This window comes from Gobio gobio (assembly GCF_949357685.1).
Source record: "Gobio gobio genome assembly, chromosome: 14".
Lineage (NCBI taxonomy): Eukaryota > Metazoa > Chordata > Actinopteri > Cypriniformes > Gobionidae > Gobio > Gobio gobio.
This window is the reverse complement of record NC_137107.1, coordinates 30,218,771-30,361,736: the sequence shown is the minus strand read 5'-3', so window position 1 is coordinate 30,361,736 and position 142,966 is coordinate 30,218,771. Positions and strand designations below refer to the sequence as shown.

General features: G+C 38.3%; 12 protein-coding genes across 19 annotated transcripts; 4 read left to right on the top strand and 8 right to left on the bottom strand.

Annotated features, from left to right (window-relative positions):
• Positions 1–28,523: 28,523 nt before the first annotated feature.
• LOC307137652 (growth arrest and DNA damage-inducible protein GADD45 gamma) lies at positions 28,524–29,373 on the bottom strand (the record flags this gene model as incomplete). The annotated part of the gene is given in 4 exon segments (XM_079835454.1): positions 28,524–28,637; positions 28,732–28,933; positions 29,061–29,325; positions 29,328–29,373. Coding segments are annotated over 4 exon segments (627 nt in total).
• A 2,687-nt stretch (positions 29,374–32,060) lies between these two features.
• gadd45gb.1 (growth arrest and DNA-damage-inducible, gamma b, tandem duplicate 1) lies at positions 32,061–32,749 on the top strand (the record flags this gene model as incomplete). Its single annotated transcript, XM_079835875.1, has 3 exons — positions 32,061–32,203; positions 32,309–32,516; positions 32,636–32,749. The coding sequence occupies 3 exons, from the start codon at positions 32,061–32,063 to the stop codon at positions 32,747–32,749; spliced, it is 465 nt and encodes a 154-aa protein (XP_079692001.1).
• Positions 32,750–35,953: 3,204 nt separating this feature from the next.
• Positions 35,954–39,392, bottom strand: nim1kb (NIM1 serine/threonine protein kinase). The gene is made up of 4 exons (XM_079835132.1): positions 39,072–39,392; positions 37,985–38,284; positions 37,626–37,891; positions 35,954–36,946 (listed from the first exon to the last, which is right to left on the bottom strand). The coding sequence occupies exons 2-4, from the start codon at positions 38,265–38,267 to the stop codon at positions 36,191–36,193; spliced, it is 1,305 nt and encodes a 434-aa protein (XP_079691258.1). The 5' UTR covers positions 38,268–38,284; positions 39,072–39,392; the 3' UTR covers positions 35,954–36,190.
• A 1,681-nt stretch (positions 39,393–41,073) lies between these two features.
• On the bottom strand, positions 41,074–43,140 carry ccdc152 (coiled-coil domain containing 152). The gene is made up of 8 exons (XM_079835004.1): positions 42,855–43,140; positions 42,624–42,729; positions 42,337–42,405; positions 42,166–42,230; positions 41,959–42,061; positions 41,698–41,825; positions 41,452–41,547; positions 41,074–41,347 (listed from the first exon to the last, which is right to left on the bottom strand). Exons 1-8 carry the CDS (start codon positions 42,915–42,917, stop codon positions 41,222–41,224), a joined length of 756 nt encoding a protein of 251 aa, XP_079691130.1. The 5' UTR covers positions 42,918–43,140; the 3' UTR covers positions 41,074–41,221.
• A 1,208-nt stretch (positions 43,141–44,348) lies between these two features.
• ghrb (growth hormone receptor b) lies at positions 44,349–60,701 on the bottom strand. Its single transcript, XM_079835003.1, has 9 exons — positions 59,968–60,701; positions 56,900–56,990; positions 50,008–50,143; positions 49,632–49,807; positions 47,507–47,691; positions 47,088–47,229; positions 46,898–46,988; positions 46,105–46,174; positions 44,349–46,029 (listed from the first exon to the last, which is right to left on the bottom strand). The coding sequence occupies exons 2-9, from the start codon at positions 56,973–56,975 to the stop codon at positions 45,163–45,165; spliced, it is 1,743 nt and encodes a 580-aa protein (XP_079691129.1). The 5' UTR covers positions 56,976–56,990; positions 59,968–60,701; the 3' UTR covers positions 44,349–45,162.
• Positions 60,702–62,594: 1,893 nt separating this feature from the next.
• Positions 62,595–70,847, top strand: LOC307137842 (succinyl-CoA:3-ketoacid coenzyme A transferase 1, mitochondrial-like). 2 transcript variants are annotated; one of them, XR_013817960.1, is made up of 18 exons: positions 62,596–62,789; positions 63,577–63,688; positions 63,875–63,965; positions 64,234–64,369; positions 66,065–66,214; positions 66,334–66,440; positions 66,646–66,706; positions 66,793–66,900; positions 67,019–67,133; positions 67,237–67,331; positions 67,421–67,469; positions 67,869–67,941; positions 68,080–68,155; positions 68,253–68,342; positions 68,502–68,582; positions 68,673–68,774; positions 69,148–69,542; positions 69,757–69,984. XR_013817960.1 is itself a non-coding variant. In XM_079835815.1 (17 exons), exons 1-17 carry the CDS (start codon positions 62,691–62,693, stop codon positions 69,181–69,183), a joined length of 1,581 nt encoding a protein of 526 aa, XP_079691941.1. In that variant the 5' UTR covers positions 62,595–62,690; the 3' UTR covers positions 69,184–70,847. The 2 variants fall into 2 exon arrangements, 1 of the variants encoding a protein (XP_079691941.1); XM_079835815.1 differs by having other exon boundaries at positions 62,595–62,789; positions 69,148–70,847.
• LOC307137841 (complement component C7-like) lies at positions 70,368–83,160 on the top strand. 3 transcript variants are annotated; one of them, XM_079835813.1, is made up of 18 exons: positions 70,368–70,570; positions 70,913–70,962; positions 71,053–71,128; positions 71,209–71,350; positions 71,427–71,568; positions 75,166–75,304; positions 75,404–75,538; positions 75,634–75,877; positions 77,921–78,034; positions 78,154–78,320; positions 78,417–78,645; positions 80,558–80,729; positions 80,815–80,902; positions 81,027–81,159; positions 82,077–82,265; positions 82,340–82,433; positions 82,529–82,710; positions 82,870–83,160. In XM_079835813.1, exons 1-18 carry the CDS (start codon positions 70,499–70,501, stop codon positions 83,037–83,039), a joined length of 2,538 nt encoding a protein of 845 aa, XP_079691939.1. In that variant the 5' UTR covers positions 70,368–70,498; the 3' UTR covers positions 83,040–83,160. The 3 variants fall into 3 exon arrangements, 2 of the variants coding, with proteins under 2 accessions (XP_079691939.1, XP_079691940.1); XR_013817959.1 differs by lacking the exon at positions 70,368–70,570 and having other exon boundaries at positions 70,643–70,962; positions 82,340–82,429; positions 82,638–82,710; XM_079835814.1 differs by lacking the exon at positions 70,368–70,570 and having other exon boundaries at positions 70,643–70,962; positions 82,638–82,710; positions 82,870–83,038.
• Positions 83,161–83,276: 116 nt separating this feature from the next.
• On the bottom strand, positions 83,277–93,147 carry LOC307137840 (complement component C6-like). The gene is made up of 18 exons (XM_079835812.1): positions 93,003–93,147; positions 92,470–92,644; positions 92,234–92,390; positions 90,908–91,052; positions 90,607–90,754; positions 90,327–90,459; positions 89,858–89,968; positions 89,525–89,765; positions 89,258–89,380; positions 89,001–89,167; positions 88,442–88,667; positions 88,164–88,332; positions 86,737–86,854; positions 86,501–86,633; positions 86,205–86,399; positions 85,575–85,662; positions 83,807–84,048; positions 83,277–83,708 (listed from the first exon to the last, which is right to left on the bottom strand). Exons 2-18 carry the CDS (start codon positions 92,613–92,615, stop codon positions 83,527–83,529), a joined length of 2,724 nt encoding a protein of 907 aa, XP_079691938.1. The 5' UTR covers positions 92,616–92,644; positions 93,003–93,147; the 3' UTR covers positions 83,277–83,526.
• A 427-nt stretch (positions 93,148–93,574) lies between these two features.
• Positions 93,575–97,189, bottom strand: rgs7bpb (regulator of G protein signaling 7 binding protein b). The gene is made up of 6 exons (XM_079834436.1): positions 96,734–97,189; positions 95,947–96,113; positions 95,710–95,840; positions 95,342–95,486; positions 94,416–94,486; positions 93,575–94,318 (listed from the first exon to the last, which is right to left on the bottom strand). Exons 1-6 carry the CDS (start codon positions 96,881–96,883, stop codon positions 94,227–94,229), a joined length of 756 nt encoding a protein of 251 aa, XP_079690562.1. The 5' UTR covers positions 96,884–97,189; the 3' UTR covers positions 93,575–94,226.
• A 5,806-nt stretch (positions 97,190–102,995) lies between these two features.
• rnf180b (ring finger protein 180b) lies at positions 102,996–108,051 on the bottom strand. Of its 4 annotated transcripts, none has more exons than XM_079834014.1 (7): positions 107,895–108,034; positions 107,383–107,481; positions 106,543–106,635; positions 105,812–106,441; positions 104,313–104,526; positions 104,097–104,222; positions 102,996–104,002 (listed from the first exon to the last, which is right to left on the bottom strand). In XM_079834014.1, exons 1-7 carry the CDS (start codon positions 107,904–107,906, stop codon positions 103,809–103,811), a joined length of 1,368 nt encoding a protein of 455 aa, XP_079690140.1. In that variant the 5' UTR covers positions 107,907–108,034; the 3' UTR covers positions 102,996–103,808. The 4 variants fall into 4 exon arrangements, with proteins under 4 accessions (XP_079690140.1, XP_079690139.1, XP_079690138.1 ...); XM_079834013.1 differs by having other exon boundaries at positions 103,079–104,002; positions 107,914–108,051; XM_079834012.1 differs by having other exon boundaries at positions 103,079–104,002; positions 107,899–108,037.
• A 798-nt stretch (positions 108,052–108,849) lies between these two features.
• On the top strand, positions 108,850–110,091 carry htr1ab (5-hydroxytryptamine (serotonin) receptor 1A b; the record flags this gene model as incomplete). The annotated part of the gene is made up of 1 exon (XM_079834659.1): positions 108,850–110,091. The coding sequence occupies one exon, from the start codon at positions 108,850–108,852 to the stop codon at positions 110,089–110,091; it is 1,242 nt and encodes a 413-aa protein (XP_079690785.1).
• Positions 110,092–110,456: 365 nt separating this feature from the next.
• LOC307137159 (uncharacterized protein) lies at positions 110,457–114,854 on the bottom strand. Of its 2 annotated transcripts, none has more exons than XM_079834658.1 (2): positions 114,782–114,854; positions 110,457–114,431 (listed from the first exon to the last, which is right to left on the bottom strand). In XM_079834658.1, the coding sequence occupies exon 2, from the start codon at positions 114,273–114,275 to the stop codon at positions 113,733–113,735; it is 543 nt and encodes a 180-aa protein (XP_079690784.1). In that variant the 5' UTR covers positions 114,276–114,431; positions 114,782–114,854; the 3' UTR covers positions 110,457–113,732. The 2 variants fall into 2 exon arrangements, with proteins under 2 accessions (XP_079690784.1, XP_079690783.1); XM_079834657.1 differs by having other exon boundaries at positions 110,457–114,425.
• Between the last annotated feature and the right edge of the window lie 28,112 nt (positions 114,855–142,966).

The following is a 142,966-nucleotide window of genomic DNA, read 5'->3' as shown; positions in this document are numbered from 1 at the left end:
ATTACCTGAATTCAGAAAAGTTTTGGGTTTCACAGTCCACTATGATGACGCTTTTAAAGGTGACTTTCAGTATTTCAGCGACTGCTTGCACTTACTTGTGCTTTACTGTGACTGTTTTATTTTTAAACACTGGTGCCATGAATATGAGAGGTAACTTCCCGTTCCTGGTGTTCTGTCTTGTTAACAAAAAATATTTGCATGGAACTACTGCAAATAAACATTTCTCACTCTGACTTTCTGTATGTATGAGTTCAGAATATTCCTCTTCTGTCTTTGATCTGCCTACAGATTTCTTTCTTTCCACAGAACGAAAGAAATGCTGTGGACAAAATGGCTCTAAATGAGGTCCACTTAGACACTAATGAAGCCCAGCTTTGTCTAAACACAGTAGAGGAGTACAAAGAAAGGACAGACAACAGCGTTGGTGTGGAAGCATAGGGAATAGTGCCTTTGTCTTCTGTTAGCATATGCTGTTAACAATGATACTCTGTACATGAATCATTTCGGTTCGTTTGGCACATCTTCTTTGACAGAATCTTATCTAGGTATGTGAGGTTTTAACATGCATTCCTTAGTCATTATGCTGTGCGCAGTTGCTTGGACATGTTACTTTGTTCAGCATGAGATTTTATCTATTTAATTGCAACACAACACATTCTCTGAAATATTTAGCATTGGGAATTTAATTAGTGAATGTGTTGTTAGAACCTTGAATCGCGGTTTAAAAGGTTAAGGTATGAATGAGTTTGTTTGATTCAGTTTTGTTTTTTATTCTGACATTTATGCCTGACCTCATACGGACCTGAACAATACTAGTAACATTCAAAAGCTGCATCATGGAGAAATGTCTCCTTTGTAACACTCTTTTGCTGTAGGGACCGAAAATGCTGCCTATTGTGTAGGAGGGGGGAAAAACTGTGGATTGTTCCAGAACTGTTTCAGTCTCTTGCAAGAATGAACTTGCAAGCCTCTCCGTTTTTTCTTGGTACTTTTGTTTTTATGTTATGACAAAATGATAGATAAAGATGCAGATGATAGTAAAATAAAATAAACACAATCTCTTTGGAAACCATAACATTTAGTCCGTGTAGCTCATCTTTCATTAACATCTGCTGTTATGTCTACCAGTGTGGGAGATCAGAGGTCTGAATCAACTCGTTTTGACACAGCTATATATAATAGTGTTAGTTTGTAAAAATAAAATCAGTCTTCCCATAAATCCTATCAGCTCTCTTCTAAACACTGGCCAGGCTGCAGGAACATGCTTGATGCTAACCCGATCATGAGAAAAATGTCCCTATGCATACGTTTTTGCTAAACATTTTGTTGCCCTGGGTACGCATCTTCAGTGAGTTTCTCCAGTAAAGATACATTATTTTCAACAATACAAATGGCTAAAATCCTAATGTTCCAAATCAACAGAAATGCATTCATCTACCTGTATTTGCTCAACTTCAGAGAAGATGACAGCCTTTTGTGATTCATTTGAGCCACAAACTTGCAACAACATTTGTATTGGCATAGTTTGTGCAAAATAAAAATACAAAAATCTGTTAAAAAAGGTAAATAAATAGGACATTTGTTCTTTTGCGTACAAATCATCCACTACACTGCAAAAAGTTACTGTAAAAAGTATTTTTCCTAATTTTTCAATTACTTGACAAGCAACACTGAATTGGATATTAAGACTTATTTTCATAGAATGTATCCTGACACTTAAGAAAACTAGATGAAACATCTGACTTCTTTTATCCCGTTATGACTTAGTAAACATCTCAAAAAGGACATTTTTAGAGTGCACAGTGCAAAAACAGACATTATTAGTCTTTTGAAAATAAAATGTATCTTGAAAATAAATGTAAATGTATTTTGATCAGTGTTTGGGAAAGTTACTTTTAAAAAGTAATGGGTTAAAATATTGCGTTACTCCCTAAAAAGTAGCAAACTATTACTTAGTTACGTTTTATGACAATTTTATGTTACGTTACTTTTGTGTTACTTTTTCTCACCTGGGTTAGCCTTGATTTTATGCTTTATGCATACTAATTCTTTTTTCAAATACTATTTAGTACGGATAAAATGCGAATTGGGACGCAGCCAAACACTTTTACTCCAGCTATAAAAACAAAATATTAAACACAAATGTGACGTTTATCTAGTAATTTTTGCTTATCAGTTCTGAGCTTATCAAATTGAGATTAAATTCATTAAGTATATTTGTATTATCAATTATTCCAGGTTTGCGTAATATTCTGAGTTTGCATTTCACTGTTTTCTTTCATTTTGAGGAATACTGAATCTGTTTTTGTGCAAGTGAGATGAATAAAACTAAATGCAAGCTCACATTTAGTCTAAAACTACAATAATCATCATGTTCACACATCGCACACAACGTCTCCGCACTTGCTCACAATTTCTATCAATATATGGACAGGAGAGGGCGGTCAACAAATGGGAAAACAGAGTAACTTGCATTACTTATTTGGAAAAAGTAACTAAGATATTTTGTTGTAAATTGAAAAGTAATGCCTAAGACCTAAGTCATCTGATTACGAAGCTTGCGTTTGTCATGGTGACACTCATGTGTTTGTGCGAGTGTACAGCTTTGGGGTTGTTCTCTGGGCGGTGCGCTCTCATGTCTGTTTTTTGTGTGTTTCAGGTGGTGTGTCTCGATCCTGACACTTCGGTCTTGGTTCAGTTTCAGTGTCTGGGTCCTGACATCCATGCACTTTTGTCTGTCTTGTATCTCATTTTCTGTGTGGGCACATGGCAGATGAGAGTGTTTGTCTGCCATGTGCTCTTCGGTCCTGTGTGTGTTTGTGTGAGTACATGGCTTCTGTCTTGTTTTTTTTGCCATGTGCATTATGCATATGGATTTTTGTTTGTTTCTGTGTGCTCCTATGTCAGTCTTTAGTCTTGGCCCCGCTCCCCTTGTTACCTGGTCATTGGTTTATTTGCCTCACTTCATTGTGTCAGTTTTTGCTTTTACCCAGTTCAGGTGTGTTCCTGTCCTGTCCTGTCTTGTCTTTGTTGGTCGGTCGGTCCTGCCGGTTCTGGCCCGGCTGATCCCTTTCTGTTTGCCTGCTCTGAACTGAGTTTTTTTACCTTAAATAAAGAAAAGCTTCACTCTGCGTTCGAGTCCCTGCTGTCTATCTGCACCTGCACCTGACAGCGTTACTTGTAATGCGTTTCCCCAACACTAAGTTTGATATCTTACTGTCTAGATTTGTATTAATAGAAGTAAACATTGTAAGGCTTTTATTGCCACTAGTAGTCCTTTTACCTGAAAATACAATTTGCTCAACAACGACAATTGAGGGACTCAAACACAACTATAAAATTTTTTTCAAACATTCACTGATGCTCCAGAAGGAAACAATGCATTAAGGTGAAAACCTTTGAACAGGAGGATGACGTCCAAATATACATAAGATGCTGTAAAACTGAAGAATGTGCAGGACCTGAAGGATTTTTCTGAAGAACATTGGGTAGTTTAACTGCTCAGGACAAACAAGGGACTCAAGAACAAGCATCACACAACAAAAAAACAGCCGTGGATCATCCAGGGAACGACACACAGTATTAAGAATCAATGGTTCATAAACTTTTGAACAGGGTCAATTTAATAAATTCAGCAATTGTTTTGTCTTGTGGACTATATGTAAACATTTTTGTGTAAAATGTCTTATTCAGGACAGTACTAAATAAAAAATAGCATGCATTTTGTATGATCTCTCTTATTTAGTTAAAATTATTCACATTTTCACAGATTCTGCAAGCGGTTCACATACTTTTTCTTGCACTATAGGTTTTTTGTCCAGTATGCACAAAATCAACCTACAATGTCGGTTTAGCTATACTCTTTTTTTAAGCCTTATGCGCTTACCCTGGAGTAGTAGTATTTGTTTTGTACCATAGCATAAAATAACAGTAGTCAGCATTCAGTATGTGTACAAATTCAATAAAATGGCCAAATAGATGAATAAGAAAATATCCAGAAGGAATAAAATAAACCCAGCAGAGAAAATCACAGATTAGTCTGAACCCCAGACAGCATTACAGCTTGAGTTCTAGAAGTGTTTTTGGACACAGAGTTTGACTGAAGGTATTATTGCCCTCACAACTGACTGACATGTAACAGAATCAGACCCTATCCAAACACATAGATGGATTTTAGACCTGGCCGCATACCATGTGGTCCTGCTGTTTAAACCCAATTCTAGGCATGTGGTTCTCAGTGCTGACCCATGGAATGTGCACTCTGCATTTTCGGTCTTTGTACATTTGGCAGTGAATGCGGTTCTCCTGCAGTAAGGTAGTAACGAGTGAAGCCGTCTGATTAGCCGGCTTTAGAAGCTGCCAAACACTGTCAGTTAGCTAAACACCCCACGTCTCTCCTGGATTAGGTCTTTTAATGCGTGTACCTTGTACTATCCCACTCACCCACGCACGCCAGAATTCCACCTTTATTTATAGTGGAACGTTTCTCAGATGTTATTCCTCCTTCCATAAATTATTTCACTCAGTCCATCAATTCTCCACCTCCAGTTCTGAGCCATACAAAGCCAAGGGAGGCCAAAAAAGAGGCCAAACCAATAAAAGCTGCCTGAAGGGAGAGCCTGCCTCACCTCATCTATTAGTATACACAAATCCATGTTGTTATTTCAGCCTTCGCAAAAGCCATATGTGCAGCGATGAGATTGATATTGTTTATATTTCAGTCAATACATTGCTCGTTCTTTTCTCTTTCAGTTTTTACCAATTCAGGGAAAAGAAAAAGGACGTACGAGTTCAGACCTCAACATTTAAGTCAAAATGCTTCTGTCCAAAATGGACATGTCCTGGGGCTGCTGGGACTGCGGTAATAGGGGTTTTCACACTGGGAAGTTATAGGAATTAGCCATCTAGCCAGTCCCCCGCGAATAAAAATTTCCCTAAGACCATTTTCCTGGTTGCATTCACACCACCAGTAGGAACTCTGAAGTGAGGTATGCTGGCAGACAGCGGCATCATTTAAGCGTGGCATTCAATAACGTGAACAACTGGTGGATGGAGGACGTTGTGATCAGTTGAGAAGTGCCTATAGACTCCGCCGTCGGTCCATCTATCACGGTTTTCCATGTTCGTGGAGTTAGTTTGATGTAAATAAGCTGTGTGCTTACATGGCTTTTAAAGAATGGCGGGTGCCACAATGGACTTATGTCACAGTTAGTTTCTATTGTCACTTATAGAGTGGTGCATAGCTATAATGTCACTTCGTAGGCCCATCGCACCGGTTCCCTCGACCAAAACCCAATAGGATTTTCCCATAGGATTTTGGATTATCGCAAAAAACAAGCTCTGTGATCAACAAAAGATTATGGTACTTGCGTGGAATTTTGAAGCCTAAATTCAGTTGCCAGAACAGGGCTCCAGACTAACTTTTTTCACTAGGAGCACAGTGGCCCCCAACTGAAAATTTTAGGGGCACAACCAGAAAATTTAGGGCCGCACACCGTAAATCAACATGCTAACCAAATCTACTAATTTCCACTGTATTACTAATAGGGATGGGTATCGTTAAGGTTTTAACGGTATTACTACGTTTGCCGATACTGCTTATCGATCCGGTACTCTAACAGTATTCTTATCGGTTCTTTTTATTATACTGTATTTTTTTTTTTATGAAAAAAAAAACATAATTAAGAACATAATTAACATGGCTTTATAATCTGAAAAGTAAAATATCTATATCAAAAGAAACCGCAATGTTTGAACAAAAATATAAAACATCTATTTGTAAATGGATCAGTGTGCAGGCATTATGAAGGTCTGCTAACATTAATATTACTTAGAACAAACATACAAAGAAATCTAATAAAGCAGGCCTAATGAAATTTAAAATAACACTGCATAGTTTTCATTGTATAAATTGATAGATTAATGATTATAAAAGCTAAAGTTATTAATTCAAGAGATGTGAATATTTTCTCTTTGCCTTTTGTTTGATTCGAATGAATGGCTCAATCGTCAGCAGGTTTATTAGACGCTGCCCCTTTAAGACCGATTGCAGAACTAATAATATCATATTCTCCTATTTCTCCAAACTATTTACGCCCATTTAAGTGATAAACTGTTAAAGTAACTACTCTCCAACCTGGTCATTTTGACACAGGCTATTTGTTGTTTATTTGATGGTTTAGATGCGCACACGAAGCCTCAAATAATAAGTGCAAGTCGGTCCATTTCGCAGCACACACACATAAGCCGCCTTGAAGTTGGAAACAGCGTCTCTTGTGCGGATTATTGAGCATTTAATAGCTCTTTATTATCAAACACATCCCGCAGTTTAGCAACAGTAGAGACTGCAGTTTACAACAATCACTGATTCTGACGATAAGTTTAGGTTTAGGGAGAAATGACCGTGCAAGGCTGTGAAGGGAGGGAAGTCGCGCTCGACGGAACACGGCTATATTTTACCTCATATCTTCTTTTTATAATTCTTGGAAGCCGAAATCGAAAATAAAATTAGATTAATATCACAGCACATCCCTAAAGTTTAAGCAGACTAAACTTTTGTACCGGCAAAGATAGAATTTGCCTATCAATTAAATAGTAAGTGTATTTTCTTAATTTCTCCAGTACCGACAGCAGGCAAATGTACTGGTTACACATGTGCGACTGGATGTCAAATTCAGTCGCACATTCTCAAATTTTAGTCGCAAAATGCGACCATTTGGTCGCAGTCTGGAGCCCTGCAGAAGTAAAAAGCTAAAGGTAGGCTATAAACGAACTACACCACAGTCCCACAAATAAAATGTCATCATGACTAAGCTTCCGACAACTGTTTCAGTTTTTATCTAAAAATATTTTCCCAGAAAGTTTGAGCTCGGCGTGATTAAGTTTAATGTCCCCGACAGCCTCTGTAGTCCCATTTAGCCACTTGTTAACAACTGCCTTTTTCAAGACACATAACCACTTTTAAAAATATAATACTGTATATAATACAAATATAATACTGGGCAATACTGATGGATTGTATGTCTTAGATTAAAACATGAAAGTGTCTAGAACCTGTGTTCACCACAGACTTTATTTCAGCCATTTAACCAAAATCCCATTGACTTCAGGGCGATGGAATCGGAAGTGCTAAAATGCTAACTCGGTTCCGCGTTTTGGCCTACAAAGTGATGTCATACCTGTAGCGCTCTATTAGACAGCTCTCTGGAATACTTGATTCTGGTTGGTGAATTCAGGCATTCAGCGATCAGCCGTTTTCTTGTTGAGTGCAACACTTGGGTTCTGGAAGTAAAAGTCCCATGCATTTTTTCTCCATAGAGAAAATTATTTTTAATGATAACAGCAGATTTCCTTGTTTAAAAAAAACTAGGTTACACTTTATGTGTAAAGGTGTCAATGTTACAGTGTAATTATACATTTAAGTCCTGAGTAATAATGTACTCACTATAGGGTTAGGATTAGAGTGTAGTTTAGGGTTAGTTGCATGTAATTACGCACAAATTATAGTAATTACAATAGTAAGTGAATGTAACTTGTGTAAAAAGCACACCTGTTAATGTTACAAAAAATATTTTACCCATGATTCTGCAGAAAAACTCCACCATTCAGAGAAATTAAACAAGCAAATTGCCCCAAAAGACGCCCACTCTTATGAAGCACTGCAAATGATGCTCTTTATGCTCTCAAACTACTTAAATATTTGTGATAATAATGTGTTAATTAATATTTTGAAGTAGTGATCATTTGCAATGCTTCATGGGATTGTAGTTCTTTGCCTCTGTTAAGTAAACACTCGTTTACCTGTCTTTTTGTCGATTTTTGAATACTTTTAAACAAACGTATAACTCTTTTTAAAAACCGTACATTATCACTGATACATTATCCCTGTCATGTATAATTGTAGTTCTGTACAGCTTTGCCCATGTAATGTCACCTTTTGTATCATTAGCCTGTCAGAAATATCTAATTGCTTCACATTCTCTATTTTACAGATGTTCACATGTACTTAATTTGAGCTGTAATAAATTTCACACTCAAAGCTTTATTGCTTAAAGGGTCTCCAAAGAATTATGATGTAATTTAAGACTAAAACTCTTATTTGGGATTTTATTACAGCCGTCCTGCATGCGTGCCCATGCATGTGCGTGTGAATGTGTTTGTAATTTATGATGCCCAGGGTTTAAAAACATTCCTCACTGTAAATGAACGGCTACATTTCAGCATGGTAATAATGGACCATCAGCATATCATTTATCGGAATATGAAATATGCAACAAGTTTGCATTTGTTTTGCTTCCATTTATCACCGTGTGGCACTTGGAGCTCTTGAATATATTAACAAAGCAAAATGTTGGGAATAATGGCAATGCGTTTTTAATGTTTGTCTCCTCGGGCGTACTGAGTGCACAATGATGAATTTGGAGAAACAAGATGATAAAACAGAATTGTTACAATTCAGCTGGCAATAGAATCGGTTTGATGTGAAAGTTTGATAGAGAATCATTTTACCAAGCACATAAAAACAAATGAGGCTATTAAGTTTCTCTTTATTAGTTTCCTCCAAATGCTGAATTTTAAAGCTGCATAAAATATTTGTAGATTGTAAAACATGTCAAAGCATTCTCTCTCTCTCTCTCTCTCTCTCTCTCTCTCTCTCTCTCTCTCTCTCTCTCTCTCTCTCTCTCTCTCTCTCTCTCTCTCTCTCTCTCTCTCTCTCTCTCTCTCTCTCTCTCTGTGTGTGTGTGTGTGTGTGTGTGTGTGTGTGTGTGTGTGTGTGTGTGTGTGTGTGTGTGTGTGTGTGTGTGTGTGTGTGTGTGTGTGTGTGTGTGTGTTTTTTCACTTCAAACGTCTCTTCTAAAAGCCTCTTGTGAAAATCAAATTAACATTCATCAAAGTTTTCCTTGCAGTTCAGAACCACTGACTCTTAAATGTCTCTAATCAAGCTTATAAACGCTGCCGTTTTGGCTGCCTCATTAGACAACCTGACCTCTGTGATGTCAGACGCTCGCTTCAGGACAGAAAGAACTCATCAGGGTTTATTTATTTCATCATTTAGGAAGTGGATGCTTTCCCAACCCTCTCTTTGCATAATTTGCTGGTAACATTATTAGCTCACATTATGTGCATAATCGTTCCATGAAACAATGGCCGTGACATTCAAAGAGTTTTCCTTGTGGGCTAATTTGTTTGATTATGTGTATGGATGTAGATAACAGGTTTTGACAATTTCAGATCAGATCATATTTATCATTTAAACAATAGCAGTCACAGGTTTTTTGTCACATTTAAAGGTCCCGTTTTTCGTGTTTTTTTGAAGCTTTGATTGTGTTTACAGTGTGCAATATAACATGTGTTAATGTTTCATGTGTAAAAAAGCACAGTATTTTTCACACAATTTACTTATCTGTATACTGCTGTTTTCACTGTCCTCAAAACGGCCTGAGAATTTCCTCGTTCTATGAAGTCCCTCCTTCAGAAATACGTAACGAGTTCTGATTGTGCCAGCGGTTCCCGTGTTGTGATTCGACAGCAGCTTAGCGCACGTTGCCCGGGAAGGTCACGCCTCTTGCCATAACGGGGAGATGAACGCACTCAAACTACAGCCCCTGAAGGCCAAATTAAGGTGATTTGACTCCGGGATGAAAATAACAGCGTCTGATGGCGACAAACGCAACCGAACCGAACCGAACGCAACACTCCCTCTTCTCCACGAGGGAGCAACAAGACCACGCCCCCTTTTTCGCGTATTCTTGTGGGCGGAGGTTAGTCAACAAACTGCTCTACTGACGTAATTAAAGCAGGAAATACCAGGATGTAGTCCAAACCGGCCGTTCGCTGTAGGCTTTGAAAGGGAACTTCTGTTAAATAAAATATCTCGCTTGGCATTGAACTTTGAGCTTTATAATTTTACAGGTATTATTTATGCTCTAACAGCAACATTACACACTAACTAAAGTTTGAAAAATGGGATCACGAAGAACAGGACCTTTAAACTTTTCCCTCCTTTAAAAAAAGAAAATTGGGGTAAAAGTGGGGCACTTACAATTGAAGTGAATGGAGCCAAACCAATGTTGAAATGCTCATACATGATATGATTTTAGTGTGAAACAATTGCTTATTAACCTTTCCTATCCGGTTTTACAAATGTATTGCCACATGACCACAAAACATATGTATTATTTGAGCTGTTATGTAATTGTTTATATAAAATTATAAGCTTCACATTTCTTCTTTTCAATCCTCCAAATATAGGCCCTGTTCATTTCCACTGTAAGGGACGTTTTTTTGTTTTAAAGAAAACAAGGTTTGAGGGATTTTTTTTTTCTTGTGGTAACTTAATGCCACAAATGCTGCCGAGTTTACCTAGTATTGAAGCTGGAATGTTCCTTTAAGGCTTTATTTATTTAAGACTGCATTTGTTTTGTTTGAGAAAAATAACCTTCAGTGATGCAACAGAGGCCCAATGTCTCATTGATGTAGGTGGTACTTTCAGCCTTAAGCTTTTTGTTTATAAGTAAATGTCATGAGACAAGAAAACATGCAGAGGGAAACTGTATTTTTAATATCACGCTTAGATGAAAACAAAAATCTATTCAGTGCAAGAAATGCATGGAAAAAATAGGGGTGTAACGATACACTCAGGTCACGATTCGATACATATCATGATACAATATTATTGCGAGACTCCAAGACATATGGTAAAAGTTTAACAAAAAACTGTTGATTAAAATGCTACATTTGGTATTACATTGGGGGTGGGAATAAATAGGCTTGGATAATGCTGACACCAGAATAAAAATATTCATGATTCTGAAGCTGAAAATACAGAATTATTTTAGACGGACATGCTTGCACCCTGTCACTAACTACTAGATATATATTTAAAATAATGTTGGCCACTTTTTACTTGTAACATAAGATATTTGGCATTATCAGGACTCACAAATATTCCCAATGGTATTATAATACACCATATTCAACATTATATATAGTAGTTTAATCTCACTGACACTAAAACTCTGTAAACTTGAATTGTTTCTCATACAGTGATTTTCATTTTAGGTGAACTATACACAATACAGTTTGTCACTATCCACGATATTGTTGCAATTTTGTATTGCGATATATTGTGAGTGACAATATATTGTTACACCCCTAGAAAAAAAATATGTACACATGCAATATGCATGAAATGCCAAAACCTTCGTTTATGATTTCACACATATCTGGATGGACACACATAATTTTTTCCTTATACAGACTGATCAACTGCCCTGCAAATATAGCTTTACCGCTAAATTTGCTTTTTATATAGACTACGTCATCCAGAAATGAAAGATGTTAATTTTCACCAGGCTACAGTGGTACGATAGCTGTGGTCCATGTGTACTCCCACACCGAACTTCAATACAGCACTCCACAAAAATTCATTTGATCTCCTGCTCCTCAGAGGGAGTCTGATCACGGCTCTCTTTGCTGCTATGGGATTTTGGGTTGGATCAGGGCCAGTTCTGACAGGATTCTTGAGTTAGTTGGTTAAAAAGAAGAAACTGTCTTTAAAAAAAAAACCTTTTTCCCTCCACCACTATAGTGATGTTACCACAAATCACAGATGCAAGAGCTAAGGTCTCATTTATAACTTGTGTAACATTTATAAAAATGTATAACTCCAATCAAATTATAAATCGTTTTTATTTTTTGTGGTATATAGCAGTATTTTATTATAAATTATTTATCCATGCACATCTTTTTTTTAAATTCATGTGTCCTCATAATCTTTCCTCAAAATAACTTGCCCTCCCTCTTGATGTGTCAAGCCTGCAGCACTCGTGTTAAAAACTGAAGCCGACGTGATCGCCCCCAGGTGGTTGGTCCCAGTATAGCTCATAAACCCCGGCCCTCCATGTATTGTAATGCGAGACAAATTAAACAATCAAATTGCACTTTATATAATTTTTTCCCAAAGTTGGTTTAGGGTAAACGTACCTATTAAGCTCAAGTACCCATTAAGCACTCTACTATCTTTGAGCTCAGATTATAAAAAGAAAAAAATATTTATCATCCTACTTGATGTCTTAACCAATTGATGTGTTTGTTACCATATACCTCCTGTAAATTCAAGCTAATCAGACCATTGCACACTGAGATATGGGTATCCATGTGTTCACACTGTCTGACGGCCATTTTGAAAGCTGTCTGAAAACTTTCACCAAAAGAGGAGCCCCTTAAATGTGCATTTTTTAAGATATTTAAGCCTTAATTTTCAATAAGTATAACTTCTTACTGCAAAATTAAGAGATTAATGTTTAGATTTTTGCATATTATAACCTGGAACCTGGATGTGGGAATGAATTACAGTTCAATCCAAAAGATAGTTTTAGCAACATTGCGCATGCGACAGAACATTGTTAGCTTACTAGCTGTATAAGATTGTGTGCTACACTAATATATTACTTCACAGGCATTACTGGCTTGTACTTTTAAATCCATTATATTATACATTTACAGTTTATTGATGTTCTGTGGTTTTACACTGCTGTAATTATTAAAGAAATCATATTATTGTAAGGTGAGCTTAAAGGGTGTACTATGAAAATCGCAGCTTCAGTGTGACATCAATAAGAAAAAGTATAATTTCATAGATATTTTCAATAATAGCTGTTCATATTAAAATATGTATGAACTTAATACATGACCTAGATTATTTATTTAGCAAAATTGTCCTTTTAAATTTTATTTAATAATATGTATTAATTAAAAAAAGGGTTTGTTGTTCCAATAAAGCTCAGAGTGCTCCCTTTAAGCTCATCCACATTGAACGTCTATGTAAATACTTCATAAACAGACTTTAAATATTAACTCATGGCTGTCACTTCAAGTTAATCTTCATAAAAGTTTTCTTAAAAAATGTTGTTTAAAATAAACAAGAATTTCCCCAAAAAAACATGATGTGAGCTTAATGGCAACAGGGGTGTGCTTAAAGGATACAAACATGTACCCATTAAGCACAGCCAGACTTTTTGCATTTAATGATGTATATCTTAATTTAAATGCTTTTGTCAATATTGTGTGAGAGATTAATATTTTATTTTAACATAACTTCTTGTACTTAAACCAATACCCTGTGCACTGTCTTAATGTAGATTTTGGTGAGCTTAATAGGTACGTTTACCCTATGTCATTTTAGGGAGTTTTTATCACAAAGATTTCTGTCTTTTTGAGATTGACACCTTCTCTGAGTGAAGTTGTCACTGAGGCACCAACTGACTTTTTTTCAGGATTTTCAAGAGGAGATCGGAGCTTTAGCTTTAATTTCTATATTTCCATAATTGTTTATTTCACACCGACATAATTAATTGTTCTGCATCTGCACGAGTGTGGGCGGGCTTTTGATATTGCGGCTCTACTTCCTGCTCTCTACTGCGCAGACTCCGGTCCCGAGGTCACTACTGCACAGATTCGGTCCCAAATCTGTGCAAGATGTCAGTGCCATATTCGGACCTCCGGAGGCTACACTTTTCTTCAGCGGAAGAGAATGAAGTCGCGTCGTCCATATTTTTTTACGGCCTATGCGATGTGTTTACTACCGCGAGGGCAGGACAACCTGTCTCTAACATGAGATCACAGCAATTCATGAGTTTCACGTGACGTCACACGCTCATAGGGCAAAACAAGGCTTTCCTCCGTTGCCCGCCAGTCATTTTTACTAGGTTTGTAGTCAGTATTAATGCAGTAAGACAGTGATATTAAAATACCAAATTCAATGTACACCTTATTGATGTTGCATACTTTGTACTGGAAAGCAGATGAACACAGAATATTAATGCAAGTGTTTTCCCATCGAAACCCATTAAAAAGAAAACGCATTGCGTTCGTATTTTTGGCTCATCTGCTCGCCTGTATATAGTGTGCATCATCAAAAATGTGTAAACTGAGTTTGATCTTTTAATATCACTGTTTTAGTATATTACTTTAAGGGGGGGTTGCACAAAGAAGGATTCTTTAGCCTGTCGTCAGTTCACCCTCCGTCTGCTGCTTGATCAGCTCTATAATTCTAAAGGTTTTACTGTGTAATTATTCTGTGTTAAAAATAAGTGGTGCAACTACTTATTTTTTTTACTTATTTAAAATAAAACCCATATCAACAAATCCTAGATTAGCGTTAAACTTTGCTTAATTTAATCCTTATTGGTGCAACTCACCCTATAGTGTTTTTCATGTTAAGCCTTTTAAAAACGTCCAGCTGTTTTTAGTGATTGAAATACTGCAGCAGGTGCTGTAGCTATATGGATCATAAGTGCCCAAAACGTGCATCTTGTTCTCATATTTTTGTTTTAAGATGGAAATTTGTCAGGCTTGTGCTGCAGTTCTATGGAGTTCTATGGCCCTGTCCCAAATGGCACACTTCATGTGCACTTTCGGTCTTGTGGACTTACAATGGCCGCTGCGTGCACGTGTCCGTTAAGTCCACGAGACCGCAGGCTGTCCCATTTGTCATTTTAGGTCTCAGAAGGGTGCTCGCGAGCACTCCCTTTGAGGTCGATATGCGCCCTCGATGCGCACTTCTGCCGAGTTAGCACTGGTGCGAGTTACGCAGCGGACTTCTTCCCGGCAGTCAAAGCAACATTACGCCGTGAAAGTGCGGACTCAGAGGAAGACCATGAGGGTTTAGGGTGCCATTTGGGACAGGGCCTTTGGCGGTTTTACCCTCCAAGGCTCCGCGACAGTCACGTGACTGAAAACTATGAAAAGCAAACCACAACCATCCAATCAATTCCTGTTGGACAAAGTCCCGTCCTACATTTTTTCTTGTTCAAAAAGCCGTTTCACTAGACCTGTGCCCCTGGCCTATGGCACAGCCGTTTTGAAGTGGTGTCCGAAACTATACTGGACACTATTGAATGCACTTATTCAATCCCATAATGCACCGCAATAACGAGTGTACAACTGATGTACACTCCACCGCTGTGTCTCATTTTGAAGGCTGCGTCTTCCGGAGGTCGCATATGTCATAAAGGAAGTCTTATTTCAGAACAACTATTCGAAATTTGACCATTATTCCTAGTGAAGAAGCGTAAATTGTTGTAATTTCTTAATTAATTTGGTATGTAGTGGTCAGTTTACTGAAATGTATCATCCTCAATGATGTCTGCGGATGACAAATGCAACCTCTGGAGGATGCAGCCTTCAAAATGAGACATTGGCTGCTTCTACTCTGAGCATACTCTGAGTATGCTAATATCGCATACTCTGAGTAGGTAGTACTTATTTTGAATAAGTAATTACTTCACGACTGCTAAAAAAGTACGTTCTATAGTATGAATCTGAATAATCTGGACGGATTCGCCATGTTGTCATTATCATGTGACTTACCAGAGTGAGGTACGTTGCTTCACCTCCATTCATAAATCCCCAATAAAAAGTGTCCATCGTGTGCACACTTCAGAATCTCGCCGGAAGTAGTAGGTCATTTGAGTACTTTTTTCCTACTCTTTTATGAGTACTGTGAATTCGGACATACTTCTTTTGTCGCCTACTATATAGCCTAGTTGGGAAGTATGCGATTTCAGATGCAGCCACAGTTAAAGGCTAGAGAATACCCATAATACACTGTGAGAGTCGTGTCGAAAAAATAAAAGTCGTGCTGAATCATCCATCCATCCATTTTCCAAACTGCTGGTCCAATGTGGGTACAGCATAATATCATACAGGTATAAATTCCTTTTGAATTGATTATTAAATTGTTTAAGTAAGGTTTAGCCTATACATGCAGGTTTTCATGACAGAGTTCAAGATAAATCTTTTCATTACCACTGGAGCTGCCAGTTTGCTAAGTTTCAAATGATTATTATACGGCAAGCACAAACTATGCAAAAGCGGCAGCCCTTCTGGCACAATCAGTGTATGAATTCACTCACTCCTTCAAGTGGGCTATATTAGTGGAGTGATGTAGGGAATAGTGTGGGTATATGGGCCGATTTCGAACACAGTTAAGGATACACATCAGAATAGGAAAAATAGTAGGGGTGTAACGATTCGTTTTAACAACGATACGATTCATATCACGATTTGAGGTTGTCGATACGATTCAAGGACGATATTGGTTCATTTAGAACAATACGATCCAAAATGATTCAGTGACTTGAAATCGATTCAGTAACTTTTTAGCCAAAAATTGTGTGACGGAAATAAATATCTTGATAAAATAGAGAAGACTTCTGTTTCATGCCGACTTAAAAGCTGTGATTTCCGGGTGGCATAAGCATGAGAGATTTTATATCAAATTATTCCTAAAAAAAGTATCTTGTATGACACAGCCAAGCTAGCCTGAATGATTGCTTGGTAGTCAGACTTCAGACAGTTCATCTGCACGAAGCCCACATAACCACTAGGTGGAGACATCAATACATACTGCAGACTGTCAACTTCAAAACATCTAAAGCAATATTTGTACTGTATTAAAAAGTATTTTATTAAATGTATATCAGAATAATGATGTCAGATATAGAGTTGTATCAGATTCTTATTGCAAAAACAGAACAGTACAGCAGGAAAAATATGCAAAAATTAATAAATGGGGCATATCTGCTATTATTGTTATTATTATTATATGAAACACTCATAAAAGGGATCTAAAGAAAAACCAGGATATAATGCGTCCAACTTTATTCTTATTCATTTTTTGGATTTAGAGATTTTATATTATGAAGCATTTTGGCTAATAAATCATCAAATCCTAATTGAAAGACCCATTATATTATGTATTTTTATACACAGTACAGAAAAAACTTAAAGGAAACTTTGAGACATTTGCTAATGTAAATGAACAGACCTGTATTTTACAAAAGTACCACAAGAGGCCGCCGTTATAATTCGTTTTCCCCCCAAAAAATAAACATGTAATGTAACATTTCAGAAGATACAAATGTTGCACATATAATGCTTTAAAGAATTCCATGACATCATAAAACATAAAATGTTTAACATCAGGTATCGTAAGATGAATGTCAAGGATAACATTCATATCAAAGATATCAAAGAAAATACTCACATATTAAAGAGGAAGACCAAAATTACAGAAAAGAGTATATGTGTGTACTCAAAATAAAAAAGAGGAATTTAATTATTTTTAAATGTCCATAGTTCTTATTGCTTTGAGGTTTGAAAGTCCTTGTTATACATTAATTAGCACACCAGATCTGACGAGCTTCCTCAAAGCAGATTCATTATCTTGGGCATCTTGGAACTTTTTCCTTAAAATAGCGATTTTATGTATTATTTATTATTATTATTTAGATCATCCTTACATGCACTCCCCAAAACAAAGCAAAGTGCATGCATAATAAATGTTCTGGAGACTTTTCATGAAAGGATTTTTTTGAAATTCTGCTAATGTTATAAATAAGTAATTTAAAGCTAAATAAGTTCAACATCAAAACTAACGTATTCACAGTTGCACCCATTTTATATTGCACATGACTTGCTTTGAAGGGAAATAAACTCATATATAACCCAAAGCTAAATATGAAGACTCTTGTTTGCCGAATTCTTAGTGGTTGTTTAAGCTGTGATAAAAGGTACCGGTGATTTCCAGACAAAAGATGAGGATCCTCTGCCCATATGGCTGCCCTGTGGGACTCTTTTGTGGAGTGATGGATATACTCACGTTAAAGGCTGTCATCTTTAAAAGTTTTTTCAGCCGATCAGACCACCACACCTTCCCCCTTCCCTCCCCGCCTCCCTTTACTGCCACGAGATGGTCGTATCTCCAAAGTGTGCCTTTCGTTTTGAACACAAATCCCCAATGCCCCTTGTCCTCTACACACCCCCACCGGTTCTAGACTTTGTATTTATGAAAAGGGGGCATCTCAAATGTCCTGTGCAGGCGCAGCAGCTGCCACTGCGACCACGCCATTCTTTCAGAAGTTCAACAAAGGGAGGGGAGTCTTTTCTCCCCTTTTTCCTTTTGACAGGGGGCTCTGTGCACTTTTGTGTTTTAACCAAATTGAGTCTTTGAGTTTAGGAGCAGGAGAGGAGGCTGCAGCTTTTGTCTGCTCATGGACGGGGGGAGCCGCTTTGCAGCTCCTCCTTTCAACCATCTGATACGGCTCCTCTGTAACCCTCAGGGCCCAAGCTGAGCCTGACAACAGAGCCACGGCACAGCTGGCCACTACAGACAAACTCCCTGACCCGAACCCCATAACATTCACAAAAAGACCACAACCGATCCGGCCTAGTCCAGCACCATCAAGAGAGAAGGGTGGTAAGCCTCCAGCAATCTTCAAGAGCCATAACAATGTCTGGCAGATAGGGCTGCATTTTGTCAACAGTCAACGCTGCACACCCTTGATCTGGCGCTGATATGAGGCTGACACTTCTGTTATGAGACAATAGATTGCGTACACATACAAGCATGCTTTCTTATCAATGCAAGTGTAGACAGAAGTAAAAAAAATTTGTGATCAACACCTGTTAAAGGGACAGTTCACCTAAAAATGAAAAGTCTGTGATAATTTTCTTACCTTCATGTCATTCTGCAAACTTACTTTTTTCTACAGAACCTTTGAACCGCATTGACATTCATTGTATGGACAAAAACAAAATGTTTCAAATTGTTGATTAAAAAAAAAAAAAAAAAAAGTAAAGTCTGCAGTGTGAAGTATTTACAACCCCAAATCAGAAAAAGTTGGGACAGTATGGAAAACGCAAAACAAAAGAAGTGATTTCTAAATGTACTTTGACTTGTATTTCATTGCAGACAATATGAACACAAAATATTTCATGTTTTGTCTGGTCAACTTCATGTCATTTGTAAATATGCATCCTTTCCTGTCATTCAGACCTGCAACACATTTCAAAAAAAGTTGGGACAGTAAAGCATTTACCACTTTGTAATGCCATTCCTTTTCACAACACTTAAAAGACGTTTAGGGACTGAAGACACCAAGTGATGAAGTGTTTCAGGTGTAATTTTGTCCCATTCTTCCTGCAAACAAGTTTTGCGCTTCAAAATGCGCCACACATTCTCTATTGGAGACAGGTCGGGACTGCAGGCAGGCCAGTCAAGTACCCGTACCCTCTTCCTCCGCAGCCAGGACTTTGTAATGTGTGCAGAATGTGGTTTTGCATTGTCTTGTTGAAATATGCATGGACGTCCCTGGAAAAGATGTCTTCTTGAAGGCAGCATATTATGCTCCAAAATCTCTATGTACTTTTCAGCATTAATGGTGCCTTCACAGAAGTGCAAGTTACCTTTGTCAAAGGGTACTGACACAACCCCATACCATGACAGGCTTTTGGACTTTTTGCTGGTAACAGTCTGGATGATCCTTTTCTTCTTTGGTCCGGAGCACACGGCGTCCATTCCTCCCAAAAAAGACCTCAAATACTGATTCATCTGACCACAGTACACGTTTCCACTGTGTGATGGTCCATCCCAGATGCCTCCGAGCCCAGAGAAGTCGACGGCGCTTCTGGACACTGTTAACATAGGGCTTCCTTTTGGCACAGTACAGTTTTAACTGGCATTTGTGGATGTAACTACGTATTGTGGTACTTGACAAAGGTTTGCCAAAGTAGTCCTGAGCCCATGTGGTGATATCGCTTATAGATGAATGATGATTCTTGATGCAGTGCCGCCTGAGGGATTGGAGATCACGGTTGTTCAGCTTAGGCTTGCGCCCTTGTCCTTTATGCACTGAAATTCCTCCAGATTCCTTGAATCTTTTAATTATGTTATGCACTGTTGAATGTGAAATATCCAAATTTCTTCCTATCTTTCTTTGAGGAACATTGTTTTTAAACATTTCAATAATTTTCTCACATATTTGTTGGCAAACTGGCGATCCTCGGCCCATCTTTGCTCCTAAAGGATTAGACCTTTCTTGGATGCTGCTTTTGTACCAAATCATAATTACAATCACCTGTTGACATCACCTGTTTCAAATCACATCATTATTTAACAATTTTTCCTCATTACTAGCCCTAAATTGCTCCTGTCCCATCTTTTTTTGAAATGTGTTGCAGGTCTGAATGACAGGAAAGGATGCATATTTACAAATGACATGAAGTTGACCAGACAAAACATGAAATATTTTGTGCTCATATTGTCTGCAATGAAATACAAGTCAAAGTAAATTTAGAAATCACTTCTTTTTTTTTTTTTGCGTTTTCCATACTGTCCCAACTTTTTCTGATTTGGGGTTGTATAAGGATATTGACTGAAATGCGATATAATATACATAAATACGTTTTCACTGGTGTATAAAGACCTTACATTATGAACCGTTATGTTTTTATTACCTTAGAATGAACCATTTCTATCTACATACACCACGGGTCCCCTTACAGTGAAGTCACCATTTCGCAACGTCATTAATCTACAGTAGCCCTAAACGGACAAACTGCTCTACAGAGCGCTAGCTACTCTCTGCTGTCTCAGACGACAACATATTTGTCCTGTGTCGGCCACCGTAGCTTCTCTATGTGCTTCGAAAGGGAGGGGTGAGCGGTGGACGGTTGCAATTCGCAACCTCACCACTAGAAGCCGCTAAAATGTACACAGTGCACCTTTAACTGCAGCCATGTAACTTTAATGGCTCCACACACTGTTGCTAAAAATACTTTAACTTCACTACAAATAGCAATTACTTCTATTTATACAGCCTCGACCCCTACATGCACTTAATGTCAACAAGATGCAGTGCAATTTTCGCTATTTATACTTGGTGCAAACAGTATCTATCTACCACTATTTACACTCAGTCTAATAACATCTACCTTTTTGAAACTTAGGGTCGGGGCACATTTACTGTTGTTTGGCTTGTAATTTCAGCAGGAATCCACGCAATCAGGAATTTCTTTATACAGATTTCGCTCGCGTTCAAGTTGCTCACTCGAATTCATCAAGTTGACCAACAGGAATCTTGTTTTGAACGTGAGTTCTGTGTGAGCTGTGCTTCATTCATCACTACATTATAAACAATGGACCCTTTTGTCCGCAAAAATTCACTAATGCATCAACACTAGGGGTGTAACGATTCATCTACTACATCGATGTATCGATTTATTTTCCTACGATCTAACTACATCGATCTGTGCTCGGCAAGTTGGCCTTCCGGACGACATATATCGATCTAACATCGTTTTAAAAGGTAATCAATCGATTGTATCGATCATAGGAAATAACGCATTGGATTTAAGCACGTCAGACTTTAAATGGATGTTTTTTCTTAGCACTTTTAATGATAAAGGCGTTAAACATTACTCGATTCAGTCTGCCTATCTGTGACATCATCGCAACGCACGCACCAGCAGCAGCGCTAAGAAAACAAAACAGCATGGCGTATGGCAGAGGAGAAGCCAATGAGCGAGAAATTATCAAGCCACCAGGAGAAAGAGCTAAGTTAGTAACGTGTTACCTGTACTTTCAACCCTTGCTATTGTTACCTGTGCATTCCTGGGACCAGTGTGCCAGCAGAGCGAGTTTTTAGTACAGCTGGCCACATAGTGAACGCACAGAGAAGTGTTCTGCGGTCAGATCATGTTGATATTTTTGAAAAAGAAATATGTAGAGTCATTGAAGAGTAGTTGGTTACATTTTATCTTTTGTTAAATATTGTTTGTTTATTAAACTGAGAGTAGTAGCAGGTTCAGCCAGTTTATTCAAACTGAAGAAATGTTGGTTGCACTTTATTTGTGATATTAATATTGTATTTGTATTATTTTAATGTTGAAAAACAACAGCAAAAGTAACAGGTACACCTACTATTAATTAAACCTGAAGAGAAGTTAGTTGCACTTTATTTTTGATATTAATAATGTAATGTTGGATAACAAAAGCAGAAATAGCAGGTTAACCTACTGTTGAAATGTTGGTTGCACTTACTGTGCTTTTATTGAAAATGTATTGAATATTGAAAATGAGAGCAGAAAAGGTCAACTTCCTGTTAATTCAACCTAAACTGTTGGTTGCACTTTATTCAAATAAAATTTGAATGCATTTGCCATTAATTGTTGTTTACTTGTTTGTTTATATCCATAATTAATTGATACCTGATTCCCTTACAAGAAACAACAGGAATCTAGGAAACTTCACCTGCACTGACCAGTATCCAGATATTTATTTCAGTCACACAATTTTTGGCTAAAAAGTTACTGAATCGATTTCAGGTCACTGAATCGTTTCGGATCGTATCGTTCTAAATGAACCAATATCGTCCTTGAATCGTATCGACAACCTCAAATCGTGATACGAATCGAATCGTTGTTAAAACGAATCGTTACACCCCTAATCAACACCTTTAGTGTAGTGTTCAATCATAATTCTAAAATGCTAAACTTTGATATTTGCATCTCCTTTCGCCAAGCTAAGATTTTGATTTGCCTGCTAAATCAAAATGAGCTTTATTGAGACTAAAGCTCCATGTGTAGTTGAATGTTTGAGCAGGTGATGTGGAGGCCCTGGCGCTCGTGCAGGACTGTCAGCATTAGGCAGGAGGGCTGACCCTCTGACCCTGTTCATAAAGACAGCTGGCTCACATAATGAGTGATTACCATACACTGCAGACTGGAGCCTCTCTTACCACTATAATCTGCAGGCCTGCTTTCCAGCCTGCCAGGGCAATGGGGCAACACATGACCAAAATGAATTTGCCAAAATGAACTGTTGTCCTACATTTACTTCTACTTCTTAAATCTTGAAAAATCTCATTTTATAATACTCAAAAGAACATGCATGATACTACATGCATATAATGTAAAAAAAAGTTGTAAATAAAACAAAGAACTTTTTTTTAGTGTACTAGAAGTGCACTGTAGTGTTTGCAAACATTAAAAAAACCTTGTTGATTTTGTTGACATCACAATCAAAACATTCCTTCGTTGCTTGTTCCCTCGTCGTTTGTAACACCCCAGGGCTGGTTCTTGATAAGGTGTTTGTTGGGACAATAGAAATACCAATGGCGGTAGCCTCGGCAACAGGAGAGCCCTTCCCGATTCACCCTTCACCACCATCTGCTACTGTTCCTGGGGCGTCTCCACTTCGGGAGGAGGGGATGAGGGCTGGCTGAAAAGGCCACTCGAAGCCATGCGATAGGACCACCGGGATAATGTAATATTATAATAAGGCAGTTAAAGCCCCTTACGGACCAAGACAGCTGGGGGGGTGTATGCAGAGCAGCACTCGTCCACACAGACGGCATGCTCTTATATCATTCAGTGTCTGGACGCGACAGCAGACCTCAACTCCTGGACATGTGTAGGCCCTCCCTCAGTCCTCGAAAGTGGTCGACCAGTAGAACACGCCCCTGTCGGGGGTCTTTTTGAGGGCCACTCAGTAGTGGGGGCCGAGAGGCAGATATCCCCGGGGGGAATGGTTGTATAGGGACTGGCTTGTGCCAGGCACAGGGCCGCCCTGTCCCTCTTCCTCTCCTCCCCCTGCTAGGCACCTTCGCTCCAGCTCATTATGCACAAGAGCAGATGGAGCCCGTTTTTGTGGCCTAGTCTCTGGGTAGGTTTTAGGTTTTAGGGCTTGGCTTTATTTGTATTCTGCAGGCGCTGGCTGTCTGAAAGAGCACAATGGAGCTCGCCTGCATGCTGACTATTGTTCTGCAGGGGCTTATTTGATTGCTTCTTTATGCTTTTGGTAGTTTAAAACAACAAAGAGCGAGTTGCAGGTGTAATGCAAGTTCAGCTGCTCTAACATGTTTATCTGAACACGGCCACAATGTTCATTTTAAAAAGTAAAAAGTTTGATTAAAAGAGATCATGTGTTCAGTGAAAGAGTTGCTTGTAAGCTTTTGTTATATCTTATATAGCTTCTGCAATCATGCACAGTATTTTAATGCGTAGAATAAGAGTAGATGACATCAAATACTTTTTAATAGTCATGCTATGCTCCATATAAAACTATTTAAAACAGTATTTTGCTAAATGTTCCCAAATATTATACATGCTGTGGCTTTTATTGCTCCATGTTATTTGAGACTTCTTGGAATCATTTATTTTTTATTTTAAACATTTGTCACAACGCAGGACCATTTTAAAGGTAAAAAGTAAAAATGCTGAATGATTTATAAAAAATGGGGAAAAAACTACGGTATAGGACATTTTCATTTACTTTCATATTTTTAAATATTTCTTTCTTTCTTTTTGGAAAGTCTGTGGACACATTACATATCTTTTACCTATAAGGTTATTTTTAGTCTATTAAAAACAATCTCAAATACTGAATTGTTTCCTTCAGCTTCAAAACAATCAAAGGTTTGAGATGGTATGGGGGAAGTGTGGGAGGGTGACCAGATGGCACTTTCTTAACCAATCAGATGCTGTTGTTAGGAAGGTTCTGTCAACTGAGCCAAGCAGAGGAAAATACTTCACAAATGTAAGCAGGAAGATGTAGTCAGTATTAGAGATTTTATTGATTCATTGATATTGAACTGATGCTGACATTTAACTTAAAGGAACCTGAAAATAGTCCCCAGCACGCCCTCTGTGCAAGCAGGTTGTCATGTTGGTTATGTTGACAGAAGTTAGCCTATTTTAAGGCGCTGCGTAATATCATTGCGCCTGCTGCACCCATGGTACGGAGGCAAAATTCCTTGATTATTGCGCAGGAATGAAAGTAAAGTTCCTAGCCATATCGGCCTAGAAAATCGCATCTTTTCATTTTCCGTCGGTCTTACTTCACAATGTAACTACAGAAAAGTCAAGTTTTAAATAGTAAAAATATCGAAACTCTTTGGTCATTTTTTTGAGCGAGATGCTAACGGTCTAATCAGATTCAATGATCTATGCTAAGCTATGCTATAAGTGCCAGACCCGGAGATCGGCTGAATGGATTTCGAAAACGGTAAAACTCACTGTTTAACTCTAGGGGAGTTGGAAAATGAGCCTACTTTCAAAGTGTTTCTTGCAAATCATGTTTATTGGCAAAATGTACAGACTTTCAGCTGTTTGCAATGAACAAATCAAACCAAAGTAATTGAAATAGCTCAACACAACAAATGTTTCAAGGGGTTTCCTCAAATTCAACTGAAAAGTCAACTTTTATTGTCTTCTGCAGTCTTAAAATAATTAAACCCCTTCATGGCAAGCATCTTTAGTACTTAGTAGAACACTGAGTTGTTATGACCTGCTGCAAATGAGATGTATAGGCAGACACCAGCTTCTGACAGCGTTTTTGATTAATCTCAGCCCATTCCTCATGAGCAATGGCCTCCAGTTCAGTAATATTCTTGGGTTATGCTTGGGATCATTGTCCTGTTGAAAGGTCCAATGACACCCAAGCTTCAGCTTCCTCACTGATGGCATGACGTTTTCTCCTAGGATTTCCTGATACTTCAATGAATCCATCTTGGCTCCACACGCTGCAGGTTTCCAGTACCAGAGGACGCAAAGCAGCCCCAGAGCATCACTGAGCCACCACCATGATTAAAGGGTTAGTTCACCCAAAAATGAAAATTCTGTCATTAATTACTTACCTTCGTATCGTTCGACACCCGTAAGACCTCCGTTCATCTTCGGAACACAAATGAAGATATTTTAGTTGAAATCCGATTTCTTAGAAAGGCCTCCATTGGCACAATGCACTGTACACTCTCAAGACCCATAAAAGGTACTAAAGACGTCGTTACAAAGTCCATCTCACAGTGGTTCTACAATAACTTTATGAATCGACGAGAATAGTTTTTGTGCGCGAAAAAAAACGAAATAACGACTTCTATAGTGATGACCGATTTCAAAACACAGCATCATGAAGCTTCGAAGCATTATGAATCAGTGAGTCGATTCAGCGGTTTGGATCGCCAAAGTCACGTGATTTCAGCATTTTGGCGGTTTGACACACAATCTGAATCATGATTCGACTCACTGATTCATAACGCTTCGAAGCTTCATGATGTTGTGTTTTGAAATCGGTCATCATATAAGTCGTTATTTAGGGTTTTTTTGCACACAAAAACTATTCTCGTCTCTTCATAAAGTTATTGTAGAACCACTGTAGTGAGATGGACTTTGTAACGACGTCTTTAGTACCTTTATGGGTCTTGAGAGTGTAAAGTGCATTGTGCCAATGGAGGCCTTTCTGAGCCATCGGATTTCAACTAAAATATCTTCATTTGTGTTCCGAAGATGAACGGAGGTCTTACAGGTGTCGAACGACATGAGGGTAAGTAATTAATGACAGAATTTTCATTTTTGGGTGAACTAACCCTTTAACTGTAGACAGTGTTCTTTTCAGCGTATGCTTCATTTGTCTTCCTCCAGACATACCGCTGATCCATAGGACAGACAAGTTCCAGTTTTGTTTCATCACACAGAATCCCAAAACTTCTGTGGCGTATTTATATGATTTTGGGGTCAGTAGTCTTGGAGTTCTGGCATGGAAACCGCATGTGTTTAGTATGTGCCTTACTGTGAAAGCTGAAACCTCAATGCCTGTTACCAGCAAGTCTTGCTGCAAATCTTTTGCAGTCACTCAATGTTTTTTATGAACCTGCCTTCTCAGAAATCTGGTTGCAGCCGTTGATAGCTTTCTTTTTCTGCCCCGTCCAGGTAGTGTAACCTCTGTTAACTTTGAACTAGCGAACTATGCTTCCAACGGTGTCTCTAGGAACATTTAGTGCCTATCTTTTTGTGTCCTGTTCCTTGTTTGTGAAGGGCGATGATATCTTTTTGCAAAAACTGATATTTAATGTGTTCCAGCTCAAGCACACCTGGTGCAACTAATGAAGCCCTTGTTTAGTTGCATCAGGTGTGCTTGAGACAACAGCTGTTTTGGCATATTTGTGCTGTTGTTAGGGAATCTGTTCAGGGGGTTGAATAATTTTGAGACCGCTGAAGTCATTGAAAGTAACATTTTCAGTTGAATTTGGGGAAATCACTTGAAACATTTGTTGTGTTGAGCTGTTTCAATTATTTTCGTTTGATTTGTTCATTGCAAACAGCTGAAAGTCTGTACATTTTGCTAATAAAACTGATTTGCAATTGGGGTTGAGTAATTTTGATTACAACTGTATACTGTATAATTATGTGTAGACAACTTTAAACCCTAACAATGAAGTGAAGACCTTTCTCAACACTTTTACAGTCCCAACAACAGGTTTTCATCCAGTGCTGTCTTCAATTAGTGACTAGTTGCAAGTAGCCAACTCATATCTGCATAAAATGTTATTTTTTACTTAGTAATCTAAACTTAATTGGCTAAAAAAAATTTTGCTGCAAAAGAGAAAATATGACTGTTTTACTCTTATTGCAACCAAATATAATTTTTTTCTTTATTGCATGTATTCCTAATTCCATGATCTGAATGTCTTGGTGAGTTAATTAGGGCTATACAATTACATTTTTATGTGAGATAAGGTTTGTCCCCCTTTACACATTCAAAGGTTGAGCCACATGAGTTTGGCCAGTGCTTTTGTTGAGCAAATATCTAATAAAAGAAAAGTATAGAAAATACTTTCATTTTAAGATCTAAATGTGACTGGTTCAGGTCATAACTTTATAAGATATGTCATGAACATGCCAAGCAGTCTAATATATAGACATAGGCCTATAAACAAGTTTTCATTATGAAGATGGTTCTGCCAAGTTTTAGTATTAAAATGGAGAACACATAGTTTTCAGTTGTCTACCTCTATTGTTTGTGTTGATATGACATGAACAAAATATTCTCCAAGGAATTCAAGTAAAATTGAGGGCTATAAAGTCACTGACAGTTTCCTGTTGATAAGTCATAAGTTCAAAAATACGTACAAAATAAGTTGCCGCACAAACAAGTTGAATTCAAACTATCTTTTATTTTTATTCATTTTTGTCTCATACAAAATAGAGTGAAATTTAAGACAAATGTAATCATGTTCACAAATTTTTTTTTCCATTTTCCTTTGTTTACAAACAATTAAAAGCATATTTAAATATTTATTTCTTCCTTTTTTTTTAAATCAAATGTTTCTAAAGTTAAACCTTTAGAATGTTTTAAGTTATTATTTTTTCTTTTCTTTTTTCTTTTGTGTCATATTAATATTTCTAAAGTGAAACCTTTAGAGAAAAAGACAATTCTGGAAAGTGGAAAGCACATTGCCGACAATAAGGTACGTTATATTGTACAGCAATTTCATTTTTAAAAACGTCCGAGATGTTAAAGTCCATTTTTAAAAACGTTGCTTCGACGCACCGCCGCGTCCTCTGCGTGTCCAACGCATGCGATATTTGCTCTGTGGAACAGAGGCAAAAGTCGCTTCTCCTTTCTCTCCAAACCTCATCCGCACAAAGAATGAGGGCCATTGTGTCGCTCTCGTGGCATGCCTGACCTCATTCACATAAAGAATGAGGATCATCTTGGCATGGACGGGACGAGGAACGACGTAGAACCGCGAGGGCCACTCGGGCCTGCCTCGCGCTGCCTGGACGGTTCAGCCTCCTCAGGAGCATCCAGGGATGTGGAAATATCATCATCCTTGTTTCAAAGGATGAGCAGAGTATTCCTCAAGGTTTACAGCATCTCGACAGAGAAAAGGTCCAGATCAACGCTCGGGGAGAGTGATCTCAGGAACCCACTCGTTATAGCTGCGACTTTCTTCACAGAACAGGTGAAGCTTCTCCAGAGCTGGGTCCTCCCATGAGTCTTCAGCTGGGTTCTGTTACAACAGAGAAGAAGGGTTTTAAAAACCAAACCTTGGGACAAATTAACTTGCTCTTGCACTTAAATGTTAATTTTGAACACATTCTCACCGTTATAAGGACACAATGAGCGTCCTCGAGTTGACCCTTGGCACCAACAAGAGCGTTGAGACGTTTCAGGTCGTTTACTCTGACGATGCTGATGTCGTTGTCAAAGCAAAACGCTTGGATGAGAGTGAAGTGGATCTGGAGAGCGATGTCACACTCAAAGTCATCAGTGGCCAAAAGGCAGAAAGACACACTATCAGGGTCCCTGTGAAAACAAAAATAGGTTTCAAATGAGTTAATCCGCACGATATAGGCTCTAGCATAATATATATGGATAAAAATATACAAGACATGGGTTATCGGCTATCACATGGAGGTTCCTCCAAACTTACTCGTTCATTATTTTTGCGCACTCGTAGACGCCAACAGTGAGGCGACCCTCCACCTTGGCAGACAGCAGGGCTTCGGACAGAGATGTTCCTTCATTAACCATCTTGGTTTGGATTAAAGTATGCAGTAGCTGTTTGAAATACAGTAGTGGCTCGAGCTGAGCGAAATAAATTGGGAATGAGTTTCCACCTGACACGCGACTCGTATATATAGTGGTAAAGTGGCACGCGTTTGCACCCCGCGTTCTGATTGGCTGTTGAGAACAATAAAGAAACGGACGTATCCAAGGCGCGTGCCTTTAGACATGCATGACATCTATAGAACTGTAAGAAAAGATCAAACTCTGATCCTTTCACTTTTGTCCTTAATTAAACAGACCCACTTTTCAACTCAAAAGACATGGCATAAATTCAACAAGAAAAGTAATGCACGCATGTTGCATGTGTTGTTGATATTGGTGTGGCATGCTATCCATCAAAAATAATTTTAAACACCTTTTTACTATTTTTATAGACTAAATATCGTTCATGGAATATTTTACAGTTTAAAATGAACTAGTGAATGCAAAACATTAGCTCGACGTGTAAAACCTAACATAAAATGGCGTCAATCAAAACGATCACGAATGAATTAACCAACATGTTGGCCTTTATATTCCATCCCTACGCAATCTGCGAATAGTTAGGCACATGCTTTATTTTTTATGCGTTTTAGTTGTTTCTAGAAAAAAATGCGCTTATGGGGTCGATCAAGCATTTTTGTTGAAAGTTATAAATGTGAATATTAACTTATAACAAATTGCCGATTTTATCAGAGTTTTACTGCTGATTGTATGTGCTGAAGGTTATTTATTACCTATCTGATCGCCTCACATACGCGTGGCTAATTTGCATGGCCTGACTTACGGCGCGTGGCATCTGGCCGTACTTCTCTTTTGCTATGGAAACACTCCCCATCTGCTGATGGGGGAAGATAAAGGATCAGCTGAGCAAAGTTTAGCTGTATTTAGCAATTGAGACTTATACCAATTCATGCCTGCAGACACAAACACTTTTTATGGTGCCTTTAAATAATAAACGTGATATAAATATTATTTACTGCATGATGGCCATAGGCTATATTTGTTTAGTTTGCATGTTTGGAATTTTTATTAAAGTCGTCTTGAACACATCTGAACAAACTTTTGCCTGACTTTTATTCTGTTGATGACCGCTAAATCATATAGCCTACATTGAAAATGAAATGTAACAGATGACTGTCCTAATCTGACTGCAGCTGCAGGAGGGACTAAGTAAAAGCAATTGTTCGATTAGTCTGCTTTGCGCTCGAGCAGGTTTGCCTTGAAACACCTGTCACTCTCGCGCACTAGGGGGGGTAGGGACGGGATGCCCGGACTGCAGATGTGATACTAGAACAATGCATCTGAAACGAGTTATTTTATTTTATTTTAAGCCTACTTATTTGTGCTTTATAAATAAAGAACAAGCCTAGGACGTTGTGTATTTTTGCAAGTAGCCTACGTTAAGAAAGCTCTCGTTTATTGTTTCCATATATGAAACTCAACTTGCAAAACATCAGTAAAACATAATTTGTACATTCCGTCCTGGTGTTTTTTTTTTGTCTTTCTTTTTTCCTGCTGCAGTTTCACTATAACGAAAATATCAACTGAATCTGTTAGTGCTCCATTTTAAAGCAGACACAAAAAAACTTGCACACAATAGTCATATGCGCTGCTGGGATGCGAAGGGGCCAGTGGGGGCATCCTAAAGTGAGGCCTCTCCATCTGCTCCTGTTCTGCAGGGTAACAATAGGCCTGCATCAGTCATCGTCAACCTGTTATCTTGAGCCTCTCAAATAACCAAAAAAAACGTATTTCGTTCGTTCCCTATTCGCTTGCATTCAGTAATAAACTGGGATTCTAGGTTTTTTTCATGACATTGACATGATGCAGTATTTCAGGATGTTTTTTTTTTTCCAAATAATTTTTAGTTTGAAAACCACCTGTGAACAAAATCAAAGCATATGAAACAAGTCGTTTATTCGCACATCATTAAAGCTGCGAATGTTTCTGCAAATGGAGAATATAAGAATATAAACATTGCTGAATTTTCAGGGTGGCCTACATTTGGAAAGCTGCATCTTATCACGTGGTCTGTGGTTGTAGCAGGCCAGATTGGGCAGCGGGGCGTCATGGCACGCGCATCCTATTTGCATTTGTAAAGGCGTCTAATAATAGAAGTTTCTGAACTAACAATAGGGCCGTTTCAGTGTGTCCACAGATGGCCACACTCCACCTGTCTTTTGCGCTGAGGGCGGGGCGGGGGGGGGGGGGGGGGGGGGCGATCCCTTATCCACATTTGCCAACTTTCACCAATATATTCTCTGCTAAAATATACTAAAATCATAACATTCAACAAATTCTTTGTAGGATTTCATCCTCGGTAATATTTAACTTCACTACAGCCTATAGGCCTACCTGAAATAAAATAGCTCTTAAAGAGAAATGTATCCCTAACAAAGTTATTTAATATCTGAGGCGAGATATTACTTTTTTGTTCGTGTAAAAAGTTTTAAGTAGTCCGGAGATAATAAAACACATTTTTACATCTAACAAACAAAACAAAGCAAAACAAATATGCCAAAATATGATTAATAATAACGTAGGCCTATACACAAAAATAAAGTAGCCTATAGGCTACTGCTTAAACGCATTTAAAGATAAGATGCTAAAATAATCAAAAGAATTAGTTGAAGTCTGCAGCAAGCCTTAAAAAGTGACATTATAGCTTTCATCAATCTGCCACGAGCCGGAGTGTGACAATAACATTAGCATACCAATGCACCATTCAGGCGAGCCAATCAGAAGACGCTTCTTTCATAGCCACCACGAGCCGAAGAGTATAAAAGCAGCGAGCACACTCCGTTAGAGCACCAATCCTCTCGGATTACATCCAACTTCAGTTCTGCTTTCTGCTCCTTGTGGAATTACAACCAGCATCATCATGACTCTTGAGGAAGTTCTCATCCAGAAGCCCAGCGAGAGAGCTCAGTGCACTGGGAAAGCACTGGAAGAGGTTTTGGTTTCTGCCAAAGCGAATGACTGCCTTACCATTGGCGTTTACGAATCTGCCAAAATCATGAATGTGTAAGTATGCTCTCCATTTCTTCTTTCTTGCCTCCTTCTTTAATCAAGTACGTCGACTTATTTAGTACAAGTGATGCTTATAATTTGCCCTTTCTTGTTTTTCAGTGACCCAGACAGCGTGTCTTTCTGCGTCCTGGCGATGGATGAGGAATTCGAGTGTGACATCGCTCTCCAGATCCACTTCACTCTCATCCAAGCCTTCTGTTTTGACAACGACATCAGCATCGTCAGAGTGAATGACATGCAGCGTCTTTCTGAGATTGTCGATGACAAGCCTGAACAATTTGAGGATGCCCACTGCGTGCTCATCACGGTATGTATGCGTATAAGAAACTATTTTACTCTCATTGGCAAAAGCAGAAAATATAGACTATTTAATGCATTCGCAACGTTTTTGATGTGATACTAAATTGCATTTTATCACCACAACAGAAACCAAATGAAGACTCATGGGAGGACCCAGCTCTGGAGAAGCTTCACCTGTTCTGTGAAGAAAGTCGCAGCTATAACGAGTGGGTTCCTGAGATCACTCTCCCCGAGCGTTGATCTGGACCTTTTCTCTGTCGAGATGCTGTAAACCTTGAGGAATACTCTGCTCATCCTTTGAAACAAGGATGATGATATTTCCACATCCCTGGATGCTCCTGAGGAGGCTGAACCGTCCAGGCAGCGCGAGGCAGGCCCGAGTGGCCCTCGCGGTTCTACGTCGTTCCTCGTCCCGTCCATGCCAAGATGATCCTCATTCTTTATGTGAATGAGGTCAGGCATGCCACGAGAGCGACACAATGGCCCTCATTCTTTGTGCGGATGAGGTTTGGAGAGAAAGGAGAAGCGACTTTTGCCTCTGTTCCACAGAGCAAATATCGCATGCGTTGGACACGCAGAGGACGCGGCGGTGCGTCGAAGCAAAGTTTTTAAAAATGGACTTTAACATCTCGGACGTTTTTAAAAATGAAATTGCTGTACAATATAACGTACCTTATTGTCGGCAATGTGCGTTCCACTTTCCAGAATTGTCTTATTCTCTAAAGGTTTCACTTTAGAAATATTAATGTGACAAAAAAATAAGAAAAACCTAACTTAAAAAATCACTAAAAGTTTATAAATGTTTGATATAAAAATGAAGAAACTATTTAAATATGCTGTTTCAGACTTTGCATTGTAGAAATAAAGCAATGAAAACAATAAATGTGTTAAAATGAATAATTGTGTCATGTGTTCACTCTTCCGCAGATGATTGCATTCTTAACACACTCACACACCATGGTACGTCCTAGATTCAAGGCAAACACATTAATATTTAGTGAATGAAAACGACGCTGTGAGATTGACGTTCAGTCCCTTCAGTTGTTGTAGGCCTATAGGAAATATCTGGTCTTGCTCAGCTGAGGCGCTATTGGAAGATTCAGAAAATTCCTAGCGAAAAAATACTCAGGAAATGTGTTCAAATAATATTTATATAGGCATATATTAAACCCACTGCACGCGTATCCCATAGGTTCGTTTTCATTCGCCAAAAACAATGAAACAAACATTTCTAAAGTTTTGTTTCTGAACTAGGCTAACTCTGGATTGGGGGCAGCATATAGTGTCAGCTGCCATCTGCAGCCGCTGGTGATCTACATACGTAAAGCTACAGCACAATAGTAGCGCGCTGTCCCGTTAAATTGGGGGCCCCAGCACAAGGAACTCATTGTTACCTCGGCAGATGTCTGAGCCACGACGCTACTCCATCTGCCAAGCAGCGCAGATGGGAGGTGAAGGCGGTGTCGCGGGGGTGAGTGTTGGGCTGCCAATCGTATGGCTCCCTGTCAGTTGCTGTATTGTTTACAAACCGCCCATGGCTTCTGCACGGATTGCTGCAGCTCTCGGCGTTGAAAGAGGGTCTTCATTGAAAGCACAGAGCTGGAAACTGATTATGCAGGGCTATTTAGTAAAAGTTTGTACACAAAAATAGAGAAAAGCAGTAAGGGCGGACAAACATTATCTTTTTTTTTTTTTACATTATCATTTTTATTTGCAAAAATAGAAAACAGCTGGCTGACAAGATTGAAACATACATTTTACATAGGCCTATATTTAAGCATCTGATATATAGACACATTTCCTATGTAATCACAGAAAAGAAAATACTTTGACTGTTAAACAATAAAAAATAAGCTCGTATTTTCTCATTGATTTGGTCTATTACTTTTTTTTGGTGATAAATGAAAAACGGCTTAGGCTAAAATTCTTTAGTTTATTCACCCTCATGCTGGTACACATCTGTATTACTTTTTTTATTCTGTAAAACAAAAGATATTTTGAAAAATGTTACAGTATTATTCCTGACAGAAAGGCAGCAGCTAGTGAGACTGGGGAAACTCTCACTATCAGCACTGGTTCTCCTCAGGGTTATGTCCTCTCCTCACTGCTCTTCTCACTGTACACAAACAAACTGCAAAACACCCCTCTGTCAAGCTCCCGAACAGTCGTCGGCTTTATGTAAAGCGGTGACAAGTTTGCTTGCAGACTGAAGGTTGAACAGCTGTCTGGTGCAGTCATAACAACCTTGAGCTGAACACACTCAAAACAGTTGAGATGATTGTGGACTTTAGCAGAAACTCTCCAGCACTCCCCCCACTCACCATCATGGACATCACTGTGGAAGCAGTGGAGTAATTCAGCTTCCTGGGCAACACCATCTCTCAGGACCTGAAATGGGACACTCAGATTGACTCCATTGTGAAATAGGCCCAGCAGAGGTTGTACTTCCTTCTCCATCTGAGGAAGTTCAACCTGCCACAGGAGCTGCTGACACAGTTCTACTCCGCTGTCATTGAGACTGTCCTGTGCACATCTATAACTGTCTGGCTTGATTCAGCCACCAAATCCAGCCCGATCTCATGGCAATCAGTACGTATTTTAGGAGGTGACTCATTCGTATGAATTCGTACGAATGACCTCCCACTAACCAATAATCCTTTCCACAGTCCGGACAGTCCGTTGTAGTCTCCTGATGTCTGGTTTGGCAACGCTATCTCACGACCAATTCGTATGTATTTTACGAGGTGGCTAATTCATACAAATTTGTACAACCTCACTTGTATGAATTTGTATGATTTGTCTAAACCCGATTAGCCACCTCGTAAAATACGTACGAATTGGTCGTGAGATAGCGTTGCCAAACCAGACATCAGGAGACTCCAACGGACTGTCCGGACTGTGGAAAGGATTATTGGTTCTCCCTAGTCTCGCATAGCCTGACCTTCAGACTGATGGTAGAAGGTCTGGACTCCATAGCATCTTTCATTGGCCAAGGACCACCCAGAGGCCGTCTGACTGACATGTTTGGTTTGGTCCACGTCAGGGGCGTGAAAATGTAACGTCAATGTCCCTACAATAACAGACCGGTGTGTAAAACTCTTGGACATATTTTAAAGAGTCTATGCCGCAAACTTTACATACATCACATGCTTTTGAAAATCCAGCATTTAGTTGATCCTGATAAGCACTCATTGTCATAGTTGTAAATATGACGGCTTGCTTCTTCCATAAAGGGGTTTGTCGTCACAGCATCTTTGTTTCCAGACGGAACACACACGTCTCCCGGAAATCCTGTCAAATTTAATCAGATGACAACTTCGAATCTCCTGAAGTATTTCCAATTGTGTGTGCCATATGCATCAGACGATCAGCCAACGGTCTGTGGCTGAGACTAGGTTCCCCCCTGCCCAAGCCATTATATACATTTGTTTCTATATTTCTATTACTGTACTATATTGCATTATTTATCATTATTGTGTTATATTTCATTTTTGTATGTCTGCACTTCCCTTCTGCACTGGAAGCTCCTGTCACTGAGACAAATTCCTTGTGTATAAACATACTTGCCAATACAGCTCTTTCTTTCTGATTCTGTACATACAGTGAAAGTCAATGGGCTCCAGCATTGTTTTGGTCCCGATTGACTTTCATTGTACTATGGACCAAAAAAAACCAATCCTTTTAAGAAAGAACACACAGTTTTGAGGAGTGCCGTAGATTCCTGTAGGCACGAAGACTGTCTCTTTTAGGATCTTTGACGACTCCACTGATTATAGGCACAGACTCGGCTCCCCTGTTTCTCTTAACTCTGTGCAAGAGTATGCGGTAAACCCCTGTGATGGGACTGCGCATGCGCTTTCCTTGGTTATTGAGAATATGTTCCTGAGTGACTCCCAGTTTCTCCAGGATACCTTTTATCTCCTCCTGGTCTCTGTCTAACTCCCCTGGACCGGCCTCAAGCAGATGAATGGGGTTGAGCTGGTATAAGGGAGGCATAGGGCGGAAGAGTTCCACTGGCAACAGCCACTCGCAGCCCAACATCTGGTCCAGTGCGCATCGCTCTAATGGTTCTGGCTTCAGTATCCCCCGGATCAGCCGCTGACATGGAGCTGATACCCAGGTTGGCAGGACATAGGCCCCCTCCAGCACACTTTGGCGCAACTTGGTCACAGTGTCAGCACGGAAAGGCAAGGTGCCAGTCACCATGAAAAAGAGGAGGACGCCCATTGCCCACACATCCACAGGTGGCCCGATGTAAGACTCATCTTTGAAGAGCTCCGGAGCTGCATAAGGAGGAGAGCCGCAAAAAGTGTCTAGGGCTTGGTTGCGATTCTTGACCCTCTTGCTGAAGCCAAAGTCAGCCACTTTTATGCAAGAGTTGGTTGTGTAAAGAACATTTTCAGCCTTCAGATCTCGATGGATGATGTTGTTCTCGTGCTGAAATGAACACATATGCAAATATATAAATTCAAGAAATTAGCTTCAATTATAATTAGCTTCATTCTCATGCAGTGATTAAAATTAGTTGGTTCAATGACATACTGCACTTAATAAAGAAATAAAAAAACATAAAAAATCTAGTTTCAAAAACATTTTAGAAATGCAGGCCTAGTCTTTGTATTCTCTAATAACTAAGATATTGTCGTTTTTAAATAATATATATATATTTAAATATGTACATTTTAGCTTTTTTTTTCAAGGGAAAATGTATACATACACACGTCATTAATTATTATATATTATAATAATTATGAATATATAAATAACTAATTAATACATTAATTCATATACACAAATACACACACAAACCTCATAACTCATAACAAGCAGTTTTGTTTAAAAAAGATAATGCTAAACTACTCAAGACTACTTTTTCAGAATTGAGTTTCCTTATTAGGATTGTTTTGAATTTAAAATATAAAAATTAATTTTCATGCAGAAATGTTAAACATGCTCTTCATAGAAGAGGTGTTTTTAAATCATTATATGTATGAACTGTATTTTAATTTGGACAATTTTTTTTTACAGTTTTACTATACTATACTATACTAGCTACTATGACTTACTACTGATGTGTTTTCTAAAATCTAGAGTAAAATGTGTATTTGAGTCTGACCATGTATTTGACTGCTGACAGGATTTGGGCGAATACAATCTTGCTTTCTCGGTCAGAGAGTTTTCCAGAGCTGATTCTGGTGTGGAGGTCTCCTCCTCCAGCGAACTCAAGAACCAGGTACAACCGGCTTGGTGTCTCCAGCACCTCATACAGCTGCAATAAGTTTGGGTGATACAAGCTCTCCATGTTGGAGATCTCTCTGGACAGCATCCTCTGGGTCTGTAGATCAAGCCTCATCTTATCCATGATCTTAATGGCAACCTTGTCTAGGAAAGGAAATGTGTGCAGAGTAAAATCAGAATGACGTCATTACACATTAATCCTGTTACTTTCTTAATTCTGACCTACTTTTACCATACCTTTGGTGAGGGCGTGGACGGCCAGTTTGACCTTCGAAAAGTTCCCGCAGCCGATCTGACCACGGACTTTGTAGAAGCCCACCCTTCTGCCCACTGTCAGCTCCTTTATGGTTGCTTCGTCTTTGCACATGTCCAGCGTTAATTTTTCCAGGGGTGTCAGCCGCTTGGTAGGGTCTCCGTCTTCCTCTTCCTCCTTCTCTGACCCACATTCTGAGCTGTCCGTCAGAGTGTAAAGGCTGTGTCGATGCACCTGTGGCGACACTGGAATTGCTCTTGCAGGCATTTTGCAGCTGCTTAAGGCTGGAAAAACAAGAACCGACATTATCCATAAGGCATTAGTTACAGCTCATGCATACTCTGTAAAAAAAAATATTTAAAAAGTAAGTTACCGGGATGCCATAAAATTTTGAGTTCATTGAAATTAAAAATTTGAGTTAATACAATGAACATTTGAGAATCAACATCACCCTTTATTCAAATATTATTAAAAGATTTTGTAAGCATATTGTGTAATTGTGTGTTTTATTCGTAATAATGCAGTGAAACATGCCAAATTGTGCTATTTTCATGATTTATCAAATTTTTTGATTTATGTTGTTCAGATACAATAATATTTTGAGTTTCTATTTATTAAACCCATTTCCTTCATTGTATTAACTCAAATTTAACTCAAAATTAAGGCAACCAGGTTACTTACTTTTTTAAGTTAAACCAACAATATGTTTCTACAGTGTAGAAATGAATATATATGTGCAATGCATAACAATAAAATCATCTAATATTCTTGTTCTAGAGTAAGAAATAAAACCATATAAGTGGTACAGCAGTGAATTTTGTGAAATTGTTCTTTAACAACAAAAATAAAACAAAATGTATAGCTGCATGAACCTATAGGCTAACTGCAGCCCATGCTAACGCTAATCACATAAATAGATTTACTTCATCTTACTAATAATTGTATATTGTCTATTTCAGCACTATATGCATTGAATACACTTTAACGTTTTAAAAGTTAACAAGCATATTGACAAGTTTTGTTGACTAAATCAACACATAACATTAGCAAGTGTAAAATAATCAATCTTACCGTTGTGCTCTCGCAGTAGACTGATGAATTGGTGCTTTTCCTTTTTATAGGATTAGAAGTCAAAGAATATCTCCACGTGTTCATATTTTAAGATCTGATCTAAATAAGTCAGAGTAATAATATTTAACTTCTTTTACAGGTTTAAAAAAAATACAGTCACATTAGGTTATTAAGGTCAAGTAAGACCAACATGCAGATATTAATTGGAACTGCCCTGTTCTGTAACTGCATGAGTAAAAATCATTTATGTGGTTTCCCTTCAACGGTCTTCCTGTCTCCAGGGAAGTCTTCAGCTCTCTCTGTCCATCACATTGTCAAAGTGAAACAGAACATGCTGGTATCATGTTTCCTAATCTGCCAGCTTTATTTAGAGCTTCCTTAATCCTCCCCGCTGTCCGAGACGATGCCTGTGATAAACAAAAGGCAAGAACCACAGCGAAAAGGAGGGCGAATAACCAGCGAACACGTGCATCACTAATTCTTTTGAAGCATTCATGATGGATTGTCATGTTTGTGCTGGTGGGATAGAATCATACAGGAGGTCAGGGGACCCTATAGATGTGATCGTCAGTGATCTTAATGAGGCTGATCTCTGACTGTACAGCGTCAGACATTATGTAACAGCATTACTAATGAGATTACTCCAGGCCCTCCTTGACATCAAGGGGTTTGGCCGATAATATGATTATTACTAGTCCGCCAGCCTCTCAAAGTGAATGATGAGGCATCACATTCTCATTCTGAAGAGCATTTGTGTCATTCGTGATGGGGTGCTGTGTGTGGTGTCTCTTCTGTGGATAATATCTGTGCATTTATTCTCTTCCAAATAAGTTCAAAGTTCAGAATAATGCTCAAATGTTCATAAAATGCCATGTGTTGTAATCTTTGACTAAATGTTATTTAAAATAAAACTGAAATAAAATAGAATAAAAAATTGACTGACATAAGTAATACAAGTTCTGTCATGAAACTCTAGATGGCACAGGCTGATATCAGTAGCCAATGAGCTCGCTGCTCAACCTTGCTACTGTTCAGCATTTTCTGTAGCAGTCGGAAACCCTCCACCTTCCCCAGCTCCACCTGTATAAATCTGCAATGGGTAATTCATGTATGCTATATTGTACAGCAGCAGCAGCAGCAGCATGTGTTATTTGCTCACAACAGTGTGTTGTGTATATATTGGCAGTAGCAAGTCCCGTACTTGCTCTGCAGCATCAGCAGCGTAACAGATCTATTCCACCAATAACAAACATATCAACATTGTCATATCCATTACCTGCCAAACACTTCAAGGCCTGGTTTCACAGAAAGGGCTTAGATTAAGCCAGGATTAGACCTTAGTTCAATTAGGACATTTAAGTAGCTTTTATAAACATGCCTTAGAAAAGTAGACAGTGGCAGTAGACAGTTTTCATTAAAACGGCTCAAATATGCATTTTTGTCTGTGATTGGTTTAAGCCTCGTCTGTGAAACCGGGGGTCGAGTTGTCATGAATAAAACTTAAAACTGAACTAAAACAAAATTAGTTTATAGAAATGATATAGAAATATTAACAAATATGTAACTTTAATTTATTTTAAATTACTACAGTTGCACTGATAATGTTGCATGTAATAAGGCATGGAATGCATTTGAAATATATTAGATTTACATTTTCCTAACAGTTGAGCTGCGGGGTGATTTAAACTGTACTTAAAAAGTCAATTATTACTTTAACAGTCTGATTCTTTGAATGAACCAGCATGTTCCTGGAATGTGATGTCATGAGGCACTTCCTTTGTGTATTTGCGAGCATGTACATGTCTGTGTGCCCGAGGAAGGCACTGAATTACCAAGCGTCTCTATTGATGAGATTAAAAGCTTTATCTGGAACATGGCGGTTGTGTTAAAAGGTGTGCGGACAACATGCAATAGCACTCGGGTCGTAATCTCCTGGAAGTCCACGTCACCTGCCATTGCTCCTCTTCTGAATGACCTCTCATGTAACAGTCTTCACAGCTATATGTTCATAAATGCTTGTTTATTAAATTAAGAACATAACACAGAACGCAATTGAAAACGTTTTTGAATATATTATACATTTTCAAATAAATAGAACTGTCAAACGCAAACAGCTTGATGAAGTTACAGTGGACAGATCATAATAAGTCTCAGTTTTTCCTCCTCTTCAGGCGAGGGTCCATCAATCCGTAAAGGCTCTGCTGTTCCAGCTCTCTCACCCTCTGACGCAGAGCCTCAATCTCTTTGTTTTTTTCATCCTGAATGAACTGGAGCTTCTGAAGACACAAAAACAACGATATACAAAAGAGGTAGAAATAAAGGTGTAATCATAAACCTGCTTTCCTCAATGCCTAAGGGTGTTTTGACAGTTTTTTCTCACTCTTTTAAAGATGTTCTGATGATGAGGAGCAGAGGCTTGTGTCTGCGGATGACACTTTGCAGACATGCTCTGGGCCCTTGCAAGCTTAGCACCAAACTGCAAGGGATGAAACATTTTTACAGCCATAAAACTAAAGCAAACATAAAATGAACAGTATTAAGATAACGTATACACTTTAATAGTGTATTAAAACTATTACAGTTTATTTTATTTACAAAACAATTAGGTTCCTGAATTAAATTCTACCTCCATTTGAAGTTTAATGATTTGACTTTGCTTTTCTTTCTCGTTCTCCTTCATCTGCCTTCTCATCTCCTCCAAAGCGCATTCATTTCTCTCATGAGCCACTTTCAGTTCAGTATCTTTAGCATCCACTTAGAAAACAAGAAAAAAAATTTGTTATTGAATGTGTTATCCTGCTATTTCTTAACAGTATCTATACTGAACAGCAGCTATACTGGCTGTTTTATTCCTGTAAGGATGGTAGATTAAACGTGTTTCACTCACATTTCCTTTGTGTTTCTTTATCCCGGTCTCTCAACTCCCTCTGGTGTTTATCTTGCAGGGCTTTCATCTCAGCTGTCAGTATTTGAAGCCGAGTCTTGCTTTCCTACAACCACACGGGGGCAGAATCGAGCACAAACAACAAACTCAAAAACGTCAATTATAATGTTATGTTTATGCCAGCAATAATTGAATACAGTCCCATCTTACCTCTATTTGAGATATAGTTTCTTTCTTCGCCTGAAGAGCTTCAATTTTCAGCCTTTCATTTTCAACTAGAAAGTGTTGTGATCATTCATGCATATTTTTTATTTGGATTACAATGAAATGAAGTGCGTATTAAGAGAACAGAAGCCTACGGGTTAGATGATTTAGATCTACCTCTGAGGTCGCACTGCTGTTGTAAAGTGTGTTGTAGACCTTTGACAGTTTCCAAAAGTCCATCTCTCTCTGAAGAAGAAAGAAACAATTATATTACTAACGGAATAACGTCACGCAGGAAAAAAAAAGTGCAATTTACTTCATTGCAATTCAATTATGGGGGTAGATACAAACCCTAAAATTCAGATGAACACAAACAACTTTAACGCTTCGACATTTCATCAACTACACCGCTAGATGGCAGCACAGATTAGTTTGACTCATTTTATACCTCCTATTTTTCTTACCTTCGGTTAAATGTTTCTCCTTGTTCTGTGCGAGTTTTAGAGATCTGCTAGTCTCGTCCAGCTGTATTTCAACAGTATTATTTTCCCCTTTCATCTCCGTAATTTTCTTAATCACACAAAACAAAGGTAATTTACCTCAGAAGATTAGCGTATTCACTGAGCCTATACAACAACACTACGTTCTTCATAAATGCTATTTTAATATCTTAAATATACATTTAAAGACCTTACATGCTCCAGTTGGATGAAATCTTTCACAAGTTTAGTCAAGTCGACGGCAGTGAGCTTTTTCATCTTGACCAGCGTTTACTGGACAACAATGATAAATATCTGACGCTTAGTCGTCAAATTGAAGACAATTTGTAGTAAATTACGTATGGTAAACGACTTTCTCAACGTATGTTCAGGGTATGTTTGTTTCCGGGATAAACAAATGGAAAGAAAGATGTGTGTGAAACCAAATCCTTGTAACTTCTTCGAAATATCAACCACGTGATCCCTGCACATGAACGCCACCACGAAGTCGTAAATACCAGTGGGAAGTTCGGGATTTTCTTTAAGCCCCGATCTGTACGAGTTGGGGGCGTGTCAGTGAGAAACATGGCGGAATCAATGGCTAGAGACAGAGCGTATTTAGACCACGCCCACACCGGGGGGGAAAACAATCCAACGCTTTCCATTGACTTTGCATTGCGGGAGGCTGCCTCATTGTCATCTCGGACTTATAACAAAAAACAGAACAATGTCTAAAAGCTGATATGTGACAAGGTGTACAGCAAACAAGCTAAAAAACACAGAAATAAGTTTTTATAAGCTGTCGACCCAAAAAAACGAGCGTTTAAGAAGATAAAAGTGGATACAGGCAATACGAAGTGACGCTTCAGCAGGAAGAATGGGTACATTTTGGGATCCTGACACTCAGTATGTCTCAGTATGTGTATGTGTGCAGTAAACATTTTGTCACTGTTAAGTCAAATATCCAAATGTCCGTTTTATATATGATATTTCCTGTCGTTGATTACATTCCCCTCTAGTCGCCGTAGTTATCAGTGTAATATGACCTGTAGCGCTCTGTCTCAATGGCCTGAATCCACTTTTTTGTCCTTAAACGCTCGTTTTTTTGGGTCAACAGCTTATAAAAACGTCTGGGTTTTTGCCTCTGGGTTTTGTTTAGCTTGTTTGCAGTTCACTTTGTCACATATCAGCTTGTTCAGTTTTTTTTAATAAGTCCGAAATGACAAGGAGGCAGCCTCCCGCAATGCAAAGTCAATGGAGACGGTTTGATTGTTTTCCCCCCACGGTGGGCGTGGTCTTCAGATTATGACGCATGTCGCTCTGTCTCTATGCAATGTCTGTAGTTGAATATAACCGGTATTTAGCAGTGACACTGTCAGGCTTCGTCATTTACAACAAAGTAAGTTAGCATTGAAATATAATTAGCCTAATATATAACGATACTGTTTACAGTGGCTTCATATATTAATTAAAAACGTAAAAGATTATAACTATTGATGCGCATTCTTTGTTCTTCATTTTCTATAAGCAACAAACCTTGCTGTATTTTCGTGAAATTCATTAAAAGAAAGTACACCGTCATCTTGCTCCGACCAAAGAGACTTGAACGCACATGATGGCGTAAATACGACTTCTCACCTCGTAAATAGGCCTACGAACATCCCAGGAGGACTTGAACGCACCATAAGTCACAGACACAGTGCGCAAAACCAGTATTTCTGAGTTATTCATTTTTGTCATTTTATTTCGAAATACGTCATATATTACAAAGTTAACATCCTTTAGAACTGTAGAACCAAGGCCCAAACATAGCTGCACTGAGTAGAGTAGACCACACACACACACACACACACACACACACATTAAAAGAAATAGTTTTAGCTGGTTTAAGGTCTCTCTTAAAAACTGCCCAGGAAACCAGTTCAGGCTGGTTTAAGCTGTTTTTGTTTAAGTTGCCTTGTCGTGAAAACAAAATCGATCCTTTACTTCATTGTGGCACAAAAGCCAGTCCAGTTTTTATGGAAAAAAATGGCACTGAGAACAAAAGCTTGTAACAGTTACATAAACATAAGAATCCCTTTTGATTTAAATTGGTAACATTCTTTTTTTTTAACACTGAACATTGAAATATAATCTAAAGTAGGCACTTTGCAGTTTACACAGACACATAGTGGTGGTTAGTTCTCTGAAAACAAACAACAAAAGCGCGCAAAATATAGAGCAGTAATACAGCAATATAGCTGTTATACAACTGTTATACGAGCTTAATGTATACTTCTGCTCCATGTCTGCTCAAAATATCATCCGAAGCTGTTAACCCTAAATTAGGAGAATTCAAAAAAACACTCCAGGCCTCATACAGCTAACTATTAGCTTGCCAAAAGATTTGTTTCATGACATCCATTCCCCTGGAGAAGGCTAGAGAATTGGCTTTATTTCAAGATTCCTCCTCATGGATCACACGTCTTGTTCGGTGTTGGCTAACCATGTCAGATATCTCACAAAGAGTAAACATACTCCACTTTTAGTGAGGGGTAATGTTGTTGAGTAGGTCAGGAGTCAAGTATCCTTCAGGAGTGGGCAGAGTCTTCACCGCTGCCTTTTTTGGGGCGGTTGGTGTATTTGGTTTCAGGAAGAGACTGTTTTTCCAGTCCACCCCATCTACCATAGTGTACTCTGGACTGGTGGGCTTTGCAAGGGTGGGAAATGCAGTGGACAGAGAGGATGTGTTTGTCTCAGTGCTCAGGTTTTGGATGTCTTTGAAGGCACTGTGTTGTTCTTGATTCTGTGATTGGTCTGTTGTAGGTGGGTTTGGTTTATTGAGGTGGGCGCTGATTGCACTGGCAACAAGCTCGGAGGTGTAGCCTCTTTCGTCAGGGATCACCACCAACCGTTGGATTTCTTTTCTCTTATTGTTGTCTTTATCCTTCCGAGTCTCATTATGACAGGTGTTCATTCTTTCTTGCTCTTCCAGAGAAAGGACAACTTCACCACGCTGGGTGACGTCACTCACCTGTGAGTAAAGGCTGTTAGACCAGGTTGTGTCTTGTGGGCCGATAGAAGCAGGTTGCGGTGGCCCAGAGTGTGTACGCGACAATGGGTGGAAACCATCTTGGCTACTGGTTGAAGGGTGATGTAGATCCGTTGGATCGTGATCTGACAGGTCCGGATCACAGCAGCTAGCCCGACCCGAGTCATCATCCCTGAAACTACCGGACATTTGAGGTGAGTCAGAGACCGGAGAGTCGGCGATAAGGAGCTCCTCTTGGCTCTCGTGTGGTTCGTCGATATCCACCTCTATGAACTCTACCCATGGATCACTGCTGTATAGTTCTGGCCGCAAGCCTGGGTGGGTGCCTAAGATTGATGTGAATTCACTCAGCTTGCCTTTCTGTGGAGAACCAAACAGAAAAGCTGTAATATGTAGCACCTAAACATTCTGCGAAATGGATGTGAAGTCGCATACCTGTAAAAGCACAGGGTCAATCCCTTTGATTTTTGGTCCGGGGACTGGCGGCAGGAAAATCACCATTAGTCTACAACAGAAAAACAGGCCACATTTAAGTTAAAGCTCAGCTTTAAGTAGCCAAATGGTTTGAATATTGAATGGCCAACCAGTTTTCTATACTGTATATTTCATAAAAATAATCAGAAAGGATGCATTAACTGATCAAAAGTGACAATAGAGACTTTTTTAGAAAAGATTTCTATTTCAATTAAATGCTGTTTGAACTTTCCATTCATTTCCACAAAGATATTAAGCAACACTGATTTCAATATTGGTCATAAGAAATGTTTCTTGAGCAGCAAATCAGCTATGATTTCTGAAGGATCATGTGACACTGATGTTGAAAAGTCAGCTTGGTAATAATGGTAATAATATTTTTAAAATATAGATGTTTTTACTGCATTTTGATAAAAAAAAATGCAGCCTTAGTGAGCATAAGAGATTTGTTTGAAAAACATCCAACCGTTTGAACAGTAGTGCGAATATTAATATATTTTGTGAGAAAGACACGTTCCTACCAGTTATAAATGAGAATCTTGCCTAAATTCAGGTCTTGAATTTAGTACAATGGAATTCAGTTCAGTTGTAATGCAGTAAAAGAATAAACTAATAAATGCAACAAAAAAACAAAACTAACAAAAAAAGGAAAGGACGGAGGAAACTAATAAGTGTTTAGATATGAATACCACAGGAAATCATTGTATTCATACATAATGCTGACAGATTTCGTTTACAATGAGCATGTACTTACTTTTGTTGACGTGAAACTACAATCAGCATCAATATAACTGAAATACCAACTGCAACGAAGACAAGCACAGCTGTAATAGGAATTCTTGATTCTGAAAATGAAAACAGGACATTCAAAACATCACTGAAAAAACTTACTTCCTTCCTTCCTTCCTTCCAAAACCTACAAACCAGTAGATCTTAAATCAGACCTTTGTTAGGAATGAGTATGAAGATGGAGTCACTGAAGACACCAAACTTGTAGCCTCTCATTTTTGACCTGACTCTGACTTCATATTCAGTGTTGCTGCAGAGACCATAGACATACGCCTGCGTGTCTTTGCCATTATCCAGCTGTAGAGAGAGGCAAACAAAGCTAAGGCACATCATAATACTCCAACCTTGAAGATATTGAGCTCCAAACATGGTCTAACTACGTCTGCAAAAATCCAAGTCATAGTGTTCACCATGGTGATTCATATGTAATTACTCAATCTTTTTAGCTACAATTACTTTTAATACAGCTTCAGAGGAACTCTTCAAGAAACACATTTGATTTCAAGTCTGTTTCTCATTAGGAGCATATTAGAAATCTGGATGTGATGATTGCACAACGTTGCATGAGACTCACTGAGTTCCATTGCTCTGAACCCTTTTTTCTGTACTGTGTCTCGTACACCAGCAACATCCATCCTGTCTTTACATTCTCTGCAGCAGACGGAGGTGGATCCCAGCTCACAACCACATCACAGAATAATCCAGTTGAGCCCATACTCAAAAGAGTCCAGTTCAGTCCTACAGGCGGGTCTGGAAACACTGAGAAAATAATGAACAGCTATGAATAAATGGAACATGTTTGCAAATATTCTGCACTTTAATGTGATGAAAATGGTGATTTAGATATCTGCAAGGAGGAAAATAAGACTGAGGTGAATTTTTAGCGTTAAGAGAGCCTCAACCCTATAGGGGGAAAATAATTCTGCCGAAAATGTATTTAAATATATGCTAAATAATGTATAAACCTTCAAATGCCAAAATATATTACAATATATAGGGGAAGGAACACATTTTTAAATACATTTTGGGTTAATGCTAAATGTATCATTGAAAATAGATTTTGTACAACATAAATATATTTCATATATATACTTTAGTTTAGGGCCCAATTCTCATTATTAACTAGTTGCTTATTAGCATGCATATTACTAGAATATTGGCTGTTTATTAGTACTTATAACGCACATATGAATGCCTTATTCTGCATGACCATATTCTACATCCCTTAATCCTACCCAATACCTTAATTTAAAGGGATAGTTCACAAAAAAATGAAAATTAGCCCATGATTTACGTACCCTCAAGTCATCCTAGATGTATATGACATTCTTCTTTCATACGAATACAATCGGAGTTATATAAAAAAATGTCCTGGCTCTTCCAAGCTTTATAATGGCAGTGAATGGCTGTTTCTGTTTTGAAGTCCATAAAAGTGCATCTATCCATTATAAAAGTAATCCACACGGCTCCGGGATTATAAATATCCATATTTATAACTTTACAAATTGTAATCTCTAACTTTCTAACTGTCGTACGCGTGTTCACAAGAGACTGGCGTTTCAGCTTATGACGTAGGACGCAAGTGTAAGTTCCGGTGGCGAAATGTTAATGGAGCATCTCCCTTTGATGTGAATCATGTAATCTTGAGACTTTTGCTTTGTTGAAGCAACCCGGATATAAACACAAAAACACAATTTTCAGACTAGTAAAATGTAGAGTATAGCTCAAACAATTAAATTCCTTACATGGTTGTCCTTCGATGTCAACAAACTTGGTTCTCGCGAGAACTAACATATTTTCACCGGACTCAGAGCTTTCTACATCATACGCTGGAACGTGAACGTGCGTATGACAGTTAGCGGAAGTTAGAGATTACAATTTGTAAAGTTTCTTACACAAACGTATCGCTTCGCTTCAGAAGGCTTTTATTAACCACCCGGAGCCGTGTGGATTACTTTTATGATGCATAGACGCACTTTTATGGACAGAACAGAAACAGCCATTCACTGCTATTATAAAGCTTGGACATTTTTTTATATAACTCCGATTGTATTCGTATGATGTCATATACACTTAGGAGTAAGTCATGGGGTAATTAACATTTTTGGGTGAACTATCCCTTTAACAACTACCTTACCAACTATAATAATTAGGTGTTCATTGAGGCAAATGTCATAGTTAATACTAGTTAATAGTGAGAATTGAACCCTAATCTAAAGTGTGACCATATATATATATAGATGTATATGTATGTATGTATATGTATGTATATGTATGTATGTATATGTATGTATATGTATGTATGTATATGTATGTATATGTATGTATGTATATGTATGTATATGTATGTATGTATATGTATGTATGTATGTATATGTATGTATGTATGTATATGTATGTATGTATGTATATGTATGTATGTATGTATGTATATGTATGTATGTATGTATGTATATGTATGTATATGTATGTATGTATGTATGTATGTATGTATGTATGTATGTATGTATGTATGTATGTATGTATGTATGTATGTATGTATGTATGTATGTATGTATGTATGTATGTATGTATGTATGTATGTATGTATGTATGTATGTATGTATGTATATATATATATATATATATATATATATATATATATATATATTTATTTATAAAGAAAAAGAGCCAGAGTTGTTGTTTGCGACATAGCTTACCAATATCCTCCACGCTGAAAGACATCTCATCATAAACAACGCCAAGAGAGCGTGAACGCAGCTGGATCGCGTAATGGTACCATATAATGGTATTATTGGAATCAAAGAAGCATTCATTCCTCGAGGAGCTGTAACTTGGACATTCACTCCATTTTCTCTCAGCTTTCTTAGAGTCCCTGCAGACATGTGGGAAATCAGTGATCATTATTAGAAGAACAGTCATTTGTCTATCAACTGAACTATAGACTGATTTTAATTTGTTTTAATTATCTTGTAGGTGCAAGAGAATTTTGTTACCAAATAATACTAATTATCATGCAATTTTTTATATATTACTAATGCATTTTATTCTATGATGTTATGTGTTATTAATTACTTTTCTAAAATGTAGAAAAGTCTCAGATCCTCAAGCTCTGTGCTGTTCTGTAAGGATCCAGTTTCCCACTGACAATGGAAAGTCATCAGCTCTCGAGAAAAGCATCCAGTCAGATATGGCAAAGTTAAAGTTTGACCTGCAAAAAAAGGTGGGGGAAAATACTTAAACCCTTGCTGGTCTTGAACATACTTGCTTTAAGGCATGTTGTTTCCAAGAAGTCTGATGGACCAGAAAAAAATAACAGGAATGCCTAAGTTTTTTAATTAGCCTTAATTATGACACGTTTCACTGCATCTGCTGCCTAAAGGCAGCAAAAGAAATACTTCAGAAAATATATGAATGTGGCATCAATAATAAAGTTCTACACTACTTTCGGATAAAAAAAAAAATTCCAGGCACATTTGACCAATTCCAAACCATATTTATCTTAATAACTACTATTAATTCAGTCACTCTCGACCTATCTGTCTATGAAGCCTATATAAAAAAAAAAGTCTTCATGTATTTTACAACACTTCAGCTTGTGATTCTTATTAAGTGGGGGTCATTTTTTAGGATTCTTTACCTAACTTAAGTCTCTGAGATCCTGACACCTTGCACTTCTGGAAACTCCAGGTTGGTTGCTGTTCTGGAAAATGGTGGCGCTGGAGACTAAAGGGTTCCTAATGATTTCATACTTAAAGGTGCACTATGTAACTTTTCTGTCCACTAGAGGTCGCCTGTTCAAAACAAAGGCGTAGTTTGATGACGCCATGTTTGAGCGCAGAATATTGGGAAATGTGGTCTTCACCTCACAGCCGGTGGAAAAGAATCGGGATAGGACTCGGGCAGAAATCATGTTCATGGATGCGATTATTAACGTTATTGTACATGAAGCAGAGCAGGCCAGAGTGTTGTGGAGCTGAGAAAGGCTGCTGGAGCGATTGTTAATAAGATGAACGCAACACTTGCCTCGCGAGCAGCGGGACTTTTATTATGACACGGTCGCCGGCGCCACTTCCGCTTTTCTGGTCATGAGTATGAGGTAACGCAGCTCTGTTTATCATATTAGATACATCTGAGTGTGTTGAAAATTATGTTATGACATTACTCTGTGCGTTCGCTTGGCGGGTGTTATGACACTTGTTGCACACCACAGTAAGAGTAAAGCGTTTCTGCAAAATAAAACCACAAACCGAGGGTAACACAGATATGACGCAATTGACAGGCGACTCCCTCACATGTCCCGGTTCCTTGGTTAAAATAGCCATTTCTCACGATTTACAAATAGTTGGAAACATTTGGGATATATTGTAAGTACTCAACTGAACAAAATATATAACACTGGCCTAGTGGTTTTTGGATATTTTACTGAAAAATTTTTACATAGTGCACCTTTAATTCTTCACCTTAAATCTTAATTCTTTTGGCGTTAACAGTTTGCAGTGTCTTTTCTTCGCCACCTTTTTTGTCTGACCCAATGAGCATTTCACTGTCCAATGGTCATGCCTTAATTGCAATTTCTAGTATTCTTCTAATGGGCATTTATTAATTTTTGACTTTTCATTCTGAGCTAAATCTCTCTCTTTTTTTTTTTTTTTACATGTAAAAGTAAACGTGCCTAATAATTCTGCACACCTGAATATAAGGTGTTTTTTCATTTCCAGCCTTCATGAACAATTATATATCACTTAAAAATTATTAAATACAAAATGAATAGTAGTTATTAAAGGGTAACTTCAGTGATTTAGCATTAGGCTTTGTATCAGTAGAAACCCGGTAGTATATTCAAATGATGGTACTTTCCCCCCTCATATCCCCCTGAGACGAGATAATTAAGTATTTTATTTCTGGAAAAAATCGGTCATTGCGTCATCTGAGGATTTTTTGGCCTGAGGCTTAAGACTACAGCCACTAGATGGAGCTGTTCCGCATGTTATCAACCCACCCATAGGGGACAGAATGTAAGACACAGACGGCCGCACGGACAATCATAACGGATCCCGGTGCAGAGTAAATTGAGTGTTTCAACTTTTCAATGAATTCCTGTGATAGTTTAGCTTCCATATGCGATCTGAAAACGTGCCAGACTAGCGCTTAACGTTACCTCAGCTCGAATGTAATCTGACACTGCTGCGTCTGTGCCGTGACTTTCGTTCGGCTCACTCACTCTTTATTGAAAAGACATGTTCAGTTTTTAATTGTAGTGTTTATTCTCTAACTAAACGAAATGATTGTATTACTATGAAGATCAAAACGACGGTGTAGGGAGTGGCCTCTTAGGGCAGCGAAGCAAGTGCATTCTGGGAGTTGTTGTCTTTCATCCACATGAGACAAAAATACATTTTCTGTCTTTTCTCAGTCTAGAAGGCACCAAATTCAAAAATAATTTCACATTTCTACTGCATAAATGACCCAGTTTAAATACAAAGCTTAAAGCTAAATCACTGAAGTAACTCTTTAAGATTAATGTGGTTTGGAATTGGTAAAATGTGCCTGGAAAAAAAATATGATCAGAAAATCAACTATCAAACTAATAATTCTGCACGCAGTGTATGTTCTAATGCTTCTTTTTTAGGCAAGTCATAAATGATAAGAAATAAGGTTAATTTTTTTATGCTAAAGTTTAAAAAATGTGTGCTATTGAAGGACGGCTGAGAATGATCAAATGTTTTACAGCTAAAATAAAAAGGGTAAAACTTATCTGAATGTCCTCTAGTTTAAAGGAGTTTAGGACTAACAGGATGTAACATAAATCCCAGTTGGGCTATAACTGTCAGCTGTGTTTTCCTGGAAATATGTGCTGGCATTTTTCGCATGTAGAAGCATTTGAGTGGCAGAACAGCAGCTCTTTGAAAGATCTCCCTGAGCTGCTCAGCTCAAATCTAGACAACAATGCTGTTAAAACTTTAATTGACGATTTGAACTAACCGTTCAATTTAAACATAATTCCCAATGGTAGGATTCATCTCAAAGTGGTGTGTAATGGAAGAATGACTAAGGTTTTATTTATAGGCCACAGCATCTGTATGATCTGCTTATTTACACTCCCAGTGTTTTTCAGATAATTCGTTTACATTACATTTAATAATTAAGCAGATGCTTTTATCCAAAGCTTTTATCCAAAATATTGTTCTTCATCTTTTTTCCCCAGGAAAAACAGAGAAGTGATTATTAAGAGCCATCAAGCTTGGTTTGTGAACTGGACTCGTTTGTGTTTGTCTGTTTGGGGTAGGGGTGGGCAATGTGGCCAAAATTTTATTTCACTATATGAGAATTTTTTTTGTTTTGTTTTTGCTCACAAAAACTATTCTCGTCGCTTCATAAAATTATTGTAGAACCACAGTAGTGAGATGGACTTTGTAACGACGTCTTTAGTACCTTTTATGGGTCTTGTGAGTGCAAAATACATTGCTGCCAACGAAGGCCTTTCTGAGACATCAGATTTCAACAAAAATATCTTAATTTGTGTTCCGAAGATGAACAAAGGTCTTACGGGTGTCGAACGACATGAGGGTGAGCAATTAATGACAGAATTTTCATTTTCGGGTGAACTAACCCTTTAAGCTTTCAGGTACAATAGGTTTGTTTAACATGTAGTTAGAAATAGTACAGAAATTAAATTATCAAATGTAAAATTTGAAATCTATATGAAATTTGACATAATTGAGTGAGTTTTTGACTATTCAAGCGCAATAAGACATGAAAGAGAACTGAATACACGTTAAGAGCTTTCAGTCAGCGCAAACACCACATTTAGTTCTTTCAAAGTTTATTGAGCTTAATAACTCTTTTTAACATCAGGCACGCTCCCCTCTTTATTGTCTGATTCGTGTTTTTCACTCTTAAGTGTCAATAGTGCTATGCTACACGTCTATAAATTTACATACTATGATATAGCAAAATCTCTAACGATAGACGTTTTATACCATAGCCATTATATATATCTTCATACGGCCCGCTCTAGTTTGTGGTTATAGATGTATCAAAATTAATCTTCAGTATAAAACTGTAAAAAAGCAAAATTACTTGCTTGATGTAAAAGATTTGCAACCATGTAGTCTCATGCTTGTGAGTTTGATTCAGGCTTGCATCTTGTGATCTCACTCTCAAAAAAATGTCACATTTAAAACTTTGACTTGGACATTCACTCCATTTTCTCTCACCTTTCTTAGAGTCCCTGCAGAAATGTCGGAAATCGGTGATCATTATTAGAAGAACAGTCATTTGTCTGAACTGCTTTAGACTGATTGTAACTGATGTATTCATTCTCTTTACTTGTAGGTGCAAGAATTATGTTTCCAAATAATACTAATTATTATGCAAGTATTAATATATTTTTTTCAGTTCAGAGCAATTAAACTGTATGATTACAAAATAAAAATCAGCAAGTTCTGCTTACTTTAAACCTTCCATTTTGTAACTTAAAAAATTTGAGGCTGATTGCCTAACACATTTTTTTGTAGTTTTGCCAACTTATTTAGGTTTACCATGTAGGATGAAATTAATAAACTACACTGCACAGTTTTCTTTCGCCTGTTACAGCCACAATTCCGTTCTTCACCAGTACATTTTTAAATGCTTTCGCTTTGAAACAGTGTACTGTGCTTCCAAAACGTCTGTCCATTATGAATTCAATTAAATATAATGTTTTCTGAGTAAAAGGGGCTGCGGTAAGTGGGAGGGAGTGCATGTTGCTATATGAAATGGATGGTTAGTTTCTATGGGAACATATTCCACTGAAACGACAGTTCTGATTCACTCATCCTTTATCAGGCAGAGTATTAGTTTACAAACAATTTCTATAAGCTGCATGGCTAATTTATTGCACAGGGAATTTTTTTTTTGCAAAAACAAAAAATAACGACAATTCAACAATTTCGTTCTAGCCTGTGCCAGTCTCCTACGCAGTTTACATTGTAAAAACAGTGCAACTCCTGCGTCATCATCACACGAATGCGTCGTGGTGCTCACATGAACTCCGTAGAACTCGAAAGCACTGCATTATTTGCAAGGCAAACTGCATAGGAGACTGACACAGGCTAGAACGAAATTGTTGAATAAAGTCAGTATTTTTGTATGTTTTTCGCCCTCGTCGCTTCATAAAATTAAGGTTGAACCAACTACCTTTCTGGGCCTTGAAAGTGTTAATTAAATTGCTGTCTATCGAGGGATCAGAGAGCTCTCGGATTTCATCAAAAATAACATTTGTGATAACAAAAATAAAAAAATAACCAAAAATATCATTTGTGTTCTGAAGATGAACGAAGGTCTTATGGATTTGGAACCACATGAGGGCGAGTAATTAATGCCAGAATTTTACTTTTTGGATGAACTATCCCTTTAAGTTAGTCTAAATTAAAAAAGTTCATAAAACTCAAAACATTGAAACAATTCAAATTACTTAAAATGTGTCAGTTTTGAGAACTCAAAAGAAAAAGAAAGTTCTAAATACTCATAAAAGTTAATTAGTTTGAAGTAATTTGTTTCATTTGAGTTGGCTCTACTCAAACCAATTAATTATTTTGAGTGTTAAGGTCCTTTCACACTGGACGCGATTTTGACGCGCGAGTAATTCGCGCGATGGTTTTATTTTTTGATCAGCTGTTTGTGTAATGAGTGCTTCGACACCGAACGTGAATGTGCTGTGGCGAAAAAACGATGTTTTTTTTGTTTTGTTTCGATGCCGATTTTTTTTAACACTCGCAGCAACAGAAAAGGCTTAAACCGATCACATACAAGGAAACAAAGCTCACGAAATGTCCAGTTGAAGTCATTAGCTATTCAATCAACATTAACCTTTGCCAGGTATCGCATTTCTCATGAGATTACAGCTGCACAGGTGTACAAATGCAGATGCGTTTGCCCACTGTAGGCTACAGACAACGATAACAACCTTTTGAGTTAAAACTCGTTGATTTTTTTCTAACCTAATTGTGTCCGCGACTATGGAAAGTGAATGTGTTTCCATCAGTACGACTGTGGCACTTAAATGTTTACATTGTGACTCAACTGGACACACAACTGGAAACAGCTGCTCCGGATCGATTGGTTCCTGAAGTGTGTGGTTTGTCTCGTCAGATGCGGTGCTACTGTCTCTCTCGAGCTCAACAAATTGTCCCACGGACATTTGAAGTAAGTGCGGAACCGGCCATGATAAAGTTTTAGCTACTGTAGAAGATTAGCACGATACTCCCCTTCAGACTCTCTGTTTTTTAAGACTGCATGGTTGCATCCAAAACCTTCTTCTCTGTCTTTTAAATCAAATTAAAAGCTCATCTTCACTGGATGATGAAATGTGTTTTCTCAGCTGTCGCCGCGAATGTTTTGGAATGTTGGAGCTCTGAAACGTCACAGACGTCGCAAACTCGCGTCGTGGCTGATGTGAATGGTTTTGACGCGAACTATTCGCACACGAAATATTCGTTTTTCCGCTTCGCTTTTTGTTACGCGTCCGGTGTGAAAGGGCCTTTAGTGTTCAAAAATCTGATTCCCGCTCAGATTGGCTTAATTTGCTTAGTTTCTCTGTAGCCTGCATTTGGAGTCCTAAATATATTGTTTTACTTATGGATTTATGTTATTTCTTATGTAAAATACAATCTGTATGCCTATAGAGTCCTATAGAGTATTTGCAGAACAGCTACCTTTGTGTTTCACAATGGGCGCCCAACTAATAGGGTGGAGCAATGGGTGGGTTGCTAGACAAATTCCTGTTGTCTCGTTGTTTGGCTACGCTGTTGTACAATAGTGCTTTTTAAGGAAAAAGGTTGCTGAAAGTGGCAATTATTTGTGTTATTTTCTCTGAATGTTTCACATTTGAAACCCCTTGAGCAAGACATTTCACAATAGTCCAAAAGTATATCTAACTGTATAACTGTATAAATATATAACTGTATATCTAAAAACGGCAAACCTTGTATTGTAGGAGGCACACTTTGTATTGCCACAGCACCGGTGAACAAGAACCAGATGAAAAGGGTGGTCTCCATGGTATAGTATAGTCTCTGTGAAAACCAAGATAAAGTCAAATATATAAACTGTTAACAGCCTACAATGAGAATAATGGAAGCAAGCACCAGCTAATAGTCCTAAATCTTCATTTTTCATCTTTACTTCAGTTCAATCACAGTTAGGTAAATGTATTCAGTTATTTAATTGTGGAAATCAATCAGTCCATGATACTGAGAGGATTACGAAATCACAGTAAACAGTCCTCTGACATCCATTTTAGGCTCTAGTCAGTGGTTGTGAAATATATCCTCACGGCAACATGGCTTCGCTCCAATCTGCTTCTGGAAAACATCTTCTCAGAAATCCATGTATTGACTCTGCACTTCAACTGCATGTGGATCTCAGCCCTTCTCTGTTAGATTAAAATGGCCTTCACACTCAGTGCAGAAGTACAGAGATAACAAACTCTCACTGAGGGTGAAGGGCTTGGTCCTAGATAAAAAAAAATGGGTACAGCCTGTTCTACAATGCCAAAGTGCCTAATTAGGAAGTTGATAACAGAAGTGCTCTGTGTTTGATATGGAGCTTCCTGAAAGGAGTCTGAGATAGTCTCTGTGAACCAAAACAGTTTAACTATACACCACAATACCACACGGGACTATCTACCAAAACAAACAATGAACATACTGACATTGTAAAAAGTAGTTGTATAAGCAAAATAAGTGTTTCAATCAAAGCACCTATCTTTATAGTAAGTATTTTAGCAGTACGTGTCAAATAAATAAAGTGGGGCTAAGCATTCTGTTCACTGAGACTTTGCTCTGTAGCCTTATGCATGTTCATGGCATTCAAGACCACAGTTTGTGAGTGGAGAGTTTAGTTATCCCAGAGCGGGAAACATATATGTTAATGTTTGTGTTTTACTCACACAAATAAAGTGAAGATGTGTAACTCACTCCAGCTGTCACATTTCAGAGCTTGTTTTGGTCACGCGTTTCTGTTCTATTCTTGCTTTATATTCTAGTATGCAATTAGTTCTGTTCTCTTCCATTTCTGTATCTGTTTGTTACCATAGTTACACACTGATTAGAGTTCTGAGTTCAGGTGTGCAATGTTACTTTCCCTTGTTTGGAGTCTCTATTTATACTCTCTGTTTCTCCTTAGTCTTTGTTCTGGTAATAGTCATGTAGCACTGTTTTTTCCGGTGTATTCCTGGATTTTAGTTGGTGGATTTAAATAAAAGTTTCCTTGGATTTCTACACCTTCGTCTTGTGCTTTGAATCTACACCACAGCGTGACAAAATACCAGAAGCCCACAAAACCTCAAGGATGGACTTGCCATTGGTGCGTTTACTCTGCTTGGAGAAGGACGAACACTCCCTCAAGGAGTTTGTAGGTCTAGCTCATTTAACTCATTAGTTGGGCAGCTGCCTTTGCACTTTCTGCAACACAGGACTTAACATCTCCACGAAGGGCCAAGTTGTCTGGGGATGGTCCTTGAGGGAGTTTTGCTGCGTATTTGAGGTGGGTGCTGGCTACATGTGGATCCCAGTTTACCATCAGTCTTATGGATGAGACCAATACCAGCCCCACTCCCTCTCTCTGGAACGGAAATTCCAGAGTTCGTTTCAGAGAGAGAAATTCCCAAGTCTGTTCCAGAGAGAGATATTCCTGAGTCCGAGTTCCATGAGCCCGCTCCAAAATCTGCTCCAGCCCATGAGCCTGCTCCAGAGTCCACCCCAGAACTCAGCCAGGAGCCCGCTCACGCCCCAGCACTCAGTCAGGAACTTGTTCAAGCCACAGGGCCAAGTTCAGAGAGTACATGCTGTTCATGATGGCTACGGCAATTTTGTTTGTTTGGAGGCCATTCCTAGGTCCAGTGTCCCTAGTACTCTCGTCACAGCCACGGAGACCGTTCCTAGCTCCAGTGTCTCAAGCTCCCCAATCACAGCCACATAGGCCGCTCCTGAAATATCTAGTAGCCCTGTGCCACCAGCATCACCCTGTCCTGTACTGCCGGCACCTCCTAGCCTCCCTGAGCTATCGACACCTTCCTGCTCCCTGTATTGCCAGTACTTCCCAGACTCCCTGAGCTACCGGCACCTCCCTGGCTCCCTGTATTGCAGGTGCTGCTCTGGAGGATTCCTAGCCTACCGGCATCGCCCTGGTCACTTGCCCGTTACCTGCCATGACTCCCGCCCTCCCTCCCCGTTTGGACTTTTTCCCTTTTTTTTTGGCGCAAGGACATGCATTCCGGTCACATCCAGAGCTTGTTTTGGTCATGTATTCATGCTATAGCTTCATTGTTAGATTTCTAGTAGTATGTAATTTGTTCAGTTCCCTAAATGTTTGTTTCCGTAGTTACACATTGATTAGAGTAGCCTACTCCCAGGTGTGCATTAAGTTCCCTTGTTTGGTGTCTCTATACTCTCTGTTTCTCCTTAGTCTTTGTTATGGTATTAGTCGTGTTTTAGTTATTGCATAGCACTGTTTTTTCCTGCGTATTCCTGGATTTCAGTTGGTGAATTTAAATCAATTTCCTTGGATTTCTACACCTTCGTCTTGTGCTTTGAAACTACACCAACAGCGTGACATCAGCAAGGAGTGAGTTTTTAAAAGTCAAAGGTTCAGCAAGGAAATGGAAATCTCTGTCGCGATTCTCGTTATTCTAACTAAAAGAAATATCACACACGCAATCATGCCAACAGAACCGAGGCCATGCTGATATTTAGTTTTACTCCTGTTGCTTAATTAAAAACGTATTGTATAGCCTATCATCCATATCTGGACATAATATGACGTGCTATGTCCTAATCCTAGTCACCATACACATAAACATAATGATACATATAGCCTAAACAAATGTTCCAAACAGAAACGCAGAACATGCATTTAAAAACAACATGTTTAAAAACAACATGATAAATCTGTATGCTTTAGTTTGCCTTAAAACAAGGTTAGATTTCATAAAGTTAATATTCCACATCAGCAACCACAATGATAAAGAATGTCTCTTTACATTGAACTCACCTTTACCAAGAGTGCGATTCAGATTTGTATATCCTGAACTTCTATGAAAGTATTCCTCGGGGAAGCTTGACTTTATCGTATGACAGCTTGGTTAAATATCTTCTAACAATTTTAAGAAAGGCATCATAAATTCGCCCTATTTTCTCTTCTGCCGCTTTGCTTAAAACGTGTCCTGTGGTTCTGGCAGGACCTCTGCTACACTCTGGTCATCTGGCTCTAGCATCCGCTTACTAGTTTTTCTCTAGGGCACATTCGAAGAAAGGGGGCAGTTTTCCTCGAAGCACCCTTAGTAGGGAGCTTGTAAAGTAACCCTTATACAGCAAGGCACTCTTAATCTATTTACTGCATGTAGATTTTCGCCTGCAAAACATGAATGTAGGCTACACGGGACTCCGCCCTAAAAAGCGTCACAGTGTTTTCCCACAATTGGTTTGCTGTAACGTTACGAACTACGAAACAAATATGCCACGCGCGTTATTTATTTCTCAATGTGTTGATTTAAACACGCCGTTTTTTAATGAAAATACAGCGGAATGCATCAATCGAGCCCTTCGATCAGAGCTGGCATTAATTTCCTCTCCCTCTAAAAGCTGACAATATTGACAATCATTTTCAGAATCAACGTGTAAGGTTTTCACAAAGTCTTCAAATTAATTCCCATAATGGCTATCAGGTTTGTGTTGTTTTGCTCTCCATATATAGGCGGTTACACATACGATAAACAATGCAAATCTGAATGGGTACAACACGTGACGGGACACGTGTTTAAGGGTTCTTGCTATTTTACCGCTGAGACTCAGAGAACAAACCATTTTTTACAGTCTATGGAACAAACGCATGAAGTAGAAAAGTTTGTGTGGCAAAGTGGAAGATTTAAAAGTTAGGCTCTCTGTCAGAATTTAGTTAACACACTTTTACAACAGTGAATATTTCTCAGTCAATTTCTGTAGACACTTTGTACAAAAAGATAAAGCCCAATAATGCCCATAAAATATGTATTTATTTATTTATTTATTTATTCATTCTTTTATTATTATCATTATATCATAATAAGTTATTATAACAACAGTAAAATAATTATACATTTTTTGATACTTAAGAATATTTTTAAGGATACTTTATGTAGTAAGTATAACAATATCAATATGTACTAATAGTAAACTTGTAATTGTACTATTCTAATACTACTTGGGATTAAATTGGCCCACTTTTAGTATAATATAATATAATAATTTACAGTCACCAAAAAAAGTATGTTTCCCTATGGGTCCCATCAACTGTTTGATCACCAACATTATTTAAAATATCTGTTTTTTTTTTTGTTCAACAGAAGAAAGAAACTCATACAGATTTGGAACAACTTGTATGTAAACATTATGTAAATCTATGTGAAAAAAGTATGTAATAGGCTACTCAATCAAAAGAGTAAACAATTAGAAGCCAAGTATACTTTGAATACTTAATTATACTTTTAAGTATCTCGATTAAAATATTGTATAGGCCAAATTTACATAGACTTTTTTGTCAGTATAAGTCAAGTATACTGAAGTGCAATTTTAAGTATATTTCTGAGAAGTACATAAAAAGTAGACAAACTATACTTTTTTTTTTTAGTTTAAAAGAAGTACTTATAAGAGCACACTCGAATAAACTTCTTTTCGTAAGGGTTAAATTTTTTTTTAAATCTTAAATTTGTGAAAAATACCTAAATCTTTCAGTTAAAAACTACATTTATCATATTGCTGACCCTTATGTTCACTTATGTTTATCCAAGAGCTATTACAAAAACCACAAAAAATGACAGTATTGGTATTTTACATTTGGAAGACAAAATGAGTAAAAAATATTGTAATTTAAGGTGTCCAATTTGGTGTTTGAAACCAAAATACAAGTGATTGAGGCTCCTACATTCATGTTTGTGTATTTAGCCTATAAGAAGCAAAGAAAACATACAAAATGTAGTATAGGCTATTACTATCTCATTCTGGCTTATCTCGAGTTTACCAAAATGCAAAAACTATTGTATGTTTGGTTTCCTGGAGACATTCAAGCTTACAATAAATGACAAATCCCAAAACAGGGTCATTTTCGCAATCATTAACTGTATACATTTAAAGGAAATTCTCTTGATCCGTATACATTAAACTAAAGGAAAGTCAGAAAGTCAGTGGTGTCCAGTGTCTGAATGTAACTGTTCCTGTGTGCTGTTATTGTGGCAGTCTGGAAATTTCTCAACAGCTGTCAAACTTCTTAAAAGGGAATGACCTATAACCCTGCTCTTCAGGTTTTGCATGGTGTGTAAATGTGATTAAGTGTGCTTTTTATAGCACTTATAGCTTCCTTCCCATGTGTAGTGGGGAACATAGAGAGAGCTCATGTTTGGTACTGAGTGACAACGTGAACACTTCCCAATGAAGAGGTTTAAATGTTTGTATAATGTTTATAAGGTTTAAATGTTTTGGATGTGGATTTCATATAATGAAATAATAAGTTAAGGGAAACAGTGGATTATAATTTTGTATCATTTATAATAGTTTCTGTTGATATGGAAGCCAGCAACAGGGGTGGTGGTGGGGGTGGTGGGGTAAAAAACACAGTACAAAAGTACTCTTCAAACTGTCTAAACCCCCTGAAAACCCGCCCTTTGCCCTATTTCGATCCAGGTCCTGTGGTAGACAGTGATTACTTTTCTGTAAAAAAGTTTAAGTTAAGTTGTTCTGAAAATGTCATTTCAGAGATTACTGTCTAGGTCAAGTTCTCTTCTCAGAGGAAGATTAATATCATTAAGAGCTCAGGGATGTATTTATATTCGTCATGGTAAGGTAAGTAACAGAAGTTGAATTGCTGAGAACAGTAATATTTAAAGTAAAGTGAATATTTGTTAATATAATCCCATTAATGCATGTTTCAGACATTACTTTTTTATATTCATTGATGTTTATTTGTTTATGTATTTATTGTAACGTTTTAAAGGACAGAAGTTAATATATGGCAATCCCTGAATAATCTTAATAAAGAGTTAAGAATCAGTTTGGAGATGATGCAAATCAAACATTCAAACAATTAGCTTTGTAAAGATATACATTTTACATATACAGAGAAACCGATTCAAACAAAGTTTAAAATAAACGAATTCTGCTGTATTGATTTATTGTTTGAATAGCAGGGGTGTTTGCACAATGTCCACATGTCCATGTTGCGCTGTCAGGTTAATTGTGACGCACGAATCTTGCTACTCTGCACATTTCATTTTGCATAAATAAAATCACAACGTGTTGATTTTTCTGCATTTTAGTAATGCAGCTCTTAATACAAGCTAAATGAGACTAAAATATGCATATGAGTGATATAGCCTATAATAAACTTTTAACGCTACATCGTTATTTGCTTTGAACTTTTCTTCAAAGAGCTAAAGATTTGCCTGATTCAAACAGCCTTACAGTACTATGGGCATCAACAGAGGCTCAAAGCGACGTCACACTCAGTGTTTTATAATTTTAGTAGCATTTAATTGCAAAAATACTTTGATTAAAGAAGAGAATAGCATGGATTTTTACTTTAATTGTGCCTAAAAGTTTGCCATGCTCTCCCTGTTATATTACTCCACAGGAATTCAACATCTCTCATTTCTCAACCTCCCAGTCATGGAGTGCATGTTTTTATTCGGACCCCACAGAGATCGTCAGAGACATTCCTCATGGCTCCACGCTTCTTGTCGGAGGTAAAAGGAGCAACTTAATGTATGCCTCATCCATACATGTGCCCGCTATAAGCAGTCCTATATCTGATAAGTTGTTTGTACAGCTAAGTGGCATTTCCTCCACTGATATCCTTGCTGTAGATAGAACATAATGCGTCCCCAAGCGTTATCATTGTTTGTGCTTAATTTCCCCCTTTTCTGTCCCAGGCTTTGGCTTGTGTGGGATCCCGGAGAATTTAATCAGCGGCCTGTTGAAAACAGGAGTAAAAGGCATCACGGCAGTGAGCAACAATGCTGGGTGAGAGAGATTTCTAATTAACATGTCAGCGAAGGAGCATAGTGTTTCCAGAGTATTCCCTAACGTTTACATGTTTACATGGGGTTCCTGTCATGTACTTCTAAACACAAGAAAGACTGGGGAATAATCTGATCGGGTCAAGGGACAGGAAAGAGGGAAAAGGGGAAAAAGGGAAGTGGGCCCTCGGGAATCAGTGTTTTTAACAACAAAAGTGTATAATGTGATTTCATGTGTGATTAAATAACTTGGTGATTGTTTCTGATGACAGGGTTGATAACTTTGGCCTGGGCTTGCTTCTGAAAACCAAACAGATAAAGCGCATGATATCTTCATACGTTGGGGAAAACGCAGAGTTTGAGAGACAATATCTATCAGGCGAGCTGGAATTAGAGCTTACACCTCAGGTAGATCATTTAACATCTTTACATTCTTTTTCTATAACTTTTTCTTTTTCAAAAAGTGCTTAGCTTTAAAGTTTCCAGGTCTTATTGTGAGCAATTCATCAGCGCATGTTATTCCACAAAAGAAATTGCTCAATTTGTAATCTTGTAAAAATGTCAAGCAATAGCCAAATAGCTATTTAGGACCTGCTTTAGCATTTAGCTACTGGTCACCAAGGTATGTTTTGCATGCATGGTATGGGATGCTGGTTTGTTGGCCCCCTGCACTGGAAGTGGTAGTGCTGGTGGATCAGCTACCCCTTACGGAAAAAAAAGTTTATTCAAGTGTGCTATTAGTATCTCTTTCCCCACCAGCGTTTTTATTTTTATTTTTATTTGCCAGCCACTGCCAGGGTTTTTGATCATTTTCACAAAAATGTCCCATAGAATATTTTGTTGTTTGAATATCTGAGCATGCAATATATCAAAAGAAAGAGCAGACCCTTCTTTAAAAAAAAAAAAAAAAAAAAAAAACCTTTTATTATATGCATTCCTTTTTTATCAAACTTAAATATGGGTACGTTTCGTTAAAAAAAGCAACATTTTGAACAAAAAGCTGAGAAAATCAAGTTTTTGTCAAAGACTACATCCAGATCAGATTCAGAGTTATGATCATCAAACACAGATGGAGTAGATCGAGTCCATCAACACCCCTAATGCTTGCACAGTCCTAGAGCTTGTCGTGTTTGGCAGGGAAGCGTTTTCTCACAAATAACGGAAAATTCCATGTTTGGTGGGGAAAGAGGTTTACTTATTTTAAATAAAAAAATAAGAAAGTATACTTCGTCTTCTTTTTATACTTCTTCATTTCCTATAGTGAAGATATAAGTATATTTGGACTATACATGTACTCAATATTTTGATCGAGATATACTTAAAAGTATAATTAAGTATTCTAAGTATAATTAGCTTGTATAGTTTTGATTGAGTAGCCAATTAAATGCTTTTTTCACATAGATTTACACACTGTTTACATACAAGTTGTTCCAAACCTGTATGAGTTTCTTTCTTCTGTTGAACACAAAACAAGATATTGTAAATAATGTTGGTGATCAAACAGTTGAGGGGACCCATAGTAGCGAAAAATACTTTTTTTGGTGACTGTAAATTATTTGTTTTTCATAAAAATAAAATCACATTCTTCTTTAATCCAGAATGGCAGCACAGAGGTTTGTTTGAACTGCGCATTAGCATTTCCTTGCAGCCTGAGGCTTATTTATTTAATTTCCTTTACATTAAAAAGCAATCTAACAACCCCGGCCCAGGTGAGAAAAAGTAACGCAAAAGTAATGCACCGTATTACTTTTCATAAAAGTACCGCAATTAGTTACTTTTTTAGGGAGTAACACAATATTGTAATGCATTACTTTGAAAAGTAACTTTCCCCAACACTGAGCATGACTACTGGTTCACTAGAATAGCACTACATCAGCTCTAACCAGCATAAATCAGCTTGGACCAACATGGAATTCATGCTGGTTTATACTGGATTCAGCAAGGTTCAGATTCATTCTTGTGTTTTACACCCACAATCCAACTTTTTTCCCTCACTGAATATCCTTCTCTTTTTTTTTACTTAGAAATACATCAAATGGAAGTAAAATAGGTTGCGAATCACAATTCACGCATTGAATACTATTTAATTTGATTCTATCCCAGGGCACACTAGCAGAGAGGATACGGGCTGGTGGTGCAGGCATCCCAGCGTTTTTTACTCCCACAGGCTACGGCACTCTCATCCAGGAGGGCGGCTCACCTATAAAATACAACAAAGATGGCAGCGTTGCCATTGCAAGCAAAAGCAGAGAGGTGTGGTGAGGCATAGGCATCACTGTCAAAAATTGTGGCTGATTTTTGTACTTTTTTTTCACCTTCAGAAAAAATGACTTATGTGTATCAAGTTCTTGTCCTTTGATTGTTTGGTCCAGGTTCAAGAGTTTAATGGCAGACATTATGTCATGGAAAAAGCCATCACTGGTGACTTCGCTTTGATAAAGGCCTGGAAATGTGACAAAGCAGGAAATCTTATTTTCAGGTTAAGAGATTCCTGTATTAAAATGATTTAATTTATGACACATTCATACCATTTGTCTTTTTAATGTTTTAGATTTCCACTACTCTAGATTGTCCACTAGGTGTCAGACTTTAACTGTGTATCAATCTAATGAACCTCTTTGTTTATAGAATAACTGTATTCACATTATTACTAAACTTCGTTGCACATGATCATTTTTAAACAGGAAAACAACCCGTAATTTCAACCTGCCTATGTGTAAAGCAGCCAAAGTTACCATAGTGGAGGTTAGTGATGATCTTCGGCTTTGATATTTGTTAGAATATCGTGTTTGACATCCTATATGTTGAAAATGTCTTCCTTTGGTCCACAGGTTGAGGAGATTGTTGATATTGGAAGTTTTCCGGCAGAAGACATTCACATCCCTGGCATCTACGTAGACCGGGTAGTGAAAGGAGCCAGCTATGAAAAACGAATTGAGGTGAGAAAGAAAGATTAACCCGTATGGTCATAATCACTGTTTATTTCATTATATTGCTCATTGTTGTACACATTTATCTTTACGAGATTGTCATGTTTAGGACTTTTTTTATTTATAGAAAAGGATGGTTCAGTCTAGTAAGGAAAAGAACCCTAAAATCAAACAGGAATCCGATATAACCCGGGAGAGAATCATCCGGCGAGCTGCACTGGAGTTTGAGGATGGAATGTATGGTATCCTTCAGTAGCTTGACCACAGACATCACTGCCAATGATAAATAACAAAAGATACAACTGTTAACAGTCATATTCCCAAATACCTTGACAAACTTCCCAGCAAATCTTGGCATTGGAATCCCTATGTTGGCCAGCAATTACATAAATCCTGAAATAACTGTCCACTTGCAGAGTGAGAATGGAATTTTGGGACTGGTGAGTTTTTGTTATTAAATAACACAGAAAAGTTAAATTTCCCAACTATTTTTCACTTCAAATACTCTATTTTATTTCTGTCCTTTTAGGGTCCCTATCCAACAGAGAGTGAAGTGGATCCTGATTTAATCAATGCTGGTGCAGTGACCGCTCTTATTTTTACTTTGTCATATTTTATGGTCTGTTAAATCAAATGACAGCACTTTATTGCCACTACACCATATACGCAAGTGTAACAGTGAGTGAAAATCTTTGGTGATTGATTCACTAATATAATATAATATAATATAATAGGCTATATCTGACGTAAAACCTGTGACAAAAAAATATACGGATGATCCATTGTAGTGACCTGTGACATGAGCAGTCGAATGTATGTGCGTGACATGACATGACATAAAACATGTGGCATATAAATATGCAGATGTGCCACTGTGGCAGCCAGTTACAGGAGCAGCCGAAATTGTGTTTGAGAGAGATTTAAATATAATATAATATCAAAATGAAGTCCTTATTTACCTTTGTGTGTGTGTTCAGGTAAGGAGACGGTCACAGTTTATCCAGGAGCTTCCTACTTCTCCAGCGATGAATCCTTTGCCATGATCAGAGGGTGAGTGTCTGAATGCATCAGTCATCTGTGATTATACTAAAATGCACCCAACTGCACTTGAAATTGAGCATTTTTATGCTGTTCCTCATATTTCTCTTTCACTTTAGCATCTCTACCTTTTATACCCTTTTTGTTTAGTGGTCACATTGATCTGACAATGCTGGGAGCAATGCAGGTTTCCAAGTATGGAGATCTGGCCAACTGGATGATTCCAGTATGAGTTTCATTCTATATTTTATTGTATCATCACTAATAGGCATGCAGTATGCTTTTACTTGCTTGGTTTGACATGTACCATGTGTTTCTCTCAGGGTAAAATGGTGAAGGGCATGGGCGGAGCGATGGACCTGGTGTCTAGTGATGCCACAAAAGTAGTGATCACTATGGAGCATTCTGCCAAGGTACTATACCCTAAATCCATACTCTCTCTCTCTCTCTCTCTCTCTCTCTCTCTCTCTCTCTCTCTCTCTCTCTCTCTCTCTCTCTCTCTCTCTCTCTCTCTCTCATTTACAGTCATTATGCTTTAACATTTATGTAATATTCTTTCCTTCAATTTAAAGGGTGGGAAGCATAAAATCTTAGACAAGTGCACACTTCCTCTGACTGGAAAACAGTGCGTTGACCGTATAATCACTGAAAAGGTCAGTAAAGTATTTAAAAGAAAGAATAGTCTTTTAACATATCTTGCATCATTTCAAGGACAGTGTGATGTGTGTTTTCACTTGTTTTAGGCAGTTTTTGATGTAGATAAGAGCAAGGGTTTAACTCTCATTGAGATTTGGGAAGGACTGACACCAGATGACATCAGAGCATGCACTGGGACGGAGTTTAAGGTAAGACTGACAGACACCAAAGCAGAATGCATTGACTGAACTGATGTTAGTGAGTGTACAAAAAACTAAAATATCCATTTTTCTGGGAGTGTGTTAGTCATAATTGTTGAATTACTTCAGTAGTGGCTGTGCTGAAAAGTTGTATGCAATTAAAATGATTCATCCAGCAAACAAGATTATGTGCAGTTGAGCTTTGTAACCTTCTCACATCAGCGGGGTTACAAAAATAAACCACTTTGTACAAATCGGTGTATTTTGAAATGTGTCTGCATCTATCTTGTATGTCAAAAAGACATATTTTTTCAGAAGTTTAGAAATCAACCACTCTTGACTGACAGGATTAGATGAACATGATCCCTCCTTTCATTTTCAGGTGTCTCAACACTTACAACCAATGCAGCAGATATGAGGTAATACGAAGGATTTGTAGTGAGGACAGCGTTCTTCCAGCACGCTGAGACAGGACCAGAGCAAGAGAGAGGACTGGACTGCCTTTTTGGATGTGAAATAAATACACATTTCAGTTTTAAATATATGCATGACCCACCATGTTAATTCAAACTTGCCATTAAAAATATAGAATACTAGAACATAGTAACTGTCCAAGAGTGAAAAACATCATCTTTTAAGGTTAGGTTTAAGATATTGCCAAACTATAATGTATCTGAAATTACATTGTCATTTTAACAGAAGTGATGGAATCATTGGAATTCGAATAGATTTAACATTACACATTGTAGTATTAATATTCACTCTAAAAAAAAAAAGGTTCTATATTGCACCAAAAATGGTTCTTGGCTCGTAATCATAGGGGAACCTTTTTTAGTGCTATATAGCACCAATTTTGGTGCTTCAGTGGTTCTTCAGCGGTTCTTCGGAGGTTATTCAACGGTTCTTTGACTAAGGTGCTATATAGCACCTCTGAAGAACCGCTGAAGAACCACTGAAGCACCAAAATTGGTGCTATATAGCACTAAAAAAGGTTCCCCTATGATTACGAGCCTTTTTTTTTAGAGTGTTGTTATGCACTGAAAATGATTTTAATTGTGTTTTTTAATGTTTGTGGGTGGTAACTAATTATCTCTGAATGTCAGTTTTTGCTAACTGTACAAAACAAAAGCTAATCGGCACTAAATAATGGGCCCTGTGCCACTTTATACTGAATCATTTATTCGATCTTTCCACAATTTGAAATAAATAATGTTGGTGTAATGTTTGTTTTTAAATGTCATTTCATTACTTTAAGATGTAACTCAATATGATTTAAACAGGCATCCTGCTGACATTCTGTAAATAGTCCAAATGAATGAACAAAGCTGTACTATGAGACATAACAGACCATTCAGTGCTTAGTAGAAGTCTTGACCCTAGTGTCACTGTGATTGGTCATCGACCTGAAAAACAAAGATTGCACAACTCTGAAGACAGAGGTCTGTCCGCAGGGCTCGGAACAAAACACTATTTCACCATCCTCCTTACAATGCTTAACGAACCCCATCCATTTTTTTTCTTCAAATTACAACAACAAATACAATACGCACTTACTGGAATTTGCAGATTTAAAGTCTAGATTGTGAAATTGTGACTAATCCCAGAGAGGATACATAGACTGGCAAAGTCAGTGTGAGGGAAAAGGTGCCAGCTTTGAATGTCCTGCATGATGAGTCATGCTGGGAATTCTTGACCGAGGCAGGATGATGAAATCCATGTAAGAGCCCCTATATATGTGCAGGGCCCATAACTGCATCTGTCAAAGCGCACAATCTACCCAGTCTTGCAGCATCCACAGCATTAAGGTAAGAAGGTACAGAAATGAATCACAGATGTGAAGAATAGTAAGTATGGCACTGTAGTCATAGCTGGATTGTGTTTTCCTGTGTTATTGTTAACTAAAACTAGTAAAAAGTCAAACTAAAAGCTGAACTAAAATATAAATATTACATGAAAAACTTACATTTTCGTGCAACTAACTGAATTCATTTTAAGTTGAAGTATTACAACGACAAACTGAAATAAAGATACATTAAATCTAAAATATAGAAATGACAAAACCCAACAAAATGATTAAAATTCAAATAAAAACTGAAAATATAAAAATAAAAGATATTTCAAAATATTAATAACACTGATGTTTTCAGATGTGCCCAGCTGTGTTATTAGTTCTGGTCATGTTTCTGCCTTATATTTGGTGAGTGCTGCATGAAAACTAGATTTTTTTTGTGATTGCTAATGCTGGACATTTTACATCTATTAACTTGCCGTATGTTTGTTATGCAAGGTGTGCGCAGCCGGTAAACTGCAGGTGGGGCCCGTATGGGGACTGGTCAGAGTGTGACGGCTGTACCAAGACACAGGTAACAAAGCTTTGTTTAAAGCAGTTTATAGCTACTGGACACAGCTGAATGACTGACCTCCTGATGGGGTTTTCTCTCAGGTTCGATTGCGCCATGTAGAGACATTCCCTCAGTTTGGAGGCAGCACTTGTGCAGGCGAGGCCATACAGAAACAATCCTGTCTTCCAAAGAAAAGCTGCCCCCTTCAGACAGGATGCGGAAACAGGTTTCGCTGCACATCCGGTAAGTCACTTCTGGCTGTGATATTGAATTTGTCCAGTCATTTTACAGTTTTCATTGTTGGTTTGTTTGTCTATAGGTCAGTGCATCAATCCATCTCTGGTGTGCAATGGAGATCATGACTGTGAAGATGGTTTAGATGAGCAGCGCTGTAGTGGCAGTGGCACCATAGTGTGCAATGAGCAAAAGCCACCGCCCAACTCTGACATCACAGGAAGAGGGTAAAATACACCTTTTACATTTAGTGGAATGTAGTGTGCTTCTCAAACGTAAGGCTGCATCCTAGTGAGGCTGTGTCCTTAGTCCAGTCCTAGTCCAGGAAGCGTATACTTCCATACTATATATTTGGCAAAAAAACAAAAGAAGAATGGGTAACACTTTACAATAAGGTTCGTTAGTTAACGTTAGTTAACATGAACTAATAATAAACTGCACTTATAATTTATTTATCTTTGTTTATGTTAATTTCAACATTTACCAATGCATTATTAAAATCTTGTTAACATTAGTTAATGCAGTGTGAACTAACATGAACAAACCATGAACAGCTGTATTTTTATTAACTAACGTTAAAAAAGATTAACTAATGCTGAACAGAGGTGTTGTATAATATAGGCAAAAAGTACCAGGATGACCTACTTCGGCCCTGTCCCAAATGGCACCTTAAAGGGATAGTTCACCCAAAAACGAAAATGTTATGTTTTTCTGCTTACCCCCAAGGCATCCAAGATGTAGGTGTCTTTGTTTCTTCAGTAGAACACAAATGAAGATTTTTAACTCCAACCGTTGCCGTCTGTCAGTCGTATAATGCATGTGAATGGGGTCCAATTCTATTAGAGTAAAAAAAAACATGCACAGACAACTTCAAATTAAACCCTGCGGCTCGTGACGACACATTGATGTCTTAAGACACGAAACGATTGGTTTCTGTGAGAAACCGAGCAGTATTTATGCTATTATTTCACCTATTATCAGACGAATGTCATCAGGGGCCTCATTTATAAACGTTGCGTACGCACAAAAGAAGGCGTACGCCACTCTCTACGCAACAATTGGTATTTATAAAAAGCAAACTTGACGGGAAAATGTGCGGTCCTTCACGCAAGCTCTGACCCAGGCGTACGCACAAAAACGGGTGAAATGAGAAATGTCGACACCGTTGGCAGATGGAAGAAACACGTGAAAGTGTGTGAAACTGTTGACCGTTGTGTAAAAGAAATGGCAAAACTGCCTCTCATAAATAACATGAAGACTTCACAAAGCAAGTATTACAATTAACAGCCTACACGAACACCCGTTTGATCGATCTGCAGTGTAAAACAAACAAAATCAAACGAAAATTACAACAGAAATGCAAAAAAAAAAAAAAAAAAAGTGAAATATGTTCTGCAATAATATTGGCATGTTGTGCACTTCATCCTCATAAATAATATGGTAAACAGAACGAAATAATGTACAAAACTGATATTCTCGTCAATGTGTCCGTCTGGCGGAGCAGATATAGATGCAATTAGATAGACAGATAGATAGATAATTAGGGAGATATATAGATAAATAGATAGATAGATGTATTAATTGTCCACTGGGGAAAGTTGTTTTCATAGTAAAAATTTCTTCATCAGCTACGGAATCATGGTATTCATGCAAATGCCTTTAGTTTGTTTTATTTTCGATAAAATAACATGACGTATGTCTCAACCATTCAAAAAGCTGCAAGAAATTACATTTGCACTGGACTATTTCCCATTTCCACGTAGATTATTATAACCGACATCTGTAGCTCGTCAGATGCAAATAAATGGATGGAAATAAAATGCCCCATCACAATGCGTAATGACGCACAATGGCTGATCTTGCGCTCTTAGCAGATGTGGCAAATGGAAGGATTCGGAGTGAACGCATCTTCAGACAGCAAGAAGACTTGCTGGCAAACGAGGACACACTCTGGCGATGGAGCGCTAGACGCTTTTTTGTGCATGTTTTTTTTACTCTAATAGAATTAGACCCCATTCACATGCATTATACGACTGACAGACGGCAACGGTTGGAGTTAAAAATCTTAATTTGTGTTCTACTGAAGAAACAAAGACACCTACATCTTGGATGCCCTGGGGGTAAGCAGAAAAACATCAAATGTTGGTTTTTGGGTGAAAAATGAAAATTTCCTGATATTTTACTCCCCCCCCATCTCATCTAAGATGTTCATGTCTTTCTTTTTTCAGTCGAAAAGAAAATACGTTTTTTGAGGAAAACATTCCAGGATTTTTCTCCACACCCTTGACTTCCATGACAACCAAGAAGTTGAAGACCCAAATTAATGCAGCTTCAAAGGGCTTCGAAGGGCTTCAGAGGCTCTGCGCGATCCCAAATGAGGAATAGGGTCTTATCTAGCGAAAAAATTGGTTATTTAAAAAAATATATATATACTTTTTAACCTAAATTGCTCATCTTGCGCTGGTCCGTGACGCGCCATTGATTGCGCAATCACGTCGAAAATGTCATACTATGTTTGAAGTACCACCCCAAGCGAACGTGCGAGGACTAATACAAACGGCCTTTACCAAAAAACATCCGACATCGTTGTTTTACCTTTTTTTTTCATGTCTTTGCATGTGCTTTGTAAACATGGGGACGGTACTTCTGCTTACGTCTAGCGTGAAGTTTTCGACGTGATTGCGCAATCACTGGCGAGCCGCAGAGTAGCGCAAGGTGTGCAATTTAGGTTAAAATGAATGTATTAATGAAAAAAAACAAAACGAAAATGACAGATTGTTTCGCTAGATAACACCCTATTCCTCGTCTGGGATCGTGCAGAGCCTCTGAAGCATTTTGGTTGCCATGGAAGTCAATGATGTGGAGAAAAATCCTGGAAAGTTTTCCTCAAAAAACGTAATTTCTTTTCGGCTGAAGAAAGAAAGACATGAACATCTTGTATACGAGGGGGGTGAGTAAAATATCAAGAAATTTTAATTTTTAAGTGAACTAATCCTTTAAACACTTGCAGTCTTCCTATGAGTCCACACTTTCGTGACGTAATGCCGCTTTGACTGTCGGGAAGAAGTCTGCTGAGGAGTTTGCTTCAGTGCAAGCTCGGCCAAACTGCACATCGAGGGCACATATCAACCGCAAAGGGGGCGGACCCTTCTGGAACCTAAAATGACAAATGGGGCACCCTACGGTCTTGTGGACTTAACGGACAGGTGCACGTGGCATCCATTGCAAGTCCACAAGACAGTAAGTACATATGAAGTGTGCCATTTGGGATGGGCCTTCTTCCAGTGAGATTCTGAAGTGTGCATACGATGGACACTTTACTATCCCATGAAGCCATGGGAAAGGATTTATGAATGGTAACTGACGCTTGTAGGTCACATGATAATAACAACATGGCGAATGTAGTACATACAGATTACATTCATACTACACACATTCATACTATATAGAAAAAACCTTTATGTTAACTGCCTTTTTATTAATACATTACAGGTAATGACAGCCATGTATGGTCTCCCAGTGGTTTATATTACACACAAAATCATTGGGAGATAAATGTAATTCTTGCATTACATAGTGAAATAGGACAAATTCAGTGCCGATTCATTTTCTGCTCATTCTTTTTTGTGAATTGGAATGTGTGCAAAGGATTGTGGGTGATTGGAGGACACAAAGAATACACTTGATGCATCATTCAAAACAGGTCAATGCAGCCTTACTAGGAGGCAGCCTTCCGATTAAGAAGCACCCCTATTGTACAATATTAGTGGAATAATGCAATACAGCAACCTAATATTTGTTATATGATATTTGGCATCCAATAGGTTTGATGTGTTGACGGGTGAGCTGAGAGCCGGTGTCATTAACACTTGGAGCTTTGGTGGGCAGTGCAGGAAAGTCTTCAGTGGAGACCATAGACATTTCTACAGAGTTCCACAAAGTCTACTCAGATATAGTTTTCAAGTAAAATTTTCATTTTTGGCCAATGTCTAATGTTATAATGACATCTAGCCCGTTATAATATAATATAAATAACTAACAGTTTCTATAATTTCCTTTCAGGTCAAGGTAGAAAATGATTTCAGTGACGAGTACTATGACAGTTCCTGGTCCTACTTGAGGCATGAAGAGGAAAGAAAGACAATTAGAGGAGGTCACGATCATAAAACCTTTCATAACAAACTGAAACAGGACAAGGTAATGATAGATTCAGTACATTAAAGTAAAAAAAGGTGTCTGCTTAAAATATTTGATTATATTATGTTTTAAATGCGGTTCTTTCTGTCTCAAAGACTTATCACCTGCTGATAATAAGAAATGAGGTAGAGGTGGCTCAGTTCCAGAACAATGCTCCTGAGTACCTTCCTCTTTCTCAAGACTTCTGGAAGGATCTGTCGGCCCTGCCCAGCACATATGACCCGTCTGCCTATCAATTTTTTATACAGCGTTACGGTACCCACTACATGGAAGAGGGCTCTCTGGGTGGCCAGTATCGGGCCCTTCTGGAGCTGGATGCTAATTATATGATGGAGATGAGTATGTTGACATCCTTTTTCTCTGTTAATATTTAATTGTGATATTATATAAGGGCATATAAACTATATGGACAGGGGTTAAAGGAACACTCCACTTTTTTGTGACTTTAGCTTATTCACTGTATCCCCCAGAGTTAGATAAGTCCATACATACCATTCTCATCTCTGTGCATCCCATAACTCTGTCTGATGCACCCACCGCTAGCCTAGCTTAGCACAAAGACTGGAGGTATATGGCTCCAGCTAGCCTACTGCTCAATAAGTGACAAAATAACACCAACATTTTCCTATTTACATGTTGTGATGTGTATTGTCACAGTGTGTACAAATAACAAGGTTACATGAGACACAGCCATATTATAAACGCAGTGGTGGTGCGTCAGACAGAGTTATGGGATGTACGGAGATGAGAATGGTATGTATGGACTTATCTAACTCTGGGGGATACAGTGAAGCTAAAGTCCCAAAAAAGTGGGGTGTTCCTTTAAAGTGCCTCTATTATGCTATTTTATTTTGTTTTGGAGGTCTCCTACAACAGGTTTACATGCATCAGGTCAAAAAACACTTTAATTTTCTCATAATATACATTGGACAGCACCACATTTTCAATGATTCTCAAACAATTCGTCGGATGAATCAGTCTCTCTAAATCCCTCCTTTCCGAGAGCATAGATTGAGCTCTGATTGGCCAGATGGCCCAGTCTATTGAGTCGAAAGCTAAACGCTCATTATGACAACTGAACTTCAGCTCAGGAGGCTTCCTCAGTCCTCAGTGATTGTAACACAGTGTAAAGACAGTAAGTAACAATGACGTCGATTTAATCATATCAATCCAAGCGCAAGTCAGATGATGAAACATCCACAGCCGGACCTCGATCGCAAGGATGACTTGAGCAGAATGTTTCTCAGTGATATGCTACTGATTTTGAGGTACATGTGCAAGTTCCTCACCATCAGCCTGAGCAAGTGTATGTCCATACAACCGATGTATATATTTCTAATTTATTGCAGCGAACATGTGGGAACTGTATCGATAACAACGCATACGTTAGCTGAGCACTAACGTGAATGACTGATGTAATATGAGGACTGATGTAAAGTTTGTAAAAAAAATCTTGCTCCATCCTTTATCTTCACTCAAAGTAGTAAGAACGACAGACAATCATAATAAATCCAAATAATAGTGGTCACAGCTGCTTAGTAGAAGTATTTCAGTAATAACATGAGTTAGCCGGTTAGCCGGAAACGTACTTAATACTATGTATTTTGAACACCCGGTAGAAAATATACATTAATAATTATTCATACTTACAGGTTCTGAGGAGCAAGCTGGTCCAAATAAACTGAGTAGTGACCCATCTTTCAAGAGAAAGCGTTTTATAAATCCTGCACCGAACTCAGTCGTCAGTAAAATCCTGTGTTGAAGGGCGGGTGAAGTTGTTCGCAGGCGGTCAACGCACAACATAGGCAGGCATTATGCAAATGTCTTATCTAGTGACGTAGAATCGTAACTCAGTAGGATTCGAATTACAGATGACTCGTATAGGCAGAGTCGATTATTTCTTTTGGGAGACAATAACTTTATTTATTGTGCTCTTTCGACTTTACAACAGTTATATTACACACTGCATTAAAGGGAATATTCGAAAAACCATAATAGGGGCACTTTAAATTGTGCCAGAATGATCTTTAACGGTATTCAATCCAAACAAGTTTCTTTGTCAGTTCAGTCCATTTCTTGCATGCTTCAGCCCAGGTTGTCTGATGGATGCCAGAATCACCATTCAATTTTAAAGTTCTCCCTCTACCAAAATCCCTATTTAACCCTATTAAGCCTACTGTATCATATTTGATATACAAATTTCTAATGCCTAAAACTTTGCTGAAAACAACAAATTACTTGCGTTTAATTCTATCGTTTAATTGATAGTTTAAATAGATACTTTTTAACAAATCAAAGACCTTTACAGGGTTAAACCTTGTGCATGGGGCATTTGTATGTTTCATTGTTTTATTTAGTTTAATATATTTTCTTTTAATGCAGGTAGAACAGACACTGATTTCCACCAGTGTATTACACGTGTGAAGCGACGCCTCTTCTATAAGAAGAAAACAACCAAGTGTGTGAAACTGATGAAGACAATTGAGAGTTTCAGTGGTTAGTCCAAATAACTAGTTCTTTGACTAAGTCTTTGTCACTAAATGTATATTTAAATATCAGATTTGATTGTTATGACCTGATAGATTTTGCTGCACACCCTTTTAAATGTTTTTCAGAGAACAAAAATCATGAGATGCCAGTAAAAACAGACATTATCGGAGGACATACCACTTATATCGCTGGCCTTAGTTTCTTAGACTTGGAAAACCCTGACAATAACAAACAGATGTATTCCAAATGGGCTGGATCAGTGAAGGAGTTCCCTAAAGTAATAAAACAGAAGGTATGTCAGAATGAAGACATCAGAAGCATATGCGTAGAAACAGAGATGTACTTAAACATATAGAGTAGCATTTACAGCATGTTGTCATATTCCTAGTTGCGGCCACTGTATGAACTGGTCAAAGAGGTGCCATGTGCCGGGCTGAAGAAAGTCCACCTAAAGAGGGCAGTGGAGGCTTATCTGGAGGAGCAGAGCCCCTGTCACTGCAGTCCGTGTCAGAACAACGGTATGGCTGTGCTCTCTGAAGGTCTGTGCACCTGTGTTTGCAGGCCAGGCACCAGTGGTAATGCCTGCCAGAACGGCCATGTCCTTGGAGAACAACCGGGTAGGAATTTGTTCATTTATTACATTCAAATGCGCAACATTGTAATATAAAAAAATTAGTCAGTAATGCTACGGGGGGGAAAAAAAACTTAATTTCGGTGTGCACTGCTCTGAAAATAAGATTCAATGAATGCAAATGGGGTGTTTTTTTTAAAGAACCGGGTATCTATTGTGGAAACTATTTACTATTGAAAATCATTCCTTTACCTGTATCAGACAAAAATATCATATAGACTGTAAAAAATATGGACAACCCACCTCACTCTCTTCGCCACCAATGTCCAAATATGGCGCTGACATCTTGGAGCCTGACTCTGAGTCTGCGCAGTAGTGAGCATGAATTGGAGCCGCGGTATCAAGGCCCCGCCCACACTCCCATAGAATCAGTTAGTACAGTTTACTGCAGAACAACAAACAGTTATTGAAGCTCCAAACTCCTCCTGAAAATCCCGAAAAAAAGCTTGTTGGTGCCTCAGTGACTACTTCACTCAGAGAAGCTGTCAGTCATGACGTCACACTCGCGAATTATAGCATCAAATAACTAACTAAAACCAAACTTATTTAAAAATGAACACTTGAACTTACATCAGCGTGATAAAAACTGCCTAAAATGACCGAAACCATCTTTGGAAAATAATTATTTGAAGTGTACATTTTTTTTTGTTTTTTTGTCTCACATCCCATTAGATTACATGGAGAGGGCGGGTTATATGACCTAAGCATCCAGCCACCTGAGGGTGATCAAAACATTTTGGCTTCACTTTTCAGGACTTTTTTTTATTTTTTATTTTTTATTAAGCGCATGAAAGAACAGTAACAACAATTGTCTTACCATAATAATTCCAAGGTCCTTCAGTCTTTCAGTCCATATTAAGTGCCTCACCTTTCAGGACTTGGGTATCAGACTATGCTAGTCGTGCTGTGTGATTTTAATTCACTTTTAAAAGAATCAGACCAAAAGTCTTTCGTTCCGGTATCAGACTACACTGTTTGTATGTTCACTAAAAAGAACTGGTTCACATCGAGCGAGAGAGTGCATTTTCTGAAAAATGTGACAAATATTAAAGTTAGTACACCTTAAAGGGTTAGTTCACCCAAAAATGAAAATTAGCCCATAATTTACTCACCCCCAAGTCATCCTAGGTGTATATGACATTCTTCTTTCAGACGGATAAAATCGGAGTTATATTACAAAAGTCCAGGCTAATCCAAGCATTAGAATTGGATTCATAGTTGCTCTGTTTTTGAAGTCCATAAAAAATGCATCTGTCTGTCAAATAACATGTTCCACACGGCTCCGGGGTGTTAATACAGGCCTTCTGAAGCGAGTCGACGCATTTGTGTAAGAAAAATATTCATATTTAAAATTGTATCAAGTAGAGTTCCAGCCGATGGATTTCCTTGGAAGTGTTGAATGTTGACAGTGAAACTCAAGATGCGTACATGACGTCATGACGAGCGCACCTGGTCGCGTTAGTCTTTCGATCGGCAGGGGAACGTTCAACAATTTTTCCATAAATTGAACAGGGAAGGCGGTCGGCAGAAAGTTTACTTGATAAAGTTTTAAATATGGATATTTTTCTTACACAAACGCATCGATTCGCTTCAGAAGGCCTTTATTAACACCCCAGAGCCGCGTGGAGCACGTTATTTGAAGGGCAAGATGCACTTTTTATGGACTTCAAAAACAGAGCAACTATGAATCTAATTCTAATGCTTGGATTTGCCTGGACTTTTGTAATAGAACTCCGATTTTATTCGTCTGAAAGAAGAACACCTAGGATGACTTGAGGGTGCGTAAATTATTGGCTAATTTTAATTTCTGGGTGAACTATCCCTTTAAAGTTAATTTGTTAAATGTAACAAGCTTGTTTATCTTGTCTCAAATATGTCAAACTGTTCATGCTTTATAGGAGTTATTGAAGGAGGCTGGAGCTGTTGGTCTGCCTGGAGTAGCTGCTCTCAAGGTCAAAATTCAAGGACTCGTTCATGTAATAATCCTGCTCCAAGAAATGGAGGCAGGAATTGCATAGGAGAGACCATAGAGCACAAAAGCTGTGAAGACCCTGATTTTGAACACCTCAAGTGAGTATGAGAATTTGTGGCTTTATCCCTTTTTTCATTATTATCTTGTGCACATCTAGACTCATAGCATTTTTTCATACTCTAGAATGATGGAGCCCCAGTGCTTTGATCCCTCATTGACACCAGTTAAGACATGTAAACCTCCACCGCCTTTGACAAATGGATTTGTTTTGGTAAGTGTCTGCATAATCAGGGGAAATCAAGGGGTGTGGGAATACGCACATTAATGAAAACTCTTTCAATACACAAAACTTGCAACAGGCATGTGTTTTAAAACTCATCCATTTGTGTATTCAGGACCCAAAAGACATCTATCCAGTGGGCAGAAAGATTGAGTACACCTGTGTAGATGGACATGACCATATTGGCAATCCAATTGCTGAATGTACAGAAAACCTGACCTGGAGGATGTCGCACATGGAGTGCAAAAGTAATTAATTAAACTACAACAAAGAAAATGTACAAAATTATAATGATAAGTGTTCTGGGTGGCCAAGCAAATTTGGTGCTTGGAGTTTACTTGCTATTTAAATGGCTTGAGTTTCCTCGTTCAAGGGGTTACACTGCAAAAAATGCTTTTCTTACTTAGTATTTTTGTCTTGCTTTCAGTCTAAATATCTAAAAAATCTTACATTAAGAAGCATTTACAAGACAAGCAAAAGTTTTTGTCTTATTTTGGGGGATTTAACAAAATAATCTGCCAATGGGGTAAGCAAAATAATCTTAATTCAAACAGAAAACAAGATTATTTTGCTTACCCCATTGGCAGATTTTTTGCTTATTTTAAGCAAAAACTCCCTTAATTTGGAGTTATTTTCCCCCAAAACAAGACAAATATTTTTGCTTGTCTAGTGAATGCTTCTTAATGTAAGATTTTTTTTAGATATTTGGACTGAAAACAAGACAAAAATATTAATTAAGAAAAAAATTTTAGCAGTGTAGTTCACCAAAAAATGAAAATAATGTAATTTATTACTCACACTTATGCCGTTCCACACCCGTAAGACCTCCACTCATCTTCGGAACACAAATTAAGATATTTTTGTTGAAATCCGAAGGCTTCATAACGCTCAGAACCTTCATGAAGCAGTGTTTTGAAATCGGCTATAAAAGTCGTTATTTCGGTGCAACCAAAAATGTTTTTGTCGCTTTATAATATTAATATTGTTGGTGTGGAACGGCATGAGGGTGAGTAATAAATTACATTATTTTCAATTTTGGGTGAACTAACCCTTTAATGCATCTATATATATATATATATATATATTTGTTTTTTTTTTCATCTGTTTTAGCATTAAAATAGAGAATTACAATAAAGTATTTTTCTTCTCACTGTATATTCACCAGAAACAGCATGTGATCCTCCAGCTGTTCTGAGTAATGTCATTGCCACACCCTCAAAACAAGCTTATCTGATCGGGGAGACTGTGACCCTGTCATGTCCAAGTGGGATGCAGAAAGAAGGGGAACCGGAAATCATGTGCCGTCTTGGCCTCACCTGGTATCCAGCACCTGAGACTGTCCGATGCAACCCAGGTATGCAGTAGGTTCCTATTAAACACCAATCAGATACTTGGTTTCAATTATTGCTTACAATTTTTTCTGAATAGTGGAAGCAGTGCCCACCCAACCAAGCCTACTCTGCAAACCATGGGAAAAACAGGCAAAGGAGCAGTGTGTTTGCAAAATGCCATATGAATGCAAGTAAGATAATTAGTAATGGTATTAAATACAAAAACTAATAATGAACATACAAAGTAGCTTGCATTAATGTCAAATCTCTATGTGACGCTGACCAGGGCGTCACTCCACATTTGTGCTTCTGTGCGTCCCGGCCGGGTGAACAGAATGAGTATCTGCCAGCTTGGGGCTTTGCAGTGTCTGGGGCAAACGTTTTCTTTGCTACAGGATAGTGCATGCAGTTGGCCAGAAACCAAATTCACATCCTGTCAGGACTGCCATCAGTGGGAGACATGTGACGGTAGGCTCTTTATAAAACATCAACAAGGGTCAATTTTAAACAAGGGTCAATGACATGAGACTCATTTGTTGTGCAGTCTGAATAATTGTTTTAAAATACTATATATAAAACACTGTGCCAGTTTTGTAAATGTAAAACTGTGTGTAAATGTGTCCCCAGGTTTTAAATGTGAATGCATAGATCCTGAGGACTGCTCAGATGACTCCGCCCACCTGTGTGTCTCTATAAAGGGCGGGGCTACAGAGATGATTTCAGAGTGTGAGGCGGGGGCTTGGAGATGCCAAGGGAAAGAGTTCACAGTACTCAGCATTGGAGACTGTCAAGCATAAGCAACTTTTTTAATCGTTTTTTTTCCAACTGTATGATGTTTTTTTGTTTGTTTTACTGTAATGTATAGTAATATACAAAAGTCATGTTTTCAGTTTGCAAATAAATATTGTAAATAAGTGCACATTCGTTACTAAATTGGTTCTTAAACTGTGGGAAATGAGACAAACAGAGCCACAGTTAAAAGTTTTCAGGGTAATTTACATGCAAATGGCTTAATTATAGTAGACTGCACATGCTGAGATGGAAGAACGTATTTTAATATTCAAAAATATATATACACTTCAGATGAAAGAGCATTTAAATACAAGAACATCTGATTGTGTGATAATAACATTTATTGTGTTACACGTCAATATCCAGATTGCTCTTATGCACAAAATATTACTGCATAGCATGCTGTGAGTGACTATAAAACATCAATGTGTTTTCTGTACAAATCAATAATGGGTGCAAATCTGTGAGCATTTTAACTGAATATGTTCACAGTTAAGAACTTGCGCAAGGACCTTCATGCAGAAGTTCAAACTCCAGCTGGCTGCACTTCATGGCGGCCATGAAGCACAGATTCATGCTCCGTGTGCTTTGCGTTCTCACAATTTTCAGGCAGTACATTTGCTTCCCTTCCTTTGAACAATCTCTGGGCATTTTGCACTGGCATGTATTTGACACTATGAAGAAAAAACATTGAAAAAGTGCTGAATTATTTCAATTGAATATAAATCAAAAAAGGATATATTACATAAGGGTTTGTGATAAAAATCTGCACCTGAGCAGGTCTCCCACTCGTAACAGATGTCTGAACCGCAGGGCTCCTGCACTGAGCTCTGCTTGGATACACTGGCCCTGAATTTGGCCCAGTCCAGACTGCTTGCGTCAGTTTTGCACGGTCCATTATTCATAAAGTATAATTTGTCTCCATGACAACGGTCAGAATAAAAAGCACAGCGGGACATCATAATGGCAGTCTCGGTGTCTGCGTTGAGAACGCACACGTCTGCTCTATAATTTCTGCAGGAGACACAAATACATGGCACTTAATGGTCAAATTTCCCAACAGACCACAGCACAGATATATATATATACAAATAATTACTGTGCAAAACTTGAGCATTTGTCCTCGGAAGTAGGAAAGTCGTAGTTCCAAAACAGTAGTAATATATTGTTTATTAAAGAGCACCTATCATGGAATTTTGAAATGTACCTTTCATGTAGTGTGTAACATAGATCTAAGTGAACAAAAACATCCTGTGATAGCTTGAAATATGACAGTGCACCGTATATATAGTTATTTTCTTTCAAAAGTAAGAGTCGACTCGGAGTCATTTTTAAGAATCGTTAGAAGACCGAAGCTTTTTCTCTGACTAGATGACGTCAACTTGTCAAGTTATTTGAATACGATACGCCCACTTATTGCGCTCCAAGACGCCAGTGAAAACTAGAAAACATCATGGCGACGAGACGCTGTGTTCAGAAGTGCCACTCAAAAGCAAACTTCTTTCATCTGCCCAAGGATGAGCATTTGAAGACTAAGTGGCTTGAAGACAAACCATACATCGTCGCGATTGTGTGTTTATTAGTCGTCAAATGTATGTTTCGCGATCTCAGGAAGCTTTTATTATGGACTTCTATTATGGCACATGGTTCTTCTTCGTCTGTCTGTACCATACATGGACTACATGTGCACAGAGCGCCCTCCGGCTGCCAGTATGAATTGAAAACAACACATAAGAGACTCAATCGCTCATGATTAGGCTATAACTGCCCATTTTGAGGAAGTATTGAATAAAAAAATACTCCTCCGTTTAGAAATTTGACACAGACATATGAGAATCTATCAATATGTCTCCTCATCTGCACACTTTTGAACTAAAAGCCCTGAGGGATGTTGATTTGTCGCGAGTCTTCGTGAGGAGAATAGAGGAGTTTTTTTTATGAATGAGATCAGCTGAGGCTCATATTACAATCAAACAGTACCGACGCGGTTTTCATATTCATAACTCCTGACACATATTAACAAATTACTGTCACTATAAGACTTTGATGGGCGTTCCGTTTCCGAAAATATCTGCACAGACTAAACCAATCACAACTGACTGGGTCATCGGACCAATCACCGCAGATTAGCGTCACGTAAAGGCGGGGTTTTGAAAAGTGAATCACTAAAGGAATCATTTGAGAAGCGCTGTCAAAACAGGTAAAAATAAATGCATATTATAAGAAAACTAAAGTCTTTTTTGTCATTGCATGCATGCAAAACTGTTGTTGGGGACTTCTAAAACAATATTTGGAACATTTTAAATGCCATGATAGGTGCTCTTTAACACTTCTGTTTGCCTGTCTCAATAAACTCAGTGGTGCACATAGTACTATACAACATCTATTTGTGGACATGATACACACACACGCTTTTTTGTTTTTATGTCCATCTTATTTTCCGACATGTGTACTGGAATGCGGTCAACTCGGGTGTGACGTCATTCGACATTCCTCGTCTGAGGTAAATAGAACCGTCACAAATAGGGACATGCTCATACCTGCATCTCTCTTTGGACATGCAGATGCATTTAGTCCCATCGTGCATCTCTCCAAGTTTACAGCTGCTGTCTGGTACAAAGGGTTTATCTGTGGAAAAATGTTTTATTGATTTAACCATGTTTGCATTAAAGGGTCAGTTCACCCAAAAATGAAAATTCTGTGAAATCCATGAAATCTGAGAGCTCTCTGACCCCTCCATAGACAGCAATGTAATAACCACTTTCAAGGCCCAGAAAGGTAGGAAAGACACCGTTAAAATAGTCCATGTGACTCCAGTGGTTCAACCTTAAAGGGATAGTTCACCCAAAAATGAAAATTCTGTCATCATTTACTCAAGTTGTTCCAAACATGTATGAGTTTCTTTGTTCTGCTGAACACAAAATACGATATTTTGAAGAATGTTTGTAACCAGGCAGATAGAGCAAGCATTGACTACCATAGTAGGGGAAAAATACTATGGTAGTCAATGGTTGCTCTATCTGCTTGGTGAGTAATTAATGACAGAATTTTCATTTTTGGGTGGACTTAACACTTTAAAGGAGCTAAAGTTGTTAACATCAATGAATGTCACTTTATACTCAATGAAATAAGATTTGTGAATCAAAAGCATATTTATTCTGTGAAAGTACCAATCTTGCAGTGTATGTCCCGTGGAATGTTTGGCTCCCAGACAAGACTCTTCCCACACGAGTAAGACTGACGCCCTGAGGGACTCATGCCACTTTCTGAGCAGGCCAGCATGATGTCATTCCCTACGTTATACTCCACTTTGTCTGGGTATATCTTTATGCCATCAGGCACAGTGGGTTTGGTGCAAACGTTTTCTGGAATGACAGGAAAACATATGGAGTGAAAACTGTAAGGGACAAAATGAGCTTTCAGATCATAAATTGTGTCGTTCTGATATTATAACAGCATGCCTTACTAATGCACCGTCCTTTGGGTGTCTCCCAAGTGCCATCCTGCAAACAATGAATGAGCTGGTATCCGTCCAGCTTAAAACCAGTGAAGCAAACAAACTCCTCGTGATCTCCATAATCGTACTGACGTTTGTTGATCTGGAATTAAAAGGAAAGAGTTGGACGTTAGTGGACGGAAGCAGGAATAAAGAGCAACAGGAGAAGATGCGATGTTAAAGTTTCTGCTCTTGTGTCCCCTCACTCTCAGGTGGCTGTTGGCAGGTGCACGGGGTTTTGGACAGCCAGAAACTCCGGGGGGCAGCTGGCCCTCACGGGACCCTTCAGTCACAAAGTCATCATCATTAATACACACGTTTTGCCTGTGAAAGACAAACAAGAACAGTGTCTCACGTGTCACATTTATTAACCGTGTATATATGAAAATGTATTCATGCAGAAATTGTTTCATCAATACGTTTTTTTTTTTAAAAGCATTCATATTCATACGTTCACTAAACAAATTTTAACGCAACTGAAACTACATATATGCAATAAACACAGTTAAGCCATATATTAATTAATAGTAATTTAATAGGGATAGTTTACTTGCACACGTCATCTCAAACCTGTATGACTTTCTTCTGCGGAACACAAAATAAGATGTTTTGAAGAATGTTGGTAACCAAACAGATTTGGGTCCCATTGACTTCCATTGTATGTTTAAAAAAATATATGCATCGTGTGTGTGTGTGTGTGTGTGTGTGTGTGTGTGCGTGCGTGCGTGCGTGCGTGCGTGCGTGCGTGCGTGCGTGCGTGTGTTTCACAGAAGCAAGAAAGTCATACAGGTTTGCAAAAAACAAAGGGGTTAGTAAATAATGACAGAATTAAAATTTTGGGGTGGACTATCCTTTTAACACTTTTTTATGCATTATTAGAAATTATTAGCTTATGTGCTCCTGTCAGGTTAAATGTGTTATAACTCCATGAGGAATAACTTTTGATCTGAGTGTCGGATTATGGTGAGTTTGGTCTCTTTTTAATCGCGAGAATCTGCTGTAAATAAAGATGTGCCATGTATAACGATCGAAGCATGTTTCATGAAGTTACAAGTGTAGATGCCACTTTAGAGCTAAAACTGTTTATTTAGATCCGAGTGACTGATTATGGTGATTTTGGTCTCTGTAAATAAGGATGTGCCATTTTCAACGATCGGATCATGTTTTATGAAGTTACAAGTGTAAAAGCAACTTTAGAGCTAGCTTATTAAGCGTCTGTGCTCCTGTCAGGTTATAATGTGTTATCAATCTATCTGGGAATATTTTACAATCTGAGTGACGGATTATGGTGACATTGGTCTTTTTTTAATCGTGAAAGTCTGCAATTTTCCACATTTCATGAAGTTACAAGTGAATGCCGCATCAGTATATTATTTAGAACTCGCTCAAGTTTAGTCAAAGCCCAAAATTAGGCTTGTTGTGTTCTACTCCGAGAGACCTTTAAAATGACATATGACAAATGACTATCTGAGCTGTATGATGTGTTTGACACATTGCTGTACATAATAATCCACTATAATAATTTATCTGCGCACATAAATACCCGAATTGTATGAAATTGTTTGTGAATGTATGCCAATGACAGCATTCTGACCCCACAGATACCTCTTCTATAGTCTATCGACTTACTTACTCCTGGAAAATAGAGATGGTACACTCCTCCACCTGATTCTCAGGGCCTTGACAGGGTCTGCCGCCCCGCTGGGGTACAGGGTTGTTACAGGTACGTGAACGATGCTTCTTCAAGGTGGCGTCACACGTACTCCAAGAGCTCCAGCAGCTCCAGCGCCCATCAACTTCGTCTGTGAGATGTAGAGATATATGTGAGATATATACACACACACACACACACACACATATATATATATATATATATATATTGGTTTTTTTTTTGTTCGAATGAATGTGAACCTGCAGTGTAGTCTGGAGCTCGTTTCTCACAGTTTGGCCCATAGGTCCCGGTCTGGCAAATACAAATGCACTCTGTTCCAGAAAGAGCTGGCCGGGCATTGTTTGGGCAGGGGGCACATTTGCAAGAGTCAAATTCAGTCTGGTACTCCATCAGCGCCTTATGAAGATGCCGTCTCTTTGTCACAGCACAAGGGAAGCCCCGCGCCAAATTCACTAAAGGCAAAAGCTAGACAAGACATTGAAAAATCCACATTAATCTGCTGTTCCTGTTTTCAGTTAATTTGCAATTCTTTTGAATAAATGTTTTTGGTTACACTTTATTTTAATGTGTCATTGTTACAGTCTAATTATATAATATGATATAGTATAGGGTTTGGATAGGATTAGGGTTTAGGGTTAGTTGCATGTAATTATGCATAATTTACTAATTGTAACATATGTAACAAGGACACTGTAACATAATGTGTTACCAAGTTTTTTTTATATATACCCCAGAATATTTGACAAGTTAATCTATGACCATTTTCAAATGACATAAATGTTTGTTCCTTCTCTTAACCTCAAAATCTATAACAGCTGGATTGTCTATCGTAGATTTGATCCAGTTCTGATATGTAGTGCTGTCTGGCGGTACTCCCCTCTTCTCCCAGGCCAGAGCTGCTGAGAATTCAGCTCTACCTCCTTGCACAGATGAGAAACACTTCTCTGATGCTTTTACAATTGACCCTGGAGTAGACAACATCATTTCAAATTGAGTTTATATAACTTGAAACATAAACCTTTTGTGATTTAATAGTACACTTGTGTATGTATTACCTTCATATTCGGTTTTTAATGTATTTGTCCCACAGGAGGAACTATGTGATTTACTAGTATAGATTATAAGACTCCAGGAGCGATCCTGTTTAAAGCAACTGCTCATTTCTGCTTCTGTCAATCCTGGAATTGTAAAGATACCACTGATTTGAGAGCACAATTGCAATGTATTTTAGAAACGAGAGATACATTTACGTGAGCTCCACATGACCACGGTCTCTACTGTTGTACCAATGTTCTTACAATCAGATGATAATATCTGCTTACCGTAGGTTTTCAGTTCTTCTCGGTCATATTGGAAAAGGAGGTCATACTTTCCCCCTAATGTCCCAGAGCTGAAATAATGTGTTCCAAACCGCTGGAAGATCTGTCTATAAAGGGCATAGTTGTATTCCAGTGGTAGACTGTTTAGAAACTGAAGGAAAGGGTCTGATAAGTAGAGGTCATAGGATTTCATTCTGAATGTTGATGTGGCAATAACCTGATGCACCCTGATAAACTCAGAGTCCTGCATAAAAATAACGAAAAGAGATCTTTGTGAACAAAGTGTTCCATTTAGATATAAATACTGTTAGGGATAGAAATAAAATGAATAAAGACCTTTTGTTGAGATGCTTTCACTGTCTCTTTAAAAAAAAGATGTGATTCTTTGGCCAAGTTGACTTTTTGGGGTTGGCTTTCTTTCACTTGAATATCTTCAAGATTATCTACCTGGAATAAAATCAAATAATATTAAAATGTGTTTGGTTAAAACAATAAATTGCTCCTCATATTATGAGTCATTTGATATTTTAGTGATACACCAAAATTATTCAAGTCAATAACTATTGTTTTGCCCAATAATGGATATATAACATTTCTGAAATGTAATATGTACAGTATACTACATGATAATGTAGTGAAAGCTGAATAATTGTGCCATTGAATTGTGCATCCCTATGTTCTTTGAATATATATATATATATATATATATATATATATATATATATATATATATATATATATATATATATATTCCATCTAACAAGTAAAGTACTACAAGCAGAAACGGACATGAATTTTTTCCCACCTTGATTTCATATCTCTCAATGTTTGCAGGGATTCGGTAGTATTTATTCTTCAGTCTTTGTAGAGAGCATTCACCCCCCATGAATGAGTTGTCCAGAACAGCACCTCTCATCTGCTCTGCCGCAGTATCAAATCTAATTTTAAACATAACCTTTATCAGTTTTAAGACTCTCAATCTCAGATTTGCAGATTTGTTTTTCTGACATGGAAAGCTTACCATGTCCATGACGGTTTTTTGCTTTCCAATCTCAGAAAGCAAATGCTCTTTATTTGTAACTCACCCATAACCAACCAGGTCTGCTCCAGGAATGAAAGCATATCTCCGTTCACTTGCACACACTTTTTTGATTTGCCCACAGTCTCTCTCGTCAGAGTCGTCCCCACAGTCGTTCTGATTGTTGCACTGCAGAGTAGCATTTATACATCTTCCTTTGGAGGCAATAAAGCAAGTTGGTGATCATGCATTTGTTAGAGCAAGCATTTAAAGACTGTACATTTTTGCTAGATTATAACATCAATAGACCATGTATCATTAAGCCTAATATGATGTGTTGTTGTGAAGAAGATGATGAAGATAACTACCACTGTTACAGGTGAACTTCTCTTTACAGTTGACAGGCTCAATCCTACATTCCGTGGAGGGATGACAGGGTCTTTCCTCTGAAAGCGATTGACTACAATCTTCCCCACCAAACTGAGCCGGCCTTAAAACAGACCTGATTCTGAACTAAATCAAACACAATATGCACATAATTACTACAGCAGTAGACTATATTTGAGAAATATTACACTAGAAAGAATATTGTTGTTCTTGGCTGTAGAACAAGGATGCAGACAGTCCCAGCCATGCTGAAATTCTGAATAAACGATATGGTTGTGCATGAGATATTGCTTTTATTCAGTTAATATTCAGTAACATGCATTTTAGATACAATAATGTCATTTAATTTCAAACATTTAATTGAACACATTTTTAACAAATCGATTGAATCAATGACTGGGAAATATTAGGGTAACGTTAGAATAACGTTAGGGTTATATTTCCATTAAGAAGACAAACCTTAAAAAAGAATGTTCTGGGAAACCGAAATCCAACTTTCCTGTAATGTTAGTATAATGTTCTGGGAACGTTAGAATAATGTTAGGGGAACGTTAGAATAACTTTAAAGGAACATTCTGGGAATGTTAGAATAAAGTAAGAGCAACATTAGGGTAGTGTTAAAGTAATGTTAGGGGAACGTCAGAATAACATTCTACAAACCAAAAACTAACATTCTATTTCCATTAAGAAAACTTTCCTGGCTAACCAAAAACAAACCTTTAAAAAGAGAAATCGAAATCCAACGTTCCGGTAATGTTAGTATAACGTTCTGGGAATGTTAGGGGAACGTTAGAATGATGTTAGGGGAACGTTAGAATAACTTTAAAGGAACATTCTGGGAATGTTAGAATAACGTAAGAGCAACATTAGGGTAGTGTTAAAGTAATGTTAGGGGAACGTCAGAATAACGTTCTACAAACCAAAAACTAACATTCTATTTTCATTAAGAAAACTTTCCTGGCTAACCAAAAATAAACCTTAAAAAATAGTTTTCTGGGAACCAAAAATTGTTAGCTGTTTTAATTACGAGAAGAAGATTACAAGAACATTGATATAAATTATTTAAAGAAAATAATAATGTGCATGGATAAATCATTTACAATAAATTCACCAATATTCCATAAAAATAACGAGTTTCAATTATGATTTCATTGTGACTTTTATAATCATTCTAATTCTATGAAAATATGTAAGTCCACACCACAACTATGATGATAATGGCACAGCAATTTTTTTTCCAAGTGATGAATGATAAAGAAAAAAAAAATCCAACATCAGAATCCACATACAAATCAGAATCCACTTACAGATTTTTTGCCACATGGCGAGCATTCTGACCAGGGTCCATACTCAGTGAGCTGGCAGTGTATAGAACAGGCCTCAACATTACACGCTCTAGTCTCGTATGTCTGACACAGCTGGAAACAATTGTTTTTGTTCCAGTGCTCATCGTAGCGCACGGCCCTGCAACAACAAATACACAGTCCACATATTACCATAATAAACTTTAATAAACGCTATCAGAAATGTCATGTTATGTTACCTTGAACGTGCTTGAGTTCCAGAGTCACAGGTTTTGGTGCAATAGGACCATGAACTCCATGGGTAGTGGTCACAGAAACATCCTGTAATGGGGGTAATTGATGCCAGGCTGCAGAGTATGACAAGGGGAATGGAAGTACGATCCATAGAGAAGAAGGCCTGTCAGAACTTGATAGCTTAAGGGAAGGTAGAAGGCAAGTATAGGTTATACAGCCAATGACATTACACATGCACAACTGATTTGTTTATTTCCATATACCTATTGATTGCACAGTGTATATTATGCACATAATCTAATCTTTTAGTTAATGAACACAAATTAGGTTAATATGTAGTTATCTTTCATTTATATTAGCAGATATCAGAGGGTTTAAAGTATGGAATACTATGTGGACCAGAGTTGTACCAAACCTAAAATTAACCTGACAAATATGGATTAAAAACTGATTTAAAATAAATCCCAAGATCTCACCACAGACAGTTTCTTGAGAAGAGTTGCAGAAACCTAATAATAGCTTATTGGGTAATACTCACATCAATTTCAGACTCCTCCAAAAGGCATGCAAGCACACTATCACAGCTAATTGTATTATCTGTATGTCCGCGATATGAGAAACATCAAAATCAGCAAGACAGAGACACAATCCACTGCTCTAAAAAATAGTGACTCTTATGACCTGGATGAATAGTCTTTTTAGAATTTGTCCCTCCCCCTTCGCTTCCAGTAAACTTCAGCAGCTGCAGACATTTGGCTTCAGCTTTAGATCATGGGAATGTGGACAGGGAGTACATGGATAGCATGTTATTACAAGGGAAAGTTAATGCCTTTCTCCATGAGGTTGTTTTTTGTACTTTATCTTATTTGTTTTCCTAATTTCTTTGGTCTTTTAAGAATAACCATCACTAAAGGTTTCATTTTAAAGCCAAAAAACCTGGATGTGAACTACTTTAGACTACAATAAAACAAACAATTACATATAAAAAACTTTATTATCATTATAAAATGATGTATAGATTAAATGAGCGGCATACTTTATAGACACCTGACATGAGGAGCAAAAAATCATGCTGCAAACTCTCATTAAACTGGGATGTATTCACACAAACCTGATGTATTTAATGGATAAACAAATAAAAAATAAATCATTAAGATCAATTACAATAAATACGTTTTATTTACAATTCTTTGTATTATGTACATTGTGAATTTTATTGTGTTATATTTGTTTCAAGCTTAGAATGAAATAGCAATGGCTTTAGTGCAGAGCGCTCTTGTGCCCTTACAATGATTGATATAGTTATTTACATTGTCCCTTTATGGAAGACTAAATTAAAAGCATTGCACAGTGGCTAAATTTATATAAAAAGAAGAAAAAAAGAAGATGAAAAACAGCAATCCTATAACTAAACGTGCCCTTTCACTGACATCAAACTCTACGACTATGATAAAAGCAAATCAGAGACAGATGTTATTATTTTACTTCATTCACTTGCTTTTTTTATACAATCATATGGTTTCACAGCACATGACAAAGAATGAGCCTCTCGGTAACTAAAAATTGACAATTGATTTAGCTTAAGAACTCAACAGGCAGGGTTTTGAGTCGAGGGAATTCTGTCCTCCAACAAGTGATTAAGTAGTTTTGACACTGTCCAGGGACAAGTTACATTAGCGAAACCGTTCCAGAGACACGAAGGAGACGAGTGAAGCGCTAATCGATCAATGATCCGAAAAGAAGACTTGAGAGTATTGAAGGATCAGCCAGACACAAGGCAACAAAGCCCGGAGAATCGCCTCTTCCTCTGCCTCACAAGTGGATAAGGAGTCAGATTTAGCAGACTGCTGTCATCTACGCACATAAAAACGGAGCATTAAATAAATACATACATCAATACAGAAGGTATAAAGAATCCATTAATACTGGAATAAATCTGTTTGAGACTCACCTTGATTTTTCAGAGGCAAAGGCATTGTCTCCCTGAGTTTGCTTAGAAGGTTTCTCATTTCTCGCATATCACTGGAAGACATTTCACAACACATTAACTATCTGAGATCACAGTCAAATGGATATTTAGTACAGTATTTAAATACCTCATTTAGGCTTTAACACCATTTTACCCCATCAATACCCCAAATTGGTTGACAGGCATTTTATACAGACTACTATTTGAAAGTTTGGGGTCACCAAATTATTCCTGGGATGGCAAAGCTGAAATGAAAAGCTAAATATGCTGACTTGGTGTTGCACAAGAAAAAAATTATTCTTATTTTCAGTATTTTAAAACAACGTGCCACTTAATATTTTGGTGAAACCTGTGATACATTTTCAGGGTCCTTTTTAATGAATAGAAAGTTCAGAACAGCATTTTTTTTTTTATTAGAAATATTTTGTAACATTATTAACGCCTTTACTCTCATTTTTTTTATCCATTTAATGCATCCTTGATGAATAAAAAGTAAAAAAAAAAGACCTTACTGACCCAAAACATATGAATGGTGTATTTATTAAAAAACGCTTCACATTTAAATTAAACATTTAGTAAAAATTTTTTTTTAAATATATCATTTTTACACCTTTAATTAATAATAAATCAGTAGCTTTAAATTATAAACATACTTTTTTGTGTGTGTATTTTAATACATATTGGGATTATAGCTCATTCCAAAGGTTTACAGTCTTGTACTTTTGCCCTTTTCTCAGATTTTTGCTTATAAAAATCAAAGTTTATCATGCTGTGAATTATCTCAGAGATGGTTGATTTGTTTCATTGCTTAGAATTGGTTGAAATCCCAATGAGAAAATGAATAGGAACCAACACTGCTGAAAAGGTGGAAGATGTCATTCTTAATCCATTCGTTCGGTTTTTCGTACCTCTCTATGTTCTCAATGTCTGCGCACACGACCCAAGATTCCTGTGGAAAATCTACAGGTGACGATGAACGATCTTCCAGCATCGGCACATCAGAGCTTTCGTCTACCCTGCAGTCCATGTTTAGTTCAGGACACACATCATTTCCTAAAGCGAGTGAAACAAAACAGTGCAAGACAGTTACACTTTGTTTTGCTTATTGAAAAACCAAATGAATTCTCAAAGAAGCTGTTTCATGTATTTATTGTGCCATCCCCGCCACCTTCAGACTGACAGTAGTATTTCGTCATGCAGTATATTAGCTTTATGTACTCATGTCTGCTTATGTAAAGAATCTGCTGTCCTCTGCTGGCTGTCATTGACACAACACCTTTCCTATGGAGCTGCAGAACACCCAACAGACACATAGACTTGAGCATCTCTGTAATGTACATCTCCAGGCAGCACTGAAGCTGGATGAACAATCTGCATATTTCTGGGTGGATTTCACCATCCTCTGGCCTAAGACAAGAATAGAGAGAAAAACAGAATCCATAGCAGCTGAGCTTTACGACATCCTACAGCCACATCTTCAAAAGTACATGGATATTCAAACATAAATGCTTACCCAAAGATTGCAACAAGGTTTTGGTAGGCGGCCTGGGCTACGGCACATCCTTTGATGCGAGTCTTGTGCATCTGTGCCCTTAAAGAAGGACAGTCGACTGTATTCTCCCCTATTGAGATGACCTGCTCACGATGGAGGGCCACAAGAGTGTTGAACTCCTGAACGGTCTAAAAATGTAGACAAATCATGCTCAGTCTATTTTTAGAAAGTGAATGTATTCCTGGAAAACCCTGATTAAGCTGTCAGCTGTGTTTTTGGAACACGGTAGCTGCTTGGTTGATAGACCATCTTGGACCAGCACCAAACCACCAGCTTGTCAACCTGGCATTTGGAACATGGTAGCTGGTTGATCATTCTTGACTAGCGAGAAACCAGCCATGTTCCAAAACACTAGCAGCTTAAATCCTACTGGATTTTCCTGCTGGGTAAACACGAATTTAGCTGCCTTTATGCCACATAGCAACACATGGGATTGTGGGGAGGAATTTCTAAACAATGGTGCAATATGAAAACACAAATGGCGAGTGATAAACATAATAAAACCAAACATATTATCAATTCACAAACAATTATTCATGTTTCAATCCATCACATACCGTACAGGCTTTTAGTAAAGTATGGGCTGTACAGACTGCAATTATCCGTAAATTCTGGTAAATCTAAACCTGTTAACTTGCATATAATAATTAATAATTTAATGTGTAGACAACAATAAAGCCTTTAAAAAAAAAAAAAAAAAAAAAAAGCACCCGCAGAAGTGGCAGCGGTTGTTCTACAGTAGGCTCACCGTTCTACAGTCATCCATCGCCCGCTGTGCTCTCCGCGTGCTCTCGGTGCTCTCCCGGCGCTCCGGATCCCTCATCGAAGACTTGCTGATTTGAAAAATGTTGGCTGCGGATCTGGGGCGGTTCTTTCGCCCGTTCGGTGCAGAACACATGCATACGCATCCACGAATAAAACCACCTCACTGAGAAAATGTCATTAATCAGTATGTCCTCGTTTCGAGGGTGAGGTCGATACTTGGATGAGGGTTGTTGTGTCTCTGCCGTCGACGATTAGAGTGATGTGACAAAGCCGAGCGAGCGTCCACGACGCTTCCTCTGCATCTCCGCACCAACAGGCGAGTCACCTTCACCTTTGTCGAGGGCCGAGCGCCGCTATAACTCCACAGCCGCGGGCTTCGATCCTGGATAGAGTTCGTCGAAAAAGCACAGTTGCTTATAGGTTATGAGGAAACGGTATTATTCACAAATGTAGTATTTGTAAGCGCCGTCTCAAGCATACAGAATCATTACTGTTATCAAAAAACTACTGTCCATTAAAAAACACTCTGAAACTAGAACGATAATATTTTGGTTAAAAAAATCTTTCAAGACAAAGTTCTTATGCTGTTGCAAAAAAGAAAAAGAAAAAACTTAAAATGTTAATGTATAAAAACACTATGTGTTGTCACACAAAAACTTTCCTGCAACATTCTAAGAATGAGTTTGTGGTTAAAAAAATATATATGTTTTTACAATGTTGGAGTTAATTCCTCAAAACAATGGTGGGAAAAACATGTTGTCCTCCCTTAAGGATTAAGTGAAACAAAACATTACCAAACAGGGTTTCTGCAGGTTTTATGACGGTAAATGTAATACCTTAAAGACCAATTAAAGAAAATTTAAGGAATACATTGAAGGGAACATAACACGTCAATATGTTCTCTAAAGGCTGTCATTTAGGGGAGATCCGTCAATTGTAACATCTCAAATTACACCAATCATGAGACATAACCATGAAACTCATTTTGCATGTGCTCTTTGGAGATCCTTCTCTGCCTGCCAAAGGACAAGCTGCTGAGTGATACTTGACAAAGTTTTTCTGCAAAGACTCATTTTTGATGCATGAAAGTAATTGTATTCATGTACAGTGTTTTCCTTATACTGTCTTAACCATTAATGTCTATGACTTTAAATAGTCTCTGTTATGTATGTAACCTTGGTTCCCTGAGTAGGGAAGGAAACACTGAGAACCGTCGCTGTGGGAACACCTTCAGTGTGACGAATGTCTGAAGCCCTTATGTCAGGCCAATTGATTGGCCAGTGACGCTTAGCACCGCCCCGAGAATACGTCACGTATGCTTCATATCAGCTCAAAGATAGGGGGATGGCCGGAGTCACAGCGCCTCTTTCCCTACTCAGGGAACCAAGGTTACATACGTAACCAAGACGTTCCCTTTCATAGGTTCACTCAACGCTGCAAACGGTCGCTATGGGAACGATATACCATAACGCCTTCACATACCTGAACCTGAGAGTAGCTGGGAGACCGTGGAAAGCTTCCGCTCAAGCAGATAAAACTAGGAGCCATCTTCACGTCCAGACCATAGAACTCGACAAAGGTGTTAGGAGAGGACCAGCCTGCCGCAACACAAATATCCTCCGAAGAAGAGCCCTTAAAAAGAGCCTGAGAAGACGCCATTCCCCTGGTTAAATGAGTGTATACACCTAGAGGCGAAGTGAAGCAAGAAAATAGCCTCAATCACCCAATGAGACATTATTTGCTTGTGACGGCAGCTCCTTTGTTTTTACTGCCAAAACACACAAATAGTTGTTCCGATCTACCCCACTGGGATGTACGGTTGACATAGATCTTCAACGCCTGCACCGGGCAAAGACCAACCTCTGCACCAGGAGGGGGAAAAGCCTCCAAGACCACTTGTTGGGAACGAAAGTGGGTCGAAGCGACCATGGGAACACCCTGGCCCTGGTCGCAACAAGACTTTAACCAACCCCGTGACAAAGTCCATACAAAAAGGACCGATAGAAAGAGCCTGCAGGTCCCCTATCCTCTTTGGAGAGAACAGAGCCATCAGGAGAACAGTTTTGAGGGTAAGAAACTTTTCTGCCACCAACTCCAATGGTTCAAAAGGGTCACCTGTTTGTCCCTTCAGGACGATAGAAAGATCCCATGAGAGAATTTGTGCAGGGTGGAAAGGCCTAAGTCATCTCATCCCTTGCAGAAAATGAGAAACCAGGTTGATGTCCAATGGAAGCACCCTCCATCTGTGTATGCTCGGCAGATATAGCTGCCACATCGACCTTCAGAGTGGCCGGAGCCGCCCCTGCCAAAATACAACTTTGTAAGAACTCCAGTATTGAAGCAATAGGGCAATGAACCGGGTCTAGATTACATAGTGTACACCAGGAGGTAGAAATCCTCCACTTGAAGGCACAAAGATGCCTCTTGAAGGGGGCTCTTGAGTTAAGAATGGTATCTGTAATCTCCACCGAGAGACCAGAACATCTTAACGCGCCCCACTCAGGGGCCACAACCACAACTTCCATAAGTCCGGACGGGGGTCTGAGGGGAACCTCCCACAAAGGGCCGACTAACAGACTCACCAGATCTGAAAACCATTTCTGAGTGGGCCAGCGAGGGGCCACCAACGACAGGTGTCTCACCTTGTCCATTCGCACTCTGAGCAGCACCGCTGAGAGCAAGCAAATCGGTGGAAAAGCAAAGAGACTGGTCCTGGGCCATGTATGGGCCAGAGCATCTATCCCCAGAGGCGACAGAGGTGACAGGGAAAACCAGAGCGGGCAGTGCATAGTTGTCCTCGAAACGAACAAATCTACATCCGCTCGACCGAACCTCTGCCATATAAGGCCTACCCCCTGAGGATGCAACCTCAAAGCTCCTGGATCCAAGCCCTGCCTCGAGAGTAGGTCCGCCCCTAGGTTCAAATGAGCTGGAATGTGAACTGCTCTAACTGACAGAAAACTGGTCTGTGCCCAAAGAAGCACGCTCTTTGCCAGTCTGTACAGGGGGCGACAGCGTAGCCCTCCTTGACGATTCAGTTACATATTAGAGTCATGTAGTCCATCCTGACCAATACATGACATCCCTTCAGATGGGGTAAGAACGTTTGAGTGCCAGAAACACTGCTAGCAACTCCAAACGATTTATGTGCCAACCAAGATGCACCTCGCTGCATACTCCAAAGGTCGGGCGTCCTTGATAAACCGCCCCCAATCCCGTAAGGGATGCGTACGTTGTGATCGTTCACTTTGCTGTACCTCACAGGGGGCGCTGAAGGGAGGACAAGCCGGAGGTGGTTGCCGTTCAAACTCCCTGGACCTACGTGGGATGAGTTGGCGAAACACAGCTTTTTTTGTTTTGCTGCTCTAGATTTTTCGACCACTGTAGTTACAGACAGCAAATAGGCCGTCATTGTAAATGGGGGATTTTTCTTTGATGTCAGTGAGAGCAAGCCATAGCTGAAGTCCGTAAGTTTTGCCTCTGTGTCGCCATTTCTGTTTGAAACCTGCAATTGCAGTTATTTGCAGACTTATCATATGAGTTGTACATCAGCATGGCTCCTCAGCGCAGATTAATCTAATGTTTTGAGGATTATGTGTGGCTGTCAGTCACCGCACCGGTGTAGATACTGTACTGCAGAATCACAGATTCTACGTCTTGTAGTATAACCTAAATAAGAACTTGCACCGGAAAATGTCATCTTAACAAGTAAGTAACATGTCTGCCACTTTTGGGAACAAAACATTACAATAAACCGCACTACCAACGGTGATCAAATCTAACGATCGCTCATATAACATCAAACCGTGCAAATTATTATAATTGTTATACTTTGTTCTCAAATTCTTAATGTTAACAGCATTAGCATTGCGTGACTACGTGCATTTAGTTTTTGACTACGGGTGAATCTCCATTTGTCACTGATGATTGTCGTTTGGACCTTTCTGGATTACAATCCGCCATCAAAATAATACGTTTAATTACTCCAGCTGCTGTGAGAAAAGGCTATAAATGATCCGCTGAAGAACATGCTCCTCACGTGCGTTACTACTACTAGCCGGAGTGCCGCACTCTTTCTTTATGTATACAGACGTGACTGTGTGGCAGTATGGTATGGGAGCTGCTCTGTTGCGGAGTGCAAGGCACTGCAGCGGGTGGTGAAAACTGCCCAGCGCATCACAGGGACTCCACTACCTGCCATCGAGCACATCCAGAGGAAACGCTGTCTGCATCAAGCTCGCAGCATCCTTAAGGACTCCTCTCACCCAGCCCACAGATTGTTTTCTCTCCTGCCCTCCGGCAGGCGTTTCAGGTGCCTCCGGACCAGGACCAGAAGACTAAAGGCCTGTACACACCGGGACGAATAGCGCGCGCGCTTATCGCCAGCGTTTTTCGTGCCGTTTTTCGGCGCGTCTTGAGTGTTCACACCCAAGCGATTTTCACTGGCGCTGCGCCGAGTGAACGTGCACATTCAGTCGATGCGCTCCCGGTACACAAGATGGTGCTGCGGCACTTTAAGCCTCTGACACTCGCTTGTCACACAGAAGGAGAAGAGGGACAGTATTTACGTGCTTGCCAAAACCATAGACATATTATGTATATGGACAAAACCATTCACACACTTTTTGCTAACTGGCAAGCAGCATTAGCAGTTCATCTTCTTCTTTGTCTACTTACTACTTCTTCGTCGTATCAATGTGTGCTCGGCAAGACCGTTTTGTGCTTGAGTGCCACCAAGTCGCGTTTTACTGTCACTTCAGCAGCTCCAGGCACGTGAACAAAAGCGCCGATCTCATTGGTCGGACAGTTTTTTACGCGCCGCGTCAAAATAAAAAAACGAACCCGAGGCGTTTTTTTAAAAATGACGCTTTTACGCCTGGCGTTTTGCGCGTCGGTGTGAACACTCACATTGGCGCCCATTGTTTAGTCCCGAGGCGTTAAACGTCGGCGATAAACGCGTGCGAAAATCGTCCCGGTGTGAACAGGCCTTAAAGAACAGTTTTTTCCCCAGAGCTGTCTCTTTACTGAACTCAAACCCCCGCTGATCCATTTCCCTCATATACTGATAACTCTCCTCTCCCCCCTCACATCTGCCTTCACTTTGTTATTTGCACTCCCGACTGTTTATTACAGTAACAACTGTTTACTTATGTATCTTGCACTACCATACCTTAACTGGATTATGCTCATTTGCACTGCCGACTGTTATTTACAGTACCTACTGTTTACATTTGCATTTTGCACCGTACTTCTATCTGTAATATGCAATCACTTTCCACTGCACTTTTACACTTTCTCGGATAGCTTCTGTCCATACTTTATTGCACTACCTTAATCCACTACTATATTCCTCATTTTAGCCTAACATATCATTGTATACCTCTATCTGTAAAATTCTGTTTATAGTAATAGCCATCTGTATATTATATTATATTCATAGTACATATTCACCTTTAAATTCTGTTTATAGTAATAGCCATCTGTATATTATTCACTGTACATATTCACTTGTAAATTCAGTTTATAGTAATTACCATCTCTCTATTTATATATATTTATATATATTCAGTACATATCCATGTCCTGCACTTATGCAACCGTTGTATATCCTGCACTTGCTGCTATTGCACTTCTGGTTAGACCTAAACTGCATTTTGTTGCCTTGTACTTGTACTATAATGACAATAAAGTTGAATCTAATCTAATCTAATCTAATGACGCAAAGACATGCTTGAATATCCTGCGGAAATCCACCATACCACTCTACACGTTATTACAAGCTTAGTGTTGTGAATCGGGCTAAGGTAGTTTTGAGTACTGGCTTGTTGTGTACTTGCTCAATTTATTTTGGATAATTTTTAACCAAAAAAAGTTACGGACTGCAGCTTTAATTTGGCCCAATTTCTCAGAAAACATGCTTTAATTCCTTTATTTTGTATGTCAAGTAAATGTATGAAATCTTGAGGAAGAACATTTTCTGTTCTTATTCTGTTTTCATTTTTCTGGACTCTGCTTTATTAGTTTAAATAAAACGGACTGACTTTCATTCATCTTTAGAACACAAATGATGATATTTTTTATGAAATCGGAAAGATTTCTGTCCCTCCATTGACAGTGTAAGCAACTACCACTAATCCATACGAATCAAGCGCTTTTCCCCCCAAATTTCACTTTATATGATGAATGAAAAGTCTTACGGGTTTGGAACGACATTAGGGTGGGTAAATAATGACAATTTTAATTTTAGGGTGAACTATCCCTTTAAGTGTACTGACCTACTTTTGATTTATTCACCCAAAATTTGACAAATTCCATGACATTCTGAATTATACAGTAAATTCCATTTTTATGAATGGATTCTGCAATTCTGTCCATGTTTTTTTGCATCACATCACAGAAATCATAGGGTCATAATTTAATGCCATGATATTGAATTTAAAACATTTTTAAGGCCTTAAATTGTGAAAGGTTAAATTAAGACTTTTTGAGACCCACGGAAACCCTGCCAAACTTTGCTTTGAGATACAGGACTGGGCTGTCAAGGCCATTGCCAAATTAAATTAAAATCTCATTCCCATAGATTAAATTGACGCAACAACAAATGTTCTCAAACCATTTACTATCTAAAAGAAGCCATTAAATCTATTCTACAACACATTTAGTGGAAGAAACGTAGGTTCTAGCATTAGACAAGCATCTAAATGGCTCTAACTAACAGCAACAGAAATAAAGGCAATTTATTAAACTGTACAAACCCAAACAGACTAAGCATTATGCCCTGAATTATTGCTTGTTTTTGTTTTTTAATGCATTATAATACTGTTTACAGGTCAAGTAGGTAGATGATATTAGGCTAACAGCTAAACATGATATCTATGAATTGCACAAACCCTGTAAGACCTAATCCACAAATAAACACACAGGAAGAAAAACACCGCAATAATATTTCATATTTGAAGCTACATTAAAATAAAAGTATAAGGCACTTGATGAGATGTCCACCGTCAACAACATTCATTTGTCCAGCAACAGCAAAGTGAGATCTAATCCTCCATTCATTAGATGAGGAGGAAGTAGCAGAGGCCACAGAAGATGATGAATGCCATCACCCAGTGCAGAGAGTAAATAGAAATGATCACAAAGTCAATGTCAAATGGCCAACCCCACATGTCCCCCAGATCCAATGCATCCAGGCCAAATGCTCTGTGGGGAAACTGCCAGCGACTGGCAGGGCCTCCGTGTCTCTGAAATCCTGAAATAACAAAGAAAAAGGAAATAAGTGGGCAATTTGTAATTCAAATCCTTGGGTCTTGAAGACATGCTTATGTAAATGACATATGACCAACCCCAAAAGATGCGGAAACGCTTTGGACAGTTGGGCAGGGGCCATTTCGAATAGTTGGTCTTCTGAAAGGTCTCATGTCTTGACCGATATACTTTTGGGAAGCACGTCTTTGTAGTTTGATTGAGCTCTGAAACAAACAAAAAATGTATTAGGTGATAAAGTTGAGATGTGCTGAGAGAGAAACTCCAACAGATTGGACTTTATCTGTTCCACTCACCCTCCTGAAAGAGCACATGGGATATGAGGGTCCTACAGAGGGGACACGGGGTATTGCTTGGCCGATTCTTGGCCAGAGTTCTCAAACAGGGCTCACAGAACACATGACTGCAAGGATGGCACTTGTAGGGGCTGTAATAGACGTCTAAACACACGGCACAAGTGTACCCCTCCCTCTCCTCGTCATCACTGCCGGTTAGGTCCCACTTCATAGCCTGATAGGTAGAAGTAACATAAAACACAAATAAAACATCCCTCAAGAACTGATGAATTATGTTTACAATAAAAAAACAGACATTCAATTTATTCTCTATGTAAAAGATGTGGCCTACTGGTTATCAAAACCATAAAAAAGAAAAAAAAAAAAGAATAAAATGACACCTGCTGCAAGAGCCATGTGCAGCTGTGAATGTCTTAATAAGATCCTCAGGATTTTTGCAGCAGCCTATTATGTGGATTTATGACTGTCTTAAACCACGGATGTATTATTGACATTTTGCCAGAACTCTTGTCAGTACAACACAGCTCCTCGGTCAATAGCCCACATTCATTTCTTGCTTATCTGACACCTCATATATTGAACAAACTAAGGCGGGGTACCATTCAGAACAGAGGAAGCAAACAGGATACATAATTGTAATTCATATTGTTACAAGAAAATAAATTAAGTAGATTAAAGGACACTCACACTAAGGACCATAACTATGACGTTACTGTTGCTCATACAGTAGATCATGGTGCTAGCAATGCCAAGGTCATGGGTTCGATTCCCAAGGAATGCATGAACTGATGAAATGTATACATTAAATGCAATGTAAATCAATTTTGGATAAGCATAAATGCAACTGTAACTATGAAGTTTTAATGACAATAGAGACAATATGACAATAATGACCATAATCACTTTCAGAATTTTTTTTTTTTCAGCCAATCGAAAGACTTTAAAGATCTTGAGCATTTAAAACAGCAGACGACAAAACAGCAGCATAAGCTTATAATAAACAGAACATTATTGGGCATTGGTGTGGATGCTAATGTAATTATTATAGTTATTTTACATTTATCGTTCTTGGTGTAAATGGGTCTTTAAAATAGAACAAAACGTATAACATCCGTGTCATTTTTAATAATACATTTATAGATAATTACCCATAAAATGCTGTTTACCAAAAACAGACCGTGTGTTGTTCTGTATTCCAAAAATTACTTTAAAAAAATGGTTATGTCTGTGTTTGGAAGAAATGTATATCAGGGAACAAATAAGCATAATTATTCAAAACAAAAACAAAAATTTCAAAATAAATTTGTATTGAATTTCTTTAAATGCAATTTAATAAATTCCAATTCAACATCCTGTGGGAGAGCCAAATTAATTAAAACTAATTTAACAAAGCCATTCTAAAACTCTGAATATTGCCCAGCTTTGCTAGTCAGTTGTTAAATTCACAAATAGGAACAAAACTAGACTTTGGCACTCGCCATGACTTTAAAACATCTCACCAGATCTTTTGCCTCCTGCTGTCTCTGAATCCAGCGTTCCTTCTTCCTCTGCTTCCTTCTTAGGCTTTTCAGGCGGTTTTTCTCTTTCTTGGAAAGCTTTGGCTCCGCGTTGGGTAAGATGTTTCTGGATGGCTCCTCCATCAGTCTAATGCCCTCTGGATCCACTGCTCTGTCCAGAAAACTTCTGCTCTGGGAAGCAGAACCCATATGCCGTTCCTCTAAACTCTCCCGATAATCATACAGCTGTAATGGCAATTGAGAAGGTAAAGGAGCAGCTGTGCCTCTCTCAAGAATCTGTGGTTCTTCACTTGACTCAACCTCAAGTTCAGTTTCAGCAGAGACTACATGAGATACAGGACAGGAGAAGTTCAGGGTTGAGGAAGGAGAGGGAGCTGAGCTCATTGTCTGAGGAAGAGACTCCACCTCATTCTTCCCCCGTCCAGTATGTTCTCTAGTCCTCCCTGGTCTTGTCAAAAGAACTAGAGGTTTTAGATCCTGATCAACACGACTTTTACTGAGATGTACAGTTGTATCATGTCCACAGGTGCATTTGGAGCCATTTACAAAATTAAAGCCTCCTAAGCGAGCTCCACAATACTGACAGTTTAATTTCCCGACAGTCCAATTGACCTGTGAAAAGGGTACATTTGATCAGAAAAGATCATTCCTTTTCAAGGTGATTGTCAATAGCCCAAATTGCATACATTAAAAAACACATGCAAACTCTGTACCTGACCAACACTCGACAAAATCCAATCTGGCAAAGATTCAACATTCAAATGCCACACATTGCATGTGGCTGCAGCCTCTCTTGATGGTACCACCTGTAACGACAATATATATCAACGTCACTTAAGAATATACAGAGAGATCATACAAAATGCATGTCATTTTTTATTTAGTACTGTCCTGAATAAGATATTTTACATAAAATATGTTTACATATAGTCCACAAGACAAAAACATAGCTGAATTTATAAAAATGACCCCATTCAAAAGTTTATGAACCCTTGATTCTTAATACTATGAGTCGTTACCTAGATGATCCACAACTTTTTTTGTTTTGTGATGGTTGTTCAATCCTGAGCAGTTAAATGTTCTTCAGAAAAATCCTTCAGGTCCTGCAAAATCTTATGTTTTCCAGCATCTTTTGCATATTTGAACCCTTTCCAGCAGTGACAGTTTGTGGATCATCCAGGTAACGACTCGTAGTATAAAGAATCAATGGTTTATAAACTTTTGAACAGGGTAATTTTTATAAATCCAGCTATTTTTTCGTCTTGTGGACTATATGTAAACATCTTTTATGTAAAATATCTTATTCATAAAAGTACTAAATAAAATAACCAGCATTTTGTATGATCTCTCTTATTTTGTTAAAATTATTTACATTTTCACAGATTCTGCAAGGGGTTCATATAATTTTTCTTGACACTGTAATTTACCAATGATTATAATTTTTTTTTATTGTTTTACACAAATGAAGATCTTTAACCACACCAAAATTGTGATATTGCTGTTACCTCCTTTTAAAAACATATTTTCTGAGTTTTAGATCATAATTCACCCACCTTAAGAAGACTGGTTGAGTCTATTAGACATCTCCGGCACTTTCTGCAGCGAAGGTTTGTTGAATCTTCTAGCGTCCCTGATTTATCCTGTTCTTCATTCTGTTTGAAATGTGCAGTAGAAAACCATATTTTATCCCTATACAAATCCTTGGGTCGATGAGTACCGCATACAACACAATGCATGCATAAAGAGTTGATTGTTGTTATGTAATATCCGTGGTTGTCATCAGTGTATGGCTTTATGCCTCTTTCTGCACATTAGAAAACTTTAGCTTGACCATAAACTAGGCCAATACAATCTCGTTGCCACATATAACACCAACATTTGTACAACAAAATAATATTTGCTGTATTTAGTATCTAACCAGCCACTACATTTCACCTCCCGTTGGTATGCAGATGTAAACAGTGTAGTTTCCTCAATAAAGAATCAACAGCGATAATTCCTGCTGTACTGGCCGGTGTTTTGTTGTCATTATTATTCAAGTACTTTAAAAATGTGGTTCACGTACGTACAAAAACATGCCGTACCACGAAAGCGGTAGCCATTTTCTTCGACGGAATTTATGAAGAGTACTTCAAGTTGTTTGGCTAAAAGGCTAAAAACAACAGACTGGCTCTGTACTACTCAGGGTACAGCTGCCTTCTTTACGGAAGCCGCAGAGGGACAAAACGTACCGGAACAATACCTACATACTGTTACTGTACGTACACGATCACTAATTTATTTCTCATTCATAAAGTAATTCATTTATTTATTCAGCCATTCAAGCTCTCCCAACCTAAACCACATATACACAAATAATTCAGAGTAAACGTTTAACAACATGGAAAATGAGATCGAAAGTGGTTTAAACTATTTCAGGGTGGTGTATTTGATGTGTAGCCTAAATCTCTAGTGATTACAGCAACCTGTTTCTATATGGAACCACTGGCGTGGGGATAGAGACCTACACTATACGTGTGGGGTGGAGGAATGAGAAGTGTTTGGGCCAAAACGTTGGTTTTTCTCAGCAGCAGGCGCGCTACAGCAGGGGGCAGCAGCAATACAATTTTCAGCTCGACGGGTGTCGCTGACTGCGGAAAAAAGTTAATTTCTGAAGAAAAAGTTCAAATCCTTTAAAATCTCAGGGAAATTGGGTCTTTCTGACAAGTTTTGTTAAAGCCACGCATAACCTGTTGCTTCAGTAGTTTGTTTTGTCAGGTATGATGAGATGGACGGATCTCACTGGATGAAATTCGGTAAAAATGCGCGTGCATAGGCAATTGTGTGTCGAGACTCGAGCCCACCCGACACACCTGCGTAGGTAACTGACGTCTGGACCACAGCTGATATAAATGGAGCCGCGTCGTCACAAGTCGTCAGTAATAATGTTGATGGTTGGCATCGCCTTCAAGTGTATGAGCTCCTCTGAATGGAGTAGTGCTGTTTACTGAAGCTTCTGCGAATTGTATGCTCTACACGACATGGAAGAAAACGACACCACGTCCTTTTTATTTCAGAACGACAGTGGTTTCGATCACCAAATCGACAATGTGACTTTACCCGTGAAGGTTCCTCTAAGTTACCAGATCTCCACGTCTTTGCTGATCGGCGCGCTCATTCTATGTTCCATATTTGGAAACGCGTGCGTTGTGGCGGCTATTGCTTTGGAAAGATCCCTGCAAAATGTTGCAAACTACCTGATCGGATCACTTGCTGTGACGGACCTCATGGTGTCGGTGCTTGTGTTGCCCATGGCGGCTCTTTATCAAGTTTTAGACAAGTGGACACTTGGACAGGTAACTTGTGATATTTTTATTTCTTTGGACATTTTATGTTGCACATCTTCCATTCTGCACCTGTGCGCTATAGCTTTGGATAGATACTGGGCGATCACCGACCCTATAGACTACATGAAGAAGAGGACATTAAAGCGCGCAGCTCTTTTAATCACCGTTACCTGGTTTGTTGGCTTTTCGATTTCAATTCCACCAATGCTGATCCTGAAATCACAGCCCAAGAGTAAAGCAGAAGACATGGCCAACCCTGAAGCGTGCATGATCAGCCACGACCCGTGGTACACTATTTATTCCACCTTTTGCGCATTTTACATCCCTCTGATTCTCATGTTGGTCTTGTATGGACGCATATTCAAAGCGGCGAGATTCCGCATTCGCAAAACCGTTCGAAAACCTGAGAAAAAGCGGGTGAAATGTCTGAATGTGTCACCTGCGCTTTTTAAGCGCGCAAACGGAGAGCTGGGCAAAAACTGGAAAAGCGCAGTCGAACCCAAGCCCGCCGCGTGCGTAAACGGCGCGATTAAGCACGCTGAGGACGGCGAGTCTCTGGAGATCATCGAGGTTCACAGCAACTCCAAAAACAACCTGCCTCTGCCCAACACGCCAAACTCTGTCCCTCTGTTCGAGAACAAACACGAGAAGAACACCGAGGCGAAGAGGAAGCTCGCCTTGGCGCGCGAGCGCAAGACAGTGAAGACCTTGGGCATTATAATGGGCACTTTCATTCTGTGTTGGCTGCCATTCTTCATCAAAGCGCTCGTGATGCCTTTTTGTCCATCTTGTGATATGCCTTTGTGGCTCATAGACGTTATTAATTGGCTCGGGTATTCCAACTCCCTTTTGAATCCCATAATTTACGCATACTTCAATAAAGACTTTCAGAGCGCGTTCAAAAAAATCATTAAATGCCATTTTTGCAGACCATAAACACATTGCATTTTCAGTTGTTATTGTCAGAAACACGCGTTAAACCAGTATTGATTACTCAGAAAATTGTGTATTTTAACAAACTTCCTTTTTAGTACGAGTATAAATATCATACATGCTATAATTATGATATCAGATTACATAATGTGTACTGAAAATGTTTATTTCATGTCCATGACAAACACAGATCATGTCCATGATGTGAAAATAAAAAAGTACTACCTGCTTTTGTCCTTGTTTTTGAGTGTAAATAATAGTATGCAGACCAAAACTCATAAATAGACTACTAATGTGTTTGTGAATGAGATCACACGATAATAGATGATGCTGTGCAATGCTAAAAATAATTGAATTGAATAATTCATACTTAAAATCAGTTGTTTTCCATTAAAACTACCAGTCTACTGGATAATAGTTTGTTTACTGGATAATAGTTTGTTAGGATCGCAGTAGTCTCAAAAGTTGCTACATCAGCCCTGCCATGAATCACTAAAAGCCACTCAACAGAGCAGAGACAGGGGTGCTGGTCACCATAGCGACACTCAGATGTCTCAAACTCTGGGTCTGAGGTGCAATTATCTGATCAAAGGCCTAGGACAATAGACAGAGCCCACATGCACACCCACAGCTGGCATGATTTAGCGACCTGAGGATCCACAGCTATTTATTACCAACGAGAAACCTCCAGAACCCTGCAGAGAAACATGGCTGATCGCTCAACAAACATGGTTGAGGTCCGTGATTGTCTATTTTGAGATAGAGCTCTGGCAGAATAGCTCGAGAGCTTACTAACCAGTTTAAAAGTTGGATAACAAATCAACTATTTTAAGCCAATACTGGGTCTGTCAACCCATTTGTCCGCAATGTTATAATCCAAATCCTGTTGTGTGAGGAAAAGACCAAAATTTAAGTGTGTATCCAATGAATATGTTGACTGGCAGTCTGTGAATACTGGATATTTGTGTTTTTACCTTGCTTCAGTCCTCAGAACCCATATAGTTGAAATATAATGAATATGGTGGGCTCAAGATTAAGCACATGCTTGTATCTTAATAATTTGGTAGTATAATATTGACAGTATGCAATCAAATGAACTGTCAGGAAGAGTATGTGTTAATTAAATAAATGAAAACGTATTATTCGGTTATGGCACCAAGAAATTTCATAATAAGTCTTGTTCAATGAGCGTTTGAGATCCATAAATTCTGAATATTTCTTGGTCTTTCAACCAAGAATAATCAGAGGCAGATGCAGTCTAAAGAAGAGATTCTGGAAAGTCCAATGTAATCCAGCCAGCTGAACGCTGATTCTCGAGTGGCCGTTCTTCACAGTGGGCAAGATACAAAGGTTTTTGTTTTCCAAAAAAAGACAACAACAAAACAAAAAAAATAATGTGTTGTGCACATTAGCAATTGTCAAACAAACCAAATATAAAAAAAACCCAATACAAAATACAATAGTTCTGTGATTCACAAGTAGTTTGAGTGTATGCCAATGAAAGCTTTCCCAGAGGAGGCAGGTGCTAGTGTTCAACTTCAGTTAAAGGACATATGAAAGGTAATATTTCCAAACCACTTCATTCAAAAGCAGCACAGACGGCACATGGAAAAGACATGGCAGTATTCCACAAAATTGCCATTCATTGTTCTTTGTCATTTTAGTTTTGGGCCTTTTGCCATTTTTAATGAAAGAGACAGTTGAGAGAAGACAGGAAATTAAGGCGAGGGAAAGTGGGATGACAGAATCTAAGTCACATCTCCTGCAGTCACATCTCCTGTTTTTGTTGTTGTTGTTGTTGTGTTTGGATTCGTATGAACTACATGGCCACAGCTCTGATAATGCACTATATTTTCACGATTACAAATACATTTTCATTTTTATACATGTTTTAAAGGACACACATACATCCAGGTGTAAAATCAAAGACACTCACACATATGCAGTCACGTACACAAAATATTTGCAAGGATGGAACTGATTCTTGCTTGTTTCCTAAATAAGAATTACCTCAATATTCAAAGTCACAATCCAGAATAACATTAACCTGACAGACGATGTGATATCATCCGTAAAAATGTCTCAGTGTTAAAAAATACATTGCTCTATTTCGACAAACATCCAAGCTCACTCTTCAAGTGACACATTTATTTTGCTTAATGGGATGTAAAACATTAAATGTCATGTCAAAGACATGTTCTGATCTTGAATGCTCTGCAGTTTAAAAGCAAAAAGGCTTCAGCAGTGATATTGAAAATTAGAGTATCATTCCAAGCTATATAAGAAAGGACAGCTTTCTTTCATCTTATACACATGCAGGCTGACCAATAGCAATTAGACAGGACCAGCAAGAGCTTTGAGCATCAATACATTAACTGTGACTGAATAATTCAAGTCACATTTTTGTAGCTGTGAATACAATGTTTTTGTCACAATAATTGATTTGAGTACATCAAATGTTATGGAAAATGTGATTTAGGCCAATTATATTCATATAAAATCCATGGCAAGTTTTCAGTTCATAAAAAGGTCATGATCTTTTGCTCCACAATTATCATATTCCTCCTGCAGCTATTTCTCAATGCTAAATTATACATTCTCAGAAAGGGACATGGTAGAGAGTCATCAATTATTCAGAAATACTTTGTGGCCTTAGAATGTTTGTACATGAGTGACCTATGCATTCCAGACAGAAACAAAGGCACAGATGCAGTGTGCTGTAATATACACAACTGCAACTCATAAGCAATTCACTCAGTCCACGCAGTTTTACACTGTAGGCTATATAATTAATTATGTAGGCCTAATATAAAATGTAAAAATAAAATGCATATGTATATATACATTATCAACATTTTGGGTAAGTACGATTTTTTACATAAATATTTAAATATTTTATTCAGTAAGGAAGGCTGCATTAAACTGATCAAAAGTGACATTAAAGACATGTATAATGTTACAAAACATTTCTATTTTAAATAAATGAACTTTTGAACTTTCTATTAATCAAAGCCTTTTGAAAAAAAAAACGTTTTCCAAATAAATATTAATAATAAGAAATATTTCTTGAGCAGCAAATCAGCATATTAGTATGATTTCTGAAGGATCGTGTGACACTGGAGTAATGATGCTGAAAATCCTTTTTATATATTAAAAATATATTTTATAAACTACATCTTAAAATATATGACAAAAGAAAACATCTTTTTTTAAATTGTAAGAATATTTTACAATATCACAGTTTTATTTTTATAAAACATAATTATTTATTTGATATTTACTTAGTGAGAGAGAAGGAACACTGAAATCCGAAGAGACAGAGAAGAACAAAGCAATGGAAACTCTCCTCAGGAAATCCCACCCTTTAAAGGAAATTACAAAGGCAGGAAAAATTTGTTTGTTTCGAAACAAACCCCTTATACTTTTCCTAACATTGTAAAGCTTTGAGAAGTAAAACATTAATACAAAAAAATTATACAGAAAATATATAAATGCATTTTTAAAAATAGTCCAATGTAAATTCAAACAGGAATGTACTTAGAAAGTGGTGATTGTCTGATCTTCCGAAAAGTTTAAATATTGCAAAACCGCCAAAAAATAAGCACACGGAATGAAATCAGCTGTGCTTTTACTTGAAAGCATGGTCAAAGAGCAGAGTGTTCAAACAGGATCACCTGCGTCTGACTCACACTGGAGGGTCTCGAGGGTCGCAGGACTCCGATCCGCGAGTACACCTCTGCATCCGAGCCGGCTCCACATGATGGGTGAGGGCTGGGTGGGGTGGTGTGGATGACGGGGGGAGGCGCATACAACATCGGCGGTGGAGGTGGAGGGGTGAGGAGGAGAACAGGTGGAGGTGGGGAGGGAAGAGAAGGGGTCACTGCGGGCAGGTTGGGCTCTTTTAGATCATACTGAGCCATGTGGTAGAAACCAAAGTATTCCAGAGCATTCCCGGCCTGAGCGACGCGGAGCCTGTGGCGCAGCAGGAGCACCCGATACAGTAATGCCAAGATCAAAAGCCCAGCCAAGACCATCCACAGCACAGCCAAACCGAGCTCAAAGTCCCAGCAAACACGGGGCAGAGCCGAGATCCCACAGCCCACGGCTGATTGATTCACAGAAGATGGCTTCCTGAGAGGGACATCAGCCAAATCAATCAGGTTTCTGTTGGTACTTTCAGTGGGCATAGCTCCCGTCACTCCAGACGTGTACGTGTCTCAACCACACCTGTGAGAAGTTTCTGGGCAGTGGGGAATGCAGTCGACCGCCGCTGAACATCTGTTTTGGACAACGGTGTTTGCAATCCCAGGAATTGGATCAGGGCCTGACGGCGACTCCTGGTGCTCAATTAAAACAGCAATGGAACAGAATGAACCTTTGTGTGACTGACTGACTGAAATATGTAAGTGCTTAACCTGCTGAGATCAGTCTAGTGAGCTGGCCATCCTGTGGAGATCTCAGGTCTAATATAGCATTTAATCAAAGGCTACAGTGAGCCTTGCACACCAGAGAGCCGCTGAGGCTGAGCCAATATTGAAGCCATTTTTGTGGCAGTTGAGCTGTTGCATTGTTATAACTACAGACTTTGCAACACAGTGTAATAATTCAGACTTCTGAGGTTTGCATAACTTATATAACTATGGACATGAAATATCTGTTCAGAAATGAAAATGTAAAGGGATTAAAAACTTACTTTTTTACAGCATTCCATAGAAGTATTCCTGAAAAGTATAATGACTGAGAGTTGTGCTCTGAAAAAGCTAGAGAGAGCATTTGACTTGGAAGGAAATTCAAAGAGAGTTAAGGAAAACATTCCACGCTGTCCTGACTGGGGATTGGCTGAATTCATTATCTCTATGGTTACAGGAAACAGGCAAAGGATGTTGGTTTGTATCGCAGAGGAATTCTCATGTGAGAGGAAAGAACAGACTTATCCAACAAAAAGAAAAAACCTTGCCCTTGCCTGAGCCACTCTTAAAGGGGCTATATGCAACTTTTCCCCCAAAATAAACGTAACAATAGCCTTTTTATTTTACCATTTATGACTCAAACATCTCCTGATGAGCATACTGACACCTTGTCCGCTCACAGTGGGTGCACCTACACTGTCAGAAAAAAAGGTACATTGCTGTCACTGGGGCGGTACCCTAAGGTACATAACAAAAAAGGTACTAATATGTACCTTTAAGGTATTAATATGTACCTTTAAGGTACTAATATGCACTCTTAAAGTACTGATATGTACCTTTTGAGGTACTAAAATGTACCTTTCAGGGGTGAGTAAGGTACAAAGATGTACCTTTTCACTTTTGTACCTTAGGGTACCGCCCCAGTGACAGCCCTGTACCTTTTTTTCTGAGAGTGTATAAGCCTGTATCTTATTTTTCCTATTTTCTGGCGGGTCGTTTTTTTCCCGCGCTGTCTGCGGATGTGACGTCACCACCGCTGCGAGAGCGAGCAGAAAATAAGAGCAGTTCTGTTTTTTGGCCACAGGTGTCAGTCGCGAGTTTAAATTTCAGAAAAACGCATATAGCCCCTTTAACAAAACTGAGTCACATAAACATGTAAAACACATTTAGTTTGTGTGACTTCAACTCAAGTATACTTTTCATGCGCTATATTAACATGCGCTATATTGCATATTAAGCATTTTATAATGGTTTTCTGTGGGAGAAAAATGTTGTGATGAACAATGCTGTGTTCATAACCTGATTTAATCTGCTTGCATATACAAAGTAGCCTAGTCTTTAATATCTTTTTTAACGTTAGCCTGTTAAAGGGTTAGTTCACCCAAAAATGAAAATTCTGTCATTAATTACTCACCCTCATGTCGTTTGACACCCGTAAGACCTCCGTTCATCTTCGGAACACAAATGAAGATATTTTTGTTGAAAGCTGATGGCTGAGAAAGGCTTCAGATAGGCCTCCATTGGCATTCAGTACATTTACACTCACAAGACCCATAAAAGGCACTAAAACGTCGTTACAAAGTCCATCTCACCACAGTGGCTCTACAATAATTTTCCGATGCGACGACAATAGTTTTTGTGCGCAAAAAAAATCAAAAAACCCCTTTATCCAACTTGTTCTTGTCTTCCGTGTGTGCCTCCACGAAGCATGCGTGAGAATATTACGCAGATCCGGCGTTCGGATACATGACCCAGAAGCGATTTGTTTACAAGCAGAGGAAGACATGCCGCGTCTAAGCTGTTGGATTCTACATTGATCGTGCTTTAGGTCTCGGCGTAATGCTCAAATGGGACTAAAGTGTGCATTCCATGGATTCCCGAACGCCGGCGCTACGTCATATTCTCGCGCATGCGTCGTGGAGGCACACACGGAAGACAAGAAGAGGTTGAATAAAGTCGTTATTTTGATTTTTTTTTGCGCACAAAAACTATTGTCGTCGCATCGTAAAATTATTGTAGAGCCACTGTGGTGAGATGGACTTTGTAACGACGTTTTAAGTGCCTTTTATGGGTCTTGTGAGTGTAAATGTACTGAATGCCAATGGAGGCCTATCTGAAGCCTTTCCTAGCCATCAGCTTTCAACAAAAATATCTTCATTTATGTTCCGAAGATGAACGGAGGTCTTACGGGTGTCGAACGACATGAGGGTGAGTAATTAATGACTTTTCATTTTTGGGTGAACTAACCCTTTAAGCATTTTCCCTTGTCTTTATACCAGGACACATGAAGTGTCTTATATAGGCAGAATAACGCTCACGGTGCCGGTCTCTGTTTTGGCAGAATACTGCCATCTAGTGGCAGAATGTTTTCTTAGACAGCTGTGTGTGTGGATTGCGCAAGGCCAAACCGGCAAAATGAAAGTCTCAAAATCCAAATGAATCAAAAAGGATCGACTCACAAACGAGTCAATGAATGAATGTGCGTCACCGGATCCATAAATGCACATCTTACTCGTTGCACGCACAAATTCTGACCTACATTCATAAAAAAATCGAAGTTTTATATTCACAACTATGTCTCTATTTGTACAAATCGCTGCACATTCATGTAATTCTGTATTTGGCACACACAAGTTAAAAGGCATTTGTTTGTGGATAGTAAAACATGTCTGCAACATTTAGTAAGTTCATGGATAATTGTGTGTGCATTTATTAATCATTTTGAGTCGCCTACATCTACATCATTGCCTCTTGAACCACGCCCACCGGTTCGCACGCCACAGTGGTAAATTAGAGAGAGAAGTACAGGAAACAGGAGAGAGCAAACACAGGGCTTGATGAATGCGTTTTTTTAACTTTATCGAAAAAGATGAACAACGAATAGCATAAGAATGACAAACGATGGTACATTCATTCATAATTCCGTTACATGATATCATTTATACTTTTTTTGCCACAACCAAGACTTATAAAGCACATGTAACATGCATAAATGTTTAAATTGTTGGCAAATGTTTCAGCTATGTTGATATTTTGAGTTTTCAAAACAATTCCACACGTGTAATGGCGGGGATGTAAAAAATTATTTTAATATGCAAAACTGTTTATCGTTTACTTCCAACTCTTGAATGCGGACGCCTATCAAAACTGAATGTTTCAAAGAGAGGGTCAAAAACTGGATGGAAAATCTATTACTTATAAATAATGATGTTTTTTTTTATGTAAAAATCTTGAGAACGTTTTAAGTGTAACTCACAGAACATTATAAAATAATAATAATAATAATAATAATAGGCTAATAATAAAATGCAGCTAATGGCCCCTTTAAAATGTATATGATATTTTACACTCATTTTTACACACATTTTGCACATAAACAACATTTACACAAAACATATATAAAGTTCATACAGAAACATACATTTCATTGTACATATATAAAGTACATACAACCATCAAAATGTTTTTTTTAAAGAAATGACTTTTATTCAGCAATGACACATTAAATTGCTCAAAAGTGACAGTAAAGACATCTACACGGTTGCAAAAATATATATTTCAAATAAATGTTGTTTTGAACTTTCTATTGATCAGAGAATGTATCATGGCTTCCAAACAATATTAAAAGGTTAGTTAGTCTTATGGGTTTGGAATGACATTGAAGGCGAGTTATCAGCTTGATAATAATGAGAAATGTTTCTTAAGCAACAAATCATCATATTAGTATGATTTCTGAAGGATCATGTGACACTGAAGTAATGATGCTGAAAATTCAGCTGTCAGGAATTAATTACATTTTAAAATAAGTTAAAACAGTTATTTTAAATTGTAATAATATTTCACAATATTACTGTATTTTTGATTTAATAAATGCATGTGAGCATAAGAGACTTCTTTCTCTAAGCCTTTCCTTTCAACTCGCAGGCAAAATTATAATACAAGAAATCATTAATGAAAAATTCCTATTCAAAAAGATAGATTAATCAATAATGTTTTAATTATTCCTCGTCCGCTTTTCTTTTCATGTGCAGATGAAAAGTCTTGAGAGAGACATCTCTGATGAAAATACATTTTTGTTTTTGTACAGATATTGATTTGAGTAAATCTAAATTAATTCAAAGGACTCTTATGCAATTCTTTCTGAAATCTGCAGCTTTTGAAAAACACACAGTTCAATTGAGGATCTGTCAGTGCTGGAGTGGTGCTGCTCTTAAGGCTTTGTGTATTAGGAAGCACTGTGCTGTTGGCATTGGCTCCGCTGGTCTCAGCCACCTGCAGCCCTCCCCAGGCACAGCACTGTGAGACAGATTAAAGCCAGCTTACAATCACTCATGTGTGTTCCCCAGTGGACAGGTGGGTCAGTATGAACCCAACAATAATGGAGAGGGGAAAAAAGCTCTCAGAGGCCACAGCGGGTTACCAGAGTTAGGTGCTGCAGGAATCAGGAAGCGCATATCAGTATCACACCGACATGTCTTAGCAGATTCGAAAAACGTGCAATTGGGAGAAATAAAGTCACATTTGGAGATATTTTTAATCCTGAAGCAGAACTGGCTTTCCTTCCACAGACAAATCTGTTTTATTTCAATATATCTATGACAGTGTACTCAATCTCTTCTTGTCTCTTCACATCAAATTCCATTTAGCTGCAAAAGGTATTTAGGTGACAAAAACAGGTCCTTGTGTGAAACCATTTAGCTGTTGCCCAGAAGAATAATTGATTTTCCTGTTATGAAAGTGAAACAAGATTGAGTTGTTTCTCTAAATGGCTGTGGAGAGGATGCTAGGCAGCTCTTGACACCGAATCCAATCTTTCAAATAAATAAAGGATGAACGAAAAGAGGAAAATTGAATGGTCACTTGTGTTTCACAGCTTGTAAGTGGAGAAAAAAAACCTAAATAAACAACATTTTAGAATTTGTAAACATTTTGATATAAAATTAATTAAAAAAAATATTGATTATTTAGAACTATTTCTAGGTCATTAATAAGCAAATTTGTCTCAATGACCATGTGAACATTTCATACTTTCGTGTCAAGTGATGCTGCTGATATACATTTATTATACAATACTATTATTACTTTAGTAACACTTTACAATAAGGTCTCATTTGTTAACATTAGTTCATATATTACTATTAACTAACATGAAATAACAATAAGCAGGACACTTGTTACAGTATTAAAAAAATACAGTCATTCATTCTTTGTTCATATTAGTTAACAGTGCTAATGTTAACAAATACAAATTTTGATTTGAATAATGTATTAATAATTGTTGAAATTAACATGAATTTAGATTAATAAATGCTGTGGAAGTATTGTTCATTCTTAGTTCATGTTAATTAAATTAGTTAACTAATGTTGAAACCTTATTATCAAGTATTAACTTTATACATCACAAAACTCTGCACATTAACATGTTGTCATATAAACAATCAGTCAGTTAATAGACGGATGCAGTTCTAGTATACATCACAGTAACAATTAACGTTCATTTTGAAACGGACATAACTGTAAAATCAATTCACTCATTGTCATTGACCAAGTGAGGTTGAATGAAACTAACACATCACAAACTTTTTTGTGAATGTTTTCGACTGACATAAATAGAACCTGGAACAAGAGTAATTTTGTGCGAATTGGACATCGCAACACGTACTGTTTATTGTTGCCAAAGATGACACTACCAGTGTTCTGAAGAGATTATATCTGATTAAACCCCCACAAAGCTTTTTCAGCTGGATTTTAAATTATCACTTTTTTTTTATAAGAATAAAAAAAGGTTCTTTAGGTAGAAACCAGCAAGCGCAACACTGTATTTACGGAAACGGAAGCACAGCACTGTATTTACAACGTAAACTGCGTAGGAGAATGACACAGAAATGTTTGAATAAAGTTGTTATTTTTGTTTGTTTGTGCACAAAAAGTATTCTTGTCGCTTCATAACATTAAGGTTAAAGGAACACTGTAACATTTTTCAGTAAAATATCCAAAAACCTCTAGGCCAGTGTTATATATTTTGTTCAGTTGAGTACTTACAATATCCCAAATGTTTCCAATTATTTGTAAATCGTGAGAAAATTGCTATTTTAACCAAGGAACCGGGACGTGTGAGGGAGTCGCCTGACAATTGCGTCATCTCTGCGTTACCCTCGGTTTCCGGTTTGATTTTGCAGAAACGCTTTACTCTCACTGCAGTGTGCAACAAGTGTCATAGCAGCCGCCGAGCGAAAGCACAGAGTAACGTCATAACATCATTTTCAACACACTCAGATGTATCTAATATGACAAACAGAGCTGCGTTACCTCATACTCATGACCGGAAAAAGCGGAAATGGCGACTATGCCATAATAAAGGCAAGAGACTTGCTCGCGAGACTTGTATTGCGCTCTTCTTATTAACAATCGCTCCTGCTTCTTGCTCATACTACAGTAACACTACAGTGAGGTGGAGACCACATGTCCCAAGATTCTGCGCTCAAACGTGGCGTCATCAAACTACACCTTTGTTTTGAATAGGCAACCTCTTTTGGACGGAAAAGTTACATCGTGCAGCTTTACGTTACTGCCTATGGGTGGTTCAGAAACCTCTCGGATTTAATCAAAAATACCTTTATTTGTGTTCTGAAGATGAACGAAGGTGTTTCGGGTTTGGAACCACATGAGGGTGAGTAATTAATGACATAATTTTCATTTTTGCCCGAACCAACCCTTTAAGAACCAAAAATGGAACCTTTATTTTGAAAGTTAAATGTCATAGGCCCTACTAAAAATTTGATTGGAATTTAAGCGTTTCACTAATAGTATCGGACCTTTGGACCCCACTGTACCTTATAGTGAAGCATGTTTTGCCTGAGCATTGAAGATTTAGGGATGTTGTGAATGGCAGGTCATGATTGGTGCTTGAGCTGATGGCTGGTAGGCTCTTCATTCTGATTGACGCACATCAGGTCTCTGATCACACACTAATTTGAAGAAAGTTGTAACCAGTCAACCACAAAGCCTATGAGGAACATTACACTTTGATCATTAACGGTAGTGTAGGTTTACAAATGTAATTAGTGAACTTTTAATTTCTGAGCTATGGGAACTTTTAAAAAAGTGTTGACTGAAAGTGTCAGCAAAAAAAAAAAAAAACTACACCAATCACAAAGTTTTATTTTATCAGAGAGTTGTTGGACATCATGAATCCATTACAATCACTGCAAGTGTGTGTGTGTGTGTATGTATGTGTGTTTTAATAATTAAAAAGTTATGATCAGCACAACAGTGGTGTTTGCAGTATTGAGATGTCACTTCATACACATACAAACAACTCTCCTCATGCATTTTTAATAGTTCAACTGAGCAAGATGGCATCCCAAGGAGAAGATGGATATATTCAGAACAACATTCTGTTGTCAGGGCTGGAGTGCTATGAAGCAGCATATGTGCAGGGGCTCACGGGAGTTATCTGTCAGATCATCTTATCACACAGAGATGGACAGGACAAGGTCATCCAGCTATCACCTCTAGACACAGGCTAACCCGTCGGCACAGGCTGTTTGAAAGAATATCTGCCTTTTCCCACCAACTCAAACCACATGAAGAATCTTCACAATATTTAGTAATACGGTGAGTGACTCACTCACAACTGAGGGAAGAGACTGGAAAACTTTGCAGAGATACTGCTCAAGTCAGCACACACTGTAAACAAAAGGCGGTGTTTGTAAAACTTTAAAAAGGCAACAATTTGTTTGATATGACTTGTGTTGCTAAATGGCATGCAGTTCATTTTAAATGATATTATGGTGGTATAAATAAAGGTATCCAAACAGTTACTCACCTTAAAACACATGATGTATTGAAGTGTCTTAGTAAAACCGGGAACTGAGGTCAAGGCAGATATGACGTCAATGACAGGCGACGAAATGACACGGGCCGTTACACTGTTTAAAATGGCTTTCTTCGGGTTTAAACATTATTGAAAACATTTGGGATAGTGTACGTGCACAAGTCAACAAAACATATAACATTGTTCTAGTGGTTTTTGGATATTTTAATCCAAAAATCTTACATTTTGTGCTTTTAAAATGACATGATCACATAAATACTCATCATATGAGCACTTACAAATTCTCTTTCAGGCAAGTCACTTCACTCGGCAGCCATCTTTGAAACGCCTCTCGGGTTATACATTGTCATGCAACAGCTCCTATCTTTGAATGGGGAAACATCAAGTTCTCCAAAGCTGTTCACCAAGCTTGTATGATTAGTTTTCATATTTGACAACAACTGTCTCATACATTGTTTAAAATGCTCAAATCTTGACAAAAAACCCTGCATTTTTCAGGCTGGACCAGTCAATACGCAAGTGCAGTCATAAGCGGCAGTCTCAGAACACTGTTTACACAGCAACCAGAGCTTCTAATGGCAGCTGCAGTGATGTGATTGGCTATTTTATATATAAGGCGGGACTTATCCGTCCATATTGCACTTTCTCCCATTTATATTAATATGAGTGCACCTTTTTTACATATCTAAAGTCTTTGGCCTTAAAACAAAAACATTATAATGCACCAATATAACATGCTACATACCTCAATCCAACACAGGTAACAATCAACTAAACTGATTATTTTAGAACAATCCTAGTTAAAGAACAATCCTATCCTGACATCACAAGACTAAATTTGACCAAAAAAAAACAAAAACAAAACAAACTTGTGTTCCTGAAAGTTGTAGGTGTTAGAACTTTGGAACAGTAAATAACAACAACAAATTACTACAATCAAGTAAATCTTTTTCAGCATTATTTACTCATTTTTTACAGTCCACCAAATGTCATTTTACCAACACTGCAATGAACCAACAGATGTGTTCTTCATTTCATGCAATTCATCGTTCGTTCTTGAGGCCCCCGTACACAGACTTGTCAGTGAAGAATAAGAGAAAAGAGGCCGCGATGGGATTGAAGGGACTCTTGATGCTGAAGAGGGAAAGAGGGAAGTGCAATTTGAAATATTTGGTGGTAATCAGCTCTCTTTGATATGAAGATACCAGCATGTGGAGATTTTTTTTTACATGTCTACATAGCAGCCCACTGATGGACACTTCAGAGAGCCCACGCCGTGAACTGCAGACGTGGATCTCACTCAGTCGCATGACCTCAGTGATTTGCCCTGGCGTTTAATGAAGCCCCTCGGTCCAAAGAAAGCTGGTTCAATCGCCTCCACGCCCGCTCATAAATATTTATCTCATCAGTGACAAAAGGACTTGCTCACTATCATTATGTCCTTTGTAAGTCAAATAGAAGGAGTGTATGTGTGTGAAAGAGAGAGGGGAAAAGAGAGCCGTTCTCAACTTTTGGCATTTAGAATTGAGCAGAGAAGCGATTTCTGACCTACAAACTAGTCGTAAAATGACATCAAAATGTATGCTTGAAATGTATTCTTGCAATTACAACCTAGATGCTGAGTATATTACAATACTATAATCATCAATCACATGTACAGTGAAGACCAAAAATCTGAAACCACCACTGAAAATGTTTCTATTTAGCATTTTCCTGATTTATTATTTCTATTAATTACAATTATATTTTGAACAAAAATGGTCAGTCATAATATATACACAATATTACTCTAAGGTTTTGGGATGCCTGCCTTTACATGCACATTTATTTATTTTTTTATTTAAAAAGGGACAGTGTACATTAATCAACATTCATGAATGTAAATGTACCCAAATTAGCCCAAAGGCTAGTTTTCAATGGTAAAACAACACATGAACTTTAATGACAACCCATTTTTAATCTGTAGGGTTTAATATGGAGTTGGCCCACCCTTTGCAGCTAAAACAGCTTCAACTCTTCTGGGAAGGCTTTCCACAAGGTTTAGGGGTGTGTTTATGGGAATTTTTGACCATTCTTCTAGAAGCGCATTTGTGAGGTCAGACACTGATGTTGGACGAGAAGGCCAGTGCATGCCAGTCAAGTTCCTCCACACCACTCATCCATGTCTTAATGGACTTTGCTTTGTGCACTGGTGCGCAGTCATGTTCGAACAGGGAGGGGCCATCCCCAAACTGTTTCCACAAAGTTGGGAGCGTGAAATTGTCCAAAATGTCTTGGTATGCTGAAGCATTAAGAGTTCCTTTCACTGGAACTCAGGCCCGTCGCAAGGGGGGTGCGAGGCCCTGTGCAAACGTGATGTGCGAGGCCCGGGGTCTACTCTGTTGCCATTGTGTTGTTTAAGTGGATATTTAGGGGCGAAAAATCGTATATTCAGTTTAACAGCAGGTTCAAGAAGTTAAACTGTGTAACTGAACTGGGCAGTGCGCACATTTTGACGCTAAAAATATTTTCTAAATTATGAATGGGTCAAACGCGTTTGCAAAACGCCCTGAATGCACTTGAATTACTTTGGACTGCCCTCTCACTGAATCATCAGAAGCGATTTCTCAGTCGGTAAAATTATAAACAGACAGTATTGAGAGGACCAGCGCTGTTTTTCAGTATTTCCTCTGTGAACATGAACAAAATGGATGTCTGACAATTTCGTTGCTTTTTGCAGTTTTCAGATTTAAAAACGTTTAAAGCATCTAGAGATAGAATAGGCTTTACTCGTTCCGCGGTGCCATTGCTCTCACTGATGCTCCGACAGGTGAGTAATAGTTATGTTATGCTTATTTAACTTTAATTTTGTTAAATAAAAAACCTTTTGTGCATACCGTCAAATGAAATGCAGGCGTCCGCGCTTTCTCTGTCCATGCAATAAATGCACATCCTTGAATGAGCGCGCTTTTCTAGCATATTTACTTGAACTTTGTAGGTAATATATGGTTTGACCCATGTCAGAGACGGCCAAAATCTGAAATTTGAATGGACTGGGAATAAAGCTCTATGAACTTGACGTGCGATGCCGCGCTAATTGACATGTATGCGCATTAATCATCGTCACGCGCACAGAGAAATAGGCTATTGCAAGTTACTGCATAATACATTTTTAACAAGCAGAATAATAAAGCATCACGATACTCACTTTTAGCTATGTTTTTTTAAAAATATTATAGTATTTTGAAGGACAAAAACATGACCTTTAGCTATTGTCAAGTCAGCTGTCGTCTTTACTTTTGCGCGAGGCCCTGTGCGGTCGCACACTTGGGACAGCCCTTGCGACGGTACTGCTGGAACTAAGGGGCCAAGCTCAACCCTTGAAAAACAACCCCAAAACATAATCCCCCCTCCAACAAACTTTATACTTAGCACAATGCAGTCAGGCAAGTACCGTTCTCCTGGCAACCGCCAAACCCAGACTCGTCCATCGGATTGCCAGACAGAGAAGCTTGATTCGTCACTCTAGAGAACACGTCTCCAGAGTCCAGTAGTGGCGTACTTTACACCACTGCATCCAACGCTTTGCATTGGACTTGGTGATGTAAGCCTTGGATGCAGCTGCTCGGCCATGGAAACCCATTCCATGAAGCTCTCTATGCAGTGTTCTTGAGCTAATCTGAAGGCCACACGAAGTTTGGAGGTCTGTAGCTATTTACTCTGCAGAAACTTGACAACTGCGCACTGTGCGCCTCAGTATGCGCTGACCCGGCTCTGTGATTTTAGTTGCTGTTGTTCCCAATTGCTTCTACTTTGTTATAATACCACTAACAGTTGACCGTAGAATATTTAGTAGTGAGGAAATTTCAAGACTGGACTTATTGCACAGGTGGCAACTAGGGGTGGGCGATATAGCCTCAAAATTATATCACGATATTTGAAGAATATTTGCAATAATGATATAAAAATATATGGAACAAAGTTTTATTGGTGATTGCAGCTGGCAGGCAACAGCATTTATTAGCGCAAACAAAATGAAGGGCATTTTCCATCAGCTACTGTCATTGATGACAGAATACTTAATTCGAAATGTAAATCTACTATCATAAGGTGGCAGCACCATTATAGTGCAATAATAGTGACACAGTCACACAGCATTAGTCAAATGTAAGCAAAGTAAAAAAATAAAATAAACACAAATTTTTGTCTTGGTACAAGTTGGTAGTGTTTTCACTGGAAATCTTAAATAAAAGTATAACATGACTCTTTAACATTTTATTTTAACAATAAATAAAGTAATTTATGCCATGGTCTGTCTGAATATTGGATTCTGATACGGTATATGTAGTTCAATGCGCTGTTTTCATTGCCGCGCGCGCACACACAGGTCTACGTCACTCACATACAGAAAGCAGAGATCGCGCTGCGCATTCAGGAGCACAGAAACTTATTATCAACGCTGCCCGCGACTTTTAGCAATGAAATAGCTATGCTACTGGATCGCTACATTATATTTCTCAGCAACGATGGGGTTACATTGCTATTTTTAAGTAGGCTAATATACGCACGCTGAACAGATGCAGTCACGCAGGTACGAATATCTCTCTCTCTCTGGCCTAATTAGTTCAAATAATTGCTATGATTCATGCATTCAAATAAATGTAATCTTACGGACTACTTTATCTCTGTGTCCGATTCAAAGCGGGCAGAATGCTGGATCTACCCCGCGCCGTAAGTTAACTGACGAAAACAACCGTCAATTTTACCCTTCCGGTGTCATGACATTTTATCCTAGCCATCAGATTTTCCTACCAGGGCTTACTGTGCATGCGCACATCAATATTTAATATTTATTAAACTATTTACATAGTTTTAAGGCTAGGTTTAGGGTAGGGGTAGGTATGTATATTAAAGGGTTAGTTCACCCAAAAATGAAAATAATGTCATTTATTACTCACCCTCATTCCGTTCCAGACCTGTAAGATCTCTGTTCATCTTCAGAACACGAATTAAGATATTTTTGTTGAAATCCGATGGTTCAGTGAGGCCTGCATAGCCAGCAATGACATTTACTCTCTCAAGATCCATTAATGTACCAAAAACATATTTAAATCAGTTCATGTGAGTACAGTGGTTCAATATTAATATTATAAAGCAACGATAATATTTTTGGTGCACCAAAAAAACAAAATAACAACTTATATAGTGATGGCCGATTTCAAAACACTGCTTCATGAAGCTTCGGAGCTTTATGAATCAGCGGTTCAGAGCATCAAAGTCACTTGATTTCAGCAGTTTGACGGTTTGACACGCGATCCAAATCATGATTCAACACACTGATTCATAACGCTCCGAAGCTTCATGAAGCAGTGTTTTGAAATCGTAATGAGGGTGAGTAATAATGAGATTATTTTCATGTTTGGGTGAACTAACCCTTTAATAAAGTCTCAAATCACATGAATATGATGCTGGTAGCACAATCTGATAGGTAGCATTTTTTGCTGTTGAATTGTGCTACCTACTGTTTTAATGGGAGGTAGCTAAATCTGACAAGGTAGGACAAATCGACAGAACACTGGTAAAATATTGTGCTGCAAACATCAATAACATCTTTAAGTTGTCAATGCTGTGTCAGTTGTAAAGAGGTCTGACCTCTTGTAACCGAGTAGCTCCTTTTTAGGTACTAAATCGTCATCAGAGGCTGACATTAAAAAAATATATATAAATATTGGGAGTTATCACAAATATGAGAAGGTAAACACTTTTGACAACATCATAAAAAGAACAAAAAAGAACGAAAAATGCAAAACAAAATGGATAAAGGGCCTAGAGTGATATTAATTATTATATAAAATATAGGTGTCTCAAGAGGCACTTATTAGCAATCAGGCAAAATGTCACAGAGCATACAGTCACGTGTACATTAGGAAAGAATGAATATTATAAGATATAGGCTACATCGGAGGCTGACATGCTGCTCTACTCTCAGACAGATGTTGTTGTGCCGTGCGCGCAAGGGAACGTAAACAGTGACTCGCGAGACAAATAAGCAACCGCAGCTTCCAAAAACAAGCCCAATATTATTATATTTATTATCATCCATATTATTTATGATCAATTATTTTTTTGTCAATAAATGCAACATATTAAACTGAAACCTCTCGGAGCTTGAAAAGCAAAAACAGATGTGATTTTACAAAAATCATCTAATTGCATTAAAGGGCACGCAATATCCTCCGATCAGCTGTGAAAAGAATAGGTTTGGAGATGGAAAAAGAGATAGTCGGAGTTAGTTCACAAATATTGAGCAGTGAGTTGTGAACACACACTGCAAACCATGAAAAAGACAAGCCTTGTGTCTCAATGTGCATTCTATCTACCCTAAATAGTAGGCTATTGAAAATGACTAATGTCACATACTATTTTTTAGGATGGATAGTATGCACATTGGGACGCAGGCAAGCACTAAGGGAGCGCTGCAATATAGCCACATATTTATAATAAAATTAATTCGAACCATACCTTCTGTTATTATTATTAGTATACTTGTTTTTTTTTTTATTATAGCCTTTAATGATAAATACATTATAAAAATAATTTTTTAATTAAATTAGGTGCCTCTCCTCCCTGTTTCCTCTCCATCTCTGTATACATCTCTGCTGGTGGCATTGTTTGTGAAAATGTATATGTCTATTAACGTCTACTAACTATCATTACGTGCATTTAAAACGTCACATGTCTGCACGTTGAACGCGATTTTTCTTCAATGAGGGCGAATTACTACAGCACTTGTATCATTGCACTGATTGGCTATTAGCTGTTAGAAGACAGTGTAGTCAATGTATTGGACAAAACAGCGACCATAAACGTAAAGAAACGAAGTTGCTTGTCATATTTTCCTAGCAAGCAACCACATTTTTTTTAAATAAGCCCAAAAAAACGCAACCCGTGACACGTGATTATTTGTTATACGCGGACTTGGCAACTATGAACGTAAATGCGCCATACGCTTGGTTATATCGTTGATATCGCGAGATGACACTTTTTTTACATGTAAAAAATTATACCGGTGATATCGTGGACGGTTTTGATACGGCACACCCCTAGTGGCAACCCATCACCATACCATACCAGTTAATTTGGTTATTTTAATAAGGTTTGAACACTTAACACAGCAAATAACACCCTGAAATGTAATGCACCAAACAAATAAACTGCATTTTAATCCTTCAAAAAAGGTCCAAAATCCACTGTACTGCGTATCTTATTCACAGGTCAGTTCCTCTAACCACAGCTGGACATGTAATGGACGATAATCAGACATTAGAGTAAATGGCTAATTTTCACAGAAGCTCATGGACACCATGTCAAATTCATTATGAGGTTTCAGAACTCATCAGAGGTATTTAATAAGAGCATTCATTAAACAGACATTAAATACTTAATAGGCATAGAATGCTGTGTGCAAGGCCACTTAATCAGAGCCTAAAAAGGAAAGCAATTTCCATATTCAGAACTTATGCCCCAAGGTCACGCTATAAACCTCTCTGGAGATGTCCTGTGGCAACTGTCACAGAGGCTAGAGTTCACACAGTGAAATTTCATCCAGCAGTGATAAAAGAGAGGATACCTCTGAAATATGACACATGGACTGCAACCAACGCATATTTTTTAATACTTTCAAAGATAAAACGGGCAAAATAGTCAATTAAATCATATTTATAAAGCACTTTTGTTGGAGATAATAAGAATGTTTGGCCTGTTAAAACACTCACCAATTACTCGCATCAAAAAGCTGCTCACACCAATTATGGCTCATAGCACAAAAGATACACAAGAATACAAATCAGTTTCCTGCATTTTGTTAATCAGCATGACAGTTTGACATTTAGCCTGCCCAACACACAACCCCACGCCTTGCTTTAGCACAAACACTGTAATGATTAGTAAGTGGAAAACAATTATGAAATTATTTCACAGCCTAAAGATACTTCTACAACGGAGCCACATATGGAAAGGCCAATCTGTCTAAGCATTTTTGACAACGGAAGTTCGCAGATGTGATGTTTGGCATATTTGCACATTGTGATGATCATCAATTATATGTCAAGGTGAAAGACCTGCAAAACTAAAATCCTTCTTCCCATTAAGCAAATGACAATTCTTCTTGATTGGCTGCTTATTATGCACCTAATTTGCAACTGTGCTAATTGGCTGCCCAAAGAAACACTGGAAAATGTAAATGGAATGACTAACAGGGTAACTGCTCATCACTGAATCACTTTCACTATAATTACAACACTTCTATCAGCCTGTTCATTGGCCCTGAAGAACGTTTAGATAAATCCGATATCCACTCACAGAAGAGAAGATCCAACACACATTTCACTTACACTGAACTCTTCTTCTTCTTCTTCTTAAAAAAAAGGTATTGAAAGGACAATTACAATATAGATAAGGAATTTATAACAAAATAGTGTTGTAATCATTTTGAAATCGTTATTATAAAATGGATAATTCCTACTCTAAACTCTGAGCCATACTCAAAGCCGTAGTAAAATGCAGATACATTCACACCTGTATATGTTCACTGTACAGTAATACACCAAGTTGATACGTTGCTTGGCAACCATAAACTCCCACAGTTAGGATAATGATTAGGCTATACTTGGTAGTAGAATGTATTATTTATCATTGAGCTCTGCAATCCTAACTTCAATCTGTATATCTACACACTCTGAAAAAAAAAAAAATGCTTCTTTAAAAGGTACTACACGTAGTAACAGTTATATTTAGAACCATATTAGTCTTGAAGAACCCTTTATGGCCCCGTTTTCACTAGTGCTTTTCAGAAATTATCTCCGTCTACACTGCATGACCAAAAACGCATGTCACATGACTGTTCATGCATGCTGGGCATGCGTACAAGTGTAAACAGTTACCACTTGTTCATTTAGACAGCTGCAGTATTATACAATACAGTGTTTAACTGCACAACGGCTGCTAAAAAGTACCACAAAGTCAGCCAATCATGCAGTTCCGTCTCCGTGTATCAAGGCTGGTGTTACAGAACCGTTGAGAGAGACGCTATGGGTTGCCTTTTCCAAAAGCATCATAATACAATAGCCACCAACTGTGCTTTTGGGAAACACAGCCCTGGTCTGTTATTGTCGTGTTCCAGTATCGTAATGTGGGCAGCCACGCCATCGTTTTTAAAAGTCTCAGTTTTTGAGATTCGAAAACGCCGGTGTAGTGTAGACGACAGACGTAACCGTAGCAATGCGTTAAAATGCACTAGTGTGAACGGGGCCTAAACGCTGAAATGGTTCTTTGTGTTTGAGTTTAGGGTTCTTTTTTCCCGCCTTTTTCTTTTTCAAATCTGTAACTATCAGAGCCACCACCTCATTACTGATTTTCTGGAGCTCAGCCATCCAATATTTCTATTATTTATTTCTTAAAATATCTATACATTTTAACTTAACTGAAATTGTAACTGGTCTTTTTCTCTTTTTAATTCAACAGAACATAAGTGTGAGCAGCTCTTCAGTTAAGGATAGGCTACTTCTCCACAAAGAAGACTAATTTCCCTCAGGAATGTCCTATGGTTTTTTTTTGTTTACTTTCATGTTTTGTTACAGCATAAATTACATCAAATGTGAACTTTAAAGCAGTTTGTCTTCATGTACTTGTTAGCAACTTACTTTTTTTTTTTTTTTTAAACACAGCTGCAAAAATCACGATAAATATAAATGTTTACATCTGTGGTCAAATCGCTGTAATACACAGCACTGCATGCTCATTGCTTTATAGAAATGAACAAAATTAGAAATAATTTAGAATGTTTTAGAGCCTATCAGGGAATTTATGTTTAGCATTAATAGTATTATATTTAGAAATCAAATAACACCAGGGGCCCTATTTTAACAATTTAAGCGCATGGTCAGTGCACCCGGGCATGGTCCAAAAGGGTTGTACCTAGTCTCTTAATGAGTCATGGGTGTGTTTTAGGCATAACATGCAATAAACCAGTCTCATCTCCCATTCCCTTTAAAAGCCAGTTGCGCTCACACCATGGCAGATTCGCCATTTACATTGCGAGAGGAAAGACTTCTCCGACTTCTCTTCTCTATTAAAAAATGTTTGTGTGCTGCTGCACGTCCCTGTGTGTGTAATAAGCAGTGTCCGCGCGTTGTGCACCCACCTATAGATGCATATTATTAACGCACTCTTATAACAAACAAAAAAATTGTACCATTGACTTTAGACCAGGTTGGTCAATGGCGCAGTCGTTTTAAGTTGCCTCAACATAGCAACAAGCCAACAATGCGCCTGAACACACCTTGTTTTCAGACCAGCACGCCCATGGGTGCACAAATGGGTGCAAATGCCTTTATTATTTAAACAACGTGGCGCAGGATGTGAAAATGATAACTGCGTTGGGCTGAAACTAGCAAAAAACACAACGCCTTGCGTTGCGCCAGGTGTATGATAGGGCCCAACATCACAAACTTTTCTCACTTGTGCTTGAACAGCTGTTAAAAAATTGTGTTCACTTTTCCTGCACATGTTTTATACTCTTTTGATATTGGTGCTTGAAAGGGGCACAGAGGAACAGAGGAGAGCCATTAAACAAAAAAATCAATTTCTAAAGTTAACAAGGGCCCAAAACACATTTCTGAAAGAAAACAGCCCTGCCACTAACAAAACCAATTCATCATGACACATTGTCAGCTTCAATGAAAGAAATTCACAAATCACGAGAGGTTTTGTTAACCACACCATACTTTCAATATCACTTAAAGTCAAGCTTGAGTAACCCAATTCTTTAAATGTTTTGAATATACTCACAATATGAAGAGCTATTGTGTTTGTACCAGCAAACCCCAACAAACTGTTAAAGTCACTGGAATGAAGATACTCACAAACCATGTAATTGTTCTTTCCTCTGGGGAATTGGACTATTTTTAAAGTGTTACAGTCAGTGGGCTTGTGGAGCATTTGAGTGATCATGAGACCATAAACTAGCTCACACAGCTGGATACGCTGAGATTGACCAGCATTATCAATGTCTTGCCAGATCATGCGTAAACCCAGAAAGCCCCATGAGGTTGAAAGGAGACAGGATTCAGTTGCTGTCAAAATGCCTCTCAGATGTGATGCACTGTTCATTATGTTGACCAGATATATTGCACTGAAACAGCTTTAACAATTTAGCAAAACCCATTTTCTTTCTGTTTTCAGTTAAAGGGTTAATTCACCCAAAAATGAAAATTCTGTCATTAATGACTGATGTCGTTCCACACCCGCAAAACCTTCATTCATCTTCGGAACACAAATAAAGATACTTTTGAATAAATCCAAGCACTTTCTGACCCTCCATTGGGAGCACATTCAAGGTCCAGAACGATAGGAAATAATTAATTAAAGTAATACATGTAATACAATACAAGTAATACAACTCTAGTGGTTTTATCTCAATTTTATGTTTGCACAAAAAACATAATTTACCACTTTATTTATCAAAATATTGACCTGCAATCCAGTAGGGGGAGCACCATGACGCATGTGTGTTGTGTTGACAAGACTGGAAGTTGTTCCATGAACACGCTTTGGATAATATTATTTTGTAAATATAGAGGTAAAAAAATGCTTCTTTTGTGCAAACAAAGCACTTGTGTTGCTGAGTAACTGGGTGCAGTAAATAAACAGCAGTCATCTTTTACAGTTTCTCCTGAAACAGATCAATGAGCTTATGTTGCGCTCACGCCATGTCATAACCATAACTACGAGATGGCAACATGCGACTGAGAGCTGTTCAGGTCCTCAGACTCGGATTTAAGCCTTATTACGTCAAGACTATCAACGGCGAAATGAATCTGCAGCAGTCAGGTGGTACAAGTAAGAGATCTGTATGTTGTTTACGTTCATTATTATTGTCATGTTGTGTGCTTTGAGACATGAGGTAATTTAGTGCCGGCTCTCGTCTCGTGACACTTTGCAGACTCTGCTGTGTGTGTTCATGTGTTTTGAAGGAGATCTGGCTTTGGAGAGCGATCTGAAGGGAGGGTGGCATCTCATGTTTTCAAAGCTAACATGCTATTGCTAGCCTCTCTGAAATTGCCTACCCTACCTTTAAAAAAAACATGATTTTCTTTGCGTGTGAAAAAGAGTAAATAAATTCTCCGAAATTTCCAAAAATATCAGTGTCACTGTCAGATTATATCAAAACAAAAAACTTTCTAAAATGAGTTTTTGAAAATGACCCCGTTATTGTCTCCGTGTAAACTACAAAAATGTAGTCATGTAGTGTTTCTTTACAAAGTGACATCGCCAACTACTGTCCTGCCAGCAGAATACAGTGTCTTTATTTGTTTTTCGTGGATCTGTGTGAATGGAGATCACTTTGACAACGTTGTCATCTGTAAAAAGCAAAGGAAAAACGTTTCCGTTTTTAGTACATCGTTGTCGTGTAAACGTAGACTTAGTCACTCCTGGTCGTGTGGTTTGCGTTTTTCCTGTGTTCACTACTATTTATTCTCCAGCGATCTACTGTATGTTTGGTTTATTTTTGTTTTGTATATTTATTTATTTTTGTTTTACACTCATCTTCGTGTGTGTTGGCTACCATACTGTAACAGTCACATGATTCTTCAGAAATAATTCTAAAATGCTGATTGGTGCTCAAGAAACATTTCTATTATACATTCCGTGGATGATTATTTTTTCAGAATTCTTTGATGAATAGGCAGTTCAAAATAACAGTATTTATTTGAAATAAAAATATTTTGTTACATTATACAGTAGCCTATATTAGTCATTTTTGATCAATTTAATCGATCCTTGCTGAATAAAAATCTGAATTTCTTAATGACCCCAAACTTTTGAACAGTAGTTTTTATATTATACAATTTTTAAATTATATGATAATAATTATAAAACGTTATAATTATTAATTATGACTATTATCAGCATTACTTGAATTACCTAAATAAACATTCTGAAACATATAAAACTGTACCGCTACAGCACTAACAAGAATATTGATTTGGTCTTCTGTTCTTTCCCTCTGGTGCACGTCACATCCACTCACTGTTCACTGAGTGATGTGGTCAGTGGCATTCATGTACCTGAGGCCCTGTTTACATCTGGTATTGAGATGTGTTTTGGTTGATCGAATTCCAAGTGGACAACGCTAAAGAAGGGTGTAAACGAGGGTCTAAAACGTTTTGAGCTTGTCCACTTCCAGAGATAGTCGAAAACGCATTCGACAGGATTGCTTTCATAGTGTAAACACTCATGTGGTCGAATGCATTCGAACAGCCACAAAAGACCACCTACTCTCCGCCTACTGACACAATGCGTGAATTTTATGGGACGTGCGCTAGCCAGACAGGATTTAAACTTTGTTGGCTGGAGACCCAAGTTTGGTTTGAAAACGAAAAACATACCAAGCACAATGTTCTCTCACCATTCCTGATTTCTAACACACACTCACAGCTTTCGGCGTGGCTATCAGAGCAGAAACAAAAGCTGCTTCTCGCCAGATGTTTTTCTGTCTTCTACAGTCACGTTCATATGTAAATTGTGCAAGCTTGTTTTGTCCATTAGATCGAAAATCAGAAAGAAAAAAACATACATCTATCCACCCATAGACCCTCCCCTCAAAGAAGTCAGGACATAAGTAGTTGAAAGTGGACAAAAGATACGGATACAAAAAAACCTTGTTTAAATGGGTATGTGTCTCTCTCGTCCTTGTTGCTTGTGATCCGATCGACTACACACATCTGAGAAGAAGAAAAAAACACACTGACTACAAATCACCACAGCCTAACATTAGGTAGAAAAATAGACATTTTCAATGCTCAAGAGATGTAATGTATATGAATTTATATGAGAACCAAGGTTAGAAATAATTTGGTGGTTGTCAGAGTATCAGCAACATGTGAAAAGTGCAAAAAAAATGTGAATGTACGCTACAGATTAAAATATAGAAGTGTCCGTGCGTACAGGCCCACTTAAAGCACTGATTTTTATTGTGTTTTTACTTCGACAGCCCAAGCATACATATATGGAGCATAAAAAATTAATTAGGAAAAAAAACGGTATAAAATAAATTAGCTCCATAGCTGATTCTAAGTGATTTAAGGCTGATTTATACTTCTGCGACGGACCTATGCCGTAGCCTCCACGGTGTAGGCTATGCGTCGGTTTTCATTTATACTTCTGCGTCGTTGTCCACGTCTATGTGCAATTACAAATGCAGACCGCTAGTAGGCCGTGTCCACGGGCATGTTAATGGTAACCTACTAGCCTAGAAATCTAGATGCACCCTAGCGGCAGCAAATGTAATTTGCAGCCAGGGTCGTCTAGCAACTCTCCATTGGCTTGTGAGCTGGAAAACCAAACTCTGGTCAGGCCAATCACATCGTGTATAGATGGTGGGTGGGCTTAACATAAGAAAGGCAGAGTTGCGCGGTTCCGCGTGCTACTTGTAAACAAAGAAGCTGGCGAACAGCGGTCTTTCGAAACGGCTTTGGCCCCAACTCTGTAAGACTTGGAGTTAAGCTTTTCTTTGAGAAAAGAACAAAGAACGCCACTGAAGTAATTCATAAGAAAGGAAGATGTGTTCAGAGTTTTGCCAACCGGATATGGCAAAAGTTTAATCTATCAGCTAGCTCCTCTTCATCTTCTACGTTGCTCTGGTTGGATGTAGCGCTATCCTATTGCGGGCAGAGGGAATTTGAAAGACAACCGTTTATCGGAAATCAAATCTCGGATTGAGCCCTGCCAAAGGTGAGTTCCCAGACCCAACATCTTGATGTGGGTCTGGCTTGTCAGGCTAGTAACTTACAGTATCAAGGCAAAAGCTGAAGAAGAAGCAGCTTCCTACGAGTCCACACTTTCATGACATAATGTAAAATATCGAGGGTGCATATTGACCGCAAAGGGGACGCTCGCGAGCACCCTTTCTGAAACCTAAATGTGTATGAGGAAATGCGATGCTATCGCAGACTCTTTTTTTTTTGGATCTGAGAGAGGGGTTCTAGCAGGCCAATCACAACCCTTACGGTCCACGTAGAAATTACACGTTGTTACATTATTGGAGAGGTGCACGTCAGCCATAGGCTAGGCATGCTGCACACAGCCTAAGGCATAGGTTCGAAGCAGAAGTATAAATCAGCCTTAAGGGCAGTCGTGGGCAACATAAACAATGACATACATCCGAGTGAAAGTGACGGAGGGAAGTTAGCGAGGAAATGGCATAAAAAAATTGGACTAAAAGGAACACGCTGCTATTTTTGAAAATAGGCTAATTTTCCTACTCCCCTAGAGTTAAACAGTTGAGTTTTACCGTTTTCGAATCCATTCAGCCGGGTCTGGCGGTAGCACCTTTAGCATAGCTTAGCATAGATCATTGAATCTGATTAGACCGTTAGCATCTCGCTCAAAAATGACCAAAGAGTTTCGATATTTTTTCGAAAACTTGACTCTTCTGTAGTTACATCGTGTACTAATGAAAATGAAAAGTTGTGATTTTCTAGGCCGATATGGCTAGGAACTATACTTTCATTCCTGCGTAATACTCAAGGAACGTTGCTGCCGTACCATGGGTGCAGTGGCGCAATAATATTACGCAGCGCCTGAAAATAGGCTAACTTCCGTCAACATAACCAACATGACAACCTGCTTGCACAGGCAGCGTGCTGGGGACTATTTTCAGAAGAGTCCAATTTTAAATAGGAAAAATATTGAAATTCTGTAATTTTTTTTGAGCGAGATGCTAACGGTCTAATCGGATTCAATCATCTATGCTAAGCTATGCTAAAAGTGCTACCGCCAGACCCAGAGATCGGATGAATGGATTCGAAAATGGTAAAACTCAACTGTTTAACTCTAGGGGAGTCGGAAAATTTGCCTAAATAATACTATTTTCAAAAAAATTTTTAATTTCCTTTAAACGCAACCCATTCAATTAGGAGGCCTGCTTTATACCTGGCCACATTCACTCCAAACATCTCCGGTCTCATGACTCGCCATGCTGCCCTCATTTCTGGAAGGAAGTCCACGCAGATCGCCAAGATAAAAGGCTTGAATCGCTGGTGTAATTTTCTGTGCTAAAGGGCACACAAACCCCCACATTATTCAAAAGGACACTCTTGGAAAATCTACATGCGTCACCTATACGCTACATGCTTGCAACTTCCTTTCACCGCAGCGATGCTTCGATAATTGCAATATGCTGTGCAAATTGTATTGTGGAGAACAGACTCCAGAGTTATGACATGACAGATAACGGAGATCATTTTCTCAATGACAGACGTAGCGCACACAGCTGTGGCGGTATGAGATGACTGCAATCAAACCGAGAGAAGATCTGTCATTTCCGACCGCAGAGGGTGCTCTTACCTTGCCCCTCGGCTGATTGATGTCATCACAGACGATGATAATGAATGCCAACTAAATAACTTCAGACAAGCTCTGAAAATTCATATTATCCATTACCATCGGCTCCAGCAATGTTTTTTGTATTTGTTGATTCGGAAGAAAATATGAATATGCTATATTTCCATTGGCTTTATCGACAAAACACTTTTCTCAATTGCAAGATGTGATCATGTCAAAAAGGACCTTTTTAAAGTCGAAAACTTTCAAATGTCATAAGTTAAAAATTCCCAGACAAAAGGCATTTTCCCAGCAAGAAAAAAAAATTGCCCGTGTATTCCAACAAAATCACATTCATTGTATTTCTTCAAGTTCAAAGAGACTTCTGAAATTGCCGTTCCACAGTCTCCTCCACAAATTAGAAGAGTAAGTGTAATAGACAGATGATACATTGGGAAACAATACGCCAACCAACAGATTGTTAAAAATGAAGATTCTTAAATTAAGATTTCTGTGTCATTTCTCAGCAGGCTTTTCAAACATGTTGTATTTTCAGCATTTGACGCAAGCATTGCCCCGTAACTTGAGGACAAGAGGCTTTGTTGGATTTAACTCTAAATTTAAGACTGCCACCGACAATCAGGGCTACATTTTTTGACAAGCAGAAAGAGATCCAGCTCTGTAGCATGATAAACCAGACTGACAGTTTATCCAGGGAAGCATAATTCATCTCTCCTAAGCCTCTTCCACTTAAAAGAGTGTTTATTTCTTTATTTATTCCAACATTTAACGGTACAACTATTTGGATCCAAAGCTGTGGTGTGGTGGTGCAAAATAAGAGACAAGGCTGACGCATCACCCACTTCTATGGCACACAGATCACAAACACACTTCAACCTTCAAAAAGTAAACCTTATCTGTCAAACATTCTTGCCGCTTTTGAGTACAGAAAAGTAACCTCAATTTACGCACTGGGCCTAAAGATATTTGTTTGGACATGACATAAGGGTTCTTGAAAACATCATAGGAAGGTTGGTGAGAGAAGAGTTCCAATTTGTGGAGAAGTACACCTTTTAAATGGAAGGAAATGCCTTTGATCTTAAAAATAAGCTTTCATCTATGGGATGTGGTTGAAATCCATAACTTTTGTTTACATGCATCACCCATTTCTGTAACTCAAAGCTAAATGTTATGAAATTACCAATCCCCTTTAGATTGTGGGATCTTTTGAGAAAGCTGGCAATTCTAGATCAGGGTGTTTTTTTCTTTTTTTTCTTTTTTTTAAACCTTTTGATGCCACATATAGGACCTCCAATGCTACATATCCTTCCTAAAATATAAAAGTAGATATACATTCTCTATCTATGAAGATGACCCGTTTACATACTGGTCAAATGTTTGGGGTCAAGTTAGATTTTTTTTAAATACTTTTATACACAAAGATGCATTAAATACATCAAAAGTGACAGTAAAGGCTTTTACACCGTGACAAAACATTTCTATTTAAAAAAAAAAAATACATCTACATGTTCTTTTGAAATACATCAAAGAATCCTGAAACAATTATCACTGTTTTTGCAAAAATTATTAAGCATATTTTCAATATTAATAATACTATGAAATGTTTCTTGAGCAGCAAATCAGCATATTGGAATGATTTCTGGAGGGTCATGTGACACTGGAGACTGGAGTAATGATGCTGAAAATCCAGCTTTACCATCACAGGAAACAAAATTACATTTTAAAATATATTAATATTGTAATAATATTTCACAATAGTACTGTTTTACGGTATTAAACATTAAAATATTCTACTGCCCCCAAATTTGAACAAGTAAAAAAAAAGTGAATATATTATAAATGCGCTTAAAATAATATCTGTAAAATATTTACTTTACATTAAGTTCGAAGTGAATCTTTCTTTGTCCACCATGAAAGAACTGTTAGATGTATAAACCGGAGGAGTAAAACTAACAAAACTATTGCTGTCAATATTATAAATATTTATTATTATAAAATTAAATGTGATTTATCGCATGGCAATTTTATTCATTTACCTTTTTGCATTATTTTCTCAGAACCTTTCCACTGGCATTCCCTCATTTGAAAACCTTAAAAAACTGAATTTATTTCTGATCCTCGCAACCATGAAACAGTGAAACACAGCCAATTTTTAATCTATTATATTTCTTTTGAGTCTCTACGTCAAGGTATAGCACAGAAATGCAGCAGCAGTGAAGTGAGCATTTTGGCCAAATTTATCAAATAAAATAAACAAATACTCATTATCCTATCCTGGAGGCAGATGCTCTATTTCTGTCAATTCAAGCTGCCCTGAAAATCTGATGCTTACCATGGCAGATTAAGAGTGGCACATGGCTGGCTGTAGTAGAGAGAAAAGGACAAGATTACTGACCATAATAGTGCAGACTAAAGAAAAGCTATCTAGTAAAAGCATTGATAAAGGATCATCTATGACCCACACCAACATTAAAGATGCATGAAAGTGGATTCCATAAATGGAAACCAGCCTGCATTTAGCTAATAATAATAATAAAAAAAGAAAACCTAAATATCTATTGTGCTTTCTCAGCAAGAGTTAAAGGTACGGTATGGATCCACGTAACATTATTATTCTGGGTTCTGAACCTAAAGCCATATTGACCTGTCTATGGATAAAATGAAATCAAAGAGTCCGTATTGGAGCGCATTGTGGTGTGGGATTCAAGCCTCTAACAACAACGATATTTGTCAGCATACAGTCCTGCCTCAAACGCTTGCCGCAATGACAAAAAGTAAAAAATAATAATAATAAAAACAGAGCCTACTTTCTGAGCAATTTCATTGCCTTCGTGTCCCTGCAATTTCTGCTATCAGACTGAGAGAGAAAAAAAGCCATTCCTAGCGAACAATGTCAGGACTGTGGTTTAATGAGAGACGCTGATTCATCTATGGATCCCTGGCAGTGCAACCAAATTAAAAAGAGATAGCTTTGTAGGTGCTTAAAGACTATCTGTTTATGAGATATCTGTAGACGCATGACGTCCAGCCAGCTTTGAAAGTGTAAGGTCTGGCTAGAATTAGCAAATAATAATAATAAAAACTGACATTAGATGTTTATTAAACCAAAACAACATTAGGTGCGTTTACATGGAGCACTGTAATCGGTTTAAAAGTCCAATACGAATAAAAATACTCCATATAAACACCTCAATCGGAATAAAAATGGCCAAACCGAATGAAATTGTAATCGGTTTGAGAGGGGTGGGATAAACCTTTTCATGAACCGATCAAACGAAAAATTCCACCATGTAAACGATCTGATCCGATTACTTTGGATCGCGCCGCGCTCACACCAGGCTAATGTTGACACGAGAGGAAAGTTCATTTTTCTGAGGTATTAAACTTTTTATTTCGTAACATGTTATGAACATGATGTTTGAATAATGACACAGACATAGCCTGGCTACACCATCTCATCTTGACAGCGTTTGTCCTAGGCTTCAACTGCGCCTGACAGAAGAATTTATTTTTCTGAGGTGATTTTTACACTTTACGACAAATAATAAATAGCTTTTATAAAACTGTACAAGTCCTGGTGGCCGTTGAGAGCTGCCATTTCAACGGGGAACATTCAAGCTGCTCTCTGTTTCTCGTTAGTTAAGTTAGCTATAAAAAAAAAATTCAACAACTGCTTCAAATTGGTTAAGTAACATTACCCACAGTCTTAATTACTTTAATTACTTTTGTTAATATTTATACCTTTGTGATTATGGTATCTTTTCTTAATCATCTGAAATATATGTTTAGTACTACTAGTAATGATGCTGAGCACGTCTTGAATGCTTCATTCATGTTTCACCGTATATCTTATGTTTTTATTAATAATTTGAGTGCATTTTATTGTTAATTTTGTGTTTTTCAAAATAAATGAATTGAATTCATTTTTGATTCCGCATTCATCATTCACAGCTGTTGAAATAGCCATTGTATAGGACATAAATTAGGTTAAACTACTGCATGTCCGCCCACAGAAAAATAAATAAATATAAAAGTTACCAACACAGAACTATTGATCCACGATACGTAACGAATCTGAGGCGGCAGACAAACTGTGTGCGCATGTCACAAAAGGATTCCTACTGAAAGTCAGCACATGTAAACACCGATCGGTTTAGATAACGTCTCATGTAAACAGTCCACTGAATCTTTCAATCGGAATGATTTTAATCGGAATGACAAAAAAAAGTGCGCATGTAAACGTGGCTAT

Excerpts from the sequence above, each read along its gene's own strand:
- ghrb (XM_079835003.1), bottom strand. The coding sequence starts at position 56,975 with ATGGAGACCACCCTTTTCATCTGGTTCTTGTTCACCGGTGCTGTGGCA. Across the intron at positions 47,230-47,506 it reads GTTCAGAGCAATGGAACTCA|CTGGATAATGGCAAAGACAC; the intron begins GTGAGTCTCATG and ends CTCTCTCTACAG. Across the intron at positions 46,175-46,897 it reads GTAGTTTCACGTCAACAAAA|ACTAATGGTGATTTTCCTGC; the intron begins GTAAGTACATGC and ends TTTCTGTTGTAG.
- ccdc152 (XM_079835004.1), bottom strand. The coding sequence starts at position 42,917 with ATGAAAAAGCTCACTGCCGTCGACTTGACTAAACTTGTGAAAGATTTC. Across the intron at positions 42,730-42,854 it reads ATTTCATCCAACTGGAGCAT|AAAATTACGGAGATGAAAGG; the intron begins GTAAGGTCTTTA and ends TGTGTGATTAAG. Across the intron at positions 42,231-42,336 it reads ACAGCAGTGCGACCTCAGAG|TTGAAAATGAAAGGCTGAAA; the intron begins GTAGATCTAAAT and ends AACACTTTCTAG.
- rgs7bpb (XM_079834436.1), bottom strand. The coding sequence starts at position 96,883 with ATGTGTTCTGCACCGAACGGGCGAAAGAACCGCCCCAGATCCGCAGCC. Across the intron at positions 95,841-95,946 it reads AACCTTGTTGCAATCTTTGG|GCCAGAGGATGGTGAAATCC; the intron begins GTAAGCATTTAT and ends TTCTTGTCTTAG. Across the intron at positions 94,487-95,341 it reads GACATTGAGAACATAGAGAG|TGATATGCGAGAAATGAGAA; the intron begins GTACGAAAAACC and ends AATGTCTTCCAG.
- LOC307137841 (XM_079835813.1), top strand. The coding sequence starts at position 70,499 with ATGTGCAGGGCCCATAACTGCATCTGTCAAAGCGCACAATCTACCCAG. Across the intron at positions 71,351-71,426 it reads CAGGTTTCGCTGCACATCCG|GTCAGTGCATCAATCCATCT; the intron begins GTAAGTCACTTC and ends GTTTGTCTATAG. Across the intron at positions 80,730-80,814 it reads CCTGATTTTGAACACCTCAA|AATGATGGAGCCCCAGTGCT; the intron begins GTGAGTATGAGA and ends TTCATACTCTAG.
- nim1kb (XM_079835132.1), bottom strand. The coding sequence starts at position 38,267 with ATGCCTGCAAGAGCAATTCCAGTGTCGCCACAGGTGCATCGACACAGC. Across the intron at positions 37,892-37,984 it reads CGTCCACGCCCTCACCAAAG|ACAAGGTTGCCATTAAGATC; the intron begins GTATGGTAAAAG and ends TTCCTTTCCTAG. Across the intron at positions 36,947-37,625 it reads TGTCAGCAGTCAAATACATG|CACGAGAACAACATCATCCA; the intron begins GTCAGACTCAAA and ends TGTTCATTTCAG.
- rnf180b (XM_079834011.1), bottom strand. The coding sequence starts at position 107,565 with ATGCATTGTGTTGTATGCGGTACTCATCGACCCAAGGATTTGTATAGG. Across the intron at positions 106,442-106,542 it reads TTTTGTCGAGTGTTGGTCAG|GTCAATTGGACTGTCGGGAA; the intron begins GTACAGAGTTTG and ends CCCTTTTCACAG. Across the intron at positions 104,527-105,811 it reads AGCAGGAGGCAAAAGATCTG|GCTATGAAGTGGGACCTAAC; the intron begins GTGAGATGTTTT and ends TCTACCTATCAG.
- LOC307137159 (XM_079834658.1), bottom strand. The coding sequence starts at position 114,275 with ATGCCCACTGAAAGTACCAACAGAAACCTGATTGATTTGGCTGATGTC.
- LOC307137840 (XM_079835812.1), bottom strand. The coding sequence starts at position 92,615 with ATGGATCGTACTTCCATTCCCCTTGTCATACTCTGCAGCCTGGCATCA. Across the intron at positions 90,755-90,907 it reads GAAGTTCACCTGTAACAGTG|GAAGATGTATAAATGCTACT; the intron begins GTAGTTATCTTC and ends TTGCCTCCAAAG. Across the intron at positions 89,766-89,857 it reads TGAAAGCATCTCAACAAAAG|GACTCTGAGTTTATCAGGGT; the intron begins GTCTTTATTCAT and ends ATTTTTATGCAG.
- LOC307137842 (XM_079835815.1), top strand. The coding sequence starts at position 62,691 with ATGTCATTTCAGAGATTACTGTCTAGGTCAAGTTCTCTTCTCAGAGGA. Across the intron at positions 66,441-66,645 it reads GCAGGAAATCTTATTTTCAG|GAAAACAACCCGTAATTTCA; the intron begins GTTAAGAGATTC and ends ATTTTTAAACAG. Across the intron at positions 67,332-67,420 it reads AGAATGGAATTTTGGGACTG|GGTCCCTATCCAACAGAGAG; the intron begins GTGAGTTTTTGT and ends CTGTCCTTTTAG.